The sequence below is a fragment of the Wyeomyia smithii genome, chromosome 3, assembly GCF_029784165.1.
Source record: "Wyeomyia smithii strain HCP4-BCI-WySm-NY-G18 chromosome 3, ASM2978416v1, whole genome shotgun sequence".
NCBI classification, from domain to species: Eukaryota; Metazoa; Arthropoda; class Insecta; order Diptera; family Culicidae; genus Wyeomyia; species Wyeomyia smithii.
In genome coordinates this window covers 557,777-681,712 of record NC_073696.1, presented here as the reverse complement: position 1 = coordinate 681,712, position 123,936 = coordinate 557,777, and the positions used below count along the sequence as shown (strand labels likewise).

The 123,936-nt window shown below is 39.9% G+C and overlaps 6 protein-coding genes across 15 annotated transcripts; 3 read left to right on the top strand and 3 right to left on the bottom strand.

Annotated features, from left to right (window-relative positions):
• The first annotated feature begins 22,804 nt into the window (after positions 1–22,804).
• Positions 22,805–24,895, top strand: LOC129730613 (KIF-binding protein). The gene is made up of 2 exons (XM_055690080.1): positions 22,805–24,253; positions 24,312–24,895. The coding sequence occupies exons 1-2, from the start codon at positions 22,944–22,946 to the stop codon at positions 24,775–24,777; spliced, it is 1,776 nt and encodes a 591-aa protein (XP_055546055.1). The 5' UTR covers positions 22,805–22,943; the 3' UTR covers positions 24,778–24,895.
• Positions 24,896–26,267: 1,372 nt separating this feature from the next.
• Positions 26,268–30,375, bottom strand: LOC129730614 (major facilitator superfamily domain-containing protein 1-like). 3 transcript variants are annotated; one of them, XM_055690081.1, is made up of 7 exons: positions 30,133–30,368; positions 29,484–29,754; positions 29,134–29,410; positions 28,338–29,072; positions 28,163–28,275; positions 27,997–28,096; positions 26,268–27,368 (listed from the first exon to the last, which is right to left on the bottom strand). In XM_055690081.1, exons 2-7 carry the CDS (start codon positions 29,704–29,706, stop codon positions 27,173–27,175), a joined length of 1,644 nt encoding a protein of 547 aa, XP_055546056.1. In that variant the 5' UTR covers positions 29,707–29,754; positions 30,133–30,368; the 3' UTR covers positions 26,268–27,172. The 3 variants fall into 3 exon arrangements, with proteins under 3 accessions (XP_055546056.1, XP_055546057.1, XP_055546058.1); XM_055690082.1 differs by lacking the exon at positions 26,268–27,368 and adding an exon at positions 27,382–27,557 and having other exon boundaries at positions 30,133–30,375; XM_055690083.1 differs by lacking the exon at positions 26,268–27,368 and adding an exon at positions 27,443–27,585 and having other exon boundaries at positions 30,133–30,374.
• Positions 30,376–42,409: 12,034 nt separating this feature from the next.
• Positions 42,410–43,502, top strand: LOC129729656 (uncharacterized). Its single transcript, XM_055688393.1, has 3 exons — positions 42,410–42,799; positions 42,861–43,012; positions 43,077–43,502. Exons 1-3 carry the CDS (start codon positions 42,602–42,604, stop codon positions 43,345–43,347), a joined length of 621 nt encoding a protein of 206 aa, XP_055544368.1. The 5' UTR covers positions 42,410–42,601; the 3' UTR covers positions 43,348–43,502.
• Positions 43,503–43,853: 351 nt separating this feature from the next.
• Positions 43,854–45,615, top strand: LOC129727677 (coiled-coil domain-containing protein 28A). Of its 2 annotated transcripts, none has more exons than XM_055685724.1 (4): positions 43,854–44,241; positions 44,323–44,491; positions 45,042–45,122; positions 45,185–45,615. In XM_055685724.1, the coding sequence occupies exons 1-4, from the start codon at positions 44,098–44,100 to the stop codon at positions 45,409–45,411; spliced, it is 621 nt and encodes a 206-aa protein (XP_055541699.1). In that variant the 5' UTR covers positions 43,854–44,097; the 3' UTR covers positions 45,412–45,615. The 2 variants fall into 2 exon arrangements, with proteins under 2 accessions (XP_055541699.1, XP_055541698.1); XM_055685723.1 differs by having other exon boundaries at positions 44,817–45,122.
• LOC129727678 (cytochrome c oxidase subunit 7A1, mitochondrial) lies at positions 45,486–46,301 on the bottom strand. The gene is made up of 3 exons (XM_055685725.1): positions 46,105–46,301; positions 45,861–45,950; positions 45,486–45,798 (listed from the first exon to the last, which is right to left on the bottom strand). Exons 2-3 carry the CDS (start codon positions 45,939–45,941, stop codon positions 45,652–45,654), a joined length of 228 nt encoding a protein of 75 aa, XP_055541700.1. The 5' UTR covers positions 45,942–45,950; positions 46,105–46,301; the 3' UTR covers positions 45,486–45,651.
• Positions 46,302–47,504: 1,203 nt separating this feature from the next.
• On the bottom strand, positions 47,505–123,447 carry LOC129726473 (fibronectin type-III domain-containing protein 3a). 7 transcript variants are annotated; one of them, XM_055683203.1, is made up of 7 exons: positions 123,265–123,447; positions 117,843–119,329; positions 67,368–67,555; positions 55,270–55,576; positions 53,556–55,121; positions 51,852–53,440; positions 47,505–51,785 (listed from the first exon to the last, which is right to left on the bottom strand). In XM_055683203.1, the coding sequence occupies exons 2-7, from the start codon at positions 118,621–118,623 to the stop codon at positions 51,285–51,287; spliced, it is 4,932 nt and encodes a 1,643-aa protein (XP_055539178.1). In that variant the 5' UTR covers positions 118,624–119,329; positions 123,265–123,447; the 3' UTR covers positions 47,505–51,284. The 7 variants fall into 7 exon arrangements, with proteins under 7 accessions (XP_055539178.1, XP_055539180.1, XP_055539179.1 ...); XM_055683205.1 differs by lacking the exons at positions 117,843–119,329; positions 123,265–123,447 and adding exons at positions 89,221–89,789; positions 97,048–97,248; XM_055683204.1 differs by lacking the exons at positions 117,843–119,329; positions 123,265–123,447 and adding exons at positions 89,221–89,789; positions 97,084–97,248.
• Between the last annotated feature and the right edge of the window lie 489 nt (positions 123,448–123,936).

Here is a 123,936-nt window from a genome sequence, read left to right as displayed (position 1 = left end):
TTTAGCGCGAATAATACACTCTTTTGTTTGGCTATTCGTACACACGGACCGGATTGTAATAGAACGACCACTTTGCACGTCCGTTTCTGTCGAGTGTTCGACGCGGAATGACAGTCTAATGGTTGAAGAAACAGCAAAGCAGAAATTGATTCCAAATTGACATAAAAGCCTGCTGCAGCAGTGTTGTACAAAGAATTAAATGTTGAGCTGTTTGGCAGATATCCAATCAGTTTGAAGTAAATAACTTTTTCTACAAACATCATGGCGCCTAAGTGTCTGTAGAAGTGTTTTTTCCAGGAAAATTTCCTACAAATATCATGTATCGATATATTTTCAAGAGCCAACTGAACATCTCTAGAGAATAAGTTTAGAAAAAAGTGGATTTTCCATATAAAATCGCACAAAAACTTCAAAAATCGAATTACACTGAAAATTTACACTGTTGTTATATGACCCTTGAAAAACATGAATAGGACATGAGAGCCAGAGCCGTAGCCCCTCCTAGCCCATATGGTAGCTACGGGCCTGATTAGAGCAATACACATGCCTGAAGAACCTTTCCAAAGAAACGAAGAGGGTAAAGAAGAAATGGTTCCATATTCAAGGTGTTAGGCAGCTCACCTAAAATCCTTTAGGGGTGATAGAGGACCCTATTTGATGAATAAAATTCTTCTACGCATATGGCCAAAATTTAACTATTGCAGAGTTAAAAAACTCTTAAAAACGTCCAATTAGAGAGAATAAGAAGCACTTAGAAAGGAACAAATGTGAAATCGAATGTTTTTTGAAAACTAAACTGCAATTTTCTCTCAAAAATGTGTGATAAACATGGGGTTTGTTGTTAACCAAATTAAACATTGAAGTCTACTCTACACGTTGTTGTTTGACACTAAGCGTCTAACTCTTTTAGTTTAGCTGCTATTTCACTTTAAAAGCAATAAGCTGCGCCTTCATTTAGTGTTGAAAGATTCACAATTTTCTGCTCCACCGTGTTTACGTAGACGCGTCGTTGACCTTTTTTTACAAAGCATGCACTGCATACTAGATCAATGCTTAAAACACAACCCAAGTAACCAAAAGTTTGGATAAAAGGAGATTTCATAGTCTAATCAGCCAAGCTATCGATCATGAATAGAATTCTATTCAGCTTGATTTTTAAGTAACTAACCGTACTTTCAAGTTCGCATTTGATGAATAAACTTCGAGTAGCATGCAAAGCAGCTTCTAAACCGAACTAGAAAGTTCACATTAAGTTCGGTTAAGTCGCTGCACAGAACGCTATTCAGCTTGAAAAGAAAACTTCAAAACACTCAAAATAAAAAAAAGCAACTAGCATTTTTTTTTAATTATCGTTTCCCTTTCTTATTATTTGTGTTAGTTCAATTCCATGATAAGCATCGCGCACTGGATAAATTCTTGATCAGAAGAATAATGCCTGGCTTTATTTATTATTAAATTTCATGATATTTTTGCAACTTACTACCACACTAAGCTTCGAACTCGAGTCCTTCCTCTTCGAAGCCTAAAATCTTACCCCTGCTCCGTTCCCGCTATATGATGTCAGCATCGATTTTAGTTGATGTGCTGATTTCTCTTCGTTACCTACATGTTCATAGATAGGAACATACCGGGCCTCTCTTTCAGCTTGGAAGTTTACATAAAGTACACGCGGAACTTCATGCGAACTCAGAAGTTCAGAAAAGGCTGACGTGGAACTTTATCCGAACTTTCAAGTTCAAAAAAAGTACACGCGGAACGCAATATGAACTCACGTCTGACACTTCTCTAGTTTGTTTTGATTTTGCTGCAGTTTTTTGGTAATGAAATTGAAAAAGGCTGTGTAAGCAATATTTTCGTTCCAACCGTTTATTAAAAATTATTCTGGTAAGCATTATAAACAAAATATGATAAATAGTCAAAATGGATTAAAACTTTTTCGGCCAATAGATATACCGTTTGCCGTAGTCGAAACGACCAGCGCCTTGGGACATAAATAACTCTCTTTGGTGTCTGAAAAATGGATTCGGACCTCCAATACCCCCCAAACCAAACCTCCAAACATAATGCAATTAATAATGAATTTATAATTTTAAATTTGTAATGAATTTATAATTGATTTTCTACAAGGCAACAAATGAAAATGTTTAGATATCGAAAGCTTTTATGAACCTAAATATTACCTATTGAAGTGGTAGCTTCGTTTTCCTTTTCCGATTTAGATAAAAAAATATCCGATCATAATAATATAAACCACTTTTCGTTATTATTTAAAAAAAAACTCATTTTTATCACTAATCCTGAAGCAGAACTTTGAAGTAGAAACGGAGTACGTGTTTCATCCTCGAAGATACCCTACAGACTACACTATCTATTCTCAATTCTATCTTTAAAAACCTTCTTAGAGATAGTAAATTCATAGCGAACACCAACGTCGTTGGAGGCCATCAGGCAAGAGTTGAAAGGATTGTTATGGCCGTACGCAGTTCTGTGTATAAAAACAGCAGAAAGAGGAGATTTTCTAAGTTGTCGGGGTGTAATTTCCTACAGTAATTGAGGGCAGTCGATGATTCCGTCGAGTATGTCGAAAATAGGTATTATCTGGTTCCTCTGTCGCCTTGCGAGTAGGATATTCCGAAAATGGAGAGGATCTTGCCATAGTAATGCGTTGCGTAGCGCAAGCCTGTATCCGTTGGATTTTTAAACGAACAAAATTTGAAACGGAAACCAAACGGGAGCAGCGTATTCGAGAAGGCTACGAATGAGAGGTTGGTACAATGTCTTCAGAACATAGATATCCGTAAAATTCCAAGCCGGATGAATCCAAAAACAGCATATACCTTCGATGAAATTAATGCAACGTGGTCGTTGAACCGCAGTTTGGAGTCCACCATATCCATAATGAAGGAGACACGTTCCAAAGAAGATAATTCCAGGATGTACGATGATTCACGGGGGAATGGGATTATGTTATATTTCTTGACATTCCATTTTCCTCACACCACTGACTGTAGTAGATTGCCCATTTCCCGTTGGAGAACCAAAAAATCGAGAATGGAAGTGATAATTCTGTACATCTTCAGGTCGTCTGCATACAACTGCTTAAAACATTAAAGATCAGTGGCCCTAAGACACTGCCTTGTGGAACGCTAGAATTGATCGAAAAACTCTTCGAACAATTTGAATGAATCTTCACGAAAACGTCACGATTAATTAAGTAATAAGCGATCCATTCAACCAACCAACCAATTAGGGAGACCTAACGCTCTTAGTTTGTCTCCGGCACGCACGTGAGGTCCCGTGTGGAATGCTTTCGCAAAGACCATGTAGATGGAGTCCACTTGATTGCGTAGATCAATCTCTCAAGACAGTGTATTTGTGTAGCACATCAAGGGAGCGACACTGAACAAATCCGTGTTGAAATTCCGAGATCAAGGGTCGAACAGCGTCATACAGTACTCCATGATCCAGCGTTTCGAGGGTTTCGGTAGTTCACGACGTTATTGCGATTGCCGGACTTATCGATAGGTGTAATAGATGCAGTTTTACATAGGCTAGAAAACGTTCTCTACAACAAAGAACGACTGAATATATAGGATATCGGAGGCGAAAATGAGCGCGAACAGTGTTTTAATAAAAGCGGAGGGATACCTTCTAGTATAGTCTAGACTAGTCTACCCAAGTAACAATTCTATAGCTACTTGGTTTTCTAACGGTTTTATCACAGCAATGAATATCACCAACGATTTTATGGCGATTAAACCCGTTGCCAAAAATAGCAAGTCGTAATGAACACTGATAGCTGTCAATAAAACTCTAATAAAACTTCCAATAAAACCGGCAAGAGTCAATGCGATTTTGCTTTATTATTGGTTTTATTATTACTATCTATTGCCCCATAAAACCACTCCAGCTTGCTGTCATATAACATAGAAACCAGTTTTATTGCGGTCATTCAAATGCCCAGTTTTAACCTCTCAAACTTGTAAACAAATATATGCAGGCAATGATATACATAAAGGTGAGACAAAAGCGGCTGAGTTGGTTTAGTGTAATGCAGAATTCTGTCGCAGTCTCCGTAAGATGTGTGTAAATGTAGGTAGGGGCAAGACACTATTGATATATTTCGAAATAAATTCAATTAAACTAAGTATGTATCGTTGCATTTTTCGTGCACCTCTCTACTTATAACAAAGTTTGTTGATTCTTCATTATCGTCGGTGTGATGTCAGATTTTTAATAAAAATAAAGTTGTCTAGGCCCCAGGGATTTACCATATTTTTCTCTGATAATACAGGCATCCAACCTTAGCCGCACCTTACAACATATATATCATTGAACTAGGCTTATTGCGGCTACGACGAATGCCAACTAATTACCAACCGCGCCATATTGATATTTTTGAAACTTTTTATAATCTTGAAACGAAAATCGAATCGTCGTCTGACTAACAAGTAAATTGAATATCCTAAGTTGATTTTGCTCTATCTCTGTATTGAAGAACACGGCTAAATTTTTTTTTCTGAAAAACTGAGCTGAAACAATCCAATTCATTTTTGCTAACAATGAGATCATTTTTGTAAGCCCGTACTATTTTGATGGCGCATAAATTTTAAGCGCCTATGATCTCAAAATGCACGACAAAATTTCATGCGCATATGCTTGAGAGCTACAAAACCTACCAAAAACCCCTCCTTATTCCTTATCTTTCTACAATATCACCATCAAATAAAATCGATTGCACGATGATAACCAACACAGGTAAAACATTTCTCCCGCGGCGAGAGATTTCCTTATTAAAACAAGTGGCGTGATGTTCTGGTGTGTGTGCAGGAACGGCACAACAAATCAACTTATTACGGTTGCTGTCAAGCAATGAAAAGTTGATTTGGATCTATTGTGGCAAGTAGCAGAGCGCAATAATGCAACCAAACTTATTGCGCTCTTAAAGAGGTAATGCCAGCTGCTTGTAGTATGCGGTACTCTTTCCATGTGGTTTCAAAGTAGTTTTATTGCCATTCTTATAATTGATTCAATAAACTTGGCAAGGGTGGGCCACCTGGCTGTAAAGCAAACCTATAGCGGTTATCAGATGGTTCTGATAGTATTTTTAGTTTTAACAGCAATTTTGCGAATTTGGTCATGAAAACCGCTAAAAGAATGCAATACGACTTAATTTGTTACTTGGGTAGTCTAGTCTACACTAACACAGCCAGTACTTGAAAGGATCCTGGAAAATGATATCCATCATTTAAAAAAAATGATTTCCATACATTATTCTTGTCAACGGCCAGGCCTACTGTGTAGCGCAATATAATACAATATAATCTAAGAACGGGGACAATCCGTACCAACCGATTCGTATGTAAGAAATAATAAAATTCGTTGGGAGTGACAAAGCTAAGAAAGTACACTCCTTTGTTGACCAATCTCCTGGGATGGAACATAGGTATTTCCTCCTTATGTCCGGGTTATGAACCAAGGATATAGCGCCTTTACTCGCTTCAAATGTTACTATTGGAACTTGAGTACTGACTCTAGTCCTAGCATATTTAGCTTATGGTTATAGCGCCATTACTCGCTCTCTGAAAGGAATATGGATTAGTAAATAATAATTAAGGTAATGTTCCTTGTTATCGAAAAAGGAAAAAGAATCATTATTACTAACTCGTATTTTATTCCAGAAGGATCTCCAAATCTAGTGTCCACAAATTACTGAAATTATTAAAACTGACTGCAACTTTAAGTAAAGTACATCGGTTTGCTGAAATGCAGCATGCTTGTTATACTATAAAAAATTTAAAATGTAGATTGAATATACAGAACCGATATCCTTCAACCACTCTAACGTTAAATTAGAAAGAAAAAGCCATTGTTAGCAAGATTAGACAATATTTCGGTCCGTGTTTCGGGTTCAGCCTGTGTACGTTGTAATTATTTTCGTCAGTAATACATTCCAATACGCATCCTGCAGCCAGTTGTACTCTGAATTGTTAGAAAAACAACACTCGCGAAGATATCGTTAATCTAGGAAGCAACCCCTAGGAGTTATTAATTTGACCCTGATTTCAGTCCCTTCCGAACACTGTGCCACGTCCACCTCTATCGCGTGGATCGTCCACGAAAGTTAGAAAAAACTCACACCAGGATAGAAGAATAAATAAAAAAGAAAAAAAAAACTACTTAGCTCTTCCAAGCACCGAGGCAAACCAATGATTCTCCTTTACTTTCGGCCTCCCTAACCTCGTTGAAGTGAGTATCCAGCGGAGCTGGTCTTCTGTAATACACAGCACTCCAATATTAAAACGATGCGTCAACTGCCAGCTATGAACAGTAACAAAAGACCTTGAGCACAGGTTGTTTGACTCCAGGGCAGCAACAACGGGATCAGTTAACCAATTCCTATGAGTAACTCCAGTTCGTATTCGTATGAGTAACTCCAGTTGTATAAATATTTGTATATTTTCACAATACACAATCGAAACTCTGAAAATTATGACACGAAAATTTTTTTTTTTTCAGAAAAGCGGAGAGATACCCTCTGGTCCAAAACTCTTAGTTCGATCGAGATTGACTAATGTCTTCTGAACGTCATCTGGTGTGAAGTTCAGTAGAGAGAAATTCTAGTCGTGTACCACGTTTTCATCAACTCTGTGTGCCACAGAAGGTGCGGGACTGGCATCATAAACGGACTGACTTATTTGAGAGAGTTTACCGTTGTTCTATTCAAGGAGACCATGGTAGAAACGTGATAGTACATTCTCTGTGACAGCATAAATTTTCAGGGTTTGACTGCGTGCTCTCAACATAATTTGCAAGAACATAACAAAAGAGCTTTTTGAATTCCAATAAAGTTTATGTGCGTAAACGACAAACACCGAACAGCGTAATCTACAATAGTTTTCATAAAGACGTAAAGCTAAGTGTGAGTAATGTGAAAATTATAACTCTAAAGACAAAACCACACATTTATACAAGTGCATGACTCCTTGATAAAGACAAAATGAATTGCCGAAACGATGAAGAAGAAGTAGCTCTCGTTTTTCCAATGCTCGCTGAGCCGAAAATCATAATGCATTATTATACTCAAATATCTGTACAATTTTCATTATAGGCTAATTTTTTTCTGGCAGACTTCCATTCTTTAAAAATAAATCGTATCCGCGTGAACGTTGTCATTATCGCCATCCCCCTTCTCAGGACAAGGGGGGCGGGTTACCCCCCGTTACCCCCCACCCCTCCCTTTTACCCTTAAAACTACTTGGAATTTGCATTCCTAAAAAAAAGGTTTTTAATTATAATAGGAATCGTTCTTCATTATAAAACCTTCCTGACACTTAAAAATTGTTTTATCATCCTTTTCTATTTTCTGAAACGACTTCCAATTACTTTTATCTTTATCCGAACTGTTTCATCTTTTTGACATCCTATAGTCTTAGTCGTTTTTGGGATCAGTTTTTATTTTCGACTTTTCTTGCCTTCAGGAGCATTTTTCATCAATGCTGATTTTAATTTGAAAATATTGTATTTGTATATTTGTATATTTGTATTTTTAGCAATTTGAATCCGATTTCAACCCATAATCTTCCTCGTCACACTTTTTCTGGCCTCTTGTTTAAGATTTCGAAAAATTTTAATTTCTGGCCTTCAAAACGATCAAACAGTGATTTTAAGTCTCATTTAAGATAACTTTCGCTGAATGTCCTTTTTGATTTTCTTTTCTCTTTTGTTTTTTTTTTTTAATTTTAACAATTAGTTGTCTAATTGTGTGATTTGTTGAAAGGTTTTTTCATTTTTCGTAATCAAAATAAATGTTACTAATTACTGTTGTCTTAAATAATTTCGAAACAATATTGCCTTCTTTGAAAATCTAATCAAATAAAATAACTTGTAGAACAAACAGAACTTACTCATCCTTTCTATTAACCAACAAACACGTCCTGCTATTGAGAAACTCGCCATAGCAACTAATTCAAAGTTTGTCACCACACTCTCAGAGTAGCCAAACTGTCTTGTTCATGAAGCCTCTTACGTTATCTCCCGCAATTGACGAAATGTCATTTACATCACTGTTGTGCCCTTTTGTTGAACCGGGACTTGCTCCCGTGATTCGCCTTTCCGCATGGGCAATGGCAACGGTCTTGCAACTTTGTGTTTCCTTGTTTGGAAAACAAATGGTCTGCCTCATCTGACGAATAATTACCACATACTAGAAAAAAAAACAACGAATTCTGAACTCGTCTCTTCACTAACCAGCCTGCGCTTGGCGTGATTTTAAGTAGCGTTATCACAGGCTACTACGATTATCAGTAGCGTTGATAGCAGCGATCGCACTCCGCCGGCTGCTTAGGTCAGCGCAAAACAATTGGACAATTTATTCGACACGCTTTTTAAACAATCTATACCGGTGACCGGGGAAAACGGGGAAAGGGAGGGTTCAACGCTTTCGGAAATTAAACACGTGCCTACACAAATCAACAAATAGTGAGTGGAAATAAAGCAACAATCCGATTTAGTATGAAGTAAGCACCTATTATTGACGCCCAACATCACAATCATCGATTTTTATTAAATGAGTATGGTTTTCTTGGAATGGGAAATACAACGATATTGAACAAAATCCTATGAGTAAGTCATACATTCAATTATTCAACAACACCGACTAATAATGCAACTCAATAAATTCACTCTAAAAGACTTTTTTGTCGTCTACTGGCGTCATTTGCCCCAATCGAAAGAAAACTATTTTCTGCGTTGACAGTGACAATGTTTCCCACCGGGGAGGGCCACGCTGTGGGGAGTCGTAAAATTCTCATTCTGTGACATTTACAGCTTGTTTTACGGGTCACACCCTCATGAGTGCTGCTCGCAATTACACGCTTGTTTACGGCGGACAATTAAAATTTCGTTATGCAAATCGTCCGCTTCACGCACAATTATAGTATAGTATACGCGGTGTACTCTCAGCTACTTAGATACTATGAAGTGAAGAACGTCAACCCGGGCGACTCCCGCGTGACGCATTTGTGCTAGCAACGCGTTGAGTTTCAGAATTACGCGGGATTCACTAATGACGAGATGAGTGTTCGAGGCAACCTGCCAAGACACTCCTTCTGTTCCGGAGGGTGCACTGTGCACCTGCCTACTGCGACGGAACCCGCTGCGATGGAATAAATCACAAGATCAGTCCAAAAAGACCCTCCTCTCAATTGTGGTGCAGTTGACTTTGGTGTCTTGCCAAAGTACAGAGTGTACGTTAAAATGGCACCTACATCGATCGTAATTCGAGTGCTGATTAAAATGCTATACAAAGCTATGAAGCAACCCAAAAAAACAAATGTTCTTTTTATTACTTTGTAAGGAGTGAATGTTAATTTTTTTGTTATCTTGCATGGTCTCCTTTATTGCAATTAGTGGTTTAATTGCGATCGATGTAATCTCCATTTCTATTTTATTCAACGAAAATTTCAATGCTGAACCTTATCGCGATAAGCGGTTTATAACACTTCGGACTAATTTGATGTCGGTGGGTGTCATTTCGAACTGCGAAAAAATGTTTGTTAACATCAAAAACTCGATTTCTGTTTGAGAAAAGCTACAAATAAATGAGGCACAAAAAAAAACGTTACCATGATTCCAAACTGTATGAACCTTTCATGCTAAAATGGCCGTTCACACAAATTCATAATGGAGTTTTTACAGAACGTTGAAGTGTCGTGTTTTAAATAAATGATACCAATTTTCTTCGAACCTGTTAAAAATTCAAGTGCACTGGAAATAATCGTTGAATAATTTCAGGAAATCCGCAGGAATTTAATTCTATAGATTTGATCAACGAGGAAATTTGTTTTCACAAAGGAAAAGCTCTGTCAATAAATTAAACGGCCGAGACACCACCTCAAAATTCATACCCACTACTGGAGAATACGGCTGCACTTTCCAGTAGTGGGTGTGTACTTTGAGGTAAAGTCTCGTGTGTTTAAAGTCGAAAAATCATCGGAACGTTTCTAAAAATTGAGTAAAAGATATAACAGATTTGGCAAGGTTATCAAGAACATTTCATTTATATAATTCAGCACATTCGAATTTCTCTAATGAAAAATTCCCAGCAACATTTTTTTGTTTCATTAATCCAGTCACTATTTCTCTTTCTCGCGCTATCTCTCTGTAACTTTATTGTGAACACAACGAAAAAGTTGAACGTCCTGGGAAACATTACAGCCAAAAGAAAGCTAATAAAAAAATAGTACGACAAAGTAATGACTGAACCGGAAACTGCTTTCTCTCCTTGCAGTGCGGATTGTGCAATAGAGAAAAACAGCTATGTCATGTTATTATCATCGTCATGAGGATCACCATCATTATCATCATCCTCATCGGACTCGAGACAAACAGCTCCACCAGTGGAACGGTTTACCGCGTGTTCGTTCGTGTTTTTTCGCCTCCAACTAACCTGGGTTGAGCTCGACTCACCCCCACCTCCTCCGGGGGGAAAACGACGCAAACTGCAGCTCCAAAACGAAAGCCATACCGCCCCGGTATTGGCAACACAATTTTACGAAATAAAAGCAACAGAATGATTGTACGAGAGAACGGATATGTTTGCCGAGACTAGTTGGGTCGTTATGGGTGTGGAATCATTTTCCAGCACGGAGGTCAGTATTTCAATACTGAATGCTTCTGCCGTGGTTCATGATGTCAGGATCAGGATGCGGAGTACTTTCGTGGTAGGAAAAAGCGAATAAAAAATGGGTAACTTATCATAGCCTCCGGCCAACTATTGTGCCCTGGCTCGGTCCAAGCAGGCTGAGTCAATGCAACCACTGTATATGGGAATGAACATGCGATGATATAATAACAAGAAACCATTGAAAATGTTGGTGGATAAACAACGTTTTCCGCTCTTCTCGTGTGAATGTATGTGTATAGTTATATTTGTTATTTTCCTGATGGAAATGTTGTTTTCCCACTAACGACGACTCTCTATAGTCTGCAAATAAATCTTCTGTAAAAGTACAGTGAACGCCAAGTAAATCAAATTGGCCGGATGTGGGTGAGCCCTGTACTCAAATGGGATGGTAAAACTGATGAAACATGACGTAAACATATCTAAGGAATGGAATGCACTATATTAGTACAGAAGCATCCATTTCATTCCATTCTATTCTTTTTAATAGCAAACGCGATGGCTAATAAAGCTTTATCCGACACAGGTGCAACGTATTTTTTCAGTTTTTGGAGCTATAGCGGATTTTCACGAACATTAGGTGACTGAAAGGTGGAAGCGGTACTACGATGAGCACCTTAACGGGGATGCAGAAAAGAACGACGACGAAGTGGCAGAGTACGCGCAGATGACTGCAGAATTCTAACCCCTGACCTCCAGGAGGTTACTTCTCTTTAACCGGCCGACTAAAAAACAACAAGACATTGGTTAAGGCGCTACACTGGATTATTGCCAAAATTCAGGCGCACGTCCAGCTTCGTTATCACCAACTGCTCAATGCAACCCTGCAACGGAAAATCAGGTTTAGCAGACGGCTTGATTCCTCAACCACTCCCCATTCGCAGAAAACTCCAAGGAGCTCACTGCCTCAACCATCTTCAGCTCGCAAACCTAGGTCCCAGAAACCTCCTTCCGGTATTGGTCATGTGTATGTTGCCTATCGCTTACAACAACCCAAACCAGCAGTTCTACTGATGACAACCATCTGATAGGTACTGAGTCCTGCAATCCATCCACAGGCGGATGCAACACACAATGAGCAGATTTCGCTGCATCCAGGTGAATTCATCACGCTAAGGGGGTCTTCAGCGTCCACTAACTAACCGTTGCTCTGGTCCAAGAAACATGACTCAACAACACAAAGGTTCTTGGTCTCGTGGACTCAAAAGGTGCTACATACCGATTCGGAACTCGACCTTCTGTTTATTTATACACAGACTTCGCAGTCAACTGTTTAGTGTACAAAGCAATTGCTGGGCTAGCGCTACGATCCTACTGACACTAACAGTCAATCCGCCTCCGCAAAGGTCCGGCGGGGACCCAGATAGCTACCTTCCGACTACCGTCGGCGGACGCTAACCTGGCCCTGAAAGAGGGCAAGTTGAAGGTCGGCTGGTCTGTATGTCCTCTGGGCATACTACAGCAACCAGACATTTGCTTCCGGTGCTTTGAGGGCGGACATAAGTCCTGGACCTGCAAGGGGCCCGATAGGAGCCAGCTGTGCAGGCGATGTGGAGGTGCAGGCCATAAAGCAAAGGACTGTGTGGAGTCTCCCAAGTGCATGGTATGTTCCGGGAAACGGGACGCCAAACACTTTATGGGAGGCCCCAGGTGCCCAGCCGGTAAGCCGGCTGCGAAACCACGGGCGTAAGGGTGACGCAACTGAACCTGAACCATTGCTTCGCGGCTCAGCAGCTGCTACACCAAGCAGCCACTGAGTCGTTGTCGGACATCGCCGTCATATCGGATCCCTACCGCATCCCTCCCGGAAACGGTAACTGGGTTGCGGATAAGTCCAGTTTGGCGGCCATATGTACGACGAGCAAGTTCCCGGTTCAGGAGGTTGTCTCAACCTCAGAAGAAGGGTACGTAGTTGCTAAGGTAAACGGAGTGTTCTACTGCAGTTGCTATGCTCCGCCACGTTGGTCTACCGAAAGGTTCACCCAGATGGTCGACCTCCTATCCATGGAGCTAACGGGCCTAACGCCGTTGGTGGTGGCGGGCGACTTCAACGCTTGGGCTGTTGAGTGGGGAAGTCGCTGCACGAACCAGAGGGGCCAGATCCTGTTGGGGGCTTTTGCAAAGCTCAACCTAGATCTGGCCAACGTTGGGAACAAAAGTACATTTAGCAGAAATGGTGCGGAGTCGATCATCGACGTGACGTTCTCCAGCCCAGGACTGATCAAGAATTGGAGGGTAGACGATGGCTACACTAATAGCGACCACCAGGCGGTCTGTTATAGTGTAGACAACAACGAGAGGCGGCAAGCGACGGGTAGAGCCAACACTCCGACCGTTCGCGGGTGGAAGACATCGCACTTTGATGCCGAGGTATTCGAAGAGGCAATGAGAAGGGAGCGCGAGGGGGGCAGTTGGATCCGCCCGACTGCTGACCAACTAGTTGCTATGCTATCGCGGGCGTGCGACGCCACCATGCCTAGGACTCGCCAACCTAGGAATGGAAAGCCACCGGTTTACTGGTGGACGGACGCGATAGCCGACCTTCGCAGTGCGTGCCTCCGTGCAAGACGGAGGATGCAGCGTGCGCGAAACGAAGAAGAGAGGACAGAGCGCCGCGCAGCATTCAGTTCGGCAAGATCGATGCTAAAGAGTGCGATAAAGGCCAGCAAGAGGGCCTGCTTCGATAGGCTATGTGCGAGTGCCAATACAAATCCGTGGGGTGACGCCTACAGGATCGTAATGGCCAAGACTAAAGGCGCGCTGGCGCCTGCAGAGCGATCACCAGCGATGCTGGAGCGTATCATCGAGGGACTCTTTCCACGCCACGAGCCAAGTCCTTGGCCTCCGGCAGTCGAGTCTCACGTCCGACGTTCCAGTATCTCAGACATAGACCAGAGATGGTCGGCCAACCTGCCGAGCATCCAATCCGTGAGCGACGACAGCCGTGTCGAGGCAGGGGAGGAGGCAAGGGTTACGAATGAGGAACTCATCGTGATCGCCAAATCCCTAAAGGTGAGCAAGGCACCGGGACCGGATGGTATCCCTAACCTGGCGATCAGGCTGGCGATAAAAACGGCCCCCGGGCTGTTCAGGGCAGTCATGCAGAGGTGCCTGGATGACTGTCTCTTTCCGGACAGGTGGAAGCGGCAGAGACTGGTCTTATTGCCGAAGGCTGGGAAACCGCCAGGGGACCCATCGGCATATAGGCCTATCTGCCTGCTGGACACCGCGGGCAAGGTGCTTGAGAGGATCATCCTCAACAGACTGGTGAGGTACACGGAGGGTGTACACGGTCTGGCAAGTAACCAGTTCGGCTTCCGGAAGGGCAGGTCCACGCTGGACGCAATCTCTTCCGTCATCAAGACGACGGAGGTAGCAATCCAGCGCAAGAGAAGGGGAATACGCTACTGCGCAATCGTCACGCTCGACGTGAAGAATGCGTTCAATAGTGCCAGTGGTAGCTAATTACCAGTCTCCAGGTAGTTAGCTAGGAGGTTATAAGAGTAAAGAGGGTGCATCACGCACAAAAGCCACTCCCCGACGTAATACTTAACCGTCGTTCCGGGAAGACCAGGGCTGGAGACTGGAGGGGTTTTAGTGGGTCGGGACAGGGATCAGTAGGTGTCTGGGCGAGTGTAACTACCCCAGCATCTCTCCCCTAGTCTCATCCCCACACCCTGAGTTCTCTTCTCAGGTGTCTGTTTGCAGATTTCCCCACCACCTTTAAAAAAAAAAAAAAAAAAACAGTCTCTCCCGAGCCGAGACTCAGCCTGAAACAAGGACTGCAATTCTGTTGATCAGAGTAATCAAATACATTCCATTTACAGAATGTATCCAACGTGACGTCGTTGTCATAATAGCGGAAATCCCGACTATCATGGTCATCGCATCCCGAGGTCTGCGCACTCGTGCGGTACTGCAAAGCAGTCAATAAGCCGTTCATCATCGCAGTAGCGTAGCTAGGGGGGTGCGGTTGGTGCGGTCCGCACCAGGCCCACCACTCAAGGGGGCCCCAAAATCTTGCGAACACCGAATCGTTCAACATGCCCATCTGAACTTAACCCCATGTATTTGTGAGCGCCACTTTGCTCTTGTGATCCACACGGACAAAGTATACGTGATACCGATGTTCATTTTTACCATGATTCGTGATTCGACTGACGCCGAAGTTGAATGTTTTGCGATCGCAGAAAACATTCGATGCAACGTGGAAACACGCAACGAAGGAGCGATTTTTTGCAATGCTGAAAACCAGACTTGGTAAAGCACGCACCGCACTAAAAAATTGAGCTCTTGCTTGACAACACGCACTTGAGCTGGGTGCTTCGGTCGATGATTCGGCACGCGAAGAATGAAGAACACCACCACAGAGCGGATATCTCTTCGTTGGTGTTTTTCTGAAGTTACATAGAGCGCACGGTGTAGCATCGACCCGAATCATTTTGCTTGTTTTTTTGCTTCGTGGCATCTTCGTCTCCTTGTACTCTGCTTCTCTTGCTCTGTATATTCCACGTTACAGCTAGTGCAGAGGGTGAGCGCTGACGACGTATGCGAGTGAGTGGGTGATTTGTGTTATTTTTGAAACTAAATGTCATGAATTCAATGAAATGAAATTTAATGTAGTAAAGCAGCCAAATTATGCTCTGTTTAATAGTTTCAAAAGAACATGCCGTGAAAAATTTTTACTTGCTACAGTTGCGATTACTTGGATTTGTTAGTTTCGTTTAAAGAAAGCATGCGTTTCGGTAAATATTTCCTGTAATATGAGGTTTAAATTGCTTTATATTTTCGAGCCTCCAGCCAGAAAATACAGTGGAATATAATCAAGACAATATTTTGATACTTTCCGTCGTTCCAGGAAGCATAATCATCAATCTTTATTCAAAAAACGAGTTTATATTAAAAAAAAAATTACAAACCTCCTGATCAAACTTGGTGAAGTACGCACAGCATCTCAAGCAGAGCTTGATTGTAGCTCTAGCTTTTTTTAGCTCTTGCGCCGAGCTGGTGCTTGCTACGAATGTCACATAAGACGGTAATACGCTCGTGGTGCTTGGTGTCTATAATTAGGCGATGTCACCGAGCGGCTCGGAGCGGTGCTTTTACAAAGTCTGGAAAACGCTGTCTATCTGTGTTGCTGTGTTGTGGCTATCTTGAAAACATGAAACAGAGCGAGGGAAATAATCTCCGTTCACGCGAGACTATATGCACCCGAAAACAGTTGGCTCTAAGTTAAAGTTGATCAAGTTTTTCTAAGTTTAAGTTGATCAAGAACTATTTGAGTTCAACGATGAGTAACTTGAGATTATCAAATCTTGCCATTTTATCACCCGAACGTGAAATCACTGATTCCATTGATTTTAAATCTGTAATTTCTGATTTTGCCAACTAAACGGCTCGGAAAGTGAGTATCTAAATACCTAATTATTGATTTTGCGGACAACGGAATAAATAAGTAGAAAAATCGAAGTTTTTTGTTTGTCTCAAATCCTTCTATGGAAGAAAACACTGCCTAGTCATTTTCATTGGGGGCCCACATTTTTGTTACCGCACCAGGCCCACCAAACCATAGCTACGCCACTGCATCATCGGATGCGATGCGAATGTTCACCACACGATTTGGGGCAGCTCGGATACCAACAACAGGGATGAGTACCTTTTTGAATATCTTACTTCCAACTAGGTTAATACACTAAAGTCGTTTTTTACGCGGGGGATGCGTTCCAAATTTGTATTGGCCCGCGTAAAAAACGACTTTTTTGAGTTGCAAAAATAACAAATAAAGCCGTCCCAAAACGTTAAAACCTCGTTTGAATATGATAGTGGCCAATCTAGAGACCAAAATTTAATATTTTAAATTTTGAGTATTTACACCAAACATTGTGAATTTTTTTGAAAACTGATATATGATCACTCGTGGCCTAAAACGGAAAACGTGATTGAAATGAGGTCGATAGCTTGTACCGTTTTTGAGTAATGGAGGAAAGCAACCCGCGTAAAAAAAACGCGTAAAAAGCGTCCTTACTGTACATGCAATGAAGGAAACAGCCCCACGTTTACTATCTCCATAAGAGACAAGGTCCTCGACCTTATTCACTGCAGCGCAAACATCGCCGAGAAAGTCAAAAAATGACATAGCTCTGACGTACCAAGCTTGTCAGATCACCGACACATCATTTTTGACATCAAAGCTAATCCTTCAAAACGCGAAAAGTTCAGGAACCAGAGAAGACTAACTGATCCTGTTTTAGGGAACAATTAGTCAACTCCTGACCTTCCTGCCCGATCGATATACTAACTCGTGATCTTGATTGAAGGATCACTGATGCCTACATGCTGTCCCCTGAAGGAGAGGTTTGTGTGTCGTTCCGTGCCATGGTGGAGTGAAACGCTCAACAACATCCGTCGTGAGATCAGGCACTTGTTCAATGGGGTTAAAAGCCTATCCAACTGGGATGAAGACAGAGCGTCACTCACCAACCAAAAGAATCCGTAGGATCAAGTTCTGCGAGGGCATTCAATTGATGCTCGAAGCCACACGACTCCAGAAAGCGATGTCCGTGGATCACCTCAACAGTGTAGGGCAGTTGAAAAAAATTTGAAGGCAGTATCATCGACACCTTATGTATAACCGAACAACCAACGTCGGAGCAACAGAGTCCGAGGAAAAGGCGTACAGCATCCAACTACTTAATTCTGCTCTCTCGAAGGTTGTACACGGAAGCTTGAATGAAGGGGGCATTAAGTTCCTTTGAACCTATAGAGTCTCCTGAACCAGCTGGTATTCTACCCATCTTTATACAAAAATCAGATAGGATCATAATGCCCGAACTGATACATCTTTTCCGCAGAAGCTTCACTTTGGGCTATATCCTAGATAGCTGGCGGAAAGTCAAGGTGATTTTCATTCGAAAGGAAAGGAAGAAGAGACGGAATAATACCTGAGACCTTCAGGCCGATAAGCCTCACATCTACTCTCCTAGAGTCAATTGCAGATGGTTATATTCGCAATGAGTTCCTCAAGGATTCGCCACCACGTAAGGATCAACACGCTTACGAACCTGGTAAATCGACGAAAACTGCTCTTCGTGATATAGTGACTCTTATCGAAAATTCGCTTAAGTATCAAGAGACGGCACTATGCGCTTTGTTGATATTGAAGGCGCTTTTGACAAAACATCCTATGCTTGGATCAATACAGCTCTTGTGTAGAGGAGAGCTGATTGGATTCAGAAAATGCTCTCGAGCAGAGAAATTGCAGCTACATTGAGAGATGCTTCAATCACCGTCTCAGCGACCGAAGGCTGTCAACAAGAGAGAGTCCTTTGGTCGCTGGTGGTCGATGTACTATTAAGCAAGCTAGTCCAGCTTGGCTATGCCGATGACGTAGTCCTCACAATTCGCGGAAAATGTGACGCAACAATGTCGAACCGTCTTCAGACGGCACTAGACATTACCCTGAGTTGGTGCACTCAGGTGGAGCTGAACATAAACCCCGCTTGAACAGTTATTGTACCCTTCACCAAACGGAGAGAACACACTCTGCCTCCTCCTTCCCAAACTGGGTGTTCACTGACCTTCTGTAGAGAAGTTTTTTAAATTCGGTACGTTTTATAGCTCGGTCACAGCTATAACACTCCCTGCTTTCTTGTGACATCCCGAATGGAAAGGTTGGGATTCCGCTTGAAACTGGCCACTCTTTTCATCGTTTTTGCGGCCTTCGGATTTCGATTTCCCTCCGATCCTGTCTTCCTGGCAGTTGACAAACGATCTCCAAGCACTTTTATTTATGTTGCTGACGATTGATTTGGCCACATTCTACAATTTTGTCAACTTGGCGTGCGGGTAGTTCGGATTTTCGTGAGGCGCGATCAAAATGTTGATGCGTTGCTTTTCTTGCTTCGACGTTATTTTCACAACTTCACATTTTTCGAATTGCTGGGACAACATCTCTTGATTTCAATATTTTAATGGAAAACTACAGAATTCAGAAGAACAATTAACCGGGAAAAATATTTGAACAAACCGATAAAAAACCGAAAATTTATCTTCGGGTGGGTGGCCACCTTGCAACCTGGAAGGAACGTCAAACTTAGATCTGGCCCTCACACACCTCCACGAATAATATGATTACAATAAACTGCCAGCTGGAACAAAGATACAACCATAGGCGTAGCCAGAGACGGGCGGGGTGGCGTTGCCCCCCCCCCCCCCCCCTAGTTAATGACATTGGTGCAGAATTTTGTTTACACATCATTTTGGCGACGAGGATCCAAGAATCTACGAACATGGCAGAAGATAGAGTTAATCAGCAGCCGCAACCGGGAATTCAAGATATGATTCTCAATATGGCCCAACTTTTACAGCAGATGGCGGCCCAACAGCAACAGCCTCAGTATCAAACCCCGGAGGAGATTGTGGCCACCTTGCAACCTGGAAGGAACGTCAAACTTAGCTCTAGCCCTCACACACCTCTACGAATCATATGATTACAATAAACTGCCAGCTGGAACAAAGACACAACCATAGGCGTAGCCAGAGGGGAGCAGGGGGGGCCGTTGCCCCCCCCCCCTACTTAATGACATTGGTGCAGAATTTTGTTTTCAATAACTCTAATAGCACAAAACGACATCTTTAGCCCATAGAAACATCTGTGTAGAGTATCAACCAGATCAAAAATAATTGATTGAATAGGTTTTTCAGTTGATCTACCAAGGAAATTGCAGCGGCAAAAGTACCAGGCGAATCCGCCTACATCAACTAGCTTGGAGTATTGGAACCGAGCTGTGACAATTTCTTACCTCTATTCTTTTGTAATCTCACTGAAAACACAGTTCGGTGAAGATAGTGCACCTGCCTACGCGTTGTCATTGCTGCATCCCGCTAACGTAATACGCATACGAGTTCAAGCGCAAAACCGAAGCTTTCGTAATTTTTTACGAAGTTGACAATTTTGTTGGAAGATGGAAGTTTGGTATCAACATTGCAGCAGCATGAGAGCAGACCGTAAAAACTTGGCAGAGCTGGACCTTGTAGACTTGCTAGTTGAAGCCCGTTCTTTCTTTCCTGCGATTGAGAAAACAATTAAAATTGCACTTTCTCTACCGTGTGAAACATGCACGATCGAACGCTCGTTCAGCACATTACGTCGAGTGAAAACCTGGTTGAGGTCAACAATGGTTGAACAGCGGCTGAGTGCTCTCTGCTTGCTGAGTGTTGCTGAGAATGACTGTGGAATGAGGCACTCGAAATGATCCGGTGTTAGATTCTGGAACTGAAAATCTTCACAGGCTCGATTGACGTTGCCGCCGTAGCTGACAATATCTTTAGATTCGCACTTCACTAACTGCAGACACATGAACCGCTTCCGGAACGTTGACGTTTGATACCCGAAGATTTTATTGAAAATCTTGACTGTGTCTTCAAACTTCACGTCGTTGGGAAGCTTTGGCAGGATGTAGTTGAGATAGCGGCTGTGCGAATGGGTGTCCAGCTTTCGGAGAAATAGACGTACCTTAGCCGCATCATTCAGCTGGCCTGCATAGTTCTCAAGGAGGTCCTGGTAGCGGTTAAACCAGCATTCGAACGTAACTCCGATTTCTTTGTCGCAAACAAATTCTGTGATGTTCGATGAAAGGGACTCCAAAATCTCCTCCGGGATTTGATACTGAGGCTGTTGCTGTTGGGCCGCCATCTGCTGTAAAAGTTGGGCCATATTGAGATTCATATCTTGAATTCCCGGTTGCGGCTGCTGATCAACTCTATCTTCTGTCATGTTCGTGGATTCTTGAGATCCTCGTCGCCAAAATGATATGTCCAAAGGGGTTAATGAACTAAAGAGTTTTTAGTAAAGAACATCTATTTATATTCGAGGTTGGACAAAGAAAATAAAATTTTCCACTCTGATGTCAAGGACAACTTTTCACTGGTTGCCTTGATGTAACAATCACAAAACACTATTTATTTCTATTTTTTCAAAATGCCATTTTTTTACTTCTAAAATTTTGAAGAACTTGCCCCCCCCCCCCTATTCAAAATTTGGGCTACGCCCATGATGTGGCCTTTGCCGTACATGAGAGTCGTCTCCATTCCACTCGGTCCATGGCTGCAGTTCGCCAGCTCTGCAATTTGCGTAGGGTCCGTAGGTCGTGAACTGAAAACAGGCTTCATAGTATTGGGCAAGATGCGACAACGCGTGATAGGGTGACAGCCGATCAACGCAAGGATGTGCAAGTTGTGGGGAAAAGGTCAGTTCAACTATAGCATCCTCAACGTTCACTGCCCGTAGAAGGGAGACCCGACGACAAGAAGGAAGCGTTCTACGCGCAGCTAGACCAGGTCTACGATAAATACCCGCGACGGGACGTGAAAGTCATCAGTGGGGACATGAATGTTCAGGTAGGGCGGGAGGCAATGTACAGAGGTAATCCGGCCGGATAGCCTACATACCGTGTCTAATAACGGCGGAGTAAACGCAGCAGCTGGAAGAAACACTATCCACGGCGAATGCAAAAAGTTAGTTGAGAAAAAGAACGCAGCGCGGAACGATACCGACGAGCACGGAACAGCCAAAACTCAGTCCTCCGAAGTAAGACATTGACCATCTACAAGACGCTGATCAGACCGGCTCTAAGGCCATGAGACATGAACTATACTTGTGGAGGGCCAATGCGCCCTTACGGTCTACAAGTGGAAGATGTTGCGTACCATCTTCGGTGGACTGTAGATTGGAAACGGATCGTGAAGGAGGCGAATGAACCACAAACTGCAGGAGCTGCTTGCCATCGACCGTCCACACCGCTAAGATTTTCAGATTGCGGTGGGCTGAACCTGTCGTGAGGATGTCGGCGACAACCCGGTAAAGATTTCTTGAAACCAACCCGTCAAACACGAGACGAAGAGGTGCACAGCGGGCAAGGTGGATCGATCATGGGGAAGACGACCTACAGATCCTACGCAGACTGCGGAGCTGGAGAACTGCAGCCATAGACTGAGTGGAATGGAGACGACTCTTACGTACAACGAAGGCCACACTACGGCTTGAGACTGTTTGGTAAGGCAAGTACGTACGCTAGTGCTGATGTCGAAATACACGACGCAGCGCAAACACGGCAGCAGATGGTGATAATTTTATTGAAAATTTTTTCAAAGTGTTATGTCCGTTAGTCTGTGGTTCAGCTTTCCAATTTTGAAAAATTAGATTTGAACTGCTTCTTTTTAACATTGCAATAAACTTTTTTGTACTTGAAAATTCTACTCAATTAGTTTACACGCAGTAATACATTTTTTCTAGCGTGACAGAAAAATTTAAAACTCAATACCTACGAAATTTTAAAAGAATATTTTTATCGAGAGATGATATTTACCCAAATAAAACAAATTGTGCTAGTTTCCCAATGCTGACTGCGCTATTACTAGAGGGGTAAAGCACAGAGAACAGACATTCATGTTCATATACAGAAATTTGAAGATCGTGTGTAAAAATTTGAATCCAAAGACATTAATACACTAACGACATCTGTCTTGTGGTGCCCCAGTTGCACTGCCTAAATATCGCTGTATCGATATTTTATCGATATCTGTGGTTGGTTTTTAAGCGACACGAGCGCTACATAGCGGGAGCATTACCACTTACTGTTAAATGACGGTTGCAAGTTTTTACACATCTTTTGAAAATAAGATGAACGTCTGTTCTCTGTGGGTAAAGTACTCAGTGAACTTACCTAACTTACTTTTAAATACATGACGTATTCTTTAATTTTTTTGCGTAATCATCCGGGAATGTTCTGGTCTCAAGCACCAATTGTCCAAATCAGATGTCTTTTATTGTTTTGCCAAATTTCTCCGGTTTATCCTAGATAATTTGCAATATGACGATAATCTGGAGTTTTTTTTTTTTTTTCAAAAAAATCCATATTTTCCTACTTATAACATTTTATGATAACTCGGCTGCAATGAAAATCCAAAATCAGACCAGAACTTCCCGGCTTCTTCCGAATACATTCCTCCTAGCAAACCATACAAGAAACAACATGACGGTGTAACTCTATTCGATCAAAAGACCAACACCGTACTGCGCAATCAAAAGTTCTCACTTTTATTTTGACTCCTTCATCCCAGCCCGAAGCAGACAGAGCACTCGACTGCAGTTGCGCCAGTGTTGCTGGCTGGTGTAAGGGTGCGTGTGTAGTAATAGTGCATCGGGACATTCCAAACATTGCAAATTATCGATCCAACTCGAGTGTTAAGAGGTGCAACGATGGTGATTACCAAAGAGAGCCTATCGGATATTCGGGAGGAGTTCGAGAAAGCTCACAAGAAAATCGACGAAGACAGTAAAAACGATCCCCCGACGGAGCCGTTCCGGTCGCACTATGCAGCCAAGGATATTCTGCAGACCGTTCAGCGAAAGCTTAAAGATCTAGGCGAAATGTTTGACGTTGGATCAGAGGCTGCCCTTACGGTTCGCTGTATTCTAGCTAATGTGCTCAAGGATATTGGCAGGATTTCAATTTTCACTGAAGAACTGAGTAACGGGGAACTGGCATTAAAGGAAGCATTTCAATTAGTTCATGATGATGCTGACAAACCCCAGGCGGTAAATGGATTCATTGAAGTGCTTAATCAATTGGGCATACTGTACTGCAATTGGGGTAATTTTGAAGAATCCAAACGTCATCTAGATCAGGCCAAGGAAGCGTATGAAACGGCCAAGCAGAATGAAACTGTCCCTTTGACTATATCGGATCTTTTCGGAACGAAAGATGAAATCGAGAAAGGAAAGGGACTACAACTGCTGGAAAAGAATCACACCCTAACTCTGTACTATTTGGCTCAAGTTTATGGATATTTGGAGGATCTAACCCGTTCCGCTCATTTTTGTCACCTAACATTGAAACGTCAGCTGGATTACAACGACTACGAGCATGTGGACTGGGCACTGAATGCGGCCACATTGTCACAATATTACTTTCCAAAAAATCATCTAAGTCAAGCTAGGCACTTGCTAGCAGCTGCTTCCTACATGCTGGACCGATTCGAAGAAGAGGTTATTCCGAAAGAAATCAATCCAACAGTCAAAGCTGAAAAGATAGAATCGCACCGCCATCGATCGGCGGATATTGCCCGCTGTTGGGCTAAGTATGGATTACACATTTTGAACGCCTCAAAGGAACGCTTGTGTAGAGATGACGACGAGGACACCGGGAGTCGGCAACAGCCAAAAGAGATGTTAAGCCCGATCAGAGAGATCGATCGCTTTATCGGGTTAGATGGTCTTTCTGTGTACGAAGATCAAATTTCAGATGAGTTCTGCCTGACGCTTGAGGATGCTAAGTTAGTCATGCTGAACAGTTTAAGCTGGCTGAACAAGGCAAAAGATTATTACACTAAGGAAACGGAGGCCTCGCAGTATGCTAAAATTGTCCAAGATGTTGCCTCGCTGTACAAACAGCTGGCATTTTTCGATGACAATGAAGATAACCAGTGTAAATTGTATAAAAGAAGTGCTGATCAGTTAGAAGAATTAGATCAAACTCTTAATGCGACGTACTATCAAATCATTTGCAGGTAATGGTTCTGGTTCTGGCCTGAAATTAAATGTACTAAGATTTTCTTTAACTTGCAGAGAGATTTGGTACGAGTTGGGCCTTACCTATTCGAAAATGCTAGACGTGAAACTAACCAAGCTGGAAACGTTGGCAGCGGATGAAAGACCGGCCCCACATGCGCTTAACAAAATAAACAAACTGTGCGAGAAAAGTATCTCCAAATTTCAGAAATTCCTCGATTCGTACAAGATATTGGCGGATACACTGGAAATCCCCCCGGGCATTGACGAATCCGAGCTGCAGCCCATTCTGTTTGCCTTCTTCCATATCGGCCGGCTGTACTACAAGGTGATCACACCGGACAAACGGTTACAGCTGACCAATGTGAAGAACAGCTTCCGGTACTATCATCATTTCGTTAAACACTGCGAGCAGTTTGAAGCGGTCGGGGCTCACTTCAAGGCGGAGATGGGAGTTTGCAAAGAGATGAACGCACTACTTCCGTTGAAGATTAAGAAACTGATGAATGAGCTCAATGAATGAATTTTAACAGGCGACAGGAGATTGAAGTCAGTTTCATGTAGCTATTGCATGTAACGTAGCTGTCGTGATTAGTGCTAGAGGACAACTGCGGAGTGATAAATAAAAAGATTGCATTAAATATCAAGGCTTTTTGTCATTTGACAGATGATTCCGAATTATCAATATGATATAACAAGCAAACAGAAAAAATAATTACACCGAATGCTTGTCGAACATGCATCATGCAGTTTTCGACATAATATCTCTGGCAACAACCATAACATAGCATAGGTAAGCTGCCCCTGCCCGTAGTTGGGCAGGATTTGTAATCATATAAAATAGGAAAAGCTTTGGTAATTTTTTGGTAAATGATACAAGCAGAGTAGGCAGAGTGACTTTGCACTCGTATCCAAGTGAGTTTTAAAACTTGCTTGCACATTTATTTTCGGTTTGCACGTCAACCCTATTAACAGTGCATTACACCAGAGATAGATTTGAGTTTGAATCCTGCATAACAACAATTGCATAAAAACCGAATTGCAATGAAATTCGCGCCGCGTCTGCTGCAACAGTTTGTTGCATTGTCCTTTGAAAGCATATATTTGATCTAAAAACAAAAATCATCGCGCCACATCATCGCCTGCATCGTTGGATACAACGTGCACTGCATGCATTGCACGCATTTAAACTCAATTGATCAGAGTGTGCGGTGCAAAAAAACTCAAACTATCGAGAGGAAGCAGATTCAAGTTGAATTCAAATCTGGAAAAGTGTTACTCAGTTCAATTTTGCACGAGTTCATGCCATCACTGGATACAAGACGCGAAACTAAACTTCGAATATCGCGAAGACTGTTGTGTGGACAGCACTGTTCTTGGGCTACACTATCTTACACACGATATGTGATGCGCAAAGTATTTCCGTACCTAATTATGACTCGATTAGTTAGAATTGAAGATATTTGTTAACTCAATAGCTTTAACATCACTAGTTTACCTTAGAAAACCCTGGAAGCATATCAGTTACTAAAACATGCCCAAAACTACTGAATACCCCCCAACAATTACGCTGCAATTCTTTTATTCATCACATTAACGTGTAATATAAATAATCCTGCATTTCTATCGATGGAATCTAAGATAGAATAGAATTATGTAAAACAGAATACTTGACCTTATTTAAAAACCATATTTGGGCCGTCTAGGATTCTATTACCAACATCAATTAGAAATTGTTCTTTTCCACAATTCTGTGGCTTCCATTCACTCAATAAATTTAACAGCTCACTGGTTCATTTTCACAACAAATTTTTACCCTTGGCACTAGTGGTATATGTAGCTGAATAAATTTATGTATATACTTTCGTGTTTTAGCCAGTTTGTATACAGAATTTTTAATTTTCCTGTAAAAACACGGACGCGAAAAATAAAAGACGTCTACTCGCGTTGTTGTTGCACGCTTGCTTCGATCCACCTCGACATGACATCTCTGACAACAAATTGAAAAACACATTTTTACATCAGGTATTTTATTTAAAGCTAAACTTACGCATAACAAAACAACGCACAAATTAAAATGTTCCTTCAGTGGACCGGTTTGAAAACTGTTATATAATTTGGCAATCAGTAATGTGTGTTCAATAGATGTACCCGAATAGATAAATTCTGATAAGTTTATTGTTTTTCACATGTAAACATCAATAATCTTTCCTTTGCTTTGATAGGATATGTGTATAGTTCTGCTTTTGCGATTCAACAGTATGATTTATATATTTTGACATCAACATTTAGAATCAGTGTTTTATGGTCTTTATTTAAAAAAAAGTTTTAATGGTGTATTACTTTTTTTCCTACAGTTTACAGTACATACTTGATTTTTTTTTACTGTAAATGCCCAATTCGGCAAAAAATCCTATAAAATTTATATGGCTGCTGAAATCTGTTCAAACAAACACATGTTTTCCAAAGATATCAGAAGCATACATTCATTATTCACACATTTATAGTTTCTAACAGCTTCAAGGTAAACCACAATTATACACCGCGCGTTAAAATATAAAATAATTCCTAGCATCACAGTCGATGCGATTGTAAAAAGAACACCTCTTCTAGATTTTTTTGAATTACAGCCAAATACTTTTGTAACACGATTATCTAGTTAACATTTATAATAGTTTTGTTATATCCCTATACAATTACTTGTTTTTGATTTTTCGTTTTTCTCCGCTCCTTTCGCAAAATGCACTAAGCATAATCTTTTTAAATTTAATCCTAAACAAAAATGTACAATAACTGAATGTGCCTTACTCTACAAAATAACATAAACTCCCATGTTCTGTGGAACCCGGGAAGAACCCAAAACGACACTCTCATCTGGGGAATGGCTCGAGAATCACCGTGCTACATAATACTACAACTTACTCAATCAGCGGCTCCGAATCGCTCTGGTTACCGGCATTATCCAGCACCCGGCTCACGTACCGATTTCTAATGGATTCCGGTGCTGCTGCTGCTGCTGTCGATAGTGACTCGTGATCAGCATTTAGCGAGCCCTCGGAAGGTACGGCCAGAATGTTGTCCAAAGATGAGCGCCCCTTGGTTTCCTCACGCAGGCTGAAATTAGTGGAAAAACTGTTCTGTATCCCGGGCATCATTTCACACAACTCTTCAAGGTCTATCGATGGGTGCTTCAAGCTGGGTGTGATTCGAGAGATAGACGGGTTAAGGCTCTTAAACAAAAATGGAAGCAACTTATGCAACACCCAGTATTAGATGGGTGCATATTGTGACTGGCAAGTAAACCTATATTGGAGAAAAGTATTATTGTAATCTGGAAAGCAAAAATAGAAGCCAGGAAGGAGTCAATGAGAAAAGATGATAGAACGGAGTATGAATTATTACGTGAAAATGATATTGATAGACGAGCATTTTGCCAAATTTGGCCAGCCCAATGGAATAATTACGAACGTAGCTTCGCTCATATCAAAGTAACTTTTTTACGTACTATAGCAAGCAGTTACCAGTTAGCAACTAATGCTTAATCAAACGTACGTAAGTGTTACCGCTTGCGACAAATTAGCGCCTTCCAATTGCTCTCTGATCTGAGTTGAAGTATAGAATTTCTCATCCACCAATTCATGTGAATTTGGTAATGTTTGGTAAATCAATTTTCCAACACTCAATGCGTGTGTAAATGCCATGAACCTATGTATTCTTAATAGCATGAACAAGCATTACTTACAGTTTACTGGCATGCAATTCGCGCTCGGGAGGCGACATGTTCAAGATTCCATTATTGTTTGTGTCATAAAGCCAAATAACGATGGTGGCCAGCAGAGAAACTGCAAAGAAAACAAAAAATGTTACTCATAACAGGTCTCACACTATTAGCAAATTCCTGCCCTTACCGACAAGCCAACCGATGAAAAAGATTTCCAACATGAAGTAACCTCCTTTGTCGACAATCAAACCCGAAAACATAGATATGACGGCCAGACCTAGATTTTGCACTGACTGACAGCTACGAATAATCATATAAAATCAATTTTACGTTTTCCTCAAGGTAACCAACTATTTCCTTACATTCCGTACGCAGTTCCAAGTTGATACTCCGGCACGATGAGCGCTACCAACGGCCACAAGCTACTGGCCAGCATCGAGTATGCCATTCCCATCGTAATCATCGCAATGTATGGGTTGTAGAACGTAAACGCCAGCAAACCGTGAGCCACCATTGTAACAATAATCGACAGAAACACCCACAGAACGTTCTTTCCTGTGCGATCAACAACCAACCCGAACAACGGACTGGCTACTCCCGCCACAATGTACACAATAGAATTGACCGTGTTCGCATCTTCGGGCGAATAGTCAAACTTCCTCATGAAAAACACCTTACCCAGGGCAATAAACGGAAAGATAGTTACGTAGTATGCAACGCAGATTACCGTCACCATCCAGAACGTGATCCGGAACGTCTTAATATCTGACAATTTCGCAACCTCACCGTTGGGTGGGTTTTCATTCCGCCGCAGGATACGGGCAGCTCGTTTGTCCATCCAACCCAGAATCAGCGCACAAAGCATCGACATCACACATGTCAAAGTGGCCATCAACAGAACAACTCCCATACACTGGTGACCTTGGTAGCCTAAACTTCGAACATAGTTGTACACAGGAACCATCACCAAAAAGTTCACCGTACTGCCGACACGAGCAAATGAAAGTTGCAACCCAAAAACCATGTTCAATTCTTTCCCTTTGAACCAAAGAACGGCGTAATTATTCTGAGCCACTGCTAGCGACTCCGCTCCGATTCTGTAATTAGATAACGCGCTGGTTAGAGCTGCACTTTAATTAACCAAACAAAATTACACACCCAAACAGAAATCGTCCGAGAATCATCAACCAAAACTGGTTGATAAGCCCTCCGGTAGCAAAAATCAGCTGTCCGATAAGCAATATAAACATGTAGATAATCGTTCCTAACCGAATTCCGAAAACTCGATCAATCAGGAAGCCACCGATGAAGCACAGAATCACGTTCGGCCACGAGTAGATCGAGTAGAGCCACACAAACTGTGACGTCGTTAAATCCAGATCGGACTTGAACTTGTCCTGCAGTGCTCCCGGGTTATCATAGCAAAAGTAGGAACCTACGTAAGCGAACAGAACCGATTACTTTATCATCGATTATATAAAATAATAATAACCCCAGCACATACTTACCGAACCCAACCAAACACATCAGAATTAGCGCCATGAAGCGATGCAGGAAGGAGGTCGGATTGCAGCAGGCACTTGAACCGCACCCGGACAAGCCCCGCTGACTAAGCTCGTCATCATCGCTCTGCCGCAGGATTGATCCACCGGGAGCTGGTGGATCCTCACTATCGGTGTCCGGCTGCAATATTGGCCTGCGGGCTTCATCCTCATCGTACAGTCGCGGCATGCCTGATCACCCCTGCTGCTGTAGCACCAGTAGATTTCCGTTTCGCCCCTAATGTACGGAAAACAATAATTTGAATCACACTCAGCTAGGAAGGCGAACAAAGAGTGAATGCGGGTAGCGTAAAAATCTAATAACTGTGACGCCTTCTTCTTCCTGCCCGTTTATTCTCACGTTACCCAAAGGCAAACACGATGAATCAATCGTCCTACATAAAACATGATTGAAGTTGCAAAATAATGAGGTCTGTTTCTAGTCAAGAACGCTGAGCTGACCATATAGAAACGGTTATCATTAAACAAAATTCCTTAACGAGAATTCTTATCAGCTTCAAACTTTTAGAAAAAAAAACACGCATATTTAGCTGTAGTTTCGCGAAACCTGTGACGCCCCATTTTACGCGAAAATCTCCACCATCAAATTGCCTACCCTCTTTCAATCCAACAGTAAAAAGTTTGTCCGTAATCTTTCACTCCTCACTATCACTTTGTTTCCATTGACCATAAAAATATAACAAAAAACAATAGTTTGCAACAAATCGAGTAGAGAGACAAATCGCGAGAACAGATTTCGAAAGTTGCACCACCTCCTAAACGTCAACGTCGCTAGCTGACTAAACTGCTGAGAAAGTGTGATTGACTGCGATGCTGGAATAATAAAACGATTGCAAAATGAAAACAATGATGCATCGTCAAAGAACATAGCCGAAAATGACTTTACCACCAGAAGCGAGTTTCAGGGGATTCGGCATTAATAGTCGAATTAGAGTCGGAAATAGTGAAATGGAATACGAGAAATCGCGGTGTCTAATTTTTTTCTGACGTTGACTAACGTCTATCTCGAAGTTAGGCCCCTGAATTTGAAAATCTAGTAAATCAACCAGGGTAAACCAGAGAAAAGTGGTCAGGTTTTGAGCGCTTATTTTGCAGTCATCTATAATCAGGTTTTCGAGGTTTTGGCAGCAATCGATCAGAAATTCTTTTACGGTTAAATATATGTAACAAAAACAAACTATTGTTTGAGATACACTATTGAAAAATTGGTAATTAACATCGATTGTCTAAATCATGCCGCGCAGCCAATCACTACCTCTCTTCCCAAGCACAGTCGACACTAACGGATACAATCGTTCTGACTTTGTTGTTATTGTTGTTGTCACTTTCTGTTTCCGATGTTTATGCTGCTGCTAGCGGAAAAAACCTTTCAAATAAGCATCTTTTTGCTGGTGTTAATTTTACGACAGCGGCCGGCGCCCCATCATTCTGATTCCAAAACCGCACCAGTGACATGCGGACGCTAGGTGATAGCAGCTGAAAGGAGGAAAGACAAAATAGTACCGGTCATCTCGTGCCGGTTTCACCCGTAATGCTGGTGGCTTTAGTAGTAAATGGCTACTGCAAAACACTTAAATGGCTGGAATTCTGGACGGACTAACCAGGAAGCTATAACCGGCAACTGGCACCTTTTGGTGCCTCGAAGTTTTGGTACAGAAGCGGCTAATTGAATTTTCTGTTTTACCAAATGCTGCTGCTAGTGGAAAAAACCTTGCAAAAATGCATGTTTGTGTTGGTGTTAATATTACGACAGCGGCCGGCGCAGCTTTCAAGAAACATTTGTCTCTACCATTCCATCATCTATGTAGCCCCTTCTTCTTTCTAATTATCTGACGAAGCCTTGGTATAAAACGTATCGTTCGAACATTTCACCCCATCAGTTTCATTATTAAACCGTACCGGATAAATACGGACGCTCGGTGTTAGCAGCTAAAAGGAGGAAGAACAAAATAGTACCGGTCATCTCGTGCAGGTTTCACCCTTAATGCTGGTGGCTACTGCTAAATACTAAAATGGCTGGAATTCTGGACAGAAACCAGTAAACAAGAAATCGGCAACTGGCACCTTTTGGTGCCTCGCAGTTTTATAATAGAAGCGGTTAGTTGAATTCTATGTTTTACAATTGCTGCTGCTAGCGGAAAAAAAACCTTGCGAAAATGCATGTTTGTGTTGTTGTTAATTCCACGACAGCGCTAGGTGTTAGCAGCTGAAAGGAGGAAAGACAAAATAGTACCGGTCATCTCGTGCCGGTTTCACCCGTTATGCTGGTGGCTGTTGGTAATAAATAGCTACTGCAAAATTCTAAAATGGCTGGAATTCTGGACGGACTAACCAAAAAACAACAATATAATCGGCAACTGGCACCTTTTGGTGCCTCGAAATTTTGGTACAGAAGCGGCTAATTGAATTTTCTGTTTTACCAAATGCTGCTGCTAGTGGAAAAAACCTTGCAAAATGCATGTTTGTGTTGGTGTTAATATTACGACAGCGGCCGGCGCAGCTTTCAAGAAACATTTGTCTCTACCATTCCATTATATATGTAGCCCCTCCTTCTTTCTAATTATCTGACGAAGCCTTGGTATAAAACGTATCGTTCGAACATTTCACCCCATCAGTTTCATTATTAAACCGTACCGGATAAATACGGACGCTCGGTGTTAGCAGCTAAACGGAGGAAAAACAAAATAGTACCGGTCATCTCGTGCCGGTTTCACCCGTAATGCTGGTGGCTACTGCAAAATACTAAAATGGCTGGAATTCTGGACGGAAACCAGTAAACAAGAAATCGGCAACTGGCACCTTTTGGTGCCTCGCAGTTTTATAATAGAAGCGGTGAGTTGAATTTTCTGTTTTACAAAATGCTGCTGCTAGCGGAAAAAACCTTGCAAAAATGCATGTTTGTGTTGATGTTAATTTCACGACAGCGCTAGGTGTTAGCAGCTGAAAGGAGGAAAGACAAAATAGTACCGGTCATCTCGTGCTGGTTTCACCCGTTATGCTGGTGGCTTTTGGTTATAAATGGCTACTGCAAAATACTAAAATGGCTGGAATTCTGGACGGACTAACCAAAAAACAACAATATAATCGGCAACTGGCACCTTTTGGTGCCTCGAAATTTTGGTACAGAAGCGGCTTATTGAATTTTCTGTTTTACCAAATGCTGCTGCTAGCGGAAAAACCTTGCAAAAAAGCATGTTTGTGTTGGTGTTAATATTACGACAGCGGCCGGCGCAGCTTTCAAGAAACATTTGTCTCTACCATTCCATTATCTATGTAGCCCCTTCTTCTTTCTAATTATCTGACGAAGCCTTGGTATAAAACGTATCGTTCGAACATTTCACCCCATCAGTTTCATTATTAAACCGTACCGGATACATACGGACGCTCGGTGTTAGCAGCTAAACGGAGAAAAAACAAAATAGTACCGGTCATCTCGTGCCGGTCTCACCCGTTATGCTGGTGGCTACTGCAAAATACTAAAATGGCTGGAATTCTGGACGGAAACCAGTAAACAAGAAATCGGCAACTGGCACCTTTTGGTGCCTCGCAGTTTTATAATAGAAGCGGTTAGTTGAATTTTATGTTTTACAATTGCTGCTGCTAGCGGAAAAAAACCTTGCAAAAATGCATGTTTGTGTTGATGTTAATTTCACGACAGCGCTAGGTGTTAGCAGCTGAAAGGAGGAAAGACAAAATAGTACCGGTCATCTCGTGCCGGTTTCACCCGTTATGCTGGTGGCTGTTGGTAATAAATAGCTACTGCAAAATACTAAAATGGCTGGAATTCTGGACGGACTAACCAAAAAACAACAATATAATCGGCAACTGGCACCTTTTGGTGCCTCGAAATTTTGGTACAGAAGCGGCTAATTGAATTTTCTGTTTTACAAAATGCTGCTGCTAGCGGAAAAAACCTTGCAAAAATGCATGTTTGTGTTGGTGTTAATATTACGACAGCGGCCGGCGCAGCTTTCAAGAAACATTTGTCTCTATCATTCCATTATCTATGTAGCCCCTCCTTCTTTCTAATTATCTGACGAAGCCTTGGTATACAACGTATCGTTCGAACATTTCACCCCATCAGTTTCATTATTAAACCGTACCGGATACGTACGGACGCTCGGTGTTAGCAGCTAAAAGGAGGAAAAACAAAATAGTACCGGTCATCTCGTGCCGGTTTCACCCGTAATGCTGGTGGCTACTGCAAAATACTAAAATGGCTGGAATTCTGGACGGAAACCAGTAAACAAGAAATCGGCAACTGGCACCTTTTGGTGCCTCGCAGTTTTATAATGAAGCGGTGAGTTGAAATTTCTGTTTTACAAAATGCTGCTGCTAGCGGAAAAAACCTTGCAAAAATGCATGTTTGTGTTGATGTTAATTTCACGACAGCGCTAGGTGTTAGCAGTTGAAAGGAGGAAAGACAAAATAGTACCGGTCATCTCGTGCCGGTTTCACCCGTTATGCTGGTGGCTGTTAGTAATAAATGGCTACTGCAAAACACTTAAATGGCTGGAATTCTGGACGGACTAACCAGGAAGCTATAATCGGCAACTGGCACCTTTTGGTGCCTCGAAATTTTGGTACAGAAGCGGCTAATTGAATTTTCTGTTTTACCAAATGCTGCTGCTAGTGGAAAAAACCTTGCAAAAATGCATGTTTGTGTTGGTGTTAATATTACGACAGCGGCCGGCGCAGCTTTCAAGAAACATTTGTCTCTACCATTCCATCATCTATGTAGCCCCTTCTTTTTTCTAATTATCTGACGAAGCCTTGGTATAAAACGTATCGTTCGAACATTTCACCCCATCAGTTTCATTACTAAGTCGTTCCGGTTACATACGGACGCTAGGTGTTAACAGCTAAACGGAGGAAAAACAAAATAGTACCGGTCATATCATGCCGGTTTCACCCGTAATGCTGGTGGCTACTGCAAAATACTAAAATGGCTGGAATTCTGGACGGAAACTAGTAAACAAGAAATCGGCAACTGGCACTTTTTGGTGCCTCGCAGTTTTATAATAGAAGCGGTTAGTTAAATTTTCTGTTTTACAAAATGCTGCTGCTAGCGGAAAAAACCTTGCAAAAATGCATGTTTGTGTTGATGTTAATTTCACGACAGCGCTAGGTGTTAGCAACTGAAAAAAGGAAAGACAAAATAGTACCGGTCATCTCGTGCCGGTTTCACTCGTTATGCTGGTGGCTGTTAGTAATAAATGGCTACTGCAAAATACTAAAATGGCTGGAATTCTGGACGGACTAACCAGTAAACGAGAATAATCGGCAACTGGTACCTTTTGGTGCCTCGACATTTTGTTACAGAAGTTTTGTAAAAGAAGCGTTGCAATTCCCTCTACTATTTGCTTCAATGGAATATAAGAATACGGTAGTCAAAGTCATGCGGTCGTGTCTTGAATATCACCCTCCTACTATTTTTTCAATATTTAAATATTAATAAATTGAAGAATTTCACCCAAGAACTGCATTCTCCAAATTTTATTGAATTTAAATAACTTTTCAGTTTCGGATTATTGTTACATTCTATTCAAAAGATATGGGCTTTCAAAGTTGGTGCCGTAACCCATTAAAGCTGAAACGGTATTGTAGCCACAAGCAGCTGATTTCGAGCCACCACCTCAAATTTTCAAAGACAGAAGACTCGGTCACAGTTAATGCGTCACCTATGAAAACGCTATTTTATGTTTGCTGCAGTGAAGCAAACTAGTCTTGTGCCTTTGAAAATTCGAAGTGGAAGAGAGAAGCGAGCACGTTGCACAGGGGAACACTAGAACATCAAACCTGATAATTATTATTTAAAAAAATTATTTGCACTGAAAACGTATCATATTTTGATAATTAAAACCCTATGAGTGGATTTGGATATTTTTTGCATGGAATAACCCACCTTAAAGGGTTGCATGACATTTCTTATAATAAAATTTTAATTCAGTCATAGTCGGGTCAAAATTCGTCCAAATACTTGAATTTATCATGAAATGACTTTTCAGTACACTTTTCAGTCGTTTAACATAGTTTCATTTGTGTAACCAAGGCTACAATTATCCAAAAAGCGAAAAAATGAGAATTTCTTGATTATTTTCACATAGCGATAAAACACGAAACCGGAAGCATCCGGAAGGTTTTTCTTCGCCATTATAACCAAAAACATTAGCAGTTTCACGTAATATAAGCCGTTCAACCGGATTTTGCCGGAAACATAACTTATCCTATTTTGAGTTAACTTATAAAAACAAATATTTTGGGTTTTATTGCTGATTGCATCTAAAACGCGAATTACAGACAACTTGCAAGTAAAATTCAGATAACGTGCACGCCAGATTGATCGTATACCAGCCAACTAGAGCGAACGCGACAGAATATACGATAAATCTGACGTACAAGTTGTTTGCATTTTACTTGCAAGTTGTCTGTAATTCGCGTTTCAGCGGAAATTTGCAATATTATATTGATTTTAACAAACACATGGGTATTTGGGGAGACTACCATACATGCTAAGTACATATTTTACATAGTACATATTTTTTTAACAAGTACATATTTTGTTAAACTTTTTTGACAATCGCCATCGTTGTTTAATTTAAAAATCATTTGTTTATCTTCGGAACGTTATATTTTAGCTAACGGTATCAAAGAGTCACTATCATGCACAATGTTGGTTCAAACCTCTCGCTAAGACCGTAAAAATAACTTTTGGATGTTGATAAGCTGTCAAATGATCAAGCATACATCACACTTCATAATGAAACACTAGAATACAAAGTTGACTTACTTTGAATTTTTCACTTTTGATCAGGTTTTCAACATTTTCACTCCTATGTGCGTTGTTTTGATATGGAGTACACACTTGAAAAGAAAGATACCTTACCTTACCAGTCAGCTACAGGCCGAAGTGTCCCTTGCTGTTCGAAGAAGTCGTCTCCATTCAACTCGCCAAGGACCTGCAGCTCGCCAGCCATGTCGTCTGCGGAGGCTCCGCAGGTCGTCTTCCACTTGATCGAGCCACCTTGCTCGCTGCGCGCCCCGTCGCCTTGTTCCAGTCGGGTTGTTATCAAGAACCATTTTCACCGGATTGTCGTCCGACATCCTAACGACATGCCCAGCCCACCGTAGTCTCCCGATTTTCGCCGTTTGAACGATGAGTGGTTCTCCCAGCAGCTGATGCAACTCGTGGTTCATCCGCCTCCGCCATGATCCATCATCCATCTGCACTTCACCCCAGATGGTACGCAACACCTTACGTTCGAAAACCCCAAGGGCGCGTTGGTCCTCCACGAGCATAGTCCAGGATTCGTGGCCGTAGAGGACTACCGGTCTGATCAGTGTTTTGTAGATGGTTAACTTCGTGCGGCGGCGGATTTCATTCGAGCGGAGCGTCCTCCGGAGTCCAAAGTAGGCACGATTTCCTGCCATAAGGCGTCGACGAATTTCTCTGCTGGTGTCGTTGTCAGCAGTCACCAGTGAGCCCAGGTACACGAACACGTCACCACCTTGATTTCATCATCGTTTATGGCCAGTCCAATTCGTCCGGCTTCAGCCTTCAGTCTGATGTACGTCTCCGTCATCTTTTCATGGGTTCGTGCTACAATATCAATGTCATCGACGAAGCCAAAGAGCTGAACAGACCTTCTAAAAATCGTGCCACATGTGTCGATTCTAGTCGCAGTGGGAAAGTCCATACAGAAAAAAAGCCCATATATAAGTATGTACATTTCGTTTGCCAAAGTTTTCGAAAATTTTGTCAAAAAGTTCGTTCGTCGTCAACCAAGTTGGACGTGTTTGTTGTTAGCTCCTATCCACGCGCGAATTTAAATCAAATTATTGTTTTTCGCTTAGTTTTCATTTTGCTTGTTGTGTTTTTGTGTCGGTAAAAATGAATCAAATTTGCGAAGTCTGCGCGAAAGACTCCGGTGCCGAAGTGTTCTGGTCGTGTGTTGGAGGGTGTAATCGAAAATTCCATGCCTCCTGTGTGGGAGTATCGTGCCCCCCCGAAGTAGTTGCTAAAAGCAGAAGTTCTCTGCGTATCGTTAAAAAAGACAAACAAGACAAACAAGATAAACCAGCCGTAGATCCAACTGCATTTCTGCTACCGTGCTGCGATTCCTGCCAACTTTTAGTAACGGCATCGTTTGAATTGAACACGTTGACCAAACAGCAGAACAAGCTGACGAAATTGATTGATGATAATACAGAGGTGATTCATCGACTTGTGACCCAACTCGAACAACCAAGCACAATTCCAGAAACTCTAGAGGGTATCGACAAGTCACTTATACAAATAAACCAAGCGCTAACGTCAAACATCAAAGCCAACAGTGTGGCTGGTGTTATGCCTACACTTAAAAATCACCTGACGCAGCTCGTTAACATTGCTTTTTCGGAATTCAAGAACGAACTTCGGAACGAATTAACGGAATCGCTGACCAGCATAAATAACGAACTTTCTCAGTTAGGACAGCTGTTTGTAGAAACAGCAACCAGCTGTACAATACAAACCAATCCGTTAGAGATAAACATTGTAGATGAGCTTAAAACTCTGTCATCCTGCATCGAAGAACTAAGATCTAAGTCAGCGAGTGTTGCCACTCCCCCAATAGCTTCACCTGTTTCACTTCCAAGTTTGGCAACAGAACTTAATTTGGATAATGCCAATAATTCAGGTTGGCGGTTTCTAGGTTCAAAAAAAGTTTGGAAAGCGGATTGGACAGATTATGATGAACGTAAAAGGCGTCGTTTGGTACAGTTGAAGAATGCAGATGCAGCCAGAAGAAGGAGGAATCGACGACAACAGGCTTACAACAACAATACTAACAACAACAACCGCAATGCTAACAATTACAACAACCGCAACAATAACAACCACCTGAACAACAATGACAATTACAATCGCAACAATAACATCTACAACCACCGCAGCAATAACAACCACCAGAACCGCAACAATAACAACTACAATCACAACAATAACATCTACAACAACCGCAGCAACAACAACCACCAGAACCGCAACAATAATAACTTCAATCGCAATAATAACATCTACAACAACCGCAACATTAACAACTCCAACAACAACAATAACAGCATCAATAATAACAACAATCAAATCCCGAATCGTTACCTCAATCTTAACAGGAATCTTAACAACAGCTACTACAACCAACTACCACCAGACCGTGTGCTTCTTGCTGCAGCGAAGGATAAATTTTCTCGACCCCCACCTAATCTCCAGCATATCTCTTTTCAACGAGGCGAAATACTTAATCCGTACCCAGCGAATAATGAGTCACAATCATCTTTCATGCCTACCGTTTCAACGAGCCCGCTCAACTTAACGACTCCCGCGACCTCTTCAGCTGTATCGTGTCCTTACCATTTGGCTGGCAGCCACAACTATAACAATAACAATAATTTCAGATCAGCAAGTTTCCCGTGTGATGGATGTTATTGTCAGCATTCGTGTTCTCAAAATCAGTGACGCTCAGAGAAAGAAAAAACAACGCCAGTAGTCAATGAAGTTTTGATTTATGCTCAGAATTTCAACAGGATGCGCAGTGCACTCAAAATTAATCACATTAATAACAGAATAAGTGGATGTTCATACTCAATCATCTTAGCAACGGAAACGAACTGGAACGAAGATATTAAAAGTGAAGAAGTTTTCAACAGTTCCTTTAATGTGTTTAGGAGCGATCGTGATCTATCACTATCTGATAAGAAATCAGGTGGAGGAGTGCTTGTGGCTGTTGGGGTTCAGCATGATTCTGAGCAAATCATAACCCAGAAACATGCCGAATTTGAAGATGTCTGGGTTAAAGTTCTGTTGAAGGGTGAAATCCATATTTTCGTATCTGTTTACTTTCCACCCCACTTTGCCAAAAAGCAATCATATGAAAAATTTTTAAGGACGGTAGAATTAGTGAATGATGAGTCCCACACTAACTCAAAAATTCATATATATGGAGATTTCAATCAAAATGATGCTGATTTTAATGTAAACGATGATAATGAATCGCTTTTACTTCCTGTAGTAGGAGAAAACGAAACTCTGCAATTTATTTTTGACGGTTTTAGCCAACTTGGATTAAATCAGGTAAACTCAATCCGGAATGAGCAAAACTGTTTTTTAGACTTTTTATTCACCAATTGCACGGAAGATTTTAGTGTTGACAAAGCAGAATATCCCCTATGGAAAAATGAAAAATTTCATACTGCAATTGAGTACTCGCTAATGATTGATACCGAGAGATCACGACCCTCTGATCATGAGCCTGAATATAAATATGACTTCACTAAAGCAAACTTTAGTGTTGACAAAGCAGAATATCCCCTATGGAAAAATGAAAAATTTCATACTGCAATTGAGTACTCGCTAATGATTGATACCGAGAGATCACGACCCTCTGATCATGAGCCTGAATATAAATATGACTTCACTAAAGCAAACTTTGAACTAATCAATCGTAAATTAACTGACATCGACTGGCAATCACTTCTAAAAAATGAAATAGATATGAACAAAGCGGTTGATAATTTTTTATCATCACTGTATAGTGTTCTAGACTCAACTGTACCAAAATCAAAAAAGAAAACGGTTAGCTCAAAAGATCCCATTTGGTTCACCAGAAAAATCAAAAATTTAAAGAATAGGAAACAAAAACTCATAAAACTCACAAAAAACTTAAAGACCAAAGAAATTTGGACAAATATTTGAACATTTGTGATGAACTGAATACTAAAATATCTATTGCGTATGAGAACTACAACACAAGGGTGGAAAATAACATTAAATCAGACCCAAAACAGTTTTTTAAATTTGCAAACTATAAAATGAAGTCTAATAACTTCCCATCTCGCATGCAATATGAAGACTTTGCCAGTACTGACTCAAAGCAAATCTGCAACAAGTTTGCGAGTTTTTTTCAAACCGTTTATAAAAATAGCGACGAAGTCAGGGACTTTGAGTATTTCTCGCACTTGCATGAACAAATAAATAACGTATCTATTAAGCAAATAACTGTTCAAGAAATCCTCGCAACACTAAAAGAACTGGACGCTTCAAAAGGACCAGGTCCAGATGGAATTCCACCCTCACTCATGAAAAATCTTGCTCCTGCCTTCGTAAAACCCTTGTTTTGGCTTTTCAACTTATCCCTTACGTCCGGACAGTTTCCATCAGTCTGGAAAAAATCTTTTCTTATACCGATTTTCAAGTCAGGTAAGAGATCTGACATCAAAAATTATCGTGGCATTGCAATAATATCATGTATTCCTAAACTTTTTGAAGCTATCGTAAACCAAAAAATATTTAATCAGGTAAAGAATCGCATAACGTGTAACCAACATGGTTTTTACAAAGGGAGGTCTACGGCTACCAACTTACTTGAATTTGTTGATTTCTCTCTTGCGTCTATGGACAGAGGCAACTTCGTGGAAACTCTATACACGGATTATAGTAAAGCTTTTGACAGAGTAGATATTTCCATGCTTATGTTCAAATTAAAAAAACTGGGATTTGAGTCAGGCCTACTTAAATGGATTGAACTTATTTGACGAACAGGACACAAACGGTTAGGTTTAAGGGACACCTTTCTGTACCAGTAAAAGTGACATCTGGAGTTCCACAAGGCTCCCATTTAGGCCCTTTGCTCTTCATTTTATTTGTAAATGACGTTACCCTTGTGTTGAATCGTCTCAAAGTATTGATATATGCCGATGACATGAAACTGTACATGGAAATAAAACACAAATAAGACATCCAACAATTCCAACAAGAGGTTGACATTTTCTACATTTGGTGTAAAAAAAGTCTTCTTGATCTCAACGTAAAAAAATGTAATATTATATCCTACACAAGAAAAAGAAATCCTGAACATGCCAGTTGCACTCTTGCACATCAAGTTGTAGAAAGGTGTTATCAAATTAGAGATTTAGGAGTAATTATGGATTCTAAGTTAACATTCATTGATCACTACAATACGATCATCAATAGAGCCAACAGTATGCTAAGTTTTATAAAAAGGTTCAGTTATCATTTCGTAGACCCGTACACTATAAAAACTCTCTTTGTTACATATGTTAGATCTATTTTAGAATACTGTAGTGTTGTTTGGTCGCCTCATCAAGACGTCCATTCCAATAGAATTGAATCCGTACAAAAACAGTTTTTGTTATATGCACTAAGAAAACTAGGTTGGAATTCATTTCCTCTCCCTTGTTATGAATCGCGTTGCATGCTTATTAATATAGAAACGCTTGAAAAAAGAAGAGAAATTGCTTCGGTAACTCTTGTCAACGATTTAGTTTCACAACGCATAAGTTCGGAAAATTTGCTTGGAAAACTCAACTTTTATGCTCCTACACGCTCATTAAGAACGCGAAAAATTTTCGTATTAAATTCTTATAGAACAGAATATGCCATGGCCGGGCCAGTTAATAGTATGATGAGTCTTTACAATAAATATTGTGAAGTTATTGATTTAACGATGTCACGAAATGCTCTTAGAAAAATATTGAACACTAGAATTACATAACTATATTTGTGATGTTAGCAATAGTTTTTAAGATGTAGTCTACTATGATTGACGAAATAAATAAATAAATAAATTTTGTAGAGTTCTCGGCAATTAAATTTAAGTGTGTTGCGAAACAAACTAATAAGTGAAACCGCGGCCATTTAACAGCACATCAAAAAGCCAGCAAAATCTGAAACAAACCGGGGTTACACGTTGGCCACTTTTATGTTCAACCATCTACGCACCTTAGGACCGCGGGTGGTGCAACAAGTTTCTACGACGGTGCTTTCAACTCGTACAGTTCGACTTTACAGGACCGATACCGATTTTAGTTTTGACAGTTACGAAGGCTTACAAACTTCGCACTCATCTCAAAATCGGAACGTCTGCAGCTGCTGGAGCAAAACATGATACGTGGGTAACTGGGTGAAACGAATGCAGATTTACTAGGAAAATAACAAATAGTGACTGGCAGTGATTTGATAAGTTCCTTAATCTCCGTACAAAACTGAGTCCTTCACTCGAACCAGAATGGCCGACCTAAAAAAGGATTTGGACGAATATCTGCTACTGCAGAGCGATCAGAAAAAAAGTTTCAAACTTGAAATGCCCAAGATGCCATCGATATCGACATCCGGTGGGCTCGTTAGTAAACTCTTTGGCAAAGGTCCGGAACCTGAGGCAAACAGTTGGCTCAAAGAAACACAAGACACTTGTTGTCCCAAATTGGTTAGTTGTTCCAGATTGTTTTCACTGGTGGAATGTTTAACGTAGCTTGTTTTAATTGCAGAGTCGGATACAAAGAATTGTTGGTTTCGTGACATGCATGGGCCTGGGGGTATTCTGTATGATTGTGTCCACTTTCTACATCCCAGTGTTGATTCTCAAGGCAAGAAAGTTCGCTTTACTCTACACACTGGGAAGTATTTTTTTCATTATGAGGTTTGTCTTGAGACGTTATTCAGTTGTTTTAGGAATACTTACCAATATGTTCTTTTTTTTATAGTTTTTCTTTTCTGAGTGGATTTGGAGCTATGTTCCGGCAAACGTTCTCCCGCGATAGGTTAGCCCTGTCCATTTCGTACAGCTGCTGCCTAGTGGCCACACTGTACTTTGCCATGATCGAACAAAGCACAGCATTCACTGTTCTGTTCGCGGTCGCACAAATTATATCACTGCTGTGGATGATTCTTGGTGCTGTTCCAGGTGGAATGACCGGAGTCAAATTCTTCAGCCAGATGTTTCGAAGTTCGGTATCCAATCAGCTGCCGGTGTAAGTGATTGGATTGCCTTTTTACAAAGGCGGGGTGCAATCGTTAAAAAAATAAAGTTCACTAAGGTGATAAAAAAACAACAGAACAAAAATTGTATCAGTATGATTAGCTAACCTATTTTATCATGAATAAAAACAATTGTCTCACAAGAATAAGAATTTTATTAATCTGTGTTGAACCTAAATTCGGATTAAAATAAAATTGGACTGACTATAGGACAGGTTGGTGATGGTTGCTTGATCGTCTTCCTCGTCGTTGGAGACCAGCTTCTGCCGTTCGACTGCCGCATCATCGCAGATTAAGTTGTTGCCCGCTGCAAAACTGTTATAAAGCTAAAACTCTTTAACATTTTACAACGGATGGATTTTCAGAAATTCATGATAAACCTCAATGTTTCGAATTCAACCATAAATCTTATGTTGAATATGAATTAGCATACAGCAAGTGAAATTAACCTATTCAATAGGTAAATTTGAGTAAGCGTGTAATTACCCTTTTTGACAGCCAAAACAAAGTAAATAAAGCAAATAGGACGATTATAGATGAATCTAAATTCTTTTTGTTTTTATCAATTCAATTGTTTGAATATAACAAAAATTGAGTGTTAAACGAAACATGTTGATAAATTGCGTGCCAGCAGCCATTTCTGCCATATAGTACAACTGACGTGCATCAGTGGGTAGTAAAATTGCTCGCGTTCACCCCACCCATCCAGCAGCGTCCGCGACGGCGGCGACGACGATTAGCAGTTCCATGGAATGCGATGATGCGGCAGTCGAACGGCAGAAGCTGGTCTCCAACGACGAGGAAGACGATCAAGCAACCATCACTAACCTGTCCTCCAGCGGTCAGGCCAAGTCAATACAGACGCCAATTTCTCCCGTACTAAGCAATAAGGTGAGTCATCCTGCTGCTCTTATCAGCTTTTTTATGGTATGTGTGTGCGACAAATCCTTACGACCGACTTTCACTTTGTAGATTTTCTCCAGCGGCGAAACAAGTCGCAGTCACAATTCTACTAGTTATACCGCTAGCCTAGCGGGAAAAGCTGCCCAGGGAGATGCCGCACCAACGGCTCGACTAAATTATGTCAACGAGCGTCGCATTGGCCAGGATGCCAAGACCAAACCGAAAAAGATTCAAAGAGGTAACGATGATAATGATGATAACCCATTTATTTCGGTTCAGTTTATTGACCTCGTAGCGCTCGTGTCGTTTGTATTTCGTAATGTATTACATGCTTGTTTGTTTCAGTTTAGTTCGAATCGTCGATAAAGAGGTTGATATTTTTTGATCTTGTAATCGTAATTTTGCGTTTTTCCTTTTGTTCATTTATTTTTCATGTTACGTTATGTATTGCCACCCGATTCGTTATGATTTGTGCACCTTCGTTCGTATGCTCTGGTTTGTTGGCTTGTCCTTGGTTTTGTGACACACTGTGTGGTTATGTGGCGGTGGCAAAATCGGGACAGATCTCACACCATCCAGTGTGATCAGTTCCAGCAACAGCAGTAGTAATCTTCCGGTCAGCTCGCGGCTTTATCGTAGCACCGGTCCACAACAGAAAGCGTCCGATCAGTCGTCATTGGCCAGCAACAGCAGATCGAACGCCGCCACCGCCAACAGTAGTTCAATTAGCTTGAACAAGAGCTACAGCTTTGCTTCGCGCTCACTAAAGCACCATTCTTTCATCTCAGAAGTTCCGGACGTGCGGCACATGGAGCGTGCCCTACTTGGGTTGCTCGACGACTTCCACTCCGGCAAGCTGAAAGCGTTTGGTAAGTAGCCGACGTTGGTAATTAGGTGGAAGGTTCTCATTTTAAAGATTCATCCCACGTAGGTTCTGGCTGCACGATGGAACAAATGACCAGCATCCGTGAACAGCAGGAAAGTCTCGCGAAACTTCACTTCGATCTAGGCAATGAGTCCTCCGCTGCATCGGCGTCCTTCAGCAGTAGCAACGCCGACAGCAACCAGTCGCAAGCTAACATGAAGAAGCTTGTCGCCAAATTGGAGCAGCTATCGTTTTCCATTGAGAAGTTACATTCGAGTAAAGCAGAGCAATGAAAAGCTGCACAAGGGGATATAAATAATATAGGTTGGGCGCTAGAGTTCGGTTCCAAGTACACAATATAGTCCGATAATAGGTGCTACTACAGGCGTCGGAAACATTTTTTTTATTTATGATTGCAATAACATAACTTATCAGATCACTAAACCAGATATATATGGTTCGGAGGAAATTTAATTAAACTTTTGTTTTATACACAATGTCATACTGTTTTATTTCACTAGAGCTAACATGTTTTAGTCCGATTTCTTACCAGTGAATCCCAATTGGTAAATCAACTTGAGAGTGCCAAGAATACCAACTCCACACAACGCAACTGTTGTCAGAAAAAGAACCTTGTCCGCTGGGCCACCTTTCAGGTGAATAGGTAACGTGTTCTTAGCCTAAAAAGTGGTAAGGCTCCAATAAACTATAGACTAATACCTATTGACCAATCCTATCAAACCTGGAAGAGTTGCATATTTTTGCGCAGTCCTTCTGGTAGTTTGTCTGAGATGTAGATTTTCGGTTCCGGATGGTGTCCCATGTTGGTTTACTACAAAACAAATGGCATTAACGTTTTCAAATTCATTGCGTGCGATGTTGTAACGGTTATGCAATCACCGATCTGATGGGCCATCAGCTGATTTAATTGGTGCACACGCCTGGGTAAATCTTACGGAGTTTTATGTTTAATTAATGATACTTACCTTAGTTTATTGGTATAATTTAAGTTGGAAAAAAACTATGCACTAGTCGCAGCTTGATGCACTTTTCCACGATGGTAGAACTTGGAAATGTATGGCACTGAGTAGCAAAAATCGAATGCAGTTTGTGCTAATGCACTCGTGCGCTATTTTTACTTACAAACTGAAATTTGGCAGCGACGACGTTCAATTCGAAATGCAGCCCTAGTGTATAGCATGAAATGCATCTACTGCAAATGTAATTTTTGTCTCTTTTTCTTAGCTCAAGTAAAATCAGTCCGTCACTTAAAAATTGCATGCTGTACGGAACATCAGTGGGGACGCATGGTGATCAACTGGTGATTTTGGCACTCTTTGGGGGTTTCTACGCAGATTTCTGAATTGTGCGGCACAAGGCGCTACAATCCGCTACGTTTTTCAAATAATTCTGTAACGTTTTTTTTAGTATACGATTGATGAAAATCAAGTGATATAAAAATTAGACTGGAAGAGATTAAACAACACTGTGGAAACAGCCACTAGTTTTCCGCGATTTCAAACGTTCATAGATTCAACTTACTTAAATACATACTTACCATGGCTTTCACTGTTTATCCAGTAAACATAAATCACACCATGATTTATAAATGTCCTTTTCTTTTTTGCGGTGTAGATACCCCGCGGACTACACTATGTCCTATCACTGTTTTTTTTTTACATTTTCCGGACTATCCCGGACTACCCTTTTTCTGTCCCGGACAGTCCGCGCAAGAAACAGAGTGCAGTTTCAAAGACACCAACACATTCACACGTATGTGTCAAAATCAAAAAAAAATGTGTCAAAATGTGTGTTTGCTTTGATTATCGTTCTTCGCGTGTCAAACATCGGGTTGAATTTTATTTATTTTATTTTGTTATTTTGTCATTTTTCAGTAAATTGGCAAATTTTGTGTACAAAAGACAATGGCGATAATGACCAAAACAAAAGTGACAGCTACCTCTGGTATTACGCACACCATTGCAATGCAACTGCTCGGAAAGTGTTTTTTTCTCAGCTGCAAAGCGTAGTCCGGGACGGGATAGTCCTGCCGTAAAAACGAATTCGACAAAAGACTCGTGAAATTACACTAAATTAGTTATGAATACATTCATTCAGAAAGCACGTGTTGTAGACAAAAACGGAAAACAAAAATTGAGTCATGGCCTACCTGAAAACATTCTATTCAAGTGAGAATATTACTCTTTGTCACATGTTTTGCTTCCGAAAGTCAATTGAAACCATTTTGCAACGTATTTACGAATGCCTTATTTTTACACCCCAAGTAGATTAAGTCTGATTTGAGAAAAGCTCTTCAGCGAGATACAGAGTTCAAATGAGTGACAATGTTTTGTGTTCTATTACTGAATAAAAATCAACCCGAATCTATTTTTTACATAAAATATATTTCTGTTAAATTAAATATTGTTCATATATATTAAGATGTTTTTGTTGTTTATATACTTAATGACCACTTTTAACATATATATTTTAATTGTTTTTCCACTTGTTTTAATTGTTTATATGTGTGTGTCGCTCTTGCAGTAATATTTGTTTCTGTTATACATTATTCCTTCAGTTTTTTTGTTTGTTTCCATATGTTCATAGTGTAATATTATCATTTCGTATTCTTCGATTCTAGAGTTTCCCTACCATATTTCGCTCAGCTAGTTCCATAATTTTGAAAACTGACGATTTTCAGTTCCATGTTCCTCATTGTTTTAGCGTACGATTATAATCATATAACGTTTCTTGTTTTCATAATCATATAACGTTTTTTTGTTTTTTTTCTGTTTGCTTTGCTTTGCTCGCCACTATCCTACTTTGTTGTTTTGTTTGCAATAGTTTTCTTGTTTTGTAGGAGAAAAGAAAGTAAATTATAATATTAAAAAAATACAAAATATAACATTTCTAATAAACAAATTATCATAAATGTAATAAAAATGAGATATAAAGGTGTTTCTTTTGTTTTGTAAAAAATATTTCGCATATGAATTCTAATGAATAGAGATTGTTTAGTAAAATTTATACAATTACTATTATACCCCCATCATTAATATAATCATGTATATACTTTTAGTAATAATTATTTTACGATCTTTCCTTGAATCATGGTTCGATAGAATAGGTTTTGCATATCCATTTATGTATATAGCATTCATTTATCCGTTGCTTTAGATACAAGAAACCTTGATTTCAGCTTCTTATTATTCTCTCTGGTGCTTATCATCATCATTTTCATTCTCTCCGTTCTTTCCGTATTATTACCTAGTTTTCCTAGCCAACGTTTGTCTGCGTCTCACTTTACTTTTTTTGCGTAGAAACGTTTTAGAAGAACTGAAACGTCGTATATTTTCACCGCTGTTTTTTATATACAAATTACAGTTTTATTAACAAAAATAAAGTCGAATGAACTATAAAAAATTTACATTTGTTTAGGCATCTATTTTCGCATTTCCGTATTCATGGAGAAAAAGAAATTTGTTTGTTACATTGCATGCGACTTTAGTGGATTAAGTCGTCTCTTAGACTGAAGCTGTTTTATTATCGTTTCCATATGTTAATCACTTTCATCACTCCCGAACAGATGTTGCCCCAATATTACCCCTTCCAGTAGCAAACATCATTGTGTCATGCTTACTTTGTCTTATTTTCAAACTTGTTTTTCTTTTTTCGTATAACTTTCAGTATGCTTGTGTCCCGTTTCACCTGTTTCCTGTTGCATTCTTTGAGAGAAAAAAAAGTTCATTCGCTAAACTAGTAAAAACATAAAATTACACTTGTTGTTCTCCTAACGTAAATAGTGGAAGCCGGGCGCAGGAAAATAAAACAAGCTGATAAATAAAAAGCATCGTGTAAATATGATTTGCTCTAGCTTAGAGAGAAAAAAAAAACGTAAAAGTGAAATGCACAACTTATCTATATCAGTGTATTGCAAATACGTCATTTTCGAGGGCTAGGATCCAGTAAAACTAAACAACAACGGAAAATTACAAGTACACCATAGCATAAAAGAAAAGTTTTACAAGCTTTTCTACTACCTTTTGTCATAGTGCTACCTTACCTAGAGGGATGTCAAGCTGTAAATCTCCTTGTTTCTGGTTAGTTGTGTCTGCTTCTATATATTCATGTATAACCGGGCACGATTCATCCTCCCGTAGCGGAGTGTAAATAGAGTTTATAATAAGGCGAATAAAATGCATCGTATCCACAAATAATTTAGCTAGTAAAACGATACAAAAATTGCACATGGAACAATCACCAATAAAAAGAAATGAATTGCAATATTATCAAAAGTAATATACACGCAGCGTTTCTCTTCCAGCTTGCAATCGATTCTTTGTGTAGGTATGTATTTGAATTCGCTTCTTGGGAAATCCGAAATAACAGAACCGCGTTTTGTAGGTTTCTCACATGCTAATTTTAAATTTAAAACAAAACAATTCCATAACGCTGACTCGGATTGTTGAAGAGACTAGATCATCAGTGCATGATGGTCAAACTTTTTGGAATTTATTCAACTCAAAAAACCAGTAGATAATTTTACATTACAAAGCGCGACCTGTCATTTCGAATACACTCAAACATGAACAAAATAAGCTTAAATGTGTTAGCATGTTGTAGTGCATGAGATTTGTTTTTTCCTTAATTTCTGTGTGTAGCTTAGTTTTGTCTTATCTATGATAACCTGTATTCTGTTAGCCGTACTTAAAAATCGAGAAGTATGAGAATAGTAGCATAGAAAATGGTGTTTCCTAGTTTCGATTGGTTTGATTTGATCCGCTAAGTATATTGCCTGTTCCAGTAGATGCAATGGTTTAAATCGGTAGAACGTAGTTTTAAAAGAGCTTGTATGGAATGCATTCAGTTTTATATTTCATCGTGAAGGATTTCGACATCTTCCTTGTTCAGATGGGAAATTAATCTGTCTAAATGTGTGACTATTTTAGTGAGTTGAATATTACGATAGGGCTATTTTTACACGTTTTCCATTCGATTCTCGTCTCCTTCCTTGCTTGTTTCTGCTCGTTTATAATTAGTAATACTATAGTTTTCCTTGTTTTTACTTCTTATTTTCATAAACGTATATTGATTTTTTTTCGTTTTCGGAGTAACACTTCTAATCAAGCGGGTTGTTTGTTTGTTTGCTCGTCTGCATGTCTGTTTGGGGTAAATTTTACTGACTGTCTTCATTTTACTTTTACTCATAAGGTTCGAAAAACAAAGCGCTTTGCAAGCGAATTAACTTAGCACAATGCACGTTTCAAAAGAACAATGCAGAAAAAAAAACTGAACAACTTTTCTGGGCAACAAATTTTGTAATGGGCTCAGCTTTCCTTCCACTATCTCTAAGCGTAATATAAGGACACTGTAGCTTTTTTGTTCAATTCTGTATAAACTTCCTACCCTCTTCGTTTCGTATCATATCTCAATAAACGCACACGATCAATTCGCTTTGTTTTTGTTTTTCGCCGTTCCTTTTTCTTTTCTAATGGGAATAATCGTAACATAAACAATATAGCAAATTTAACATATAATATTATCTGCAATCATTTCTTATGTTCTGCAAACTTTCATGGTGCACCCCATTTTATTATGTTTTTGTTTTTTTTTTTTCATTCTTGATTTTTAGAGAAGACCAAACACTGGAGAATAAATTCCTACTGGTTTTCGTTCCACCACAATTTACAGCAAATTAGCTAAGTAATGTATGTTATGTTTTGCTTGTATACGTGTAATTTTTGTTTACTTTCCCAGGTTAGCAATAGTTTCAATAGTTGTAGCAGTGACAAACAGTGACAGCAATATTCTTTTACGGTGAATTGTTTTTCACATTTCCTCCACCACAGCATATTATCTATTTCATTTGTTGTGGCTGTTGTTATTTTTTTTTGTCTTGTTTTTCTCTGGTTCGGACTAATAACGACTGCTAGATAGTAAGCATCGATAATTGAGTAGCACTTGTGACAATAATGATTAAAAAATGCACAGCTAAAAAAATGTAAGTTTGATGCCCCATTCGCCCCCCTCATTATTTTTCACACACTTAGGTATTCGTTCCGAAATTACGCTGGTGCAACGATAGACAGGGGCAGAGGGCGAGCGAGGCAATAAGAGAGTGAGAGAGAGACGTTGACTGCAGATTATGATTTATAGATGAGGAGTTTTACTTCAGGCAAGCTGCAACGATCATCGACAGCACAATAAAGATGAGTACGAACAGAACCGCCTTGCTGGAGTCTGCCTCGAACAGTTCGGAAACCGTTTGCATCAGATTTGCTCCCTTGGGCAAATGAAGTAGTGTTTGTGCAGCACTACTGGCGTTCTGATTCGCCTGATGATGGCCATCGTAACCTGCAGCAGCATTAGCAAGAATTAGCTCACCCCGACTGTTGACCACATTACCGGCAAACAGGGTCCTCATGGAAGAGGTTGAACAGGATCCGTCTACTTCATCGTGACACGCACCACCATGTCGCAGATGTCCACCATGCGAACTGGCAGTTGAAGTTCGATGTGGTGTTAATTGGTGATGCAAAACCGGTGAAAATTGACCATGGATCTCTTCTCCGTTGGACCGAATTCGTATCGGACATACTTTGAAAAGATAACCCACACCGTAGCACAAATTGTAGATGGTATGTCGTGTTTCCGGCCCGCGGTAAATCTGAATAAAGAAAGTGAGTTAGTGGAAATCTCTTTTCGTTTTTTTATGACAAAAAATACAACTCACCTCGTGGAATTCCTGATCCTTCGATTTGGCCATATGTAGCATATACTCTATCGCATCGGAAAAGGGATTGTTTCGACTTGTTTGCCATTCGATGGTCAATAAACCAACGCCGGCCGTTGCGGGACCGCTACTTGTGGTTAATTGGGTATTTCCCTGTAGGAGACCAGCCGCGTTCAGATTGTTGACGCTGCCATTTACCGAGGACGGTGGGTGCTGAGGTGAACTATTACCACTGCTGCCACTTACCGGTTCAATGTAAACCCTCGGTGCCTTGATGGTATTCGGTGTTGCGGCGTTTGTCACGAACACGAAATCTTCGGAAAAGTCTCCCATTCCAGCGTGTTTTGTTTCGACCGCTATCCGGAATGTATAGGCGGTTAGCTCATGCAATTTCATCACTTTACAAGTGCTGCGCGTTCCTGTGTACACATTCTGGTACTCTCCGGTACGATTGTTTTCCAATTCCACATAGTATCGCGCAAGATCGATTAGGTTCTTGCCTTCGCCCCAGCGCAACTTCAGATGTGAAAATCCAAATTGAATACACTCCAGCTTTGGTGGTTTTGGTGGCAGTGGTGCGGTAGTAAACTTGAGATACCCGGAGAATGGGCCAGTCCCTATCTCGTTAACGGCTTGAATTCTCAGTTTGTACGCCGATTCCGGATGGAGATCCTCGATTAGCAACTCATTCCGGTTAGTGTCCACAGTGGCACTATTATCTAATAAATTCGTTTCTGACAGTTCTTCGTCGTCGTTCTCGGACGCTGCGGAATCCTCTCTGCCCGCCAGGTCATCCTCATCGTAGTCTTGCTCCTCGTCTAATTCTTCATCATTTTCTTCATAATCATCACTAGCACGACCATCATTTCTGGTCCGATTAGGCTCACCCTCAGTTCGGCTCCTTCGAAACACGGTGGAAGCGGCGTCTCTCGATATCACTCGATCGCCGCACTCGATGTTGTAATAGGTAATCGAGGAACCATTGCAATGTGGCGTCTCCCAGCCGATAAGTATACTTTTGGCCGTAATTTTATGCTGCCCTAGAACGGGGACATTTGGCGGTGCCGCTGGGGTCTTCTGTGAGAACGTCGATGAGTACCGAGAGCTTCCGGCACTATTAACTGCGCACACTCGAAAATGATAGCTGGTGAATGGAGCAAGATTTTTCAGCTCAGCACTTCGTTGCTGACCATGGTAAACAGTCTGGAAGACCAGTTCCTCAGTATCGACGGTGGCAACGTCGTCGCTATCAGTGGCATCACCAGCCGCGGTACTTGACTGTAGGATATACTCGCTGATTGGTGCCCCATTGCAGTGCGGTTCGTCCCAGATCACAGTTAGATGAGTTGGCGATTTAACTGAAATGTGCAGCTCTTTGGGAGCGTTCGGCGGCGCAGCGCCGGCATGGAAACTGTACTCCTCCGACCACTCTCCGGCCCCTATACGGTTGATTGCACGCACCTGTACCGTGTACAGTTCACCCGGCCTGAGGTCTTTCACTACGCAGAACTGATCCTTGCCGCGGTAGCAAGAGTTTCGCGTCTTATTAGTCATTTCCACCTCCATCTCGTACTCGAGCACTGGTGCACCTACGGACGGAAAAATATAATAGTGTCATTCGAAAATAAAGCATTCCAGGAGAACAACAAACGGTGAACTAGTCTTAGAAAAATAAAAAATAGACGATAAAGCGGATAATCTTACCTCCATTGTAATCCGGCTTATCCCACATCAAACAGGCGGCGTACGGTGTCGGTGCTCCACTGCAGTAGGGTCGCTGAGGTGCTCGCGGCGTTACCGGTTCCGTCGTAACCAGGCACGGTTCAGAGAATGTACTGATTCCACCCGGGCCTTCGCACAACACCCGAATCTGGTAGGTAGTTCCGGGGCTGAGTCGTTCTATTAGCGCCTCCGACTCCTTACCACTGTATATCCTCTCGTACAACGAACACGAGTTGATCTCCAGATGGTAGAGCGAAATTTCGGCGCCACCCGTATCAACCGGCGGGTCCCACTTGACCTTAAATGCCGTCGCGTGAATTTTACCCTTCACCTGAGGTTTGGTCGGTCGGCCCGGGCAGGAAGGTAGTGTTTTAAACACTACCTCTTTACTGTACGGACTTTGGCCATTTTCGTTCTCTGCTTTTACCCTAAAGTGGAATGTTGTTGCTCGTCTTAATCCTACACACTCGTACACGGTGTCCATTCCGGTGTAAATGTTCCTATAACCGTAGCCCTGGTCCAGATCGTTCATTTGCAACGTGAATCCCTCACTCGGTGACCGTCGCTGCCAGGCGAGTTTGAGCGAGGTTGCCGTTGCATGTTGCAGCGCTGGTGGCGTTGGCTGCGATGGCGGATTGCCAGCAGTATTGAATTTTACCAGATCTGAATATCCGCTGCGGCCGTACTCATTCACCGCCGCAAGGCGGAAAATGTAGCAAGTGGAAGGGTGCAACTTGTTTACAGTAAACTGTTTACCTTTTGTTTTACATACCTCTACAAAATCACAATTTTGGGAATTGATCAAGTGAATCATTCCGTTATACTTTCCATTGTCGTACTCGAGAATGTAATTGGTAATGTGAGCGCCATTGTCGGCCGCAGCGTTCCAGCGTAGCTGGAGTGAATTTTTTGTTCTAGCTATTAGCGTGGGGATCTTTGGAACTTCCGGTTCACAGGCAGGCGTATTGAAAACAGTTGCTTCCGTCGGGGATCCGTGAAGTTGGTCCAGATAAACCTGCAATCTGACGGTGTACTCCTGACCGGGTCGTAAATCCTGCACCATGCAACTTAGTGAACTACCCTTGAATATACTCTTGTATTTGTTCTCCTTTCCTGGATCACTAAGCAGCAATTCGTAATGCAGATCATGCACGTTGAAGGGTAGCGTTTCAGCAGGCGGTAGTGGACTGGGTGGTGACCATTGGAATAAGGCTGATCGAGACGTAATCTCATTAACCTGTGGCGACGAAACGGAGCTGAGATGTTCGATAATGGTTTGGGTATCGTCTTCCTCGTCCGGCATACTACAAGATTCGTCCCCATCTTCCGAAGTGGCCACCGAGGATGTTCCGTTGCGTTGGACAACGGAAACTGGATGTTGGTGGAGGTGTTGCTGCGGATGCAGTAAAAGTGGCGGTTGAAATTGCTGCGGTTGATGCTGTGGCTGTTGTTGTTGTTGCTGCTGTTGTTGTTGTTGATGCTTACGTACATTGCCGTTCACTTCCGTGTGCTTCCGAGGCGAATTGATTGGCGTCGCAATGGAGGCATCTGCAAGGCAAATTAAAAAGTTAATTGTTAGTGCCCGCGAAGATAGGTAAAGATAGGGTACCGGTTTCGCGAAAACCAGCACGCAAGCATAAGTGCGTCGAATAGCACCTATATGAATAAGTAGTAAAATGTGTAGAGATGCACTTACTCAGTTCTCTTTGTTTCTGATCTAACTTTCGTAGCAGCTTCGTATGCTGCCGTATTGCCCTCTCGTCCTTGTGGTACTGATTGTTGGTCGTGTGCGGAGGAGATGGCGAGTGGGTCACGTTGGCCTGTGGCGTGTGGAGTGTGTGAGTGCCACCGCCACCGGTACCTCCTGCTGCAGCCGCTGCTGCTGCTGCTCCTGTACCACCGGTAATCAGAGGTGTTTGGTAGAGATGAGGTGCTCCGGGACCCGGTCCCGCTTGATAGCCAGCCGCCATCGGATTGAAAAACTGCGGTGTAGTACCATTGATCTTCGAAAGAAACGTAGAGCAAAAAAAAGGTCTGAAGTGAATCACTTGTGCCAACGCATCACTTAAAATAACATCACGAGAGCACCCGAAAAATAGAAACCTTCGCGAACATTCATTCACCTTAATAACTATCCTCCCATGGCGAGGCCTCTCCTCGGAACTACTTGAGGGTTCCATAAACGTTCTGATCTTTTTGTTTTTCTTGTACACAGCAATTATATAGGATTAGGTGAGAAAACTTTCTTCACCGAACGAAAGCAGCTAGAACTGACACGTCGTCGTCGTCGTCGATTTGTGCAGCTTCGTGCGGAGGCAGGACAGCAAAATGAATGGGCACGTTATCAGCCAACCCCACAGCAACAAGTGTACAATAATATATATTTACCTACTGTTACCCACAGGAAAAAGCCACCACGTAGGCAATGTGTTTCATTCGTTCGTTCGCGAAAAGCTGCTGTCGTTTGCTGATTAAAAATTCAACTCGACGACAGTAAAGATCGCGGGGTGCTTGAACGGCTCTGGAGTAGAAGAATTCTTCTCAAGCAGATCACGACAGAGGAACCATTGGACTTATTGACTGAGTTTTTGAATATATTATTTCAAAAAATTGATAATTTTAGTATCCTGAACACTAGTTGTAGTTCTAGTGTAATTTTTTGCGGTCGATTTTTGATCAAATCTAGATAAACTTTTCAAAAGGTCCTATCTGCTTCTATCGTTTTTCCGGAGCGTCTTTTTATTTTGGTAATGGTTCAGCCACAGACTAACAGACATAACACTTCGAACAAATTTTCAATAAAATCATCGTTTGGATGATTGCAGTACTTCACGTTAGTAACACTAGCACCATCTGCTGTTTTATTCGCGCTGCGTCATGTATTTCGACATCAGCGCCAGCGTTACTGAATGTGTCAAATGGGGAACTACAAAATATGTATGAGATTGCATGACAGCGCCCCGGACGACGTTTTCGCGCGATGACTGTTATTCGATTGAAAATTTGAAATGAACGTTTTTTGCGGCGATGGAGCTAGGTTCCAGTGTTACGCCTGTTAGTCTGTGGTTCAGCTTTAGTAACTCTCCCAAGCGTGGTTTTTGTTTAGAAGGCTAGAGTGATCCCTCCGCTATCAACTAGTGCAAATAACGTGTCATAAAAGGTGTTTCATAGGTTGTGGTAATTGAATGAAAGTGATCGATCATAAAATCGATCAAAGCAGATAGGACCTTTTGAAATGTTTCTCTAGAAATAACAACACTAATCTCACAGCTAGAGCAAAGTCGTAAATACTTGTCTCTCATTTAAATATTGAAAGATGTATTTTTAGCTCACCTAATAAATCCAACGAAATGAAAAACAGAAACTTTAAACGACTAAGCTTTGTGTCCCAATCAACAAAAAAAAGCACTGCAATCGAGCATTTCCATAACAATCTAAGTTTTAAATTCGCACGCGAAATGCATTCGTCGGCGCTTTTCTTGTCTGCTGTTGAACGAAACCAGCCAGCCAGCGCCGACAGAATTCATCTGAAATTAATTTTGGGAAATGGCACGAGGTCACAGGAACGGCTGAGTGGATACATCAGCCTTTAGAAGTGCAAATCAGAGATGAGCAGAGGATGAAAACCTGTCAAGCGACGGCAACGGCGAACGAGCGGCCAGTAATAACTCGATTTTGCAAAGTTCACCAACCGAACCAAAACCACTGTAAAGGCCGGATGTTTTTCGATTGTTTCCATCATGCGCGGAATGCCGAGTGCAAAGCGAAGCATGAGTCAAGGGTGACCGAAATTCATCACATCCACGACCAAACCGTGGTAACAATTAAAAAAACGTTTAAAACAAACAAGCTCAGAGAGCACGATGATGGTTCACATCTTTAATGGTTTTAATTCTGTGTGATGGTTTTAATTCTGTGTTAGTGGTGATTGGTTGAAAATAGCATTACCGGTACGTCCTTGAAGCTTGCAGCTTTTTTTTCTTTGTGATATTGTCAAATTAAGCATTGTAATACAGTTTAGCTGATGTTGTCTACGGAAAGAGCAAGGCTTTGTGTAATATGAGACAAGAAAAATAGAAAACACAAATCATTCGCAAAAAAAAACTGCCAAATCGAAGACCTATCTTTCGGTATCTTCCTTTTCGTTGTTACTTATTCGTACGTTACATAAAATCAAAATAACAAAGTGACGTTGGCACACATTTCCATACAAAAGTGACGAAGAATTCTTTCGTTTTTGGGCCGTACTGAAAAACTGACCACTTGGATCTACGTCACAATGTCATCTCACGGCAGATCAGGTCAATGCCCTTTTCGCTAATTCGTGTTTTAAACGTTCGTTGCGTTTTATATGCTTGTGCCAATTTAATGGAGTTTTTTTTGCTGTTATTTCTCTTGGCTGCGTGCGTGTGCCTGGCCTATAACGAACAATCGGCAATGGCGTGGCGACGACGTGTACAACAGTCGGTTTTATTCCACTATTTGTTGTGCACCGCCATTTCATTCACAATTAGTATGATGCTTATGGTGGCGAAATAATTGTCCTCGTTGTCGTAATAATTTTCAAAGAGAAAATAACTTCTACGCAGTGCAGCAGCGCTGTGATAGAAGACAGACCACATCATGGTTATTACATAATGGTGTATCCATTTCTACACTGGTGCGATTTGGAATGTTGCAAGTTTGTTGTTTTTTTTTTTTGTCACCGTAAGGAAAGCGGAAACATTATATGATCTACGAGTCGCGATGCATACGCCCGGTACGTCCCCGGGGATTCACTGTCAAGTTGTAACCTGTGGAAACAAATAATGTGGAAACAAAAAGTTTTGCAATCAATCATCGCCAACAAACGACACCACAAATTGTTACGGTATTAATCTGACCACAGCCGGAAATGTAAAGTGCTCAAACACATTAAAAAGATAAGCGCAGATTGTGTTTTTTGTACCTGGCGAATTTGTTGGTATGTTGAATTTTATACAATAGGAACAGATGCATTTAAACAGTTTTGTCAGTACGACATTTCTATTATTGTACACTCTAAACTGTGCAATCGAAACTTTGGGAAACATCAATTGAATGTACTAATTAGCTAATAAATACAACGAAGGCACATACCATCCATTAAAAAAGCTCTAGGAAATTTTACAATTTGTATGACTGGCAAAAATATAGCTTTCCTAACAATACCATTGTTGAATTTACATATTTTTGTGGCATCTCAACAATTTTGGATACTTTTCACGCTCTATGCTGCTATGATTTTTTATTCAAATATTTCCTTTTTAGGAAAAAAATTGGAAATATATGGATTTTTTATCCCGCCATTGTTTTCTTTATGGACTCATCACTGCGACCAGAGGATTTGATCTATTGTGATATTGCCCAGGTGTTTTCTGTGCTCCTTATATTCCTTTGTATTATTGGCAGTATCACTGCACGTGTGTGAGGCGCTATCATTGCTTTTCAAGCATATTGCTCTACTATATCGAGTCTTATTCCACCCTACTATTCGTGGCGATATTGTCGCCAAATTACAATTCCATAGAGAAATATCACCTAACCTTCCTCCCTGGCCAGGTTTATTATGAGATGGTCTAATAATGTCAAGAAAAAGGGATCTTATCGAAACCTCTTTACACGTGCCAATATCGCCAGTTACTATTTCCTGGAGAGGATTAACATTTCTCTGGTCCGCAATCAGGGATGTTACGGATGTGATTCATTGAACATCTGCAGATGCGGATGCGGATGCGGATATGTGATTACGGATGCAGATGTAGATGCGGATGTTCCGCAATTACGGATGCGGATGTGGATATTCTTAGCATCCCTTGTGTTGTATTTTGCTTATTTCACATGACCATGTCCCTTCCCAGTGTAAAAGTTATCTACAAAATTTTTGGACGCAATATTTTTTTTCAACATCCGCATAGTATGATGCGGATACGGATGCGGATGCGAATGAAAATGTCAATTTTGCGGATATCCGTAACATCCCTAGTCCGTAGAAAGGTAAGAAGGATTGATTTTGTCAAGAGGAAGGGGTCTCATTGAAACCTCGTTTCTCCTGCCAATGCCACATCACAATTGCTTAGCCTGGGATCAGTTTTGGTATATGAAGGATATTTTGTCAAGGAGCTTTCCACATTTCAGGTGGACAACTTAGAGGAGGTACGCAAATGCTCACACTTGTCCACGATAGGGGGGAGGGGGTATTGATAACGTCCGTTAGCTCCCATGCACTTTACGTGTTCCTTATGGGTCCTATAAAGACTGTGTAACTTTTTAGATCGATCGGTGAACCGCCCGATTTGCGCCCGATTTTTAAAGTTTCCATACGATTTTATATGGGAAGATACACTTTTTCAAAACTTATTCTCTAGAGATGTCCAGTTGGCTCCTAAAAATATATCGATACATGATATTTGTCGGAAATTTTCCTGGGAAAAATTCTTCTGAAGATCGTAAGGCGCTACGATGCTTGTAGAAATAGCTATTCACCCCAAACTGATTGAATGTCCATTGAATGTGTAATGTCCACGGTCCCCACAAAATAAAGAATTTATATGGGCATTTGACCACGGGGGGGGGGGGGGGGGGGGGTGCTCATAATCGTTAAAAATCTGCCCACGGGGTATGTGGATGGCCCCCAAGATAAATTTAATCGATATCATTTCTCATCACATGATTGAATTTGCAACACCAGCATGCTGCAGCAGTATTGCTAGTAAAATTCAATGGTGAGCCGTTCGTCAGATATTCAATCAGTCTGGGGTGAATATCTTTTTTCACAAGCAAGGTAGCGCCTCGTGGTCTTCAGAAGAGTTTTTCCCAGAAAAATTGCCTATAAATATCATGTATTGATATATTTTTAGGAGCCAACTGGGCATCTCTATGGAAAAAGTTTTCTAAAAGTGGTTTTTTCCAAATAAAATCGTATGGAAGCGTTAAAAATTGGGCGAAAATCGGGCGTTTCACCGTTGTTATAGGACCCATAAGGAACACGAAAAGTGCATGGGAGCGAAAAAATAACACCATCGCCTTTTTCCCATATAACCGTGTCCCAGTCTAGTGGACACGATATTTATTTCAAGAGAATGGAAATCCGCCTGAAAAATATATTGGCCTGCAATAAAAATTCTAGAGCTGTTCTGGTTTTTTAGTCGTTGTCACCTATATTTTTGATAAATTTGGCCTCTTCGTTTTTGGGAAAGGTTTTTTAGGCATGTCAAGTAGATGTAGAACGTTTCCAGAATTCCAGGCAAAATAAGATATATTTCTTTTTTTTTTGCGTTTTCTTTAGTTAGCAGAGATATTTTCGAAATTTTTTCGCGCTAATTCAAAATTAACCTCAATAAGGAGCCAGTTTTGTCCGTAGTCTCATTCTTTTATTTAGAAGCGTTCTTCAACCACTTCACTGAATTTGAACCATTTTCTGGCCTTTTGCTTTCGTTAAAGATACTTCAATTATTTCAAGCAAATTTACGATTATTCTCTCAATCTTAATTTTTTCTCTGGATTCCAGGAGCGTTCGAAAGCATTTTAAATTAGTTCGAAATACCTAATTTGCTTTAACCGTTTTTTTCTGAGAAATTTCTGATATAACCTTATTGTGTTGCTTTTGTGGTGTGTTTTCAATCGTGCAGAGAATAGTTTGTGATTGTATTTATTTCGATTTTTCAAACTACAACTCGTTTTTCGGCCCTCTTGGGCTGATTTTTGATGGGATTTTTTGCATTTTTTGTTTAACTGGTTTTGTGCTGATTTTGAAATTAGTATTCTTTTGCTGCCATTTTATTGTGGTAAATAACCAAACAAACCACAGGAAAAAACGATTTAAACTTTTCTTTGTAAAAAAAATGTCCACGAGGACAAAGAGGAATAAGGGGGGGGGGTCCGAAATGAGGATTTTTGTATCCACGTTGAATGTGGACGGCCCCCAAGCGGAAGTAGTCTTACCGCAACCAGAAACTTTTGATCTTTTGTGTTATCGCCCGGGTGTTTTCTGCATTCTGCACTTTTATTATTAGCATTATCACTGTTGAGAGCGAGTGACATGATTATAATTCGAGCTTGTGTGTATGTTTTTTCACCCTTCTCTTTTACGCCTACTATTTCAAGCCTCACTGCTTCCGGCCAATATTATCGCCAATAACAATTCCCTGGAGAGGTTTCAATTGAATGTCCCTCTGGCCAGTTTTATTGTATAGAGATTTATTTTTGTCAAGAGGTATTTGTCGAGGTTTTGCAGAGTTCAACGTAAAGGAAGGGTTTATGGGGAACCTAAGAATAAACCTATGCTTAAGTCCGTTGACATCGAATGGCCTGAGTTCAACAGAGATTAGAACCCACGACTACCCGCTTGCCAAAGCGGACTCCGTAACTTTGCGGCTACGGAGCACCCCAAAACATACTACTTCACTCAGACTTTCCTTACTAACACGCAGAGAATCCTGAGTAAGAATCCTCAGAATACCGATTAACACGGTGACGGAATCGTGAAAGGAATCGCAAACACGATCCGGAGGATTCCCACTCACGATTATTATTCAAGAATCCTAGAGCCATATACAGGGCATTCCTGAGGATTTTTTTTTTTTCAGGAATCCTTTTCAAGGACGCTCACGAATCCAATGTGAGGAATCCTAAAGAATCTATGCGAATCGTATGTGTTCGTCCGGGTTGTTAGTTTTATTGTAAGAGGGACTGATTTTTGTTAGGAGGCAAGGCAACGGGGGTACTGTAGAACTCAGCTGAAGGTAGGGTTTGTGATGGGGAGCCTGAAAATAAACCCGTGTTTAAGTCCTTCGACAATCAAATGACCAGATTCTACTAAGATTCAAATCCACGACCACTCTGTAACGTTCCCGGAGCATGGAAAATACGCAATTTCCTAAGGCGGTGTCCATAAATTACGTAACGCTCATAGGGGGGAGGGGGGGTCCTTGAGCGTTGCGATTTGTTACACAGGGATGGGGGGAGGTAAGTTCAGCGTTACGTAACGAAAAATCTCTTGAGAGACTCTCCAAAAACGGACATGTTCATCAAAGAAATCCTTCTGCAGCGTTACGGAATATTTATGGGAGAGGGTAGATGTTGGCGCTACGTTTCGTTACATATGGGGGGTGGGGATCCTAAAATCGGGTTTTTTGCGTTATGTTATTTATGGACGTCGCCTTTTTTTTCCTGTATGGACTTCCTCACTGCGACCAGAATTGTAGATCTATTGTGAGATATGCCCGGGTGTCTGCTGTATCCCGCACTTCTGTTAATAGCAATACCGCTATTGAGAAGTGGCATGCTTATTAATATTGTTCATCAGTGCTTGTGTGTAATGTGATACTCTTCCTTACACGCTTACTGTTCTACTATACCGATACTCGTTCCTCTTGCCAAATATCACCAATTATAATTCCCTGAAGAAGTTTCGTCGTGCGTCCTTCTGGCCAGTTTTATTGATAAGAGGGACTTATTTTTTGTTAAGAGAAAGTCACGCAAAGGTATTGTAGATTTCAGCGTAAAGGAAGGGTAACTGGTGGGGAGCCTGAGAATAAACCCATGCTTAAGTCCTTTTTTGACATCGGATGGCCTGGTTCTACTAAGATTCGAACCCACGACCATTCGCTTGACGAAGCGGACTCTGTAACCTTGCGGCTACGCAGCTCCCCCTGGACGTCGCCTAAGTCAAATACATGAGCAAAAGCTCATTTAAGTCAAAAATGATTTATTATATTTCTTGCGTTTTTCCAGATAATTTTGACAAGCAACGTTCAATTTCTGCTACGTTATTTTCAATGAAAAAAACTCACAATCACGCAGGCAAACCTGAGTCAACATTATATCAAGAATTAAACAGCAAAGATCATGAAGTTTATTTCCTCAACGTGAATAATATTCGGCATTCGCAGAATAGGTGTGCTTCGCTTTCGTTGTCACAAAGGCGACATTTATCATCAAGATTGTTTAGCTTCTTGAGATGATACTTGCTCGGACAGTATCCTGTGATTAGACGTATGAATGTCCTCAGGTCTTTCTTACTGAGTTTGAAAAGAACGACTCTTCTCGCGATTTTTTTCTATGGTTTTTTTTTATTGTCGTAACCCGCTTGTTATATCCCAGTTTACTTTGATTGTTGCTTTTTCCCATTCACCGAGTTCAGCCTTCAAACGCTCATTAGGACTCCACAAAAAGGTTCTGGTTGACCCTTGTCTGGCTACTGAGTCAGCCTTATCATTTCCTTCGATTCCACAGCGACCAGTATCTTTAAGAAACTAAGAATCTTAGCCAGCTGTCAGAGCGATAGGATGCATTTTCACACAAGTTAAGAGTGGCAAAAAGGAGAACTCAGGATTTTAAGTGCTACCTGACTATAGCAGAAAATGCAGGTATTTGCGTGTCGTTAATTTGTTCTCAGACATATTTTCACCTGGAATACTGTTGGCCAATGTCCCATACCGCTCCCGCAGAATCGTTCATTTCAGAACCGTCTGTGTAGAAGCAAAGTGAGCCATCATGAATTCTAAGGTCATCTTGTTCCCAACTTTCCCGTTCTGTCTATTGTATTCTGTCTAGTCTAGTCTAGTCTACACTAACACAGCCAGTACATGAAAGGATCCTGGAAAATGATATCCATCATTTTTAAAAAATGATTTCCATACATTTTTCTTGTCAACGGCCAGGCCTACTGTGTAGCGCAATATAATGCAATATAATCTAAGAACGGGGAAAATCCGTACCAACCGCTCCGTATGTAATATACCTAATTCGTTGGGAGTGATAAAGCTAAGAAAGTACACTCCTTTGTTGACCAATCTCCTGGGATGGAACATAGGCATTTCCTCCTTATGCTCGGGTTTCGAAACCAAGGATATAGCGCCTTTACTCGCTCCAGCATTTAAAGAAAAATATAATAAAATATAAAAGGAACGCTCTCACCTATGTCATCCGGATCAGATTGGGAATAAGTTTAGGCTGTTGCCTGTCCTTACTTTTTCTCACACAATATTTAACCGATACTGTGGTTGATTAGGCGGAAGTTTCACAACCGATCTCAACTTCTAACAAACACTTGAATTAAGCTGGCTCCTGGCTGCAGCTGAAATTGAGGCCGCACCAAAAAGCACCCTCGTCCAGCGCATCAAACTCGACACCATTACATAACATACACAATTTTCTTCATCTTTCCTGGTGCTGATAGACCAGAATTGTCACAGTTAGTTGCTTATTGGTCACTTGAAGCACAATTTCCGCACATTTTTTTTTGATTTTTGCTCGACTAGCAACTTTTCCTTTGATTTGATTCAGTTAACGATTACATTTATGAAACACTATCCGAGAACAATAAATTTAAGAATATTCAACGAGCAAATTGTGACACCGCGAAAAATTGCGTCCGTTCGCGTTCGTGGTTTACTTCGATCTGTCCCGTTCTGTCTATTGTATTCTGTAGACAATTCCGAAGATTTGTTATTTTTTTTGGAAAATCTCTCAGTGTTCTTAGATGTCCTGTTGGATCTTCTTCTTTTAGATCAGCCTGGCGACTCAGCCTCAGAATACTTTTTTCCGCTCCTAGTTGAACCACCTGATGAAGTAAAAGAAGGTGTCGTATGGCATCCAAATTTTCAGTTCAATTCACAGGCCAGTCTTTGGATTTTACCACGCTTAGTTTGAGTGGATGTTTGAGTCGTCGTGCTTTTCCTTTACCAACATCACTGCGTCGTCTACAAAACCAATAACATCAAAACCTATTTCTTTTAGGCTTTGAGGCAGGTCGTCTACGATTAATGACCACAACAAGGGTGATAAAATCTCGCCTTGAGGACGTTCTTTGGTGGAATTTCTTGTCAGGAACGTGCGGCCTTCCCTTGGCTATTTGCATTGAGTTGTGCGATGCATTATCAAATGCTCCCTCAATGTCAAGAACAGCTGCCAGGGAAATTTCCTTGGCTTGAATGGATTTTTCGATTTTACCCACTAACATGTGTAGCGCCGTCAGTGGTTGATATATTGTTTTTATAAACAAATTAAAATTTGCCCAATGGATTGGGTGACATGTAGACTCTTTTTACAGGATGAACAGTCAGAACAGTTCCATTCAAATAACTCTAGTTTGTCTCCAGCTGGAAGGTATGTAGTTCAGTACCAGGCTCACCTTACACTTTTCCGTGATACTACGTAAAGAGTTGCTAGCTCTTCTGGAGCATAACTGGCTGTATTCCATTCCCGGAGACTTATCTTTACCCATTAAACCTTCGATTTAGTGAATATGGAGCAGGCAAGTTCTTGGGATTCAATCCAAGTCGCATTTTAGCTTAGCTGTTCTTTCGTTTGATCCTCATCAGTTTTCGAATATGATCCTGGGATGCTATGTGTCATCATAATATTTAGTGTTTCCTGAGAATCTGTTGGTAAGTGTAGTGAAAAAATTTCATGGATATGGAAAAGTTTTTCTCTTAAGAGTGCTCACTTTTAAATGTTTAAGAGACCTTGCAACTAAATTACACTGGCGAACACAAAATTCGTTCTAGAGCGCAAACTATAAAAAAACGTTTATCCGATCAATTCATCCTCTTTCAGTAAAATTCTGCATTGGTCTCAAGTTGACTTGGCCACCCAAAAATATTCTCTAGGCACAAGCCGCTCTCGTGTGGCTCGCAGACAGTCGCGGTCGGACGTCTGCGAAATCCATCAACTTTCGGTTGATAGAAACGTCGATAGAGCAGCCGGCGGTAAGGTATGCATGCACCGCCAGCAGTGTGAAGGGGATTGAATTATTTCACCTTCTATTCACTCGACCGAAACGCCGGGAATTCCTTGCCCACATTGTGTAAGTCGTACAAAGTGAGGCCAAGAGTCGGAACCGAGTCGATGTGTTTTGTGCATTTTAGGTGCACGCGGTCGGACGAATCACCGGGGATTGCCTTTTGCGGTGCAAGTGTTTGGATCACAGCCGTACACACGGGCAGCAATACAATGGGCCAAACATAAACACACAGATGAACGATAGAGTGGATAAAAAGAGAAAAAAAAGCGACGGCCGAAGAAATTACTTCCGCATTTCTTTTCCGCATAAGTGCGTTTCGGACTTTCTACGGCGCTTACCGGATGGATTGTTTAAGCGATAGGAACCGCCAAAACTGTTGACTTACACTACAGAGTACGCTTCGAGTGATGGTTTTTATTTGTTTTAGGTACGCATTACCTTCGATCTACATTTTAGTAATTTTCACTTCAACTGCGTTCGCTCAAAAATACGAGAAAAGTTTCGCCAATTCCAGTTTGTGTGTTATAAATTTTATTTTAATTATTGGTAACAATCGAAAATCAACGAAGCAGATGAGCGACTAGCGACTTCTACTAGGCGGATTCGTCGCGAAAGCTTGCAAAGAAACTCTAAGGTATATTAACAACAAAAGCGTGAACCGCAAAAACCAAAAACCAGAGGAGGTAGAGGAGACAGACAGCGTTGCAGAGCCATAAACCTTCTACCAGACACGCAGCCAGAGAGGCAAACTCTAATTTATGGCGGTATGGCTATTAGACGGAACGCGAAACATTTTCAGCGAATTTCGCCTGACGTCATCCAACTAGTTTAGTGCAGATACAAAAGTTTCCATCCATTGTCGCATACACACCGTTGACTACGCTATTTATTGAACGTTAAATTTCATCGCTCCTGCTTGTGTAATGCAGTTTAATCCCTTTTTGTTTCAGCGCCGACACCGAAGCATAATTTTAACGTTAACCGAGCAGACACGTTTCGCGGTGAGATTGGGAAGTGTGAAGACTTACATAATGTCCATGCAGGTGATGCTGGACACCGCCCTGGCCGATCTGCTGATGTTGGGTGGATAGAATGACGTGCCGCAGAGTGCCATTTTCGTCGACAATTTGCTGCATCACGTGGCCCGGTGGAACCTGCACCGGCATTGCCATCGGAGGAGTACCATTTTGCGACACCATCGGCACGGTGACTGGACCTGGGGATAAACAAAAAAAAAAAAACAGAAAGGAGACTATTAAGTTGAGCCATTGATATGGTTTGAAATACAAGTCGAAATTAATTTTATGATGTTCACGATCAACTATAAATCTGAAATCCACAACTAATTAGTCATAATAATTTCATGTTGAAAACAGTTTCGAAACGATATGTGAGCAATTTTGCATAAACAATATAAAGATATTTTGATACAAACTTCTGAAAAAAGATCACAAGAGTGACCAAGAGCAACGCTCGGGATTTTGCGTAATATGTCTGTCGGAGTATTCTTAACTAATCTACAGGTAAAACCAAAAATATACAATTGGAATTAGTATGTAAGCAACTCACCCCGCTAGGGTCAATTCAATAACATTACTACCGGAAACAATTTCAATGTGTGTTTCTAAACAACACTATAAATATTTAGCTGGAGGATGTGTAGCAATCAAGAAAACAATTGTAATCTCATTTGCTCTACAATCGTGCCCCGCCTTATCGCTCTCCGAAAGAAACGACGAAAGTAAATAAATGTCTAAGAAATTCCAGGAAAACCCCGCTATCAGCAAGTAGCAGCGCGGTAGACGGTGAAAACACACAACGAAACACACGCGGTTTATTATGCCGATGACCATTCGGAATCTGAAATTGTGTACCTTTTAATAAGCCCCTTTCGTATGACATTTGAAATATGAAATATATGGTTTCCCTCGAAGCAAAAGCTAAAACAAGTGTAATTAGATGAAGTGAGTTGCAGATTTGAATGCGAGTGATTGAGGTTTCTTACAAACATGCCAGCCCTGTTGTTAGGCGCGTTGTCCAAAAAACTCAACGGTTTGTAAACAAACATTGATTGATACTTGCATCCACCTCATTCAAGATCGTTCCACGCTGGCAATCAAACGCGCGATCGTTGGAAAGAAATAGAACACAAGGTTAGTGTGGCACGCTCCAATGTTTCACTTTACTTAAGGACAAATAGAAACAAGCCTAAGAACGAATCATTACTAGAATTCAAGAAAAGTCGCGTTGAAAAAAGTTTAGTTGTCATTTTTTAATGGTCCTTATTTTCGAACATAATTAGGTACAACTGTTTTATGATATGATTCGACATTTTTCATGTTGTTATACGAATTATTGAATTATCTAATTAAAACATGAGCTCTAAATAAAATGTGGAACACTTATGTTTTTTCCTCCCTTTTGCATAGTTTTACCTGTATACAAATGTATGTGTACTGCTTTCTGTGCAACTTGGCCCAATGCATCATGCGTATATTAGGATTGTGCTTCAAACGGATCGTTACCAGCGAAGTTGAAAAAAAAGAACTTTTCCAAGTACTTTCAACTAAAACGCAAACGAAATCACAAAAAGTAATAGCAAGAAAAGTCTCGAAGTAATAGCGTTGCAATCGATTTTAATGTTTGCTTTAATGTCTCTTTTCTCTTACCTTTTTTTTTGATCATCGATTTTATATCAAACGGCGAAAATTAAATACCCTTACCCAGTATAGATTTATTCACAAAGTTAAACGTTTGAGCCGAAGCTTATGCATTGATTAGTTTGTGCAAGCGAATGAAGTACACTCGACTTAACATGCAGATTTACTTTCCTCCACAACATGCACCGGGTACGCAAAAAACAGGCATGTTAACACTACATGTTCATATCAACGCCATGTCCAACCCGTCTTGATTCATGTTTACAAATAAACTTTTTCTTTTGGATCTTTCTTTTCCCCGCGTTTGTTCCCGATGAGGTAAACGTTCTGGCGCCGATCATTATCGTCTTTTTGCTTCATCACCACCACCGTATGTATACTGATTTCATGGGATACATATTTACAAACGTCCACTGCCCTCCGGAACGTGGTAGACACTTAACAGGAGACACGTCAAACGTCCCCATTTGCGATTTACCATGAAAGTGACAATGACGTCGACAACGGCCGCCAGGCGGAGAGGAAAGTTTGCCAAATTGCTGTCCATCCTGTGGCGTTTATTGAACTCTTTTGTTTACATTTCGTCGGAAGGCACGAACAATTCAGGTCATTTGCTTAGTACGTACGTACGTACGTCTGTCAAGCGGCTTTGCGTACAAGCGTTGATGCAGAAAGATTTGGGACAGGTAAGCGTTGTTTTAAATAAAAATAGTGTTCAAATATTCGTAAGTGATTTAATTGTTGAGTAATTGAAAATTCCTACGTGGTTTTACTCGAGCGATTTTGTAGAATTAATGCAAAAAAATCGACGTAAGGTAATAACAAATGAACGAAACGTTACAGATTACTGGAAACACGCCTAACCTACTTTCAATGTTTTCCTTAGTAGTATAGTATAGAAAAATTATCACAATACATGATGTTTCAAATTGCCTACAATGATCTATTTTCTGTAATACTTTAGTCTCCCAATGCAAAAATACTGGTCAAGGTAAATTTTAAAAGCCTCTGCCTACTTCAAATTACTTAGCCGCTCTCACTATCGTCAGTTTTTTTGAGTTATTGATTATACGCTATAATTATATGTGAAATTTGAAGAAAAATAACGCGCCTGGAGAACAGATCAATTTGTCATGTTCAGAGATTTACTCCCCGAAATTTCAATCAATTAAAGCTTGAGCTTAAGCTTGAACGACCGCACATTTCGTAGTTGCTCCTCCGTGATGGATCTGAGCTAGTGAAGTTTCACAAAAAAAACCATCGTAAGATGGTTTTTTTTTAAGGGGGGATTTGTTAGTAACTTAAGTATTTATGATAAATATTAGTAAATAATGAGTATGTGTGTCCAATCACAAATGGTGACTTCTCAACACTGTTAGAAATTTGTAATTTTAATTGTTAGGATTTGTTTGCTTTCGCAATTAGGACTTATCATTCGTAGGGATTTAAACCTACTTGTCAGAAAAGGGGAAGTAAACTTACAACTAACTTAATTGCTAACTTATTGGCTATAAAGAGAGCTAATCGTAGCAATTGAGGATTGCAACGATTTTTGTCGAAAATTGTTAATAATTTTATTTGACATAGCTTCTAATGGTTCAACACCAGTAAGTCTATGTAATTCGAGTGTACCAAACCAAGGAGGACGCTTCAAAATCATTTTCAGAATTTTATTCTGAATCCTTTGGAGCGTTTTCTTCCTTGTTGAACAGCAACTTGACCAGATCGGTACAGCATAAAGCATTGCTGGTCTAAAAATTTGTTTGTAAATCAAAAGTTTGTTCTTTAAACAAAGTTTAGAATTCCTGTTAATGAGAGGATATAAACATCTCGTATTTTTGATGCACTTGGCTTGTATACTCTCAATGTGCTCTTTGAAAATAAGTTTTTTATCATAAATTAGTCCCAAGTACTTAACCTTGTCGGACCAACTTAAAATAACCCCATTCTTCTTGACAACGTGATTATTGTTTGGCTTGAGGAAAGAAGCCCTAGGCTTATGCGGAAAAATTATCATTTGAGTTTTAGAAGCATTGGGGGAGATTTTCCACTTTTGCAAGTAGGAAGAAAAAATATCTAGACTTTTCTGCAATCGACTGCATATGACACGAAGGCTTTTTCCTTTTACGGAAATGCTTGTGTCATCGCAGAACAATGACTTTGTGCATCCTGGAGGCAAATCAGGAAGATCTGAAGTGAATATGTTGTACAGGACTGGACCCAAGACTGAACCTTGAGGTACACCTGCTCTGACAGGAAATCTATCAGATTTTGAATTCTGATAGACAACCTGCAGAGTTCGATCAGTAAGCTAATTTTTTAAAATTTTGATTAGGAAAATTGGAAAATTAAAAGTTTGCAATTTCGCAATCAAACCTTTATGCCAAACACTGTCGAATGCTTTTTCTATGTCTAAAAGAGCAGCTCCAATGGAATAACCTTCAGATTTGTTAGCTCGTATCATATTAGTAACTCTGAGCAATTGATGAGTTGTGGAATGCCCATGGCGAAATCCAAACTGTTCATTTGCAAAAATTGAATTTTCGTTGATGTGTGACATCATTCTGTTAAGAATAATTCTCTCAAACAGTTTACTTATTGAAGAAAGCAAACTGATTGGTCGATAACTTGAAACTTCAGCTGGGTTCTTATCCGGTTTTAAAATTGGAGTAATTTTTGCATTTTTCCATTATTTGGAAAAATATGCAATTTTGAAGCAGCAATTGAAAATTTTCACTAAAAATTCCATTGTGCTCTCAGGGAGATGATTGATTAGTATATTAAAGATTCCATCGTCACCAGGTGCTTTCATATTTTTGAAATTTTTTATAATTGATTTAATCTCATTCAAGTTAGTTTCAATTATTTCTGCAGGTAAAAAATTCTGGGAAGAAATTGAATCAAATTGACGTGTGACTTCGTTTTCACTTGGACTCACAAAATTCAAATTTGAGTTATGAACACTCTCAAACTGCTGAGCAAGTCTTTGAGCCTTTTGTTCATTGGATACAAGAAAACGTTCACCATCTTTTAAAACTGGAATAGGCTTTTGAAGGTTTCTTAAGAATCTTCGACAGCTTCCAAAAGGGTTTTGAATATGGTTTCAATTTTTCAACTTTAGTCTCAAAATTTTGATTTCTCAGAAGAGTAAATCTATGTTTAATCTCTTTCTGTAAATCTTTATAAATAGTTTTAAAAACAGGGTCACGAGAACGTTGATATTGACGTCTGCGGACATTTTTCAAACGAATTAGAAGTTGAAGATTTTCGTCAATTATTGGTGAATCAAATTTCACTTGAGCCTTTGGAATAGAATAATTCCTGGCATCAACAATTGCACATTTTAATGCTTCCAAAGCGGAATCAATATTCACTTCGTTTTGAAAATCAAGCTCATTATTGAAATTTCTCTCAATATGAGTTTTGTATCTTTCCCAATTAGCCTTGTTATAATTAAAAACAGAGCTCATAGGGTTTAAAACTGATTCATGTGATAAAGAAAAAGTTATTGGAAGATGGTCAGAATCAAAGTCAGCATGTGTGATCAAATCACTACATACATGACTGATCTGTTAGCACCAAATCAATTGTTGAAGGGTTTCTTACAGAAGAAAAGCATGTAGGACTATTCGGAGACAAAATAGAATAGTATCCTGAAGAACAATCATTGAATGAAATTTTACCATTGGAATTACTTTGAGAATTATTCCATGATCGATGTTTAGCGTTAAAATCGCCGATTATAAAAAAATTCGAGCGATTTCTGGTGAGTTTTTGTAAATCACCTTTAAAATAATTTTTGTGCTCGCGTGTGCATTGAAATGGTAAATATGCAGCGGCAATAAATGAAATCCCAAGTTCAGTTTGAACTTCAATTCCCAAAGTTTCAATAACTTTCGTCTTAAGATGGGGAAGAGCACGATGTTTGATTCGGCGATGACTAACAATTGCAACTCCACCGCCGGAACCCTGAATCCTATCATATCTATGAACCACGTAATTGGGATCATATTTTAGTTTGATGTTAAGTTTCAAAAATGTTTCAGTAATAATTGCAATGTGCACATTATTTACTGTTGAAAAATTAAAAAGCTCATTCTCATTGGCCTTCAATGAGCGAGCATTCCAATTTAATATTTTAATTGTTTTATTTAAAATCATTGCTAAATTTTAAATTAGAAACAATTTTAATAGTAAAATTTGTGCCTATTTGAATGGCTTCAAACATTGATTTTGCCTGCAACATGGCGTTCATAAGATCGAACATTGCCTGTTGCAAAAAAAATCGTAAGATGATAAATTTCTCACTTTTAGGTGGGTTAACAATAAAATTTCTAATTTCTATGAAATGGAGAAAAATTCATAAAACAACTAAAAAAAAAAAGTTTGCTAACTTAGTTTTACAATCTGAAAACAAGCTCTGACAGAGAAAACGATAGCGAACAGATTGGTATACTACTGTTTGAGTTTCACCCAACACATTTCGAGTATTTCGTCTGAATACACAGGCGGTTCCTGAAGCTGCTTAGAATATGTTCCCTACCCTAATTGATATTGTTCTGATCGAGTTGTCGAAACCCGTATATTCGGTATGAGTATTTCTATAACCGGAATTTACACACACATGCACACGAATATACCAACACTCATACGAACATATATGCGAATATTCACTATCGATTTTTTTTCTTTTATCACATTTTTTCCTAATTTATCGAAGCTATCTATTTATGGTGTATTCAATTGACATCTTACTGTAATCTTACATCTGCATGTAAAGGTTTCTGATCATTTTTAGAAGAAAATGTTTTTAAGAATTTAAGAAAATTAATTTTTTAAGTTTTGACGTAGAACAATGTCGCTTAGGAAGTTCGGTTACATAGGTATGTGAGTGGCGAATGACCCTAAAGGTTAAAACCACTATAAAAAATACATAAGGATGTAAAATGAAAATCTGGAAACGGAAAAAGTGGAACATATGTCTAATTTTAAATCCTATTGAGTAGTTTCGTTTTAGATGGATTTCGTTCGTTCCTGTAACAATCGATGTGAAAATCTTCCATGCATCCGCCAAAATGGAGAACATTGTAATTTGACTATTCGAACTATTGTACTCTTTAAAGTTGTTAAGCCTTGTAAAACGCAGAATTCGACTTCTGGTTGGTCACTTAACACTTATTTTCCCAAGCACGGTCGACAACTTGGTAAATCGGTATTATACTATTCGGCCTATATAAGAGGCTGCTTTTGCCTAAACTAGTCATATTAGTTCTGGAAAGCAACTAGAACAGTCCCTTCTTAGCAACAGCAGCAGGGGCAGCGGATAGCACCAGTGGTATCTGCTGTAATAGATGTCTTCGTTATACTTAGTTAGCTCTGCTTTGTTCTGGCACCAAAGCTGCAAACATTTCTCTACGGACATCCGTCTAATTATGGATCCTTACCTAAGAACTATTATCCCGCTGTCGGGGCATCATTTTTTTTCACACAATGTCGGGGCATCATTGCCGGTCGAGGGTTTCAGCCTTTCTCCGGTGAAGCTCTGCCGAGCATTCTGGATTCTGGCAATCAAAATTTCTGCTGACTGTCTGATTTTCAGTGTGAATACAGCCTCCCACTTCGTTAACAGAGTGCCTCATTGAGATTTGGTAATATTATTTGAATTAAATGTTTACAAGATTTTAAAATATTTTGCTTTCTCCCATCCAATAAGACAGATGTTTCGTTGCCTCCGTCGTACGCAAATTCACCACAATTGCCGCTGTCGGAATAGCACAGGAGAGCAATCAACATCATATCCGTTTTCCAATTGAACAACAAACTGTTCTATTTAGGACAACCAAACAAATGAAATGAAGATTTAATATTTTCTCGTTTTGTTAGAATTGAAAGTTAAATGTTATATTAATCTGCATGCACTCCGCCTGTTGAGACTCGTTTGCGCTGGATAGTGTTTCAACTTCAACTGCTCTGTAGTTCTACGTAAACCTTGCGGTCGTGGCTTTGCACACAGCCCTTGTGATTTTTTAAATCAATAAAATTATTATGAAATTCAGTTTCAAAGAAAAACAAGGCTTAAAATGCTATTTTCGATAGCTATTTTCGTAAGGTAGCAGAAAGAGTATTTTTTAAAGAAATTACGGAGCATTAAATGCGGTGTTATGGCATTTAATGAGCAACGGATAAGCACGAAATTATCGTCCTATTAAATATTTGTTCTACTGACTTTGTACTTACAACGCTTCTGTAGACAATTGCAGTAGAAGTCAAAAGTCAAAAACGTACACAAAGTCTCATCAGTTCGTTATAGACTTCAACATTTTCAAAAAAAAAATTGCCTAGAATTACAAATTATATGAGGATCTTACCACCATCAGACAAAGACATCTATCATGCAATCGAATAACGTCGTGCTGGTAAATACGATCCACTCAAGATAATAAAATAGTCTTCGACACTCATAAAGAACAGTAATAGACCAACTACTTTCATACAAAATCTTTTCTTGTCCTCAAATGAGTCATCCTAAAATAGCTGTTACATCAGATCTATCACTGTTATCGAATTTCGTTGGCTTTGTTTGGTGTCGTGATAAGCTAATTAAAAAGTTCGTTATCGATAAAAAAATCATAATCAAGTAATTGCTCGTGTGCTGTTGTGCTTTATAGAGTGTTTCGCTCTCGTCAAGCAAGTCGGCCATTACGAATCGGAGTATTTTTTTTTAAATTGTAGCTCAAGAATGAAATCAAGTAAAACCTTTCAACATTCATGCAGTTGAAATATAAAAGAAAAAGATTGGCTCCATTAAAGTCCAAGAGCAAATGACAGCGACAAAGCATAAGGCCAAAAGCCCACTATACCAGCCACCAATTGGGCAGAGTTTCGCGACAAAAGTGATTGGCCGTTCTTGATTCCATTTGGCATTTGGCGCTGCTTCGTTATTTTGCGTGTTTTCTTTTTCGGTGAACCTGAAAAAGTGTATATAGGGTGGAGGGCAAAGAACTTGATCGCACAGACCAAACGGCAGCCGCCGTGGAACCGGTCCGCGAGTGGGAAATTCCGCCTTGACTCGCCAAAACCTCTTTTCTCGTGGGATCGACTCCGGTTGTTACGCTTTGAAAAAAAAAAAGCTGGGCAAAAGCTAACCGTTTAACGTCTTTCCGCTAAATGGTGTATCAAAGTAATGCTCGAGCAAAGGGAATGGACTTTCAACCAACCAAATCCCACGATCTCTTCTACTACGTGCAGAATGGCTATTTAGTTGATCGTGATCTGGGAATGTTCAATTTGTACTTTGATTAGGCGCTGACGTTGGGCTGGAAAAAAAACAGCAGACATTCGATTTTCTTCAAAGTCCAGCCGCAGCTCGAAGAATCGTCCAGACAGTTATTAATATTTCACGTATGCACACCGCCCGAAATTCCAGCTGGAAGACAGAAGTGAAAAAAAAACAGTATTCCTCTGTCCCCACATCATACGCTATGTGAAACATTGATAGCCAGAATGAGAAAAGGAACAAAGCACAGAAACACAAAAAGAGCATAACTAGTCAAGGTCATTATTTGCACAGGGTACAATCAACTTTTCTGTGTGGCACTTGAAGCCACGGCATCGCGTGGACAAACGGGTGTATGAAGAAATCAAGACCGAAGTAGCATGCGAGATCACATCCATGCTGGACTGGCGATCGGTCTGGCTGGAACTGGTCCGGCTCTCGCTAACCAGTCGACCTAGCAAACGGTGAGCTGACGGCAACAGTAGCAGAAGCAGCAGGAGAGGATGCAGATTAATATAAACATACTCACAGACACACTCACACGCAGCGTTGCCAGGTATCCAGATTTAGCTGGATTATCCAGATTTTTGAACATGTATCCAGGTAGACAGCTTTGATGTCCAATTATCCAGATTTTTCATGGATGATCCAGATTTTATTTTCTCTGTTCCGCAAAAAGGTCATCACTTCAATTTTGGCGCGAAATTTTGCAATTTTGTCACCTCAAATTTCGCGTACCCCAAGACTTTTATTCGAAAAATTAACCCTTCACCCCATGAAATGATTGCCAGATTTTTTCCAGATTTTTATTTTGCCTTTTCCAGATTTTTGAAAAAATGACCTGGCAACGCTGCTCACACGACACTAACCGCTCAGCTGAGTGTGAGAAGCTAGCGTGTGGACGCAAACCGCTTGGAGCAGATGTGGCGAAATAGGGAAGCACTGGAACCGAGCAGTCCCTTGCCCAGGCACTGTGTCTGTTTCGAGTGGACGGGGGCATTGGCATCGAAGAAAGGCAGATCGGTTTTTTTTATAAAGCTAACTTTGGGTAAGCTATTTTTTCGTCGTTGCCAGGGAAACACACGAGAAACGCGTGTATGTCAAATAATATCCGATGGCGAGGTTCGATAAAGTTACCTCGAGAATCCGTTAACTGAACGCATTTCTGACGACGACGATCCGCCAAATACCGGCGGCGCGTGCTTGGTAGAGTGGATTTCATACCCACGCTCTAACAGATGAAGTAAACAGGGGAACACGTATTCTACTTTCAAACGATCGAGGTACGAGTTTTGCCGTACCGGTGAAAATAGTCCGATTTAGGCACAAAAAAAGGTGTTTACAGTGTTGATATATCGAAATTTTGTTACGTTTCATAATATCACTGCCATGTAATTTGATCGAAATATTGTACTTCAACGATTTCATCGAAAACATCGACCGATTTTTACACTTTTGTAAAAATATATAAATAAACTTTTACCGACACAACAAGTATTTCTTCATGGCTGGATTGAATCCATCCCAATGTCATAAAAAAGAGTTTTAGGAGTTGAATAATTTTATTTAGTGGTGTTACGCATTAGAGAAAGCTACGAAGAATGTGCGGCGTGTGTTTATTTTTGTGAGTAGTTTGCACATCAAAAATGCATAGAATTTTAAACATTAATTACAATTACGTGTTGAAAAAATAATTACAGTTTTACAGCAAATATTTCGCACGAAAAGTATTTCAAATCGAATTTTAAATGTTACCTGAATATTCTGCTAAAAAATATACCGAAATCTTTGAATATTCTTTTCCATTATCAATTCTGGAAAACAAGACCTGAAAGCAGTTTTAAGCGCGAATTGTGCTCCAAAATGGATCATTTTTTAAAACTTTTTCACTAATAGTGTCACTTGAAATAATCCAAATGAATCTTTTTGATCATCATCAAGAGAAGATATTCGACGATACTGGTGAATATTTTAAGAAATTTTTCGTTAAATAATGAAACAATCTCGCATACTGACTGGTCCGATCATGATGCAAAACTCTAGTAGGAGATAAATCCGGAACAAGTATAGAATTTTATCACCTCGAACTAGGAACATTGAAAAATAGTGTTGACCTGGTTTTAAGTGACCCATAATACTGGGAACTGAGTGCACCTAAGCTTGGCTCATTCATTCAACATAAATACGTACAGAATTTCAACCTATGACTTATGCTCCCTTAATAATGAGATTACAATATATGTTGATTTAATAAATTTCATTTCTTATCAATACTTTTATACTTTTTTATAAATTTCATTTCTTATCAATACTTTTTTTTTTTTTTACTTTTAATAATGAGATTACAATATATGTTGATTTAATAAATTTCATTTCTTATCAATACTTTTATATCAACATCACATTCCTAGGGCATTGCGGTACAAAAAAGAATGAAAAAGCGCGAGGAACGGTTCAATTCAGTTACTCGAAGGGCAAAAATCGTTCTGTGCGATCTCAGAGAGCCCTCAAAATGGAACTTAAGAATCTCAAAAAAAAAAAAACATGAACCCAGCGACTACTCAATATCTCAAAACTACCTTCAGTGGCCTTGTTACAGGCAACTGCCCAAGTAAACATCACTGTAATCAAATAGATGATACAGCATATGATGAAAGACGATGTGAGGCTCAATCTAGCTTACGAAGAGCATTTTAGTGGACATTGAAAAAATGGACAAAAATTGCTCATTTTTCACCGGTTCACACGCACTAACGAAACTTACCATGCAGCATCAATTATAGTAACCCATGAGTCAGCAAAGAAAATGTAATAGTACTACCAATCGAACTCTAACCATAATGGCGAAAACAGTGAAGCTGTTCCAGTCAGAAGTGTGCGCATTCAAAGAACGGTACCTCGCCGCGTCAAAAACGGACATCGTGCGGCACTGTGTAGATGCCGGATACGTCCGTTTCGGCATCTACAAAATCTTAGCACTTTAGAATAACAATCAAAGCATCGAAAGAAAGCCCGGTCCGGACAGCCGATGACTCTGAGCGACGAGAAGCTCGATTTTCCCGGCGATTCGCGACGTGGCAGGGGATGGGCGACAAGACCTATCTCACCCTGGATGGCAACGACTGGCAGGGCGCTTCGTTTTCCACTTTCCGCACGAAGGAAGTGAGGTCCGAGGTGAAGTTCATTTCACACATCAAGTTCCCCTAAGAAGCGATGCTGTGGTTGACAGTCAGCCGCCTCTCTTTCGCTCCGGACTAGCCGTGTACGGGGAAATTTATAGTACGAAGTGCCTGCCGGAAGTTGCGTCGTTTGTCAAGTAATACCATGAGGGCGAAGACGTGGTGTTTTGGCCGGACTTCTCGGAGCGATAGTTGGAGGAGATGGAGCGGCTAAATATTGATGTGGTACCGAAGTCGGTGAGCTCGCCCAGCGTTCCCCAGTTTCATCTCATCGAGAATTTCTGCGCGAACCTGAAGCGTACGATCTTCTCTAAAAACTTTCTTGCAAAAACTAAGGAGGAATTGATTGATAAAACCGAAAAAAAGAACTAAAACATGCTTACACGCATATTTTCGTTCGCCATGGCGAATGTTCCAGTTATTTGCCAGAAGACCGCTCGGAATCCAAAAAAAGTCCATTTTTCAATGCAAACATGACGCAAGATATGAAGTTTCAACAATGTATGGATCTTAAGAACTGTAACAGAAGCGTTTAAGGTTTAAGGCACCATCAGCAACTAGAGCTGACGACGATGATTGCCTGCCAATATGTAGGTCAGCACGTGTTTTGGCATCAAAAATCTTTAAAATTTCGATCAAAAACATTCACATCCAGAAGTACCTGAGAACAAGGTGAAATTGGTCAATTTTTGTAATATTCTCCAATGAACATTCATTTAGTTTTTTTTTTCCCGATATAATATATATTTAAAACAAGTACTGGTATGTGCTCAAGAAAACCTTATGGAAATTTTCGAAAATTCTATATGGTACTATGAGATAAATCGGAGTGGAACTGATCACCCTTGAAATCCACACATTCTCTTGGAAGTGTGCTATTTGATATGTTCATGATAGATGATGAATTCATTTGATCATCGATCAAAAATTTTGGTAATTTCTCGCGAAGACATCAGTCCATATATTAATTATTTTTATTGTTAAAAATTATATTTTTTTGTTAAAAATAATTATTGTTAAAAATTATATTTTTTGGGCTTTTATTAAACTTTACTCACTTCTCCAAATTAAACATAAAGGACATGCAAGGGTTAACTTTGACAAGTACGTGAATCTTGCAAAAGTTGCATTTCAGGACACGTAAACATTGCCTAGTGTTGTAAGATCAGTATCTTCTGTTTAGTATTTTTTATCACGAATTTTCAGGTGATCACTTCAAACCACTGATCAAGAATCACAATATTTTAAACAAAAAAGCAATCCGGAACGAAAAATTTGTGGAAAAAAATGAATGCAAGCGTTTTTTACACACACCAACTATGTACAGCGTTTCGGGGAAGTGGTCATTACTCCACAAATAATTGGTATTTCTTATGAACAAACGTGTTTTTTGTTGCTGATTAACAGAAGTTATTACTTTTATGCAATAAAACAGGTGCTGCTACACTGCCTGTAATCGCATAATTGTAACATTCGACATTTTATGGATTTCGTGCTTTTTATTGGAAAACGCTTAAAATAGTATGTACTTTTTACATCTGAAAAGATATATTTATGTTTGTTTGAAAAAAGTCGTAAAAAATACCAAGTTGTTTTGTCACATAGCGTAAATAACCGCATAATTGTCACACTACTTGGCTTTTTCAACTTTTTTGTAAAAAAAGCTTCCATCCAAATCCACATCTGCATCGTTTGGAACTCGAAAGTTATAATGATCCAGTAACCAACCACCGGTGATCCGTTTCTGATGTTCAGCTCATGCTTGTTGAATACAAGAAAAACTTCATTTCCCTCGTGATATATTTCAAAAGTACCTTGAAAGTGACGGAATAAAAGTATGATTGCAAAAATTTCTTCATGATAGTAAGTTTATTTGAAGTGTCTATTTGCAAGAATTATTGGGAACAATGCATTTAAGGTCAAAATATAAAAGTGTCATTTTCTCGAACAACCAATTTTGCAAATGTTACAATTATGCGATTATGGGCAGTACATGCTTAAAAAAATTTCAGACTTTCCCTTTTTTCTCGAGCAAAAAGGTATATAACCCATAAAAAAAGTAAATTGTTGACATTTACTCAATTAAATCAATTTGAATATTGCACGTAAAAAGGAGCTCGTAGCCTCAAGGTTACAGAGTCCGCGTTGTCAAGAGTTCAAATCTTAGTAGAATCAGAGTTCGCGGTCAGAGGGACTTTTACGCATAGTTTATTCTCCTTTTCACCCTTCCCTTCACGCTAAATTGCAGAAAAAAAGTTCAATGAACTTATAACTGCTCCAGGCAGTTATAATTGCCGATACTTGGTAGGCTAACTAACGAAGCTCGGTAAAGAAGAGCAGTAGAAGCTTTATAAAGGCGTGTCTCTACACGGGGCAAAAGTATAAATTTCGGTCACTGATCACGGTGAGACAAAGTGACCTTCCCTTCCGTTACTAGTCGTTAGAGATGCAGAACTAAACTCGGTCTCTGGCAACAACGACCTTCTTCTACCCGACCGTAAAGACGAAGCCGGCGCCGTTATCGATCTTTTCAAAGCGGAAGCTACTGCATTGTTGTACATCTAAGATGGTAAATTAATCCCAAATAGCCATCTATATGTAGTTCTTTGTGCAACTTCACTAGCTCAGATCCATCACGGAGCAGCAACTATGAAAAGTGCGGTAGTCACAGCTCGAAGCTCGAATCGAATCGAATATTGCACATGGTTAAATAATTTGGCTGAACTAAGCTAATAATTGATTTAAAAAAAAAATACTTCCAAACTATTCAAACGAGAAATAAAAATGATTGACGTAAATACCAAACTATACTATCAGCAGTAATGAACTTATAATTTGGTGCAGGTGTGCAGTCTTCTTTGTTCCTTAAAAAACTCTAACATGCATGCCTTATGTACGATAATTGAGAGTGTCTTGATTGTGATTACTCCCCCAAACTGTGATTTTCAGAATTTGTAGTTGAACAGGCAGGTTCAAAAGCCACGAGTCGCCCCTGGTTATAGTGGTCAATAAAATTCAGTTTGAAGACTAGGATAATTTCTAAATCTTTCACTTTTCACACTTTTTTACATTCTGATTTTCTAATGTGATGTCATTTTTTGACGTAGAGTTACGTCTTATGGCAACATTTTGGCAAATTGAAATACGGAAAACCTCCGAGTGCGTCACGAAAATTGTCCGGTTTCAAATGCTATAACTCAGTTAGTTAACAACGGATTTCCTACATTTTTGTCATTTTTAAATCCAAGTTGGCGACTGTCAGTTTCCAGAAAACAGTCTGAAACGATCAAATACCATGTAATATAAGAACTGGGGGGATGAAAAAATACATTGACCTAAGACATATTGAGTTGATGAATGGGTTAACTTGCGGACATGGCTCATACACAACCTCTTCAACTTTTTTTCTTCAATCCAATTTCCAAAATAAACCAGCAGATGATTCGACATCTCATTCGTTTTTGAAAAAATTGTTGCCAATTGACACAATCCAATTTATTTGTTTATTCTCATGATTAGCTAGATGCCACCAAAAAGTAGGACTAGGTCGTTTCGAAAACATGAACTAATCAAAATAAGCCAAAAAAAGGTGCGAACGGAAATGTGAAGTCAATCCTCATATCTTCAGCCTCCTAAAATTTCACATATAACGAGTTTATTTATAATCATCAAAGTTTCGTTCCACAAAGATTCGCACAGTTTGTCAGACAGCATCGACGAAACGAGCGATTGTTTCCTGTCAAGCGGTGAGAAAGACAAGACCTATACCACCTAGCCTATACCAAATCGAACGTCCTTTAGACGATGCGCCAGAGACTAATCGCCGTGGAAAGGATGTTCGAGCAACGAAGCAAAAGCCTATTTTATCACGATGCTTGTCTCTGACATTTCCACCGTAGTCGGTTGACATTTGGCCGTGCATTTCGTGGCATTCCTTTGTCGGCTCGCACAAATTGCCTTGTAACCATATTGTAAAACATTTCAAGACAACGGCTAATAGTAAGTGCCAACAACAACGAAATTACGAAAATTAAAGTAGGTTTTCAAAGGAATGATACAATCCTTAGGATGCAATAAACGAAATGATATTCTTAGTTGGTGAGATGAGAACGATTTCGTTTCCACTTGAGTGTTTTAGGGTAGAAACTTCTGGCCGAGAGTGTATGTTCTCAATTGTTGCGTCTAAAACTGACACCCGTCTTAGACTCCGCGAATGTTTCGTCATGGGAACGGAACAATGGATGAGAGAATGTGGGGACGCCTCTGCTGACGGCTGGCGACGTTAGCGATGTCTTTCTGCAGCAGCTGCGTTAGCATTCCGCACAAGCCAACAGGAACAGAACCTCGAGACAGTGACTCAATCACACCGTGACTATTGCAAACAAAATGCGCCTTGCAGCGAGTGTTGCTTGTTGAAGTTCGGATGGTGAGCAGAAAATGTGTGTTCCGTGTATACTTATCAATTGAATAATATGTACTGTCAAGCGACTAGTGAATCATAACTCTATCCATTCTGAGCGGAGTCAGATCGAATTTTTCGAAGAAACGAAAATAGTATTATTTGCCAACTAAAATTTAATACACTTTTCATCTTCCCATCGTTGCTTTCCACCGTTCAATTGTTGCTTATTGATTAGGCGTAATGATTCAGTAATGTGAAAATTACCTGAACTGGGCAGCACAAATTAAATTTTTCCTTTTCTTCTCCTTTAACGGCAGAGATTGTCATTCAGTCCATATCATTCCGATAAGTGCTTCCACAAGTAACCGGCGACTGTGGATAAAAACCCGTTTTACCTCTTCAGGGCGCAGCGACCGGTATAATAACCTTTAGTGGTGTGTAATTTACTGAAACTGACGCAAACCGAAATATCAAAGATCATTTCCCCATGGCAACAGATCGAAACCAGATCCGCTAGTCGCTAGATGCCGGCGACAGGGTTGTTGATTGTTTGAGGATCTGAAAGTCACAAGTTCGCATAAATTAAAACCATCAGCACAGCTCGCACTCAGTTGGGGTTAAGGGAAAACTCACAAATTGGGGTTCACACAGATTCGACTGGAGCCCGGCTCAAATCCAGTCCAGACAAACTGATGAGCAACAATGATACAGGGTGCCCCCGCTGTTTGCAATATTTAGTTTGCACCGCAAAGTCTGAACCATAAATCGGAGATTTATACGAACACAACAGTAAGTTCGATCTGCATGTAAGAGCTATACGGGTGAGAGTTTCCAGTCCTCATGTGAAACAACACTCCACTCTTTCATTCGCTGTCTTATGTAGTGTTTTTGTTCAGCTAATTTGACTCGCAGAAAACGAAACCGATGATTGTGTGGCAAGGCAGGAGACTATTTAGCTGAAATTGAAAACTATTTGCTAGGGAACGCAAACTTCACCATGAAACCAAACACTCTCGAATCGTTTGTGAAAAGATAATCACATCAGCTTTGATCGGTTTGTTCTTGGGATAGATAACTAAGTTGGCATACACAAAAATAACAAAAATAATTGCGAAGATATGTAGCTCAATCTTCGATAACTGTCTTTCACAGTTTTCGTTGAGAATAATCGGCCAAGACAAAATAACTAATTTAAAAATAATTTCAACTTTAATAAAATGTTAGGGTGGGGCCAGAACCAAGTTATCTGGTTCCATTTGAAGCCCAAAGAATCCTAAGCCTGCCGAAAGTCGATTGGTTTTGTCTCCGCTTGGTGCATAGCATTTCAAATTTGTATGAAGATTTGTATGGGAAAACCTACTTCATGCATTCCCCTTTATAGAGAGTTCAGTAATGATTTATGCACTACATTTATCAAAGTATAGTATTTTGGATGCTTAACAGCTTGGCCGAAGACACTGAAGCTAGGCTGTCTTTAAAAAAGCTATAGCTGTTCAAAGTGGAATATGTCGAAATATATGCTAAAAATTCTTTTTTGATGCCAAATGTCTTAGAGATGCATTAAACGCCGTGATCTGGAGTCATGTCAAAATAAACGTTTTGAAAAACATCGATTTTCTGGGATAAAGAAATTCGTGAGCTGGGGCCAATGGAACATATAGGAAAAATCAACCTTCGAATTTCGTCTAGCGGTAGGGCTGAAAAGCCCCAGAAAGTCGATGTTTTTCGAACAAATTTTTTTTTGTCGTGACACCAGATTTTGTTGAAAGTTGAAACTTTGACCGCTTTGAGGCACCACTTCCCCAAGCCCGATTGAGCTGGAAGTTTGGTTGAGGATATTTTTCGAGAGGACGAAACTTTTAAACCGCTAAACGGAATTCGAAAAATTGGTTTTCGTTGGCACCCTATTATACAGCCTAATGAAGACTGCAGTTCATTTCATCATTGAATTATTTTTAGTTATCACTCATATAACACGATTTTTGGTGCGAAGATTCGAAGATATCCTCATTGACCAACTCTACTTGGTGAAAAATGCGTCACTCCAAAAGCAATTTTTCAAAATAAAAATTGAAACTAAACATTGACAAGTGCTGATTGGGATAGGATTGAGAAACCGAAAACTTCTTTTTATTTTTCAATTCTGAAAAAAATTCAGTACAGACCAATTTTCATGATCAAAATCGTTCTGTCTCTATACATATAAAAATGGAGCTCTGCCTGTCTGTCTGATCCATATAGTCATTTCCAAACTGAACCGATCGGCGTGAAAGTTTGTATGTAGGGGTTTTCAGGGCCGGGGAAGGTCCTATGATAATTTGAGACCCTACCCTTCTCCCATACGAATGAAACAGAAATCTTTGCAAAACTCGCAAACTAATCAAGCAAATGGAGCCAAATTTGGCATGTGGATGATTTAAGAAGTAGAAAAACTATTTCTATGGTAGTTTGACACCCCTTCTGGCTCTGGAAGGGAGGGCTCCCATACAAACGAAACACAAATATATGTATAACTCGAGATTTAATCAAGAAATGTTTCTGTGGTAGGTCGACACCCTTCCCTCTCCTAGAAGGGTGGGTTCCCATACAAATGAAATACAAATTTCTGCACAACTCGGGAACTAATCAAGGAAATGAAACCAAATTGATCATGTGGGGCTTTTTGGGGGCAAGCAATGTTTCTATGATGATATGACACCCCACCCAACTCTGGGAGGTTGTGGGGAGATGGGGGTCAATACAAATTTCTGCATAGCTCGAGAGCTAATCAAGCAAATAGAACCAAATTCGGCATGTGAAGGAAGCAAGAAAGGGCTTCCGTACAATTGGAACACAAGATTCTACATAACTCGAGATTTTATTAAGCATATGGAACCAAATTTGGAAAGCGGAAATTTAAGAGTACAAGAAACTTTTCTATGATGGTTTAGCACCCCTCTCGATTAAGGAGGAGGGGGGTAATCCAACACAAATGGAAACAGCCAAAAATGGCCGAATACCACCCAGTTTGTATATTTCCGGCACCAGAATTATGTCTAGAGACTAGAAATGGATTCCACATTTAATTTTGAATTCTAAGATAGCGCCATCCGCTCTCTGGATGATGAACAGATGCCCAAAATTGACCCTGGACACCATTTTAATTTCTAAGATGGCGACTTCCAGTTGTTGGAAAACAGTCTTAAATGGCTGAATACCATCAAATAAGTATATGTCCGTAATCGGGATGATGCACAGAAACCAAAAAATAATCCCAGATGCCATTTTGAATCTTTTCAGGGCCACCGTATTTTTTTCAGAGAGTTATTCTATGAGTGTTATATAAAAGTTATTGACATAAACAAATTGATAAAACCATAATAATAAGGTCTATGATTTAAAGAATTACTGCAAAATGGAAGAATAGTCTAAAAAGCCGGCTCGAATGCAACAATGCGTTAAAAGTAACAAACAGCCTTATGTAACTTTACGTCCAACTTGCGGTTACGGTTCTGCACACCTCCCTTTCTGGTCATTCATTCTTTACTTATGAACAACAATAATCGATACTATGTATTGTTTGTTTTTGATATAGAGCAACAACCAAAAAAATCTTTTTTAAATAGTCTTCAAAGGTGACACTCTCCCTTTCAATAAGTAATTCAATTGTCAGACAGTGATTGGCAAACGAGAAGTGCCAGTTTTCGTTTGATTGGTTTCGTTTCCGCAAGGCTTTTGTCGCTTAATATAGACGAGAGAGAAACTCATTACGAATGTATTTCCGAAAATGTTTCAGCGTCATGTGAACTATGATTGAGGGACACGCCCATCACGGATCTGGCTTTAAGTTAGTGGAATTATTCATCGAAGTTCTCTTTGAAAAAATCCCAATTTGGTGTCGCTTTGTAGGGGCGGGGGTGAGGGGTGCTCACGCATTTTTGTCAAAATTTTTTTAGCCTTTTTCTTACATTTCATATATGTAAGATGTCGGAAAGGTACTAATATATGATTTTCAAAAAAAAAAAAAGATGAGCCAAGAAATCCAAACAAAATATAATTTTTGACCGGAATTTTTAGTTATTGAACGGAGAAAAAAATCTGCCAATCCTGCTACAGAAAAAAAATTTCTCGGCCTTCCTAATAACCAAAACTGTAATCTTAAAAATCTAAGAAATCGTGTTAGCAACAATGTTCAGACATTTTGCAATTAATATGAATAAATATGATATGCAGAAATTCAAAAATGGTATCGTAAAAATTGTTTATCTCGAAATAGAGGAACACGATGAAATTATCAAATTAAGAATAAAAATGGCCGAAAAATGTAGAATGAGTTGTAAAAACGGAAAATACTCTATCTGGCAACACTTCCGGTTAAAATTTTTATTTTGTCTGTATTCCTTTTTTTTTTTTAAATCATCATGTGGACATCTTACGTGTTTGAATTATAAGAAAAAAGAGATTTTGACCACGTTATTCTGTAACAAAAAGAGAAGGGGGAGTATTCCAACTGGTACAAACATTGGGATTTTTTCAAAGTGAACCTAAATGAATAATTCTCCCAGCTTTGAAACGGTCGATGCAAAGTTTGTGTTTATTCGTATGGAATGACCCATAAAGAATAAAATTCTTCGTTTGGAACGACCCATAAGGAAAAAAATCTTCGTATGGAATGACCCATAAGGAAAAAAGGCGGGGCAAAGTTTGCCGGATTAACGGGTGGTATATAAAAGTGGAACTCATTGAAGACCGATTAACTCTTTAATACCCAAATTAATTTTCAGACGGACTTCGGAAAAAATCACTTTGAAACTTTATAAACATTTTTCAAGTACTGACTGAAGCTTTTTAGAGGTTTAACCAAGGACCGTCTAAAGGCGGCACTGGGCACAACCTGTCCCATGGCAGGTGTTTTTGCGATAATGTTGGCATTTTTTGGCAGTCTAACTACAAAAAATCTCAGGTAACTACTTCAAACGAATATACCAGATGCTGCATACAACATGCATCATAGAAATGTATATTGATCAAATCGTTGCACAATTTTTAAAACTCTCCACTGAATTAGAACAGGTCTGTTGCCTGCAAAAAATCTGTAAAAACGACAACCTTGTACCCAGTGAGGCAAAACAGAATGATTACAGAATTTTTTACAACTCGTTTTAAAATTGTGACGATGGAATTGCTGTTATTGCTAGATCTACTGGTGTGAAATTATGTCTGACTACCACTGTAGCAGCCCAGAGTAATAAAAATTTGGAAGAAAATACATCGGAAAGTATTAGTCGATTCATCAAACAATAATCGTCTGTTCATGTCTTTGTCTAGCGGTATATATTGCAGTCCCACGTGAAAGTACATTGCACAAACAGATTTTTCCCTTACCGTAGTCGTGCACCGGACAGATGTGTGAGTGCTGCGAGCCCGGTCCATAGTCGGCTGGATGTGGCAGGTAGTACGAATGTTCCGGAAAATATTCCGGAGAGTACGGGGCATTCAGATAGATGTTATGTCCGTTTACGTGCCCATGATGATGAGGTGACGGTTGCAGATGCTGATGCGGATGATGCTGATGCTGAGAGGATGGCTGTTGTTGTTGTTGTTGTGGTTGCGGTGAATGTTGTTGTTGTGGTTGTTGTGGTGAATGCTGGGGAGGTTGCTGCTGATGGCTGTCCGACGAGGACGACAGCGAGGACGTGGAAGACGTTGGTGTTTGTGCTTGACTAATATGATGGTTCAGATGAGCTGGCGATTCCGGAGAAGTCGAAACGGCTCTGCGTACCATGATCACTAGTCCGTCGATGGACAGTTCCCCAATAGGTTATGCCGTTCTTCTTGCACTTATTCCTTTTGATGTAAAGCACTATATTATCACAATTCTCAATTCGATACACAACACTACAGGCAATGAAACTTTCTTCTTCTACTCATTACACTTCACATATTTAAGGCTACTGCAACACAGAGGGAAAATAAACTTATTAAACGCCTGCAGAAGCTGCTTCTGAGGCCTGCTTATCACCAGCAAGCAACCAAAGCAGTTCCGTTTGAGTCCTGATAACAGCAAACTTCTTGTCTGTGCATTTCTCAAATACTCTCCACTGTGTTGCTTCGACGGAAGGAAGCAACAACTCGTATACAACGGTATCATTCTCAGCGCTGGCTGTTATTTGGGCGAGAACGCCATCATCGACACCATCATCATCATCAGCCGAGCCGAGCCGAGTCGAGCAGGAGTAAGCAGCAATGCGTCCCATATGTGGCCCACATTTGCTTTTTCTGGTTGTGCCAGCCTTCGCTATCTCGTTCGTTCGAAACTCTGGCTGGATGAGAAAATGCACAAAACAATTTCTTCTTTCTTTCTTTTCTAATAATACACCCGCCTTCAGCCCCTAGCGGATCGAACTGGGAGGACCGGTTACTACGTTGTGTGGGCGGTAGGCAGAGTGGGAGGAATTGGCCGGGGAGGGAGGAGGTGAATCTCTAAAGACGATTATTTACAAATACGCTGGATACCTAGCTAGCTAGCTATAACTGACAGTAGAAGAAGTGTAGCATACACATTCCACATTCCTGCCACAATCAGCCAACCAAACCGAAAACAACTAAACGAACGAAGAAAGCGTATGCGTGTGCGCAAAACCATCGGAGTGTGCGTGTGCGTACGCGTATTCGGTACGAAGACATGAAATGCCGTTATCAATCAAAGCAGAAGAAAATTATGTTAAAAGGCATCAGAGGCACAACCGCGCGGTCTCCCCGCTCTTCACCCGCTGTCGATCACTGTACTTAACTTGTTTGTCGGATTCGAACCAAGTCGATGAGGCTGAACTGTTTCTACGAACAAGTCACTCACGCGTGTACATACCAGCTAATCCCATTTGAACTGGGGCTCCGGTCAATGATGCCGTGACCATGCAAAGCTATGCGTGTGCCGCTATTCGCAACTAACTGCGGTACCTACGTTGTTGGATCAATTGTCATTCGACAACGCCGACAGCCATTCAGAGACTTTACGTTCTATTGTTAGCACTGAAAACGAAGGAAAAGCCTTGAAAACGGAGCCAGAAGGGACCATCACTCCGGTATGATTGACCTTGTTGTTATTCTCGTATACATTTGATGCGAGTAAACAAATCGTCCAAATGAACCCGAGTTGTACATTTTATGCTGTTTAAGGTGATATGCATTGTAGAAGCCACAAATGGTCAACTTCGAATCTTCAAGTGCATGCAATAGTTCATGCGTCACAACAGAAAATATGAAGTATTGTTTTGGTTAGTGGCATATCAACCATCAATCGAGTTTTATTCACTTAAAAATCTATTTAATTCGGCCATTTGTAGCTTGTGCAATGTATCACCTTAAAACATTTCTTCTCCTCTTGAATACTAGTTCTTGGTACTTAACATTGAGAGCGGATTAAATTATCCGACGACTCGTTCATCTGCCACTCGATCATCCGCAGAAAAATATCAGGAAAATTTCAGACGAAAGGAAATAAACATTTGAATATAAACTTATAAAAACCATTTATTTTCCAATGGTATCAACCTTCAAACCATGCTTATCAAAATTTGTAAACAATCAGATGATAGATTCGTGAGTTACAGTATTTTGAGTAAAACTGCTTGGGTAAAAAAAAACACAAATAACACCGTTTGTAGCGCATAGATAAAATCTCAAAAACGGTCTCATACGTTGAAGATAATCTTTTTCTTCATTAAAATAATGCACCGTGTCACAAATCGATGGCAAAATTATATTTTTTCTACCTAAAAAAGGCGCTCAACATTTTTACCCAACAAAACTGCACTAAATCAAACTAAGCTCTAAAAATACAACGTATAAAATTTGGCTCAGAAACCAGTTTTGTTCTATGCGAAAAATATTCAAATGAGAATGCGAATACAAAAACCGAAAACGTTGAGCTTCTAAACCACACTTTGGCGGTCAATTAGAAGTAAGATGGTCTTTTGCCGGAATATAAACTGAGATGGCCACAAGTTAACCCTCCGGAAGATCCGGACTAAGGTCCAAGGGTACCACCAGGTGGACTTCGACAGATGCGGAATAAAAGCTGTCAATTTTTAAAACTGGTCCTAGAGCTTTCCGGTTTTATTGAAACCACTTCTACGGGATCAGCTAGAAGGGGAACGATGGTTTGATCGAAGTATTGTCCAAGGTGGCGGCACTCAAAGCGCTTGAAGCACCTATCTGCAAGTTTAAACCAGTATGGGAATGCATTCTTTCACTTCGGCAGTTAGCAAAAGTACTGGATACCCGAACACTGCGAAATTGAAGGCAATGAAAAAGCCAATTCACTAGCAAGACAAGGCTCTTCTGAAAATTTTATAGGTCCAGAACCTTTCTGTGGCGTCTCATCAAGGGAGAATGGAACTTGATGAGTGGAAGAGGATGGTCATAACACAAAATTATGCTGTAGCTGGCTTACGGCAATCAAAAAAAAATATAAATCCAAACTGCGGGAAACCGTGGAGTTACTCAGGCTCAACATAAAATACCTGAGCACGGTAACTGCACTGTTAACTGGTCACTGTCCGAGAAAGTATCGTCTCAAGAAGTTAGGCAGTGCCGTTTCTGCTGACTTGAGAACGAATCCTCGGAACACCTACTTTGCGAATGCCGAGTATTAATACAACGCGGACTGCGTATCCTCGGTAAAAGATTCCTAAGTCCTTCCGACGTATGGAACGAAAGCCTCTCTCAGATATTATACTCCATTCTACTGTGCCTGTGGATAATTTTTTTTCCATTAGACGCTCAATTGTTGATCTGGCAGGACGATTATGACGACCATAATTTGGACGTGGCGCTCTTAAAGTTGAGGCCGAATTTCCGTAGTGAATTTGAATAATCTCGACTTGTTTTTGGATCGAGTATCTTTCCGTTAGGGAACATTCATGACGTAGCATTTGAGGGGGGAGGGAGGGTTTTGCAGTTTTGTGACGAAATGTGACGAGGGAAAGGGTGGGGGTTCAAGCCAAGCTAAGTAGCAAACATGAAAGTAGGAAAAAAATTTGGATTTTTTCTAGTTGTTCAATGTTTTGTCTGTTTAGGGTCATTTATATTACTTCCTTGTCTTTTCTTGTTCATTTATGACTCAAGGTATGTTTTGGATAAAAAAATTTGCAAAAAAAAAATTATCATGCAGGAGGGGGTTGTTATAAAGCTACGTAATTTGTGTGTAATTTGTGACGAAATGCTACGATGGGGGAGGAGGGGGTCGAAAAAACCTAAGAAAATGCTACGTCAGTTATGGATGTTTCCTTATGAAATGGCAAGCCTAACTAAAGAGAAATGTCAAGAAAGCGGGAAAAAATATGGTATCGTTTGGTGTCCTTATCGGTCTACTTTTGTAGTGCTCTTATAAAAAAAACCCTTTACTATCAATGGTCTCCTACAGAAAAAAGGTGACCAATAGGTGGACCAACGAAGGATACAGAACTACCGTCGAAGACTTCTGTTATTATTTCGAAGCTGCGGAGTTAACTAAAAAGTAAATGATCTTTTGATCGAAATATGGTCCAGGATTTTCATCAGATGGTTTCAAACTGCTTCTAGTGCTTACCGGTTTTTCTGAATCCACTCGTTGGTGGTGTAATATAACAGCGTTACATAATGTAACAACGCATAAAATGACAGTTCGGTGCGGTAGTTTGGAATCTCTCAATGGGTCACTTGTTGACCATTCCGGAGAGGATTCGAAATAAAGGTAATCTCTAGGGCCATTTTTGAAAGTTGATCTTTTCTACGGTTATTCTTCCGAAGGATCGCCTAGTGGCACCAATGAACCATATTTCGGTCAGAGGACCTTGTTGTTAATCGCCCTGAAATAATTTAGAGAACCCCGTTAGCTACAGAACCTACAGGAAAGCTCAACTTGGGTTCAGTATGTGGTCATGAATCCTTGTTGGGTGGACACCAGGGAATTATCTCATGAATTCACCCCAGTCAAATCACTTCTGTTACAAAATACTCACAGATACACTAGCGGCACGTAGTGAGAAAACTCTCAACAATCAGATCTTCATCAGAAAGTACTCAATCACTTGAACAACTTTGCTGAAGACATGAATGTTCTGTTTCGAGATTAACGAGCTGTTTGCTCTTAACAGCTCACTTGTCGTGGAAGACTTGTTTCTGAAATCCAGTTTTCCTTCGAAAGTACAAGAACAAATCAGCTTATCACGGGTATCCTGTTGAACCCGAATCAACTGAGCTAATGATGCTAATGAGGATACAAATCTAGAATGCAAACGTTGTAAAACTACAGCCATCAAGCTTCGCCGCGCTTGAGCGTATCGTAAAAAGAGACACAATTTCTTATCACATACAGCATAGCACACAGAGACCAGCTTCGTACCAAGTAGTAGCGGTCAATAGCTTCAATAAATTACAACTTATGCTCATTGTTCTGCGTTGGCTCTAGCCTGGGCAATTTTCAGAGTCCGCGAAGCGCAAAAAAGCCCCGACTTTTGCACAGCGACGACGATGGCAGTAAATCTCAGCCCCACTCGTGCTGGTTTAGCAGGTCTCGGCTGAGCGAATACCACATTAGCCTTAGCTTAGTTTGCCGAGCGAACCAGCTAGCGGCAGTTCCGGTTCAGTCCAGCGCACAAGATCCACTTAGCCTAGGCAGTCAAATTCCTTTTCGACTCCACGAACTGGCTGAGCCGCTTTCTTCGGCTTGGGACGGATGTGTATGTATACGTTTGCATTCGCAGAACGGTGCGCACTTGATCGAAAGGAATGTGCCGAGTTTGCGAAAAAAGAGGTTCACTCGAAAACTAGGACGTTATCAAGCACACCAACACACAGGACACTTGTGTGCAAAATAAGCTCTGAGCGGGGAAGCGGAACATGACGGATCGCAACCTACACACAGTAGGTTTTTAAAACGTGGCATCATTAATCGCACCACTACTACCTTAACCCAGTGGAGAGGGTAACATTGACTAAACATTCGCTTTCGGCTTACTTTTCTGTGGAGAGCATGTATGTTGGTTGCATATTGTTGTAGTAAACTAGTAAATGCCAAGTGAGCGAAAAAAAAAGAGAAAAGAGACAGAGAGAGAGAGAACAGTTGAAACAAGACCAGAGACAGACATCGAGTTCGTCGTGGCACCCTGCGCAGCGATCTTAAGCCGCGTCCGCCCACCGCCGCCTGCTAGCTCTTTATTCGCGTGCGATTTTACTTGTGTTACAAAAGCTAAACCGTGGTAGAAACAGTTACGTGGCAACACACACAAACGACTATTGCGAATTATTTCGCAAATACATAATTACCATTTTCCGATTGTTGGAGAGACTTCGTGAATTCCAGCTAAACAGGAAGTTCAGTGGAGAAAAATCGCGACAACAGAAGACACTAAATGAGCATTTTTGGTGAATGCTCGTGCATCCTACAGTCTGGTTAAACTGACCTAAAGGATTAGTCTGCATGAATTCCATGAGCTATCCGGGGAAAAACAGTAAAGTTGAGTGCGCAAAAGAACTGAGTGATTTATCACCGTAATACACCAGTTGGTTTGTAATAGAATATATCAATTCATCGCCATCATCAACTTGTGTCAAGTAGCAGCATGTTGCCTCGTTCAGTTTCTTTGATCTCGTACATCAAACTGACTCAAATTAGATTGTACAACATTCAATTTCACAAACACGCTGCCGAATTGTGATAATCACCAACACTAACTAGGTAGTTGGTGTAGTTGAACCGTACAAATACATCCGAAAGAAAGCACACGCACACTCCGCTTCTCGGAGTTACTCCATACTATGGCCCTCAATGGAAATTACCGACTGTATCGTTCAAATTAATGAAAATTGGTTAATGATTATCTCATTCACGAAATCCAGTTAGCCTAATCACCGAATTCGGCTGCTGATGCCTAATCGATCACGTCCGAGCCCGTCCCGTACATTGTTTTGCGCAATTTCCCTAACAACAGGAAAAGTCACACGTCAACGTTTTACTTTCTTGCACATATAAAAACAGAATGGCTCTACAGCTTGGCACTGCACTATATAAGCCGCCTGAGAGCGTCTCTTCTCTACTGATTCTTTTGAGCATATCCTCCGAACTATCACCGACATCGACGATGGCCTTAATCGATCAATCACTAGCCACATTCCTGCGGTAATTGCTGCTTGCAAAACCAACAATTTTGATATTGCATTTTGCGAAGATATAGAAAAAACACTTCTTCATGGCGACATTTACGAACACTCCACAGAACTACAAAAGACGAAAAACAACAAGATTAACAAAGGCACTATGATTGCAGATTTTTTTCTTTCTTCTTTTCTCTCCGACACCGACATAGTACTGCTTGCCCTGCCACCCCTTCCAGTAACACCACCTCCCACCCCCTGCCAACTCCACCTTTAGCTGCTTTACCAACATTAAGCCAATCAATTCTTGTATCATGCTTCTCACGGTATTTTTTTTACTGCGCTCCCAAGAGCACTGCACTTCTTCGTTTGGCTGCATTGCAACTCTCCCATACCTAGTTACTGCAGCAGGTCTTGATCCATTCTGCAACTGCATTTTAAGCTCGCTAAATCGTTCCCTCACTCACTCACGGGCTCACTCGGTGGATTGTTGGCTCGCATAGCAAAGAGCTGCCTAGAGCAGTCAGCCGCTCACTCTATCCGGGACGAGCAACGAACGATGGCAAATGGTTGACTTATAATTTCGATCAATTAAGAAACTGTGCGCCCTTCCCTCGCGACGGGTTCCAAGACCAGCAAGGCCTTCGCTGTCCCGAATGTACGGCGAACCGAGAGGGACGATGGGTGCGAGCGAGCATATCGTAGCGTCTCAGCATTCGAAGATGAACCTAGATCTGTACGGAATAGCGCAACGCATCACCCAAGACACAAAGTGACTAAACTGTTTCACATTTTTCCATTCCTTTATCCTTTACGTGCCGAGCGCGGTCACCAGCAAAATCTTACGTCCCACTTGCTGTAGTATGGCTGGCTTATTTCACCTTTTCACTAATGGTAGCCGAAAACTTCAGTTTTCGATCAATAACTCCAGTGTTTCCATCCAGTGCTTAAATACTAATGTCCCACTTGCATTGGAATTCACAAAACTTTTCCGATGGAAGAAAAGCACGCCTATTCATTCAGCGAGCTCTCCTTTCTTTCGCCATGCATACGTACAACTTTCACATATCTCACCGCGAGAAAAATATGCAATATTTGACACTCCCTTACCCGATAGTAGTACAATTATAACAACGATAATAATAAAACACTACAAAAATAGGATTAAATGGCTAAAAACAGAATTTCTGGTACAAAACGGAACCACACGAACAAACCGAACGATCGAGGGGAACGTCACTTATTACAGCATGGCTGTATGGAAGTCAAAATAGCACTGATCTCGTACACTCGTATTCAAATTCAATGTACACCGAACCTTTCATATTTTCTGTTTCTATTCGCTTCACTACAAGTCTATCCAATGAACATTTGCACGCACACAGTGCTACACGATTTTTTTTTGTAACTGCAACTTAATCTGCTGCGTTCATCTGCTGTTCATTCCGCGATCGCACTGCTTCACTCGAGAGTTCGGATGAAGCGCGGTAGGCCGATCGCGAAAGATCCAATCTGCGGAGACCCGGATAGCCACGCGAAGGGATGGAAATGCCTGCGTCAACAAGGGCCGACAGAGTGTGAATACGGTGAGCCCACAGTTTTGAATATCTTCGTTGTATTCTGGTATTCTGGTCACCATGACATTTTCCGACTCTGTTGCTTCGGCTAGTGGAAGTCGACCCTCAACTCGGTTTTTTATTACCCAGTCGAGTCGTCCACCTTTTGGACCCTAAGCTTAATTCCGATACTTAAAGTGCGGATGTATCTCCATATAAATCTCTCGAGGATGGGTCAGACAAATAACGACTTGTGCGCTAGCCGTTCCGAGATCAGGATGTACAATTCTATGTAGAGAGAAACAACATGCTGACACACAGTGCTGCCCTATCGAAGTAAGTGAGCACACAGCTAATATGTTTAATTAGTCAACTACGTACAAATGTTCCCATAAGCCTAAGGTGTATCTCTTTTTTTTTCTTGATAACTACTAATTTTTGAAAAGAATTTTCAAAATTAGTGTTCGATATTAGAAATATTTTAAAATCCAGAACGGTTTGTTACACCGATTAATGTGACGTTTTCAGCAGAAATGTAGGTGATAATTTTGTCTTTCCAAAAATACTATACACCGAAACAAAATTTAAAAAATCAGAAAAATAAATCAAATTATTTATCTCTAAAAAAATTTTCTTTTCAAAAATATTTTTTTGATGAAAATTACAAAAGGTTAGCTGAACATTGGTGGTTGTCTCAACAAGGAGAAATGAGATAAAAAAAAATCACAGAAAGGTTGTATGCAAAGCCACGACCGCAAGGTTGAAGTAGAATACTTTTACAAGAAAGATAACCCGGCTGCTTGCGTGTCAGTCATTTTTTCTAGTAAATAAACGTTGACCGTTCATTGGCAGTATCGTAATTTCACTTTGTTTGATGTTTTGAATGAAGTTCATTGAATATTTTTAAAATTTTGCGTAAATGAGCAGTTGAAGTGCTGCCGAGTTGTAATATGCACATTAAATACGACATCATTGAACGGGAACGGAACAAAGGCTACAGTTATGCAGAACGCGAATGACGGCGCGATGCGATTCGCCTTACCGTGGTGAAATGTACAGCTCTTTTTACGGCGAAGTAGAGCTATACATTTCAACACATTTCGTCTTGCCGAATCGCATCGCGCCGTCATTTGCGTTCTGCATAACCGTAGCTAAACACTAAGCGACGCAAACACGTAATAATAGTCACAGTATGCATGTGGATGAAGATAATTAACTTTGGACTATAGCGCAAAACGAGAAAATGTTCACTCTTCATATATTCATTTGTGTTCTTCAAATTTCAATTGTTCAATTTAATATCTGATGAAATGTCTGTTTGATATCTGATGAAGGCTCTTATGTAGGCCAAATAATGCATTCCCATTTACTAGGTCCATAACTCTGTCGACCGTGCTTGGGAGAGCAATCGTATAACGACCACTCAGAGGTCGAATTTTGTGTTTTGACAAGGCTTAAGAATTTTCAATAGTACAATAGTTCGAATAATAAAATTGCAGTTTCCTGCATTTGGTAGGAATCTTAGAAGATTTTCTAATCGATTACTGCAAAAACGAAGGAAATCCATCGAAAACTAACCGATTTATTAGCATTTGAAATTGGACATATTTCTCACTTTTTTCGGTTTTAGATTTTCATTTCACATCCCTATGTAGCCGAACTTCCTGAGGGAAGTATTCTACATCAGAATTATTTACAAAAAAAAATTAACACAAAAAAAACCGAATGCTTTGTTTCATTGTTATACGGCAAGTTGTGTACAGTAATGTTGTTTTTCAGAATTTGTTCAAATCAAGTAACTCTTCATTGAATAGCCCACATGAATTTTGATTTGTGCAACTCGAAATTGTTGAACAACGCAACTGATGCAAATTTCTTACCAGCCCATTTTGCGAACAAACATCATGAATAAACGCTTTTATATTATCAATGCGCTTTATGATTGGTACTCTATAAAATACTACAAGGTGTACTGTAGATAGATAGAGAACTTGGCATTAAAAAGCAATTGACCTACAATATGCGTCATAGGCTTTGGTAGGACTTACCTAGATTCCGTCACACCAGTGCCTTTTAAACTTATAAAAAATGAGTGTTGTAGAATGTTCAGTAATAACATTTCGAGGACGTAAGGAACATTCAACTAAACAATCCAAGGTGAACAGCTGAACCGAACTGAAAAAATCAAGAATTTAGGTGTTTCGTTATATCACCAGCTCTGTTTCAAATCAATTCTATACTCGGCAATAATCGAAATAGCTAATCGCAGTTGGGATTCATTATGAAAATTTCCAAAGATTTAACGATCCCACATTTTGCTCTTTAGTGAGATTAATCCTGGAATATGCAGCGTCCCTACGAAGCGGTTTGAAACACGTGGATTGAGTCGGTGCATCGTAGGTTCGTTAGGCGTGCTCTCCGTAACCTAAACTGGCGTGATCCACTAAATCTTCCGACATTTGAAAGCCGGTGTGCATTGCTCGGTATCGAACCACTTCATAGCAGACGTGTAATTAGTCAACCAGCTAATATACTACAAGGTGTACAGCCCTAGGGGTTGTATGAAATGGTGACTCAGGACTAAATATATAATATATGCTAAGCTAAATATTATTATATGCTGCGCTAAACTGTTCATAGGTAACACTACCGTTTATTTTTGATAGTCGTTATTTTAAAACTAACGATGCATGAATACATGAAAATTTTACACTAGTAGTAGTTGCGAAAATTCTCATAACTCTTATCTTCAAGCATCTATAGTTCTGAAAAGAACCGATTCCATAATATTCAGTTTGAAATTCGTGCTACAGAACGCTGATTATCGCACCATGAATATTTTGTTGGCCGCGCATAAAATTTGCTCTCCGCTGTGCCCTCCAGTAGCTGTGCCAGCAAAATATCCTGCAGCGTACGATGGTAACTGTTGCTGCCGTATGCAAAATAAAGGTGTAACATGGTTACGTAGCTACGAGAAAGAGAAACAAACCAGAACACCTTCGATACTACTGAGTGATTTTCATAAGCATCAAAAGAAAGTTTTTGCTTTCCCGATGCGCAAATCACTCTGGTTCTTAGATTAACTAATTTTCGTTTCTAATATTTGACTGATAACGGTGTTCGAGTGGGCACAAACATACAATTAAACCGGAAAATCACTCGATTTAGCAGTGAAAATTCTTGAAATGAGGGTTATGTCTTGTTGTGATAAACTATGCATAGGCAACACTACCGTTTATCTTTGGTGCGCCCTGGTCGTTATTGTAAAAATGATTATTGAGAAATAGATGAACATTCCACACTAGGAGTAGTTGTGAAAACTCTCATAACTCTTATCTTCATCATCTTATAGTTCTGAAAAGAACCGATTTCATAATCTTCAGCTCGAAATGTAGCTACAGAATGCTGATGATCACACCACCACCGGTAGCATCGATTACTTTGTTGGCCGCGTATAAAATTTGCTCTCCGCTGTGCCCTCCACCAGCTGTGCCAGCAAAATATCCTACAGCGAACGATGGTAACTGTTGCTGCCGTGTGCAGAATAAAGGTAACATGCTCCGCGGTGCCTGGAAGTTGACTCGTATGCAGCTCTCGTTTCTCAATGTCGCGAACCTTTAACGGCTGCACCGCACTCGCTATTGCGGAACAAACTAAACTGAAGCTGAATTTTCCACACGCAGTCTTTTGTATCAAGTTCAGCGTAGATTTTTACCATTAAGGCGTGGCTACGCAGCTTAGACAAAGACAAACAAACCAAAACACTTTGTTGAGTCAAAATATGTAGGCAGTGGAATTTATTTCGTCCATGTTTTTGTTATCTGTGCTTGGGAAGCAAGCCAATAACGAGGGAAATGTATGGGAAAGCTTGACCTTGGAACTTTTCACCTTTTTCTACCATTGAGCAGTACAGCAACAATGTTGAACATAATATCAAAAAATTGTTACACATTTTATCTATCCACCGACATATAAATGACTAAGATGCATTAAGTCGTTCGCTTGCTATAACCGTTTGAAATCTGATGCAACATTTGCCAGTTTCATTTTCATTTTCACAAAGTGTAATCTAGTATAGAAAACAAAGATGTAGTCCTACGTCAAAATAAGTTTTATTCTATCTGCATTCGTGTGCACGAGAAGTTGATACATCTCATTCGAAAAAATGGATCGCAGGCTGCATATTTATTATTGTGCCTTTGAGGTAGGTATTTACGATGCTTTTAATGAACTTTTTTAGGTATGGCTAATTCAAAAATTGCGTTAATTCTTACTATTGATAGTAAACTTAATTCCGCTACAATTGAAAGCAAGTGATCGTCCCTAAAAGCACGGTTGGGTTAATTTTCTACGAAGCTGGGAATCAACCGAATAATGCCTTTTTTTCAGTTTTTTTCGAAGGCAGAACAACTTGGATATTCAGAAGAAAATTTTTAACAATTAACAATAAGTGACACAGGATAGAAGCTAATTCGGTTTCTCTTTATCGCAATTGCGGTTTCTCTTTATTGCCACTTGCAGGATTATTCTCGTTCTATCATCTCTAGCAGCGTTCCCCGCCAATTCCAACACTCCCGTAGCAAGGTACATTGCAGGTGTTCCTGCACCGACCCGCAGAATTTACGGATACTGGCCGAGACGTTAGCAGCCTTAGGACTTACTGTGCGTCTTCTGGTAGGAACGTAATCGCGAAAAACATGAAAAATAAATAGGACCTGGAACTGTTTTTAGAATATACACCCGAATCGTGCAAAAATGAGTGGACGAATACGATTGTCTCAAATACCTACGAAGAGGACTAACGCGACAAATGGGCGGGGCCACGCACACGGTATTATAAAGGATAGTAAAAAAGGTTGGGTTGCGCTGTGCGCTGTTTTTTTAGGTATAAAGACGGACGTTGCGCGAAGTGCATTAGTTTTCTGTCAACTGTTCAACCGTCAACAACCTCGTCATTAAAATGACATCAAGGACACAAGCGGGCCACGGGCAAGCGACAGAGCAGCCAAGTTTAGCCTCCCGTACTATTGCTGTTACCAGGAGAGCTAGGTAAGTACGCTGGGTCCGAAGCTGAAGCTATTACGAAATGCACTAAAGATAATCTGTGGTCAAAACAGCGAATAGGGAGATTTAAAAGTTGTTATCACTGTTAGCAACATTCTGGCGAGTGGCAGAAAAATAATAACTTTTTATTCTACGAAAATCACACAAGAGGCCGTCCACCCTCACCCCTCCTTTGGCCACCTCGACATTTTTTTCATTAAAAATTGCAAAATGTTCATTTCTGTGGTTCATTCAGTGAATAAACAAAAGGAAAAGGTTAAAAAAGGAAAAGGTTAAAGGTTAAAAAGGAAAGGTTGAAAAAGGTTAACACAAATCAGCCCAGAACCTTCTAGACCAGAAGAGTAATAAATGATAAGAAACCCATCAAAACTCAGCCTAAGAGGGCTGAGAAATGCATCTGAAGAATAGAAAAGAGCACACCAAACGTTCTCATAGTTCAGAAGAAACCGAAAGATTTGATTGAAATTCTTTTAAACGCCAGAAAAATAACACAATAAATTCAAAAATCTATTCTACAAAGACATTGCATTCTAAAATAGTGGTAAATCGCTCAAAGTAACCAAATAAGTGACCAAAAACAAAAAGGTTTCATTATGGCAGGAAGCTTCTGTAGAAGCTAGAAAGACACTGTGACTAAAACCACGTTAAGAAAAAATAAAACAAAAACTCTCAAAACGTATGTAAAAGATCAAAAAAGAAAGCAATTATAAGTTTCTGAACTTTTTTAAAACAAAAAAAAAATTATACGTATGTAAATCCAAATATCCAATAAATGAAAATTACTTTTAAAAACCGTTGAAACAAAAGACGAAAATAATAATAAAGTATTGAAATTAACATTTATTTATCAAATGGAAGTCGATTTTCATACATTTTATCATACGCATAGGAAAACAAAAATATGATTCCTAATGGGGCTTAAAAAGTATGAAAATGAAATAATAAAACCCTTCAAATGAGCAGACCCTTTCAAAGCAAAAAGAACGACTAAAAATTCGATCTAAAATTATTAAAATAAAAATTTTCCGCATAAAATTTAGTACATACTTAAGTCGAGTACATTTTGTCAATCACCACCTGTTGCCTTCTGTTGGCCATGCATCATCAAAAAAAGTATTTGCGATGGATGGCAATCTTCAACAAAAGCATCTGCGAGAAAAGGTTTAGATTGACGACCGTTTTTGAAAAAAAAGCTCTAGGTTGTTACCTTGTGGAACTTATTCGATGGCAGATATAAATGCCACATTCTAACTCAACTTGTCAGACTCCCCGAAAAAATATTCATATTCGATTAAAAACAGATTGACAACTTCAAGCAACCGCATATACAGTACAAAAACAAGTAAGATAAAAAAACCAAAACCAATTATTAAAACACTGTAAATTGCAACTAAACCTAACACCGTTCTCTAAACAAATTGGACTCCTCCAAGAGGGCATCTTATGCACCGTGTTCAATGCAGCCTAAGAGAGCAGGCATACACTGTGATGTCGAGTTCAACTTTAATGGAATGTAGTTTTATTTCTGCTTGTGTGGTTTATTTTACTTTTATACGTTTCATTATCCGAACGGGAGATGATGATGGTATATACCGCCATGCCATTGCTGTGAATGTATGTATTATGGTGTGTATAAGCGCATGGCAGTGCACCACCGACAGCTATGCAACCGAAACATGGGAAGGGGAAATAAACTTCAAGTCTCTTTTCTTCTCCTTAGCTTTGCTGTAGAAGTTGACTTTATTATACACTATACAACAGCACAACCGGACCCGGACCCGGACTGGACCTTCTTTACCGAGTAGAGTATCTGGCACCATGCATGCCTGTTGCCGTCGACCTCAGTGACCAGAGAAAAAAGAAGAGAAAAAAAAACGTCGGCCATACGCAACTCTGCATCACCCCAGTAGTTAGATGATTGATGCATGGAACAGTGCAGTTCACTACCGTGGTAAAATTGAATACTACACCGGTAAAACTTATTCGGTTCACAGTGCACCTATGCTGTGGGCGTTTTCATTAAAAGAAAACTTGAAGCGGGTTTCGGATTTATTCGTGATGTTACATCTTTGTTTTCTAAAACTGTTTGTCCTCTTTTGGACCATACATCAGATTACCGAATTGCCATTGTGTATTTGTCATTATATTTTTTCTTAAATAGATATTAGAAAAATTCGATCGGTTACTGTTTGAAGTTCTCTGTCTGTTAGTCTCTGACACGGATGCAAATTGCTGGGATTTTCCAGGGTTCAAATATCACGAAGTCGTCACTATGTGTAAAGACCCACACCAATCAGCGCAAAGGTACCAACAGCAAAAGTATCAAGGTGATTCATTGCAGACAACATGCACCCAAATGATTCATGAAATTTACAGTGGAACGTTTTAAGAATTGAAGGCATTTGTGTAATCACAAAAAAAAACTTTTTTTTTTGAGCGAATAAGATTATCAGATCATACTGAATCACTCTACTATCCACTGCCTTGAGTGAGGCATTTGCCAGAGGAACATACACTGAAGCACCGACTGACTCACGTTCTCTTCGAGTTTAACATAGCATCTAAGATAGCGAAAAAAACGTAAACTTCTTCTATTAGAATAGAAGATGCAAATGCATAATAAAACATATTGGAAAAGAAGAGAAGGCAAAAATGTGAATGGAAAATTCAACTTTTCGAACAGATTCGTGTCAGTCTCCGTGTGTCTGTGTGTGCATGAGACATGCAACCCGTAAACCCCCAGTTCCATTTTTTTTCGCTGTTATGCTGTTATGCCAAGTTTTTCTCCGTGCCTTGCAACTGCAACGGTCCAAAGTGATTCCGCGAGTTATATCACAATGGAGATCAAGATGAGCCGCGGAAAGGTCGTTTTTACTACCATCATTGGCAGTGGTGTTCACCACCTTTTTGGTTGCTACGCTTACACGGGGTAAGATAAACGTAGGAAAAAAGAACGGGCTCAAGTTACAGCACCCAACACAGACCCTGCATTACAATCTAGTAAGTATCTACTACTACCCTGGCATGTTGTATACACGACAACCCAACTGTGGTACAGCAGCATAAGAAGCTATTCTCTAATCACTGATATTATGAAGCGGATCTAATCATTTGGTGCGGAGCGTAGACAGTTTTGTTGTGCAAGCTAACCCGATGCAGTTTTGTTCCCTCTTTTACTTAACAAGCCCTTAACTCTGTTTTAATGTCGAAATGACTACTATTGCAACAGCTCGCACGGTTTTGTCCACGTTGTAGAGAAAACTTTCAATGGTATTGTAATGGAATGTAATTAGAAAAATTGATCATGAATTCTATCTCCGGTGGTAGACTAGTTAAGTACCAACATTTTAGTTCGATCTTGGGACAATCAAGAAAAAACAGCCGGGGATGATAATTTGATGTTGTTTGAAAAGTTTGTCTAATACATAATCAGTTTTTTATTTTTTTTACAATTTTACATTTACCCGTTAGAAATATTAGAAAAGCTGAACAGTGCAGTAAAACTCAACGCATTTTAGAAAGGAATAATCTGGATTGTTCAAATTTGATTTTTTTTTGTATTCGAAGAATTTCGAGGGAAAAATGCATGCCAGCACAACCCTATTAGAAAATCAAGGAAAAAAAGACCACATAATCACAAAAGTATACACAAAGCATTAGGCAATTATCCACCGCATTATTCTGTTCCTCCCCGAACAAGGGTTTCACCATCCTTTTGTCGACTTCTCGGTGCCAATAGATGGATAATTTGGATTTTAAATTCGATTTGCGGTTGCCAGCCAGTGTTTCTCCATGGAACGGGTCACGTCCTGGTAACATATTGCAAAAACTGAGCTTCAGTTTCATCTGTAAGTCAAACCGAAGGTAGCTAATTTAAAATGGATCTTTCTTGCGGTGTCTTCCTCCGTTGAAACACCAGATCACCACATTCCGCTTGGCTGGACAGGTACAATGGAGTCACTCCGGAACATGTCTCTGTAGGATATTATCGTTGTCTATATCGAACTTAATAGATGTTTACGGCAGTATCCGGGTTCAGATGGGAGAATTTAAATTTTATATTTACAAAGGCGACAGTATGTAGACGTAGAACAAACGTTTGCCTTTAGCTTTTCGAATACATTTGCAGGAAATAAGTACATTTTGCAATTAAATTTTGAATTAAATCAAAATAAAGAGATGCTGAATTATATTCGATAGTATTAAAACTGAATCTTACTGACAGGTTAGTGTTGATTGTTTGCCCTTTAAAACTTAAATGGTAACCATATTTTAATGGCATAAATTAAAATAATTTACAAACCACATTAGTCGGTTAATGTTGCTGCATTTTTGTCCAATCCTGGGTTTGCTTGAGTGAGGAAAAATTATGAGAGACTAATAATGCTGCATAGTCTTAATTTTATTCATACAAAGAACAGCTGTGTTTCCATTACAAGGAACCGTGACATTGTGCAATTTGTTGTCACTGCTTCAAAGCGCTCCAACCTCCACACTTTAATTAAGATTTCAATTATAGATTGTTTGAGTATAAAAATATAGTTTATACTACCAAAAATTTAACGACGAAGGTGTAGGTGCGTATACGACTATATCGTATCGTTCGTAACGGTTGATATAATGCAACAATTAAAACTTTGAGCAAAAAGTAATGAAACAAAGGCTTCTACTTCGTTGCATTTTGTGTACTTTGAATGAATGTGGGCGTAGTATTTGCTGCTACAAGCCAAGCATAAATTATTATTGTTCTCATGAGATGAAAAACAAAAAAATTAATCATTGCTCGGAAGGTTCTGCAATAAAGTGATGTTTTTTTACTACTACTAATTTTCTAGGTACAACATATTTACACAATTTCTAATGGAACTCATTCCAGTGAATCAGAGGACAGAATAAAATGGGAACAACTAGTGGGGTTTTAAAAGTTTTAACGATGTCAACTAAATAATATCGAAAAAATCTTAGAAATAGAGTTGGTTCCACCTGCGAAACAAGATGGATAACAGGGTAAAAAAATAAAAAGGTTTGCTAAAGCCCATAAAAATTCGGGAATTCCGAAAGCGACATGAAAAAACCGCGTCAATTCCGATATCCGCGTAAGAAACGACTCTATTGTATAAGCTTGTCTGCAATTACACGACAATGGTGGAAAAGTCCAATTTCTTATCCGTAGGTACTTTCTGTGCCACCCCGACCCGTTCACATACAGGTCGTCAAGGATGCCACCGCAGCTACTTCGGGCGGCGAGAGCCACACTGTAGCTGAGAGTATATGTATCCTATAGATATAGGTATACGTATGGTATGTTTTGAACGGGGCAGCAAAAAGAGACGAATTGGTTTATACTATATTTTTTATGATCACTATTTCCAGAAACCGGTTAACTGCTGTTGCTGGTAAATCGAACCGGTCTGGTGTAGATGAACTATTCGAGTTTGCGGGCATACCTATGGATTTGCTTTTTTTTCGTCGGTTATAAGCGAGCGGATTCCACATCGCGGCTGGTTTCTTTCGGGGTTCGTCTGAGCCAACTATAAGTCAGCTTCAGCGACGACCGACGAAGACAAGAGTGTTGGTTTCAACGGCCTTTCTCAAACCGATGCTGGGTTTTCATTTCCGTAGCTGTTGGCTGCTGCCACAGCTGCATTTTCTGGCTGGCTAATTTTGCACTGGTACGGACGATGAATAATGGGTTTCTTCCATTGTGACAACGGACCGACTGCATTGAAATGAACATAATTTAGAACATAAGACACTGTTCAGACAAAAAAAAAACAAATTTGTCTTTCGCATAAATGTCAGCTGACTACCAAGTGTTTTAACGGAAAATTATTCGGGACATGGCTTTCAAATAAAAATCGATAAAGATATCCTTACGAAACTCGTTCGTTTGGGTTGATGACATTTCATACCGGTTGTATTCACTCGCCATCAGATACGTAGAGGCAGACACTGTTGCACCGCTGAGCTGACCTTAGCTTTGCAGCCAGTCGGTCGCTAGAAGACGGCGGTGGCGGTGGCAGAATGCGACCCGCGGTTTTCGAAGGTCTTGTTCTTATTTTCATGAGCCGGGGATTGCATAGCACAGTGGGGAATCGCTGGCCATCGGCCAAAAAAAAATTTTTTCGTTAGCTGTTTCATAATATTTTTTCTTTATTGCTATAACATTCAAGTGTCTAAATCCAAAATTTGGGCGCAATATCATGAAATCTGAATTTTTTATGACTTTTCAAAGCTTGGCGAACTGACGGTTTTTGTCTTTTTCTTGAAAAAAAAAGTACATTACTTTGGAACGCTCTGTAGCTTCAATGATAGCTTGGATTTTTTTGACGTTAAAGGAAAAGTTGTTGTATATTTTGTTCAAAACAAACCCTTTTCATTAGATATTGAGAAATTTGGTCATAGTAGGCCTGACACTAGAAAAAATTAAAAAAAACGTGATTAGCTTAAAAGTTTAGTTGCCGCAGTTTGCCACGGTTGTGACTACATTCAAAATTTAAGTAAAAACGTAAGCTTTCAAATGCATACTGTCCGCTGCTGCGCAAAACTGCGCAAATTGTCACTTTAGTGAAAAAAGCGATAGCAGATTTTTTAGCTCTTATTTTTGAAGTTGAAATTTCACCCAGGATTAATTTTAATCATAACCATGATACCCCATTAATGAAAATTTATGATATCGTACTCAATCCGTAAGGATAAAATATAAATTTGGGCAAAAATCACAAAATTTATCAATGAAAAGTTATAAAATAAGTGTTAAACAAGAGAACAGTAAACAAATCTGAAATTTTAAATTTTAATCGCACTCGTTTGCAAACAAAAGTAAAACACACATTTTGCTTTAAGAGAAAAAAAACAAAGAACAGTCGTCGCCCTCCGCATCTCAACTTCAGCGGCACCACCTAATTCAATGTCTAGTAAGTTGTCAATCCATGGTGTTATACATGTATTAAAATGTCCTCTTTCAACCATAGAAACCGGATTAGGAAGATAACATATATATAAAAATAAAATATCGAAAATTACTAGAAGAAATGAAAATTGAGCGAAAGACATTTTTCCTGCTGATAAGTATAATGAACTTCAAATTTTCTGGAAACGATTCAACACGAGATTTAAGCGATCACAGCGAAAGATGATGATGCTGTTGATGATTTTTTCAATTTGTAATTAGTTTGTTTACTTATGTTGTTTTAGTTTATTAAAATAAATAAATAAATAAATAAATATATATATATATATATATATATATATATATATATATATATATATATATATATATATATATATATATATATATATATATATATATATATATATATATATATATATATATATATATATATATATATATATATATATATATATATATATATATATATATATATATATATATATATTTAGGCTAAATTTGTTCAGTTCGAGGGGTCCTCCATAAACTACGTTTATTTTTTTTTCAATGGAAAGGACGCCCGGTGGCACTACTTGTGGTCAAAGATAATATAATTCTATAAAAAAGGAAAAAAGGCCAAAAAAATATTAAAATTGGCTTTCGTACTTTGTGGACGGCCCCAAACAAAAAATGGATGCCAAATTCGTGTTCAGCGCCCCAAAATTATGTAAATACCAAGTTTTTGTCGCATTTATCGACACTTTTTTGCTTGGCCAGCCTTTGTATGGAGTCGCCCCACTGTGCATGGGGCAGCAATCCGCAAATGTTGATGATCCAGTTCGAGTGTATAAATGGAAATCGATCGAGCTACTGCTGCCTTAGTCTGTTATTATGTGTTCTTTGTGCATATGTTGTAGTTGGATCTAGAAGGAGCAACAACAGCAGCACAAGCATCGTCGTGTTTACTGCTGCTCCGCAGAATTGAATTGAAGGTCGAATATATTAATATTTTGGTTAAACAAATTGCTGATAGCGGACATTGCATATACACATGTTTGCCTCATCTGGGTAATTAACTACGAGCGATGCATCGATTATCTGTCTATTTTATGTGTACTGTTTAATTGGTATAACAGAGTTCGACCTTTGAATATTCAAAAAAACGTTGGTTATATTAGTGGAGCATTGGTACTGTTTTTAGTTGGTTTTGAATTACAATTTTAAATAAAGCACATATGACACATTGAGTCAGAAATTATTTCAGAATAGAGTTTCAACTATCCTGTGTCACCTTTGATCCAACCACTTGTTTGACTTAAGAGCATAGAGCTTGTCATATGAAAGAGGGATAGGAGAACTGTTTCGTCCGTATTTGACTAGGTACACTTGTACTGAAGTCGAGTTTTATACATTTTGTGTGCTAAAATATACGATGAATAATAAGTAACGTGTTTAAATCAGATTCGTTGTCTAGACTACTTCTTAGATTCGTTACTACAAACGTCCTCTGCCAAAATCAGGTGATGTGTTGTTGTAAACAAAGGATTTCGCAGTAGCTTTCTATTCTGTTTATAATTCAAAATTTAGTGATTATTTTTTTTTTTTTTTTAATTTTTAGTTCCGTACAACATATTCTGAGACAATTTATCTATACGATCGAAGGATTCTGAGCTACAATGCTTTACACTCTCTTAGAATTCAACGTAACTTTGCGTAACAGTGGTCGACAAAAGTAAAAAAGCCCCCTAAACTTCGAAAAAGCTGCCCTAGAATGATTATAGCTTTTAAACCATTCCTGTGAATTTTGGTGCCTCTAGCCATTGCCAAACCGCGTCAACTTACGTGACAGCTCGCATAGTAATTGCTCGCCGGGTTCGTCGCTTCAACGTTATGTTTGAAAACTAATTTAAGTCTCTAAAAAATGTTGGTGGCTTGGGGCACCAAAACTTTCAGAAATGACTGAAAACCTATTATCTTTTATTTTTTTAGTTTGAGCTTCTGGGCCACACCTGTGCACAGTGGGGCGACTCCATACAAAGGTGGTAGCCAAGCAAAAAAAGTGTCGATAAATGCGACAAAAACTTGGTATTTACATAATGTTGGGGTGCTGAACACGAAATTGGCATCAATTTTTTGTTTGGGGCCGTCCATAAAGCACGAAATCCAATTTTTAATATTTTTTTGGCACTTTTTTCCTTTTTTATGGATTTATATGATCTTTGACCACAAGTAGTGCCACCGGGCGTTCTTCCCATTGAAAAAATACGTAATTTATGGACAACCCATTGGACTAAACAAATTTTGTCGAAATATATATATATATATATATATATATATATATATATATATATATATATATATATTTAAATAAACTAAAACAACATAAGCAATACAAACTAATTACAAATTGAAAAAATCATCATCAACATTATCATCTTCCGCTGTGATCGCTTAAATCTCGTGTTGAATTGTTTCCAGAAATTTTGAAGTTCATTATACTTATTAGCAGAAAAAATGTCTTTCGCTGTAATTTTCATTTTTTCTAGTAATTTTCGACGTTTTATTGTTTCATATATATGTTATCTTCCTAATCCGGTTTCTATGGTTGAAAGAGGACATTTAAATACATGTATAACACGATGAATTGACAACTTACTAGACATTGAATTAGGTGGTGCCGCTGAAGTTGAAGGCTCCATAATAAAATTCAACGAATTTATGAATTTTGAAAACCAAGACACTGGAATGACACAACGTTTTAAGTGAATACGAAAAGATGCGGAGGGCGACGACTGTTCTTTGTTTTTTTCTCATAAAGCAAAACGTGTGCTTTACTTTTGTATGCCAACGAGTGCGAAGCGAAAGCAATCTTCAATCGGGCAACTAGCCGGAGTTTGATGGTATGAATTTGCTGCTAGTATTCAACACTTCAATCAGTTTAGCGAATTTCATGATCATAAATTGAAAAGGGCTGAATGTTTTAAATTTGCAGAAAGTGATAAAGTTTGACATAATTAAAATTTCATAAAGATTTGTTTACTGTTCTCTTGTTTAACACTTATTTTATAACTTTTCATTGATAAATTTTGTAATTTTTGCCCAAATTTTTATTTGTACTTACGGATTGAGTTCGATATCATAGATTTTCATTAATGGGGTATACTGCCTGTGATCGCATAATTGTAACATTCGACATTTTATGGATTTCGTGCTTTTTATTGGGAAATGCTTAGAATAGTATGTACTTTTTACATCTGGAAAAATATGCTTATGTTTGTGTGAAAAAAGTCGTAAAAAATACCAAGTTGTTTTGTCACATAGCGTAAATAACCGCAAAATTGTCACACTACTTAACTTTTTCAACTTTTTTGTCAAAAAAGTTTCCATCCAAATCCACATCTGCATCCTTTGGAACTCGGAAGTTATTCTGGTCCGGTAACCAACCACCGGTGATCCGTTTCTGGTGTTCAGCTCATGCTTGTTGAATACATGAAAAACTTCTTTTTCCATGTGATATATTCCAAAAGTAGCTTGAAAGTGACGGCATAAATGTATCATTGCAAAAATTTCAACCAATTTGACTTCAAAAGTAATATTCAATGTATACATAGTGTAAAGTAGTGCTTTTTTCATGATACTAAGTCCAGTTAAAGTGTCTATTTGCGAGAATATATTAGTAACAATGCATTTAAGGTCAAAATATAAAAGTGCGAATTGCTCGAACAACCAATTTTGCAAATGTTACAAATATGCGATTATGGGCAGTATAATGGTTATGATTAAAATTAATCCTGGATGAAATTTCAACCTCAAAAAAAAAAAATAAAAAAAACTGCTATCGCTTTTTCACTAAAGTGGCAATTTGCGCAGTTTTGCGCAGCAGCGGACAGTATGCATTTGAAAGCTTACGTTTTTACCTAAATTTTGAATGTAGTCACAACCGTGGCAAACTGCGGCAACTAAACTTTTAAGCTATTTTTCTACAAAAAAAATTACGTTTTTTTTCAATTTTTTTCTAGTGTCAGGCCTATTATGACCAAATTCTACAATATCTAATGAAAAGGGTTTGTTTTGCACAATATTTACAACAACTTTTTCTTTGACGTCAAAAAAACCCAAGCTATCATTGAAGCTACCGAGCGTTTCAAAGCAATGTGTTTTTTCTTTTAAAAAAGACAAAAAACGTCAGTTCGCCAAGCTTTGGAAAGTCATAAAAAATTCAGATTTCATGATATTGCGTCTAAATTTTGGATTTAGACACTTGAATGTTATAGAAATAAAGGAAAAATATTATGAAACAGCTAACGAAAAAAATTTTTTTTGGCTGATGGCCAGCGATTCCCCACTGTGCTGACCAATATATTTTTTTTGAAAATGTATCTGGACTAACATTTGAAAAGATCTGAAGTTTATAAAACTCTTTTGTTTTATAAATCGATATATCTGAATAATGACATCTAACATCTAACATTTGAAAAGATCTGAAGTTTATAAAACTCTTTTGTTTTATAAATCGATATATCTGAATAATGAGAGATGAAAATTAATTTTAAAAATAAAAAGTGAGGTCATTTTAGAGTATACCCAACATATGTTTTGAAGGTTAACAATTCAGTTGCTCAAACCTCTTCTGAACATATCAAAGTGAGCACTGATCGGGTGACCACAGTAGGAGAAATAGCACTCCACCTTGAGGACATCCTTTAGTGGTTAATCCTATGTAGAGATAATCCTATTTCAGCATTGTAGGGGAATTGAAGTTAAATTTGGTTGCACTGTGTAATAATAGATTTATTCTAATTAAGGTTAGCGTCCACATCAAATGCACAAAAAAAATTAATTGCGGACTAATTGCGTAAAAAATTCAAAGCCACTGATTACTTTTCAAATTCCCTGATTCCCTGATTTCGCTGATCAAAAAAATATTCCCTAATATTCCTAGATACCCCTGTTTTTCCCGGTAGTCACCACCCTGTTACAATAATACCGATATTCAAGCGTTATTAGCTATCCGCAAACTAAAAATCTTCATTTCGGATTTCAATGACATTGGACGTCCCGATTCAAGAAATGTTAGCCCATTTAAAAAATCGATTATCACGGACCATCTGCAACCAAAAATTTCACCAGGATTCACCATCTTAAATATCAATACCGCATCAAACATCCGGTCTCCAAGCATCAACTTTCGGTCTCCAGGTAGATCTAGGACCTGGAAACTACCTAGTTCATTCAAAAAGTTCCCATAAAGTCTTGATTTCCTCATGAATTAAGACCATCTTTTTCTTCAGGGGTTACCTCTCTCGTTTTCTAATATTTTTATAACCACCTCTTTGTTACTAAGAATATGTATGTCAATATCGAAGTTAGGCACCTGAATTTGAAAATCTAGTAATTCAACCAGGGAAAACCAGGGAAAAGAGGTCAGGTTTTGAGCGCTTATTTTTCAGTCATTTATAGTCAGGTTTTCGAGGTTTTGGCATCAATCGATCAGAAATTCTTTTACGGTTTAATTTATGTAACAAAACAAAGTATTGTTTAAGATACACTATTGAAAAATTGGTAATTAATATCGATTGTCTAAATCATAGCGCGCAGCCAATCACTACCTCTCTTCCCAAGCACAGTCGACACTAACGGATACAATCGATCTGACTTTGTTGTTATTGTTGTTGTCACTTTCTGTTTCCGATGCTTATTTACGTTCCTTGTCATTTCATTAGGTACTTAGCCCCTCCTTCTTTCTAACTAACTGACGAAGCCTTGGTATGAAGGTACCGTTCGAACATTTCACCCCATCAGTTCAGTTTACTAGCAGCAGGCAGCAGCAGCGGACATCAACACCGATGGCAGTAGGCGAAGTGGATTAGCAGCGGGCAACAGCGGCGGTGGTAGTGGTTGGCTGCAGTTCTTACCTCTTTCAGTTCGGCTCCCCTTCGATCTGAGTTGGACCCCACCAGCGGTAATCCGATTCAGATATCGTTGGGGGAATACAACCCGACACTGAAAGAGACTCGCACCGCCAGGTGGTTTGAGATGCCACCATCATCCAGCGTATGCATATACAGGGTGTGAATATCTGTAGCGTGTGTTTCTAATATATAAGGTGTGTGGCTAGCGTGTGTGGATTGCTATATAGCGTGTGTGTATGTTTATGGCGTGTATGCATGTCTGTAGCGCGTGTGTGCATGTTTATAGCGCGTGTGGCCAGTGATGCCACATATACAGATTTATCTGCATTTATACAGATTTTTTGCGTATTTTTTATACAGATTTCTGCATTTACAGATTACAGATTTTCTGGAAATAATATAGATTTATACAGATTTTTTTGGTTTTCATGGGGTCGTAAATTAAACTTCTTTTTATAGTTGAAAAATATAAATTAACTCAAATGCGGTGGAGCGTGTCGGAGGTTTTATTATATTCATATGCTACGCATAAACGTGTGCATGAATGAATTCGCGGAAAAAATGATAAACAAGCTATATTGCATTTTTTTCGAGAAGGATGTGTCCAGTTCATATGCAGATTTTATTCTACAGATTATTTCATATTTTACCAAGGTGATAAGATTTTTTGAGCTCCAAAATACAGATGAAAATGTGGCTTCACTGCGTGTGGCACCGCCACCGGCACCGCCAGGTTTGAGAAGCCACCATCATCCAGCGTATGTCTTTGGGCTATATAAGAGACTGTTTCTCCTCAAGCAAAGCAGAGGGACGAATGACCGTTTGGGGTTAAAGTCACTTCAAAAGAAATCAATCAATCAAACCCCATCAGTTTTTTTACTAAACCGTACCGGTTACATACGGACGCTCGGTGTTAGCAACTGAAAGGAGGAAAGACAAAATAGTACCGGTCATCTCGGGCCGATTTCATACGTAATGCTGGTGGCTGTTAGTAGTACATGGCTACTGCAAAATACTGAAATGTCTGGGATTCTGGACGGACTAACCAGTAAACAAGAACAATCGGCAACTGGTACATTTTGGTGCCTCGAAGTTTTGTAATAGAAGCGTTGCAATTCCCTCTACTATTTGTTTTAATGGAATATAAGAATACGGTAGTCAACGTCATGCGGTTGTGTCTTGAATACCACCCTCCTACTATTTGTATATTTTTTTTTTAGATTTGTTCCGGACATGAGGTTGACAAGCGTTAATCAACGATTCGGAGATGGGGGACAATCATCCTCATTTTTTGCTTCAAGTTTTGAATTGTAGAAAGACAACCATAACCTGGCTAAACTCTCGGGCACCAGTTTTCATTTTAGGGTTTCGTCATATCGGTTCTGTAAATACTGATATAAGGAAGTATTTGAATATTTTCTTCAGTTGTTCACAATTTTTCAGGACCCATAAGTCGCTATCTTCGATTCAGGAAGCTGTCGGAAATCGAATTTCGGTTTCGCATGTGTAGGATAAGTGCAACGATGTACCGTGTCGAGGAAATTTCCTCGACTCGATCGGGAATCGAACCCGGTATCACAATCGTGCGGGAGAGCTAGCCGACCGACATCGCTAACCACAGAGCCACGGGGACCACAAATATTTTATTGCACATATATTCTTCAATTAGCTTTCCAGAACAACTTGAATTTTAAAATGTCGTCAAACATTGATATTTGGTCTTCGAACGCCATCCAAATTCCGAAACTACCAATATCGTATATTTGATTCTCGCGGAATTCCAGAAACCGGAACTCGCCATTTTTCGGTTTCCACACGTTAGCCTGGTTTCGAAAATACATAGCTTGCGAACATGCCAGCAACTTTTAAAAGTAGGTATTATTTTGTGTATCTTGTAGCAACTTTTATACTCAGCCCACTAGATCTACCCAGCGGAGGTCAAATCAAGTTAAGTTGTCAATTGCCGTTTACACGTTTCAACAACAAAACCTATATCGCGAATTACGTTGTTGGTGTGCAGTTTTTTTAAATATCGATGCAACTTTTATACTCAGCCCACTAGATCTACCCAGCGAAGGTCAAATCAAGTTAAGTTGTCAATTGCCGTTTACACGTTTCAACAACAAAACCTATATCGCGAATTACGTTGTTGGTGTGCAGTTTTTTTAAATATCGATGCAACTTTGGTTGTTTTTCGTATCTTTACAATTTCATCGTAGAACCAAAGGATGTTTTTTGGAACCACAGAAATTTGTTAGTGCAACAAATGCTTACAATTTATTCTTTTATTTTGTTTCAATTTTTGCTTGGAGCCCGATCTGGTTATAATAACAATAGATTATAAGAGTATGTAACTGTTTAGATTGATAAAAAATGAATAAAATAAAATATAATTATGTTATTATAGACATCCATGGGAAAGGTAAACAAGAAATCTAAACTTACCTCTGATTATTTCTCGGCTGTTTCCGATTTGGAATGTCACCGAAACTCCTGGACTGACGTGGAAAAGCACCACATGCTCCGACGGTTGCGGGTGTGCTGGACAATAGGGTCGTGTTTGCGGCTCGAAACCGGGACCGAAATGGAACACTGGTTCCACGATTGGCCAGCCAGTAGCAGTCGCAGGGGCCGAATGACCGGCCGCATTCGCTGCTCCCGGGTTCGCAGGCATCTGTGCGGCAGCAATGGTGGTGGCGGCTCCTGCCACACTAGCCGTTGCCACTGTTGCTATTCCGTTAATCAGCTGGTGGTGGTGGTGGTGATGAATATGGTGCATTGATTGAATACGTTGAGGCTGCAAATTGGGGGCCACTTTAAGTGTTGTGGCACCAGCTTGCAATGAAAGGATTGATGCGGCATTTCCACCATTGTTGGCTGCTGATGGAGCCGAAACCTGCACTGTTCGAGCAGTTGGAGCCACCACTGCGATGGCAGCAGTGGTCGTTGTTGTCGGGGTCACCGACAAACCACTTCCGCCTCCGCCACCCGGTGGTTCCGTCGCCATTTGCAGACGACGATTTTTTTTCACCGTACCTATTTGGTAGTATTGCGTCGTCGGAGGTGGGAAGGAATATTGATGGAATTGTTGCTGAAGCTGCTGGACACAGGCCTCCTTTTGGGTCAGTATCTGATGCTGGTGCTGCTGCTGTTGTTGCTGCTGATGCTGCTGCTGCTGGGGTTGCTGCTGTGGCACAGAGGAGGGTAACACAGGTGCCTTTACCATCGAAAAGCGATTTTTCCGGGAGGCACCCACACCACCACCGTATCGGTCCGTATTTTCAATTATGCTTTTGTCCGATGTCCTTCCCCACAAGAGTGTCACACTTACACCCACACACAAACACACACGCACACTTGTTTTTTTTTTTACTGCGAATTTCTTCTAAACATGCGACTGATTGTTAAACACGGGACTAATGAATCTAACAAGTATGTGGAAACTGGACTTTGAATAAGTCTATAATCTGTTCGACGGCATCAGAAGTAGTGCTGTGCTACGTGCTTCGCAAATTTTAATGCACGTAATCTAGCTGCTTGCGCGCACTTGTTAGCAAGCTGGCGGCAATATTTCAGCGATAAAAACGGACGACTGCCGCGAGAGCAATTGGAACAATTCGGCCAATTCTCTTAACCTCCCGGTAGTAGTAGTGAAGCTGTTTTCCTAGCTGATGATTCGGCTGCTGTCGTCATTTGGTTAGCTGCTGCTCCATCAATTAGCGGGTGATCCAATTACGCACATTTTTCCACCCGGCGTCGCCGTTGTTGTCGTCACCGTCGGGACGGCACGAAACAAGAGGTTAGGACAGTGGGTGATGGTCGTATTTGGCCAAGATGGCAATAAAAGACTCTCTTTCACAAAAACACGCACACTCATAAAATGCGGCCCGTTGGTGACGTACGCATTCACATAAACGAACGGAGAAACCAACCTGAAAATGACCAGAAGATGATGTAAACGATTAGATAGTGGAACAATGATTTATTGGTTTTTTATTGCACGATGCCAACGATGCTATCGTTGGTATTATTGGTGGGTTATCCTGAAAATTAAAGCGATCCTCATCTATTGGTAAACACTGACCGGTAAAATATGTACATTCCATTTCCATAGCTATGCGAATGATTCCCAACCGAACGAGACACTTCAAAGAGTACACAGTTAAGCTCTGCCAACGCCACCATAATCATCGTCGCAAGCGTTCATAATTAATAACCCAGAAGTTGGGAAGGCAAAAGTTCGTACGTGTTTCTCGTTTCTCATGTTCCCAACAACAAACACATTTGAAGTGGTATTTAAAAGTATATGGATTGTACTACTTCCTAACCTCCAAATTCATTCTCCGCCAGCTGGGCCACGTTAGCTTGACCAACTGTTTCAACCAGGACTCTGCATGTCGAGGCGGTATACGATTAGATAAGCGTGTTACTCAAAATTTTAAATCATAGTTCAATGGAAGTGCTGCCGACACTTCGAAAGACGCCGGCCACGTTGGCCTGGCGGCTTTTGGTAACCTTTAAACCTGATTGATATTTCGCAATAGGTGGTTGATAATTTTCCACATCTCATGCACACATTCCTTCGTACTGTCCCCCCGACTAGACCGCTAACGCTGCTAGGTACGCAGCAGCAATACCGACAAGTGTGTGAAGAGAATTGTGTCAATGGCACATTGAAAGTACCAAGGGGACAGGAAATTTGTTCTGAGTTGCGTCTGTCTGCTGAAACAAACATGTAGCATTAATGGGACTGAGCGACAGCAGCAAATTAAAAGAAAACATAATACCGATCATTTCGTAGAAAAAATAGCACACTCACGCGCGCGCGCTCCGAAGGGTTTCCCATGTGCTTATGGGAATCCGTCTGAGAGAAGTATAAAAATAGTCATCACTCGCCGCATCCTTCCTTGTTTGGGTTTCTAAGAAACGTGCCCGTGCCTGGCTGCCGTTCGAGATGTAGGCCCCCAATCGTGGCAAATATCTGGAAAACAACCCAGGCAGTCTTGGCTGCCTTGCTCTTTGTGCGATAAGTAACAAACATTAGGCAGCTCGAGAACAGTGTGTATTATACGTTCAATGATTTAATTATAACATCAAAAAAAAAAGGAAATTAAATATTAGTACTGTAATTGAATTAAACAATACTCGGATATGAATTTATGCAACTCATGTCTTTCAAACTTCTAAAAAAGATGTTTCTGGAGTAAGGATAGTACGAATACTGCTACGACCGTCGTGAAATCGTTGGGAGAGGAAACCCTCGTCTAATAGTCATCTTTTTTAGTAACACTATAGATTGATTTTAAATTTCACGAAGAACGGTTTTTACATTAAAAATCTATAAAATATCTCATACAAGAACGCCCCCCCCCCCAGGCTCCCTTCCTCTTCCCATATCCGGGACACAATCAATCAGTATCATCAGTTGTCTTGAAATAGTTAGTGTTAGTAAATGTTCAAACCTGCCTTTAATTTTGTTTTGATGTAGAGTTTAATTAGTTTGATAAAACTATTGTTTTAAAATCGTTTCAAGCACACCCAATTCAAGCATCCGCTGTTATGTTTTTCAGTGCAAAATTTTCCCCAGTTTGCTAGTACTATCAAAGTACTTAGATCAGATTTCTCATTTAGAATAAAAATAAACAAAAAGAAATTCAATTCAATTACCAAAAATTCTGATAAAGTGCCGAAATTATTTTGAAATATTTATATGATTTATTTTCAGCTAAATATTATTCAAAACTCTTTGTGTCTTATTATGGAGCAGGGAGTCATTCAAAAAAAAAAACTTAATAGAAAAAACATTGTTTTTTTCAATTTTTTTTATGTCTTTAGTCTACAGACAAACTTTACTGGCACATTCTGCAACCCTACACCATTGCTCAAAGTGCAATAAATTTAGCTTCATGGCAAAACGGATAAGTATATATACTCCAAATTGGCTACAGTCTATCCGCTGATAAAGGCACAGGAAATATAATAACCATCGAGAAAGGCCATATTACTGCGGGGGTCGACTAGGTCGATTAAGCAAGGTTTCCCATCGGACATCCTCTAATCCAAACCAGACGTAACGTAACTTCCGGATGCTTAATTTCACACAGCCTACACTCGTTCACCAACCATAAAACACATGCCTGATTCGATAAATCATATACATATTGGCTGATATCAGCAAGGATTAAGATTCAAATCTCGTGTTTCTCATTCGTGCACATGAGAAGACCCCACTTTATCGTTTGTCTGACGTAATCTGGCCGGCCGAAACTTGCCCGTATTTTTGCCGGGTCCGGTTGAATGAATGAAAGCAACCCCATAGAAATTTTCTAGCGCTTGGTCTCATATGGAGACCGTCACAGCTGTAGTACCGGACGGGGAGGCGGACGTGCTTTTGCGAAGGCGGATTTCGTGAGTATCTCTACTCTGCCAACCCCGTCTGTGCTTCCACTCTTGCAGCCAGTGCCATTTTCCGATCACTGCAGATTCCGGCCAGGATTGCGGAGGAGGACAGCCTGATGAGACGATAACGACTTTAACATATGGAAAATCCCGAGAGAGGTAATGTTCTCTTTGAGTGTCGTCAGCAAATCGTCGTCAGTCTTTGGCGGAGACGGTCTGACAGCATGGTGTTGCAGTTTAAAATTAAAAACATAATTAATCGATCTCTTGTTACAGCTCTTTGTTTTTCTTATTCTTCGTCGCGCATACCGTATGGTATAATTTTCTGTAGGGATTCGAGCAGTTATAATACTATCGACTGAAAGCCATTTGCAATAATGCACTTCAAATACAGCCATCAGACTAACGGGTTTGAACAAGGAGAAACAAAAAGAGAAATTTACACAATCACAGGCAATCTGTTGCGTTGGTGCCAAGCACGATGTCTGGAGTTATAAAATTGTACCCCACTAGCGTTAGGGACACAAACTTGAAAAATTTGCCTCTACGACGTTGTTTCTTTGCAACAGAATTAAACCTCCTAATTCCCTACAAAAATAATATGGGGCGGACAGGCGACTACAGACGGTAAGCGTTATTAATGAGTAAAATAATTGTGTGATCAATCGCCACTCCAAAACCCCAAACTAATGGCATGTAAACAGAGCAAGGGCTATGAGACGCTTTGCGCGATGTCGGACAGTTAACAGTGTAGTACGTAGACGTTGTCCGAGCGAGCCACCATCCAAAGCAACCAACGGGACAATGTTCTTTCTATGCAGACTTTCCATCCTCTTTCCATTTGCTGTATTGCCACTTCTTCTTCACATTTCCACAGCCAAAGATGACCGTCTATGAAGCGCCACCACCGACAGCGCTGAATCGTTTGCCTCTTCCACTTCCTCACTTTCCCACCCGCTGGTGCACCTTCCGTTTGATTTACCCTCTTTGCCGATACCGTTCCTCACCGCCACTGACGACCACCTCCTACATCACAGAAAAACGCCCACCCATTGCAAACTTCAAACTTTTATTGCGAATACTCCTGTTGCGGTTCAGTGGAAACCCATTTCCGCGGCCGCCTATGATGACTGCCGGGGAATGCACCAGCTCGCAGCATTAGATCCGGATGCAATCTCGTCAAATTCCATTCGAATTTATACTGCTCTCCGTGGCAGCTTTTTTTGCTGTGTTGTAACATTTTGTGGCTTTTTCTGTCCACGTCCACGTCTTTTTCGTGGGTTTTGTAAAACTATCCTTTCACGATATACTGGTAAAATACGATTGACAAAACGTAATATTGTCGCAAAATCCCGGAATTACGAAATATTCTGTGACCGTCTGAGTTAGAGCGAAAAGGTTCGAGACGGGACACGACACAAATTCACCAAGCACAAAATGCCCTAACATATTTCGGTCGATTACTTACACAGTTGGTCGTCCTAGCAACTGGAACCGAGCACAGGTTTTGGGCGGCCGGTTTTGCAGCACATTTTCGAACGTAACACAACACTTCGAATACTAATTCTGATGAATTTTGCAGATTTCACTATTCCGGATATTTTCAATGACACGAAGAGAGTTTAAAGACTGTAAAACTGATTGACGTATCAAAAACGCAGTCAGAGCTTAGCGGATTTTCTCGCTAAATAAGAATGTGTGCGTGACAGCCAAGGCATAGCAGAGCGGTGTCGGTTGGAACGTCGAATAGGGTTATTGGCAGAAACGAGGGGCGCTTGCTGTAGTGCGCCATCTGCTCGTCACTGTTGGTTAAATATATTCAACGAAAATATGCTGTATCTGATATAATTAACCCAATATGTTTCCAAAGCCGATAATAGTTATACAAATTTGCTCATTTGCGAGAAAAATTAAATCTTACGCAAACTGGAAATTCCCGCTTGAAGAACTTCATATCAGTAACTTTCTGCTGTTGTATTTAAATGAAGCCATTTTACTGATTCATGCAACTTTGAATAATCATTAAATTTTTTACATACTACTTACAAAAATATATTTCAATTCTGCTGTTACTTCCGGAACAATTTTGAAAAGCACCTTGAAATACCGTTTCGTTCGATGACTAATCCACATACAAAAA

Coding starts and splice junctions, on each gene's coding strand:
- LOC129729656 (XM_055688393.1), top strand. CDS start 42,602: ATGGCCGACCTAAAAAAGGATTTGGACGAATATCTGCTACTGCAGAGC. Junction 42,800..42,860: donor ACACTTGTTGTCCCAAATTG/GTTAGTTGTTCC, acceptor TTTTAATTGCAG/AGTCGGATACAAAGAATTGT. Junction 43,013..43,076: donor AGTATTTTTTTCATTATGAG/GTTTGTCTTGAG, acceptor TTTTTTTTATAG/TTTTTCTTTTCTGAGTGGAT.
- LOC129727678 (XM_055685725.1), bottom strand. CDS start 45,941: ATGGGACACCATCCGGAACCGAAAATCTACATCTCAGACAAACTACCA. Junction 45,799..45,860: donor AAAATATGCAACTCTTCCAG/GTTTGATAGGAT, acceptor ACCACTTTTTAG/GCTAAGAACACGTTACCTAT.
- LOC129730613 (XM_055690080.1), top strand. CDS start 22,944: ATGGTGATTACCAAAGAGAGCCTATCGGATATTCGGGAGGAGTTCGAG. Junction 24,254..24,311: donor TACTATCAAATCATTTGCAG/GTAATGGTTCTG, acceptor TTTAACTTGCAG/AGAGATTTGGTACGAGTTGG.
- LOC129727677 (XM_055685723.1), top strand. CDS start 44,098: ATGGAATGCGATGATGCGGCAGTCGAACGGCAGAAGCTGGTCTCCAAC. Junction 44,492..44,816: donor ACCGAAAAAGATTCAAAGAG/GTAACGATGATA, acceptor AAATCGGGACAG/ATCTCACACCATCCAGTGTG. Junction 45,123..45,184: donor CGGCAAGCTGAAAGCGTTTG/GTAAGTAGCCGA, acceptor CATCCCACGTAG/GTTCTGGCTGCACGATGGAA.
- LOC129726473 (XM_055683203.1), bottom strand. CDS start 118,623: ATGGTAAAGGCACCTGTGTTACCCTCCTCTGTGCCACAGCAGCAACCC. Junction 67,556..117,842: donor CAGCCGAGAAATAATCAGAG/GTAAGTTTAGAT, acceptor GTTTATCCCCAG/GTCCAGTCACCGTGCCGATG. Junction 55,122..55,269: donor TCAGAAACAAAGAGAACTGA/GTAAGTGCATCT, acceptor TTTGCCTTGCAG/ATGCCTCCATTGCGACGCCA.
- LOC129730614 (XM_055690081.1), bottom strand. CDS start 29,706: ATGCCGCGACTGTACGATGAGGATGAAGCCCGCAGGCCAATATTGCAG. Junction 29,411..29,483: donor GATGTGTTTGGTTGGGTTCG/GTAAGTATGTGC, acceptor TCGCTTACGTAG/GTTCCTACTTTTGCTATGAT. Junction 27,369..27,996: donor GAATTGCATGCCAGTAAACT/GTAAGTAATGCT, acceptor CACTAATTTCAG/CCTGCGTGAGGAAACCAAGG.